Consider the following 106935-nt stretch of genomic DNA (forward strand, 5'->3'; position numbering starts at 1 on the left):
CCATTTTGTATACATCTGGCCCTTCATTGGACACTGTGTTAACAAACCTCCAAACGAGCTTCAATGCCATACAACAATCCTTCAGTAGCCTTCAACTGCTCTTAAACACTAGTAAAACTAAATGCATGCTTTTCAATCGAACGCTGCTAGCACCCGCCCACCCGACTAGAATCACCACTCTCGACGGGTCTGACCTAGAGTATGTGGACAACTACAAATATCTAGGTGTCTGGTTAGACTGTAAACTCAACTTCCAGACTCACATAAAGAATCTCCAATCCAAAGTTAAATCTAGAATCGGCTTCCTATTTCGCAACAAAGCCTCCTTCACTCATGCTGCCAAACATGCCCTCGTAAAACTGACTATCCTACCGATCCTTGACTTCGGCGATGTCATTTATAAAATAGCCTCCAACACTCTACTCAGCAAATTGGATGTAGTCTATCACAGTGCCATCCGTTTTGTCTCCAAAGCCCCATACACTACCCACCACTGTGACCTGTACGCTCTTGTTGGCTGGTCCTCACTACATGTTCGTCGTCAAACCCACTGGCTCCAGGCCATCTATAAATCACTGCTAGGCAAATCCCCGCCTTATCTTAGCTCATTGGTCACCATAGCAGCACCCACCCGTAGTCTGCGCTCCAGCAGGTATATCTCACTGCTCATTCCCAAAGCCAACACCTCCTTTGGCCGCCATTCCTTCCAGTTCTCTGCTGCCAATGACTGGAACGAATTGCAAAAATCTCTGAAGCTGAAAACTCTTATCTCCCTCAATAACTTTAAGCATCAGTTGTCAGAGCACCTTACCGATCACTGCACCTGTACACAGCCCATCTGAAATTAGCCCACCCAACTACCTCATCCCTATATTGCTATTTAATTTGCTCTTTTGCACCCCAGTATCTCTATTTGCACATAATCTCTTGCACATCTAGCATTCCAGTGTTAATACTATTGTAATTATTCTGCACTATAGCCTATTTATTGCCTTACCTCCATAACTTGCTACATTTGCACACATTGTATATATATTTTCTGTTGTATTTCTGACTTTATGTTTTTTTTTTACCCCATATGTAACTCTGTTGTTTTTGTTGCACTACTTTGCTTTGTCTTGGCCAGGTCGCAGTTGTAAATGAGAACCTGTTCTCAACTGGCTTACCTGGTTAAATAAAGGTTAAATAAAAAAATAAAAATAAAAATAAATTGAGACCGTTTGGGATCAGTCGGACCGCAGAGAGAAGGAAAAGCAGCCAACAAGTGCTCAGCGTATTTGGGAACTCCTTCAAGACTGTTGGAAAAGCATTCCAGGTGAAACTGGTTGAGAGGATGCCAAGAGTGTGCAAAGCTGTCATCAAAGCAAAGGGTGGTTATTTGAAGAATCTCAAATATAAAATATATTTTGATTTGTTTAACACTTTTTGGCTTACTACATGATTCCATATGTGTTATTTCATAGTTTTGAGGTCTTCGCTATTAGTCTACAATGTATAAAATAGTAAAACAAATTAAGAAAAACCTTTGAATGTGTAGGTGTGTCCAAACTTCTGAATTGTACTCTATGTTACAAATCCAATGAAACGCTGTAATGCCTTGGTATCAGTGGGCGTCGGCATGTCTAGTACAGCCCTTGTCTTCTCTCGGTCTATTCTCAGTCCCTCGGAGGATAGTATGTGTCTATGAAACTGAACAGGTTACAGCTTGAACTGCAGCTTTTGCACACTGAGCCTGAGTCTCACCTCCATACACCGCTCCATCAGTGCGTGCAGATTGTTATCGTGGTCCCCGCATCACCACTCCGGCAATTCATCGGAGCTCGCATTCGACAACAAGAATATCATCTGCAATCGATGCCTCTGAGGTCCCCCAGCAGTTAATGTTGCTTATGTTGATAAATCTCAGGGGTTACGGACACCGCAAAGGGAAGTTTCAGCCAAGTCATCCTCCCCGGTGGCGTCCAGAACATCGTCAACCTGCTGCTGTCGTCATCAAGTTACACTTGAGAAAGGGATCTCTGGCATCCACCAGCTTAAATTTGGGTGCCTTAGGCAGTTTGTACAACACGTTCTCTAATGTTGGCATAAGGTAGTGAGACCTTTTCAGTGCTTTATTAAGGGGTTTTGGATCTATACATAATCTGATATTTTCTGTCTTGGCAACTACGACCATGTATAGCTTACCCAGGGCATCGGCTCAGTCACTGGGGTGATATGTCCATCACCTAAATATTTCTCCAGTTGTGCTTTCACTCATGCCTTCAAGGCTACAGGCACATTCCGTGGTGCACATTGTGCAGGGGTGCAACTGTGTCCAGTACGAAGTGGACATCTCCAGGCACAGACTCCACTGGATCGTTGAAAATGTCATAATATGCGCTCAGCAGCTGTTCTTTGGTTAAAGGTCCTTTGAGGCACTGCTCCACCTTGTTTAGCTCCGCTGGTATTGTGACCAGTCATGAGTCCTAAGCGCTCACATGTAGAAACAGAGAGTAGTGGATTTTGGTCCGTCTCAACAACTTCAAAGACTAGTTTGTGCTTAACCCCCTTAATGACACAGTCTGTGTGATATCGCCCAATTGATCTCATTAACTCTCCCGAGTACAGCTTCAGTAGTGTGTTGCTCGCCTCCTCATGCATTTCTCAGTAACCTACTATAACTCCCCTAAAATAACCCCTGTGTAGCCTACAATATGTATTCAATTTTATTCACACTTAATAGACAACCAACAAATTTGAACGTGTTTGGTGACAACAATATTACAGACAAGACAAATTGTAGGCTATAACATGGGACACAACATTACAGTAACATAGATAAATACATTAGCTATATTGTCTCAAGTAGTATATTTCTTTTATTTATGTTAAATATTGGGTTCACATGTAGGCAGGCCTATGTGATTACATCGTAAGGATGAAGATGTATTTAATAAGCTCCAAATAGTCATCCACCTAAAACAGTAAACATGCAATGATAATAACCAAAGATAGGTGGCAACATCAACCATTAAAAAAAAAACAGAAGAAAGGTTTTCTCCCACAATGCTTTGGTTCCGACTTCAAGTTGCATTTGATGAGGAGCAACTGCAGACATTTCCAGTCGTCTGCAGTTGAAAGTTCATGATCTTCGAAGACATGGTTGTTGTAAAAGTCATGCAGTCAACATGTAGTCAAGCATGTCAGACAATTTTATACCCATAATGCAACACACTTTGAAAGAACGTGTCCAATGTCTTACTTGATACATTCCAGTAGTAGGCGTAGCCGTAAGCGTAGGCGTAGCCGTAGGCGTATGCGTATGGTTCTGGGTGTAACCATAGGGTGTAACCAGGTGGTCATAGGTCACCCTGATTATAAGGGCTGTGGTTGCCATGGCCACAACAATTTCCCCCCGATGTTGTGTAGATCTGCAGTTCAATACAGTTTGTTTACATGGCTCTCTCCAAACTGTGAAACAAAACTATTTTATTGTTTCAAACTGTGAGATATTTTTTCTTGGGCAGAATTAGTAGTATTGCAATAGTTGAAGTTCAAAAAATGAATTCCAAACATTCCAAACTGTCCTAAAACAGGTAGAGCCTAATGTGTCAACAAGTATAAGTTGTGAAAAAGTATTCATAAGAAATAAAAGATGGTTAGAATTTTATGTTTATGTATTCAGCCTTGCAAGAAGTCTCGACTAAGAACAATTAGGTTACTTTCTACAAGCATAATTGAATCGCACTTTATTTATTGTTGCACTGTGTAGTAATAATAAGCAATAGTGTAACAATAAGCATAGTGCAATGCAATTATAAATACACGCACATGTTATGTTCGTGAACAAAACCATTTGTTTAGTTTCTCCCTCAAATTGTCCAATGAGGTACAAGCTGGGTGGGTGGAGCTATTTCAGCAAGTCTGAGCTCCTATAACTTCTGTGCTTCAAGACTGAGCATATCGGACTTCTTAGCTTTGGCTACAGACAGAGATAAAGTTATTTGGACATTACAGGTTGTCTGCAACATTGCACCCCTGACCATTTCAGATGCAAATAGTTTGGATCGCCTTTAATGAAAACGGAATAATGCCAGACTTCAGAAATGTAAGTGCATCGAAAACCTACATAATTGACTATCGAATTGATTATAGCCTATATGCTGCTCAGAACAAACCAAACCATATTATAGCCTGCATTCTGCTGCTCATAACAAACCAAAATAAAGCCACAGTCCTGCTGTTTAATGGTCATACATAGATTCTTGCTCATTTTTGCCTTATTGGCTTAGTATACAGTTAAGTGTCTTATCCTATCATAACCCAAGATCTAGTGCTGTATTTGGTCATATTGTTTATGTTTTTGTTGTCAAGACTGTGTAACAATGTAGGCTATAGTTTAAAAAATATGTCAACCTTACATCTATAGCTCTGTCTATGAAATGAAGTTCAGTTACATTTCCCCAGCCCTATCCTTCAGTTTATTTTAATAATTGTTGTATTGAATTTGTTCCTCCCATGTTTTGTTACATTCAATTCATTGACAAATCAAAAAGCATGTAATTACAGGTCTATAAACTATAGTGTAGGAATGAGTAGAACAGTAGGCTGGATTAGTATTACCAGTTTTATACTATAAGGTTAATAGTGCACATGCAGTAGTTGCAGTAGGTTATCAGCCGATTGTGAGCCCTATGCCTAGGTCTTAGTCCCAAAGATGTTAATTGCCTAGAGATGCCCCTCTATATTTTAGAATGCTGCATGTTGCTGGTAGTGAACAGTAAAATAGCTACCTGTAGCCAGGCACACACCTCATCTGCTGCCTGTTAATAATATAATAATATAATATAATATGCCATTTAGCAGACGCTTTTATCCAAAGCGACAGTCATGCGTGCATACATTTTTTTTGTGTACGGGTGGTCCCGGGGATCGAACCCACTACCTTGGCGTTACAAGCGCCGTGCTCTACCAGCTGAAGCCACTGTGTTAACCCTGTCTTCCCCCTTCTAGATTATCTTGCTCTCTCTGCTGGCCATCGCATATGTACAGCTATGCATTGGACAGCACTGTCCATCCTGTCCTCTAGGTACATTTAATCTAACTTTTCATAGTTAAACAAATTGAGTTATTGTGCTAATTAAATGATTAAATTGCATATTTCTTTGCAAAAAATAATCAGTGCTAAGTGCTAAGCTTTATTTTCCTACAAATTATGGTTTTATGTTTCAATCATCATCTCAATCTATTTTGTTCTTCACAGTCCCTCTCCGTGTTTATGGTTATTCATGATATGTCCTCTCATTTAGGACGATTTGCCGTCAGAAACTGCAGCCAGCTGGATGTGGTGTGGAAAGGACGTAGCTGTAGTCCTTGCAGTGACTGTTTAGGTAAAAAAAAAAAAAAATCTGTGAAATATTGTAATAAGATTATTATTTTGCCAAATTTATAAATTGATGGAGAAAATTCACTGGTATTCTTACTGGCATGCCCAACAGATGTGACTTGAAAAAAAAACTAAAATGTACTTATATATCTGACACAGTAATGAAGAGCTGGGTAATACAGATTACTTGACTATTCTTTATTCCATTCACTTTTTGGTCCTCTGTAGCTCAATTGGTAGAGCATAGCGCTTGTAACGCCAGGGTAGTGGGTTCGATCCCCGGGACCACCCATACGTAAAAATGTATGCACACATGACTGTAAGTCCCTTTGGATAAAAGCGTCTGCTAAATGGCATATTATTATTATTAATATTATTATTATTATTACTTTTTGTTTGCTACAACCCAGACTTAGGAGCTGATTCATGCTTGTAGCTCACTTTCTTATGTGCTTGCAGATTGGTCAATCTGTTAAGTGTATCTATATGTCGGTTTGACCCATGGCAGGTGAAGGCAAGATTATTTTTAGTTCCTGCTCAACCTTCTCAGACACAGTGTGTAGCTGCGAGGATGGATACGACATGGCCTCAACGGGTGATTGCCAGAAACATGTGCCAGTTGAATCATTGGGTAATTATGCATTGGGTAATTATGCTGTTGTAAATGTCTTTCCTGTCTACAGCCACAAGGACATGGACATGTAATTTACAGTTTAATATTGTACCAGACTGTGCAGTTCTATTGTTTGTTTTCACTTGCCTAAAATTGCCATGGTCACTGAGTAAACAAGACCGGTTGTCAACATGTGTAATCTGAGATTGTACAGTACATATTCCATTCTTGTCCCGAGTCCTGACTCCTTCTGTATTATGCAACATTTGGTTTGGGTTCCCACAAATTGCATTCATTGCCCACATGTACTACTGAGAGACTTCACGTGATATCTGAAAGCTGCCCCATTGTATGTTTATTGGTCATGTTTTCATCCACACTATGTCTTTTTTTTCTTCAGGTTCAACTCAGCCTTCATTGGTGTCTGTTGAGTGCATGAGATCTATAGTAATGTAAGACTGCATGCCTCTTATCAATTAGTTGCTAATTGTTTACATTAAATTGTGATTTGAAATGTGGCTGTATTGCATATATGTGGGGAGGTGTGCCCCTTTCTTTCCAATGAGGTCATTTCTGGAGAAAACTAATTGCAAGTAAAAATGTGGTCACACTTTAGAATAGGGAACACATTTTAAGGTACTACGCCCTTATTAGTCCCACACTGAGACAGCTTACTAAGAGTATGTTTCTTATGTAACTTGCTCTTTATTAACTATTAATACATTTTTATTATGGCTAACAATACGGTTATTAAGGATGGTCCAGTAATACATAACTTAGTTATAATGTTTGAATAACAAATCACTGGATTAAGTCCTAATATATGGCTAATAAGACATTATAAAGGCCTTATTAGCTACTTATATACACACTTATAAACTAAAAATTTGTGATTATATACAGTACCAGTCAAAGGTTTGGACACACCTACTCATTCCAGGGTTGTTCTTTATTTTTTTTTAAACTATTTTCTACATTGTAGAATAATAGTGAAGACATCAAAACTATGAAATAACACATATGGAATCCTGTAGTAACCAAAAAAGTGTTAAACAATTAAAAATATATTTTATATTTGAGATTCTTCAAAGGAGCATTTCAATTAACAGGTGTGCCTTGTTAAAAGTGAACTTATGGAATTTATTTCCTTCTTAATGCATTTGAGCCAATCAGTTGTGTTGTGACAAGTTAGGGGAGGTATACAGAAGATAGCCCTATTTGGTAAAAGACCAAGTCCATATTATGGCAAGAACAGCTCAAATAAGCAAAGAGAAATGACAGTCCATCATTACTTTAAGACATGAAGGTCAGTCAATATGGAACATTTCAAGAACTTTGAAAGTTTCTTCAAGTGCAGTCACAAAAACCATCAAGCGCTATGATGAAACTGGCTCTCATGAGGACCGCCACACTTCAGCATATGTGGGAACTCCTTCAAGACTGTTGGAAAAGCATTCCAGGTGAAGCTGGTTGAGAGAATGCCAAGAGTGTGCAATGCTGTCATTAAGGCAAAGGGTGGCTATTTGAAGAATCTCAAATATAAAATATATTTTGATTTGTTTAACACTTTCTTGGTTACTACATGATTCCATATGTGTTATTTCATAGTTTTGATGTCTTCACTATTATTCTACAATGTATAAAATAGTTTTAAAAAATAAAGAAAACCCCTGGAATGAGTAGGTGTGTCCAAACTTAAGACTGGTGCTGTGTATTTGCCTTAAAATAAAGCGATTCCAAAAATACTTAGCTAACTCGCTGTCTTTCTGTCTGCCTGTCTTTCTGTAGTGTCATCTTGCCCCTTGTGGTCCTTGTTTTCATTATCTCAATCCTGTCCATGGCCTTGATTTGCTTGCGCCAAAAGATTTACAAAAAAGGTAAAGAGCTCATTCAACCACATTTAAAGTATAATGTATTTAGTTGGACTATTTTATCTTATCAGGCAAGTACTGCAGCATTCATAGGTGTTCAGGTGAGGCACCCCCCTGTCCGGACCTCAACAGGCAACAATCTATACATTGAAGTTGAATCAGTGCACAGAATGCCACAATTGTGTTGTTTTAGTTGGCACATTATCTCACTCAAAATAAATTCCTTAAATGCAATACTGCATGTTTCCTCTCTCAGGAGCACATCAAAAGCTGCCACAGAGTGTGTGATGTCACATGAATGAGGCTGGAAGTTGGAGCCAGGATTCCGAGCAAACACCCTTGGGATAACAAAGATAATCCGAATGAGAAATACAGAGGATACTTTTGTAACCTGAGGTCTCTCTCTTCCAGCCTGTACTTTGGTGCTTCACACCTTTAGGTCTTTTTTTATTTTACAAAAGCAAAATGATAGAACTCCTCATAAAACACCCTCATACAAGAAGCACGGTAAACACACCACCAGCATATCACCTTTTATTTTAGATTTTCTACCTGGCAGTGTAGAGATGTCCACATGATTTACTTCCTATTCTATTATCTTAAGACATCAAGGGCCAATTGCATGTGGAAATGTTATACTGTTTTACATTAGTTTTACATACATGTTTTTCTCCAATCTGTGTTTATCAAGCGTGTATGGGTGTGTGAAAGTATTTTAGTCCTGCTTCCTAAGACAAGCGGGAGTATGACCTTTTTTATGTAATTGATATAAACTGTTTTTTTTTGTTATGCCTTGCAATGGCATATGCCTTCCGAACAAGTGCTTGACCACTTTTAAGATATTTGGTATGGAAAATAGGGTATTGATGCATTCCCCTTCCATTCTTCAGTTATTCTGTCTAGTACAATTAAGGAATGGTGTGGAAAATAGTGTTGAGTGCAATTCACAAGTAGCCTCTCAGAGAATCTGTAACTCAACTTTACTGTAGTGAGCTGAAGCACTCAGAAATGTGAATTAAGTTGTAAAGTATTAGAATGAAAATACTTAACAGTATTAAATGTTTTAAATTAAAACTAGGTAGGCGAGAGGTAGGTTACATATTTTTTTGAAAAAATATATTGCTACATATTCTTGTAGCTTAAGCATCAGATGTTTTACTGAATGTGGGTATTTATCTATGTCTATGACATATTGTATTGCAGCTGTTATATTGTTCAAAGTATAGGCCTATTTTAAAAGTAGTCATTGTTATACTACATTGGCCTAATAGGGATAGCCTACTCCCACAGTAGCTTAAGCATTAGTTTTTACTAAAACCGTGTATTTGTCTATATGACACTTTGTTTTTGCAAGGGTTAGAGTTGAAATTATAGGCCTATATGAATTGTAGTCATTGTTTCACTATAGCCTACTGACATAGCCTACTGCATCATCAAAGATGGGATACAGATTTGGTTTGTCTTTCAAGTTTTTATTTTTTTTATTCTAATCTTATAATGTATTGTTCATTTTACTCTTTGGAAGCATGTTTGTTTAATTCTTTGTTTGTCTGAAAACTGCAGAAATAAATATATCTGTCAAGCTTTATAACTGCCAAGCCTTATTGTCTTTATTAAAGGGATAGTTCACCCAAATGACAAATGACATATTGGTTTCCTTACATGTAAGCAGTCTATGGGCAAGGTATGACAGCAATTCATGCTTTGGTTTAGTTCCCCTGGTACTGTTTCCAAATGCTAAAGTTTTAGCAAATGTGGCACAAATCCCATTCAAGTCATGGGAATGATATTATCATTTTTCACGCATCATGTTCAAATCATCTATAAGTGACCTTGTTGAGCTTTACAATACATTTGAGATACTTTTGGATGTTTTGGACATGACACGCAAAAAATGCTAATATCAGTCCCATGACTTGAATGGGATTTGTGCCACAAATGCTAAAACGTTAGCATGTGGAAACAGTGCCAGGGAAACTGAACCAAAGCATGAATTGCTGCCATACCTTGTCCATAGACTGCTTAAAGGGTAAGGAAATCTATGTGTCATTTTGTCATTTGGGGTGAACTATCCCTTTGAGTTCTAACCACTAGGTGGTACTAAGAACCTTTCCATTATCCTTTTCACCTGATAGCTTGTGATTGAGGGGGTTCGATTAATCTCGCCCGGGCGCCTGTGTAGGTGTGTTTTGCACTGGCTGAAAGTTGATTGCATTCGATTTGGAAGCAGGCTGCCTCCGAGGCGTGAGCCAGATTACCCTCTCAGTCCGACGGTGAAATCGCCTCAAAACAAAAGTGACGTAATTAAGCATGTGTAGTAATTAGTAGGATTCTGTGTTTTCCCATGAAAAAGTGATTGCTTTTGCTAAAAAATGCTTTATCTGCCTTCCCAACGAAAACTAGTTTGAAAATTCAAACATTTAGTTTATGGAAAAGAGATGTATGTTTCTGGACGATGCACCATTCTGGCTTGTTGACAACATAACAGAGTGGCTCAGATTTCCATCTATATATTTTTTTACATCAAGAGAGTTTTCATCTATATTTTTCATAGCTGTCTATTTACCACCACAAACCGATGCTGGCACTAAGACCACACTCAAAGAGCTGTATAGGGCTAGTGATTTTAATGCAGGGAAACTGAAATCCGTTTTACCTAATTTCTACCTGCATGTCACCTGTGTCCACACACAGAAACGCATACAATGATCTCCCTTGGCCTCCATTTGGCAAATCTGACCATAACTCTATCCTCCTGATTCCTGCTTACAAGCAAAAACTCAAACAGGAAGTGCCAGTGACGCGCCCAATATGGAAGTGGTTCGATGGAACACCTATGTGAGAATGCTGTTAATTGAGATACAGCTCAGCGTTCAACACCACAGTGCCCTCCAAGCTCATCACTAAGCTAAAGACCCTGGGACTGAACACCTCCCTCTGCAACTGGATCCTGGACTTCCTGGTGGGCTTCCCCCAGGTGGTGAAGGTAGGCAACAACACATCCACCACGCTGACCCTCAACACGGGGGCTCCTCAGGGGTGCGTGCTTAGTCCCCTCCTGTACTCCCTGTTCACCCACGACTGTGTGGCCGCTCACGACTCCAACACCATCATAAAGTTTGCTGATGACACGACAGTGGTAGGCCTGATCACCGACGACGATGAGAGCCTATAGAGAGGAGGTCATAGACCTGGCAGTGTTGTGCCAGGACAACAACTTCTCCCTCAACGTCAGCAAGACAAAGGAGCTGATCGTGGACTACAGGAAACGGAGGTCTGAGCACGCCCCCATTCACATCGACAAGGCTGTAGTGGAGCGGGTGTCCACATCACTAAGGATCTATCATGGTCCACACACACCAACACAGTTGTGAAGCTGGAAAGATTCATCATGGGCCCTCAGATCCTCAAAATATTCTACAGCTGCACCATTGAGAACATCTTGACTGGCTGCATCACCGCTTGGTATGGCAACTGCTTGGCATCCGACCGCAAGGCACTATAGAGGGTAGTGTGGACAGCCCAGTATATCGCTGGGGCCGAGCTCCCCGCCATCCAGGACCTATACCAGGAGGTGTCAGAGGAAGGCCCTATAAATTGTCAAAGACTCCAGCCACCCAAGTCATAGACTTCTCTGCTAACGCACGGAAAGCGGTATCGATGCACCAAGTCTGCAACCAACAGGACCCTGAACAGCTTCTACTCCTAAGCCATAAGACTGCTAAATAGTTAAATAGTTAACCAAATAGCTACCCGGACTATCTGCATTGACCCTTTTTCACTAACCTTTTTTGACTCATCACATATGCTGCTGCTACTGTTTATTATCTATCCTGTTGCCTAGTCACTTTATTGCTAGTTATATGTACATATCGACCTCAATTACCTCGTACCCCTGCACATCGACTTGGTACTGGTTCCCCGTGTACATAGCCAAGTTATCGTTACTCATTGTGCATTTATTATTACTTTTATATTATTTCTGAATTTTCTTTCTCTCTGCATTGTTGGGAAGGGCCTGTCGCTGTTTGTCTACACCTGTTGTTTACGAAGCATGTGACAAATGAAATCTGATTTGATTTGAGATTACTGTTCGATTTGAGAAGGGCGTTCTTGCCTCCCGGCTTTCGCTCGATGACATGACGGCCATTGCCCGGTTCAACAAGGGCCAGCGTAAAATAACACCCTCATTGCAAGGCCTGTGGGATGCAGATGGAAAAATATTTTCTACATCTGTAGTGTAGACATATACTGAGTGTACAAAACTCTAATAGGAAGGGAAGGTCACGAAGGTGTCCTTAATGTTTTGTACACTCAGTGTTTGTCTGTGATGTTGAGCGAAAACATTTTTTGGAAGAAGAATAACATTATTTAATGGTTATTCCCTGCGAACTGCAACTTTAAGAGATGGAAAAGAACTCTTGACTTGGTGACAGATTTGTCCCGCCCCGTGGGATACACATACTTTGAGGAGCGCACGAAGACCAAAAACTAATTGCTGTGAGGGTGATTAACCAAAGCCATTTACATTAGCTATATAAAACGTATCTGGTTTAGCAGCAAGAGATTAAAACAAGTCAAGTTAAATATGTTCGTTTAACAATGTAATTAAAATCTCAGACACTAGCAGACGAATCGAATCAAAACAACGTCTCTCTTTCTATTGTGCACCTGTGGGACTGTCGGGGGAACTTCGGTAGGCAACATCAGAAACGTAAGGCCAAAGCAAAGTTACAGGAGTTCTGTTATAAACTTGTGTTGATATATCCAGTTATTATAATGCTATGTTAATTTCTAGCCTTAATGTGTGCGTTTTGGTATGCTAGTTTAGGCTGAGGTGTGCGTGTGCACATGGTGAATTTGCTGTAGCCAAGGCTAAGTCAAATACTTGCTGATTAATGTTGCCAATTTGACAACCCATTTCAGAGTACAGAGGACTGGAGGGAGACACAATGCATTAACTTTGATAATACAGTAGGCTTATAGGCTACTTGTTTATTGTGATAATAATCCTTCTACTAAGGAAGACTTCTTCCTGCTCATGACACTTTTTGTAAGTAAGCCTATATGACCAGATGTTACAAAATGATTCCAAAGTTTGTAAATGTTTTCAAAACTCAAAAGGGGTGCATTGTCAAAATAAGTGTACTACCCACACCCCATCTGTTGTGTAGATCCAGCTATCACAAACCCAAATGAAGGGGAAAGATAGACACCATCTAATTTAATCATTTTAGATGGCGCTTAGGCGTTCTTTCCTATGGGGTTGAGGAATATAGTTAGATCTGCACAACAGATGGCATGCGAGACATGGACTCCTCTTGACATTAGACCACTTTTGAGTTTTGAAAACATATGAACAAATGTGGATTTTGGAGTGAACTATTACTTTAAAACTCAGCTGATACCTTCACAGCCATTTTGGTGACTCAGGCTTCTCGAAGTAGGTTACCCGTTGTTGGCCTGATAGCCAGGCTATATTCTATTCAAACCCCTGCTGAGTATTACGAGCAGGGTATTCAGTGGCTGTCCCTGGATAAATGAGTAGTCTACTTTGGTATTCACCTCAGTGCCAGCAGTCAGCACACAATGCCGACTGTCCATCTTTGTACCTTAACCGCACCGTGTGGCCATTTGAACAGGCCATTTGAATGCAGCTCTATGCTTATTTAATGGCGCTATTTATGCAGTTCTCGGTCTTCTTGGAAGTGGCACAGCTGAGACTTAGAAAACTCTGCCAACCATGTCGCCTTTTCATTCTCCTCTCTCTGCGAATAGAAAAGGGTAGCCTACAGAGGAGGCAGGTGGTGATGTCCCAGTGAAGATGACTCCGTGTAATGCATTGATGATGCTACCCATCATATCAGATAATTTGGGTCAAGTCAGCCATTTTCACAATGTTGACAGATCACCATTGACCAACTAGGGGACTATTTTTTTTAAATAGAAAATATGCTACACAGATCTCACTGGTTCAGATGCTGGGTGGAAAGAAAACGTATGACAGAAATGAGTAATGTTCTCAATTCTGACATGCTCCTAATGTTGATTTATTAATGAGACACAGACAGAAATTGACAACGTTTTGATTCAGTTGTCAATTTCTGTGCCACACCAATGAATTGCTACAGTAATTGATATAGGTAAACTGCTCTAGTGAAACGTGTACTATTTTAGGGTTTTTGAAGTCTTGGTGCAGACAAAGCTGTGTGTGCGTGACTGCCTGTGCGTGCACGCCTCCAGGTGTGAGGCAAGGATCGGTACTGGTTAGACAGGGCCCGTTAGGCTGCAATGTGTGGAGTGTATTGAGAGCCAGGGTTTTCTCACCCTGCCGCAGCACCACGCAGGCCCCTGGGGACATCTGTGTCACCAGGTCCCCTTTCAAACAGGGCAGAGAAACCTGAGCTTCTCGCTCTGTTAGTTTCTTGTCTCCTCTCCCCTCTGTCCCTCCTCTTCTCCTCTCTCTTCCAGCTATCCTTCTGTCCTTTGTCATGAAGGGGATCAAGTTGTGCCATAGAATCACACAATTTAGATACGTTTTGAGTTTTTCACCAGGTTGTTAAACAGTTAACTGTAGAGCAGGGAGTTGTAAAGGCTATTTCCTAGAAATTCTGCTGTAGACACACACACACACACACACATTTACATTTACGTCATTTAGCAGACGCTCTTATCCAGAGCGACTTACAGTTAGTGAGTGCATACATTATTATTATTATTTGAATGTATTTTTTCATACTGGCCCCCAGTGGGAATCGAACCCACAACCCTGGCGTTGCAAACGCCATGCTCTACCAACTGAGCTACATCCCTGCCGGCCATTCCCTCCCCTACCCTGGACGACGCTGGGCCAATTGTGCACCGCCCCATGGGTCTCCTGGTCGCGGCCGGCTATGACAGAGCCTGGATTCGAACCAGGATCTCTAGTGGCACAGCTAGCACTACGATGGTGTGTACCTGGCAGGTGGAATGCAATCCCTAAGGTCATTGGTGCAGGAAATCATATGTCTACTCTCATGACACCTTTCTCCTCACTCCGCCCCTTACACTCTTACACACTAGAGTCATGCACATACGCACAGTGTCAGATTTCGCAAGGTTTCACCAGTGGAGTGTGACACACCGGAATTGCCTAAAGTAAAAGCTGGACCGAAACTGGAGTGCTATAAAATAATATAGATAAGACAATAACTTTAAATCGAGAAGAAACCAGAAAAATAATATATTCAAAAAGGTACGTTTAATGTCCGCAGGTGTGTCACAGTTAACTTGAACTCTTTGGGGAGAAATTAAGTTAGCACTCCCCTTGTGCCATTGTTTTTGTAACTGTGTGTGTGTCGGTGTGTATAGCATTTCAAAAATCATTATCTCTGTTCTCACTGAGAGTATTGACCATAACTCCCAGTGTTACTGTAGTAAGGCTAGTCCAACAGTATCCATGTCATGGATGTGACTTTTCCCTACCTATTGTCTGAACACACTGGGTTAAACCAAGGACGGTGGTTTGTGACACCTGATCAGTCCCTTGAGCTGAGGGGTGCCAAGTCCGCTATGAAGGAGAGACCTGTGTTTCAGTTTCTGACTCAATCTGCTAGTCTAGCTTGAATGATTTTGTGTTTAATGATTCTTTGTTCAGAGCCAGGCAGAATGTCTATTGATTTTTATTTTATTTTTTCAAAGTCTGTTTTAGTGGCAGACATTAACTAGCTTTTACACCGCATGGTACTTGTTTAGCCTTGCTTCAGTTTAATTACATAGTGTCATTATCTGCAAATCCGTTTGCACTAGAGTAACAAGCAAAACAAGTTTATTGTCACAAGTGTTACCAGTCTCATATGGTTGGTAATGGTATGACGTAAAGAGCACAGTTTAGATTAGGCTACAGTGCCGATAGAAAGTCAACACCACCTGAACTTTTTTCCCATTTTGCTGCCTTCAAATTACATCTAAAAAGGGATTCAATTAGATTTTTGACAAGTAAACCCATAACATGATGCTGTCAACACAATACTTGAAAATAGAGAGGGTTTTACTCTGTGTTGTGTTGGATTTGACCCAACCCTGTAGTTTTTAATTTAGTCCAAAATGTGTATTTATTTGCCGTGTTGTCTTGCAGTATTACTTAACAGCCTTGTTGCAAACAGAATGTATGATTTGGAGTGGAATTATTTACACTGGGTTCTTTGTTTTCACTTTGTCATACAGGCCAGTACTATGGGAGTGAATGTAATGTTGTTGATCCCTTTTGTATTTTCAAGTATTGTGGTGGCAGCATCATGTTATGGGTATGCTTGTCACCGGCAGGGACTGAGGAGTTTAAGATCAAAATAAATATGAAAGGAGCAAAGCCCAGGTAAAAAGTTAGAGGAAAACCCACCCCAGTCTTCTGAAAACCTAACCCTGGGATAGGGTTTTATTTTTATGTGGGACAATTACACACATTGTTTTGCAAAAGACACACCAGAAGGGCTTTCCAAGAGCTGTTGAGTGTTCCTGAGTGGCCTAGTCTCAGTCCTGACTTAAATCTGTTTAAAGAAATCAGAAAAAAGGTTTAAATCTCGCTGTCCATCAATGATTCCCAACCACATGTACTGAGCCTGAGCAATTTGAACAAAAACGATGGATATATGTTGCCCTAGGAGTTGTGTAAAGTTGGTGAAAATGATTCATAGCTGTAATGGCTGCCAAAGGCTCTTCAACCTTTATTAACTCAGGGGTGGAGACTTATCGAATTATGATTATATAAATATTTTTTTAAATCTTAATTTGGTAAATGTTCTATAACTTTCTTTCACTTTGAAAATGTGGAGTAGGTTGTGTAGATCTGTAGGAAAAAAATCTAATTTAATCCCTTTTTAGATTAAAAAGGGATTATATCCTCCTACCCTAGATCTGTCATTTGGTGCAGTCAATGTGATCCTGACATTGTGTTATTTCAATATGTCTGTTATTGACGTCCCTGGCATTTACTTAGCTGCAAAGGTATTTTCAGTTTTGTATTTATTTATCTGCATGTCTTTTTTGGGGGGAGGTGGGGGATAGCAAATTATAAATCCCTTCCTACATTGAGCTGTTCAGGACTGATTGTACCTCCATGTCACTCAAGGCACTGATGATGATAACATGTCTATATTGCGCAATACAGACTGATCCTTTGTTGTTTTCCATATCTGTGTTTGTTGTGGATACGCCGTTGCAATGAGATGAAAGTGAAGGTTCAAAGGCCATTCCGCTTTGTGCTTTAGTGAACTTGACACAGAGGCCTCGTTGACTGAAACACGATAATGATTGCCTCAGGAAAGGCACGTCCACAGGATCTGTCAATGTCACTTATGGGTTCAAAAGTTCTTCCGAACATCCTGTCCCCCATACCATGTCCAGTTTACAGTCACAATCAAGTATGTTGAAGTAAAGATTTCATATCAATAAAGTTGCTCACCATACAGGTAGGGCTGGGAATTGCCAGGGAACTCACAATATGATATTATCACGATACTTATGTATTGCGATTCCATGTTCCAAACATATTGCTCACCATATGTCTGCTGCAGAGGGACAAGAGAGCCATGAGAAAACAAGATTTGATCAGTCATGGAAATAAGTGCTGAAAACAAATTGGCTCCCTATTAAAAAAGAAGATGCTATGAAGGAAAAATACTGGAGATTTGGTGCAGGCACAGCGAACTAGCACCAAAAATAAAATTGCGATATTGTCAATACAATACATCATCAAAAAGAATATCCCCCATCACAACATACAAGTGCTATTCAGATATGGTGAGAGGGTAGATTAGACTGCTGTTTGGGCCAGATCAACTAAACTTGTTCTGTTGCAGTTTGCTTCCATGAAGTCGAATGCCAAATGAAAAGGAAGCCTTGTCTCTGTTTGGTTAGGCTACCTGTTCCTCTACATATCACAACCACTTACTACTGCTGCTGCTACAGCTATGCTGCTACCTCTACTGCTGCTGCTACAGCTATGCTGCTACCTCTACTGCTGCTGCTACAGCTATGCTGCTACCTCTACTGCTGCTGCTACAGCTATGCTGCTACCTCTACTGCTGCTGCTACAGCTATGCTGCTACCTCTACTGCCGCTGCTAAAGTTAGCTTAGAAGAAGATTATTACTTTATTGTCCAATGTGCACAAATGTCCAATGGCAATTTGTCTTCTGTTTTATCCCAAAACCTCAAAAGGACATACAAACATGCACTGGTTGGGGCAGAGGGCAGCCACAGTGCAGCGCCCCTGGAGAAGTTATAGGGGTTAAGCAACTTGCTCAAAGGCGCAACTGCAGGAGATGGCTTAGCTGTAGAGCCACTCTTAGAGTACAATGGACGTTGAATAGAAAAGCACCCCATATAAAGAAAGTGGCTGATTTATTTCCTGCTCATCCAGTTTGTTCTTCAATCCCTGCATCTTGGTTTCTACTGTGAGGTAGTTTTTCCTCTGCTTAGCTTGGAGGAAAGGCTGAGGACGATTTCTGAGGAATTACACTGGAATGTCCCCTGCCTGTCTTTGTCTTCCTGAGCTGGCCTGCTGTGCTGATGCACATGAATATGATGCGTTGCCTCTGATACACACATAGACACACACACACAGACACGCATTACACTTTATCCCTTTTCGTCTGAACACATACCTCAGGGTTGCACAGGCTTTCAACCAATATACACTTCGTAAGCTAAGGTTTAAGCTTTGCCCTATTTTCTCAAGGTTTTCTCATGAAATATGACAGAGATGTGGTCCTCTGTAGCTCAGCTGGTAGAGCACGGCGCTTGTAACGCCAAGGTAGTGGGTTCGATCCCCGGGACCACCCATACACAAAAAATGTATGCACGCATGACTGTAAGTCGCTTTGGATAAAAGCGTCTGCTAAATGGCATATTATTATTAAATGCAAGGCCAAGTTTGAAACCATCCCTGTGGCCATGCTAAATACTGTCTTTATAAGAAGTTAATGTGATGTCTCCTTTTCAGTGGATTAGATTATTATTTTCCTGGATCCCATGGTTTGTGAACAGGAAATGTTGGAGATTCTTTTGGAATTGGTCATTTGTTATGGTCGTCGTCATGGTCACTCTGTCTCATAGTGCTGGTTTGCTTGTGTAGCCTATGGGCAATTCCACAGTAATGGAATTACGCTGACACTCAGATTTATCACTTTAAAATGTATGCCAAACAAAATCATTGATTTCAAATTTTAACAAACCATACAATTATATTCACAATGGCTACTTTGAACAATTTAAACAGTAAAACAAAAAATTACTGGAAAAACTGTGCAGATGCTAAGTTTGGTAATAGAATTACGGTAAAATCTCCCTCAATTTCATTCTGTTACCGAACTTTGTATCTGCACAGTTCTTCCTGTAAATGTATTTTTGTAAAATTGTCAGTGGAAATTGTTAAAAGTAGTACGTGTGCATAGAGTTCTATGGTTTATTTAAACTTTTTAATTGATGTTTTTTGTTTGTAATACATTTTAAAGTGAAAAATCTGAGTCTCAATGTAATTCCATTATCATGGAATTGCCCCTATACTATGTTTATGCGTGTGCTTGGTCATGTCTGAGTCAACACAAAACCAGCTGCTCTGATAATGATATATTCAATTCACAGTCTCTTTGTCTGGTAATGATGTAGTACCTGCAAAGCACACCTTAATGAAAATGGCCAGATGAAAGGGCATGGTCCATACACCCTTCCGGCTGCCCAAGACAGCCTATTGATATTAATTTATCTGCAAATGACTACAAATACACATCATGCAGTGTACCAAAGGTGGGCCCATGTATAACCTGATAAATACTTTTGTCGATTCTCATAAGTCCCTCCCTTCAAGACAAATGACTATTTTACTGGCTTATCAACTGTGTTATGAGAGAGTTTTTTTGTTAGTGTACGTGTCTGTCGGAAGGCACAGTAACTATAGTAACTAACTGCCTGTGTGCGTTTAGGCATGTGGGTGTACGTTATACTCTGGCCTTCTATAATTATTGCTTATGAAGTTCAGGCTGAGATGAGTGGCAATCGGAGTGCTGATCTCCTCCGAACAGAACAGGCCTCCTGACTGTCTCAGACAGATGATGATGATGATAATATGCTCTGATTCACACAATGAAAGCATTGCTGCTGATGTCAGTTGTGTACCCGTCCCATAGTCAAGTGGCACAGGCGGAGTGTCTGAACCAGCTCGGTCATGATGGCAGAATTTGTGTCTGCTTGCTCCTGTAACCATGCAACGTTTGAGTGTGTGTGAGCTCATACCAGCAGGGGGAAGGGTATGTGCTGTAGGTGATATCTCGGGGATGGACTGACTCCTAGACAGAGAGCAGAGCAGGTGATTGACACACAGATAAATGACCTCACCATTGGGGGAGCTGAGTGACAGACAGGACCTCTTTGTACAGAGACTGTGATGGCATTGATCCCTCCTGTCTGTCAACACTCTGCTATTATTCTGGGTGATCTGGGTGAAATAGACTATAAACCCATTAAAGAAAGCATACAAAACGCCTACATTGGTAATAAACTCGGCCCTGGGCTGTAGGCTACCGGGTTGGGCAATATTTTCATGAAAAACTCCTGTGCCGTTACACCCTAAACAAAAATACAAATGTGTTTGTTTCAATTTACATGAGTTGTCATTGTTATTAACATGTTTTTCATTACCCTTCAATTAAGGTTTCACCCTGTATTGTCTGTGATGGGGTTTCACTGATTCATGATGAATGAGCAGTTAGGTAGTGCACTGTGCACACCATGGACAAACAGCTAGATGATGTCACAGTAGAATATTTGCTCTGGCCAATGTTGTCATTCAACAGCGTCAGTGTTGGTTGTTGAACCCAGGCTCTCCAAGCTGTGTGTATTATACACTGTATTAGGTTGTTTCTATAAGATGGGTGTTGGAGAATTTTGGAACTTATATTTAATGTAAAACGGGTAATGTAGTTTTGTAAAAAAATACAAAAATAAAAAGTTTATATTTTGATTCTATCATTAACTTGTGTGTTGCAGCATTTGGCCCTGAGCGTGCAGCTAGGAGGCAAAGATGGAAGGCGAAAGTTCGTTCAGCAGAAAGTCATGGGCGTCACAGTCTTTACGGGTCACCGCCAGGGAGCTCTCATTGGTCAGCACGCGAGGCAAGACCAACGCCATCGCAGAGCGCTTCTCCAAGTGAGTGACGCACACAGCTCTCTACTAGACACTTCTAGTATGACTGTACTACCATAGACACTTCTCTTCCAAATTCATCTTACCAAACACGCATCTATCTGTAGGGAATCCTCCATATCTCTCAGCTCTACGTACCTACTGTATCAATCACACTTATCTCTTTTGGTGCTCAGCTCCAGAATGTACAGTCAGTCAACCCAAACACTTCAGGCTTAAAGGCTTTATACAAGTGCTCCCATCCCAAATTCACATACTTAAGGGAGGGAGAGAGGTTGAGAGGGACGTAACAAAGATGTTAGCTGTGTATTAATCTTGTTCTGCAGGTCATTGGGTTTCCCTCGTGTCTGCCAACAGAGTTTGCAGCAGAAATGGAAAGAGATCATTCTGACTGTTAATAGTTACCACTCTTTAAGAGGCTCTGTGGGCGGAAAATTCCGGTTCAAAAGTCACCTCTTCATCACATTGTCGTAACTGTAATCGTAGGCAATATCAACCACTTACACTTGACTATCAACCGTGACCTATTTCCTCATATACCTTGCATGTACAGGTCAATTTCTTCTGTTGCTATGTAAAGTAGCTGTTACCTTACCACAATCTTGATATCCAGTTCCAGTCATCATTTATCATATTGGCAAAAGACAGAAAATACAATTGTATGGGTTGAGAAGAGGAGAGAAACTTCATGAAGGGTCATAGGGAGATAAGCATAGCTAGGTCCGGAAACAACCCCTAGTGGCGCATTTCCTTACAGGATTTACCCCAGTGTTTTACCCCAGTGTTTTACCCCAGTGTTTTACCCAAAATGCTCAGACTTTTCTGTTTCCTTCTACATGGGCCATGGCTCCGGCGGACCTGCCATACCACTCATACATTTCAGCTGACATTTTAATAGCTATGGCTAACTGTGAACTTAAACACCTCTCACAAAGCAACTATTTTGATTATGCAGAGGTTGTTGATTCTGCTCTTCACAAGTCCTCAGTGTTGACCCTAGCTATGGAATCACAATTTCCCTAGCATAACATAAGGGTGTATAAACTAGTGTATGTTACAGTCTACTTTACTGCATGCACCTCTCTTCTTGATCAGCAGAGGTCAGTGTTGCTCCTCTCTGTCCCATAGGTACCAGAGAGCTGCTGAGGAGTCCAATGCCGAGAAGAAGAAAGCAGTGAGTATCTCTGTTCAGCTCCCCAACAGGAGACCCACTCATGGAATTACAGGATGTGACATCATCACCTCAGACACACAGTCACTAGCTCAATGATATGCCTTCTTGGTCAAGACCCTGACTCTTTGACTCTGTCACCAGTGAACTATATACTGAAGTGTGTATGCCTAAGTGGTTTTGTGCTCTCTTCTCTGCTCAGGCTACTTATGTTTGACAGTGAGTAAATGGGATAAAGCACTTTGTCATTCACATTATAAAATGTCAGCCTTTCTTTTAGACAGCCTTTCGAAAACTTCCACCTCCCACACACTCACTATAATCCTCATCTCGTCTGAGGAACACACCCAACGATTCCATGCCTAGTTCTGCCTGGCCACTTATTGTGATGGCAGGCGGTCAGCCCCATAATCCTGACTCAGCCGACTAATCCCAAAGTAATTCCCTCTGGGATAGTTGTCTTTGTCTGTTGGGGTAGTTGTCTTTGTCTGTTGGGGTAGTTGTCTTTGTCTGTTTGGAAGTGCTGGAGAAGTGGACAAGGGAATAGGGAATAAGTGATCGGCCTATGTCATGCAGGAGTACAAGGTAACTACCTATCATTTCCAATGGCTCATCAATGGGGAATGTATTCTGATCATTGGGTACCTAGCTGCCAGTGAATCTGGACCTAGATTGTAGCACAGGAGTTGCCCTGCGTGACGTGACATTGTGGAATTCTGGAGAGGCTCAAGTAGTTGTAGACAAACATTGTTTACACACAAGGTCCTTTCTTAAGGTCATTCAGAGCGAGGACAAGACACACACACACACTGGTCTTATTGTGTGTGGTGCATGCTGTTCCTCCAGTCTTCCTGTTTGTGCTGAATTAAACAGGCAGGCAGCACTGGGTCATAGAAGGAGGAAGAGAGGTCTCAGCTTTCTGTTGCGGTATGTGCATCGGGGTCAGGAGTTTTAACTAGAGTTTTTTTCAGATATAGCTCGGTCCCTGAGTTTTTCCTGGTTAGGTTAACCAGCAGCAGGGTCATAATGAAGGATTACATGGGAGTAACTCAGTGATTACATGGTGGTCCACAAATAAGCTGTAAGGAGTCTCCTGCAGTCTTCTTTCTGTGTGTGTTTTTTTTTAGGGGGTAGATCAGCTTTACTATTGCAGATAGATTGTAACTTCCGTCAATGTAATTGTCTGCATCACTTCCAATCCCCCATATGTTATTTTTTCTCGCAAATAAATATATATATATATATATATATATATATATATATATAACATATCCTTTAAAAAAATATATTTCCCTTTATTACTTTCCAACCCCACCACCCCTTCCCTTATTGGAGTAAACTAGTGAACAACAATACTTAGGCCTCTACTTCCAGCTTATACATACTATATACATTTTATGGACACAGTACATTTTACAATAATTCTATTTTGTTTGTTTTTACTCCTGAACTTACTCTACCCTCAACCTCTCCATGTCCATCCGGTTTGCTTCTATATGCCATATCTTTCTAACTGTGCTCTTTCACAAAAGCTCTCAACCTATAACCTATATACTTATTATGGACACAGTATGCTTTACATTAGTTATCTTGTTGTTATTAGTTGTTAGTTGTTATTAGTCCCATCCTTCAACTCCATTCAACACCACCCATCTATCTCTTAACACCATCCATATTGGATTTCTATTTGCCATATATTTTTCAACTGTACTGTGATGTTTTACAAAAGTTCTGAACCCTTCTATTCTCATTGTTTCTACAGATTGTAAATTGAAAATAAACATTTTTGCTAAAAGTATTATTATACAGTGCCTTGCAAAATTATTCATCCCCCTTGGCGTTTTTCCTATTTTGTTGCATTACAACCTGTAATTTAAATTGATTTTTATTTGGATTTCATGTAATGGACATACACAAAATAGTCCAAATTGGTGAAGTGGAATGAAAAAAATAACTTGTTTCAAAAAATTCAAAAAAATAAATAATGGAAAAGTGATGCGTGCATATGTTTTCACCCCCTTTGCTATGAAGCCCCTAAATAAGATCTGGTGCAACCAATTACCTTCAGAAGTCACATAATTAGTGAGATTGCACACAGGTGGACTTTATTTAAGTGTCACATGATCTGTCACATGATCTCAGTGTATATATACACCTGTTCTGAAAGGCCCCAGAGTCTGCAACACCACTAAGCAAGGGGCACCACCAAGCAAGCGGCACCATGAAGACCAAGGAGCTCTCCAAACAGGTCAGGGACAAAGTTATGGAGAAGCACAGATCAGATCAAACTTTGAACATCCCACAGAGCACCATTAAATCCATTATTAAAAAAATTGAAAGAATATGGCACCACAACAAACCTACCAAGAGAGGGCCGCCCACCAAAACTCACGGACCAGGCAAGGAGGGCATTAATCAGAGGCAACAAAGACACCAAAGATAACCCTGAAGGAGCTGCAAAGCTCCACAGCAGAGATTGGAGTATCTGTCCATAGGACCACTTTAAGCCATACACTCCACAGAGCTGGGCTTTACGGAAGAGTGGCCAGAAAAAAGCCATTGCTTAAAGAAAAAAAAAAGAAAACACGTTTGGTGTTCGCCAAAATGCATGTGGGAGACTCCCCAAACATATGGAAGAAGGTACTCTGGTCAGATGAGACTAAAATTGAGCTTTTTGGCCATCAAGGAAAACGCTATGTCTGGCGCAAACCCAACACCTCTCATCACCCTGAGAACACCATCCCCACAGTGAAGCATGGTGGTGGCAGCATCATGCTGTGGGGATGTTTTTCATCGGCAGGGACTGGGAAACTGGTCAGAATTGAAGGAATGATGGATGGTGCTAAATACAGGGACATTCTTGAGGGAAACCTGTTCAGTCTTCCAGTGATTTGAGACTGGGACGGAGGTTCACCTTCCAGCAGGACAATGACCCTAAGCATACTGCTAAAGCAACACTCAAGTGTTTTAAGTGGAAACATTTAAATATCTTGGAATGGCCTAGTCAATGCTCAGACCTCAATCCAATTGAGAATCTGTGGTATGACTTAAAGATTGCTGTACACCAGCGGAACCCATCCAACTTGAAGGAGCTGGAGCAGTTTTGCCTTGAAGAATGTGCAAAAATCCCAGTGGCTAGATGTGCCAAGCTTATAGAGACATACCCCAAGAGACTTGCAGCTGTAATTGCTGCAAAAGGTGGCTCTACAAAGTATTGACTTTGGGGGGGAATAGTTATGCACGCTGAAGTTTTCTGTTTTATTGTCTTATTTGTTGTTTGTTTGAAAAAAAATATATTTGCATCTTCAAAGTGGTGGGCATGTTGTGTAAATCAAATGATACAAACCCCCCAAAAAATCAATTTTAATTCCAGGTTGTAAGGCAACAAAATAGGAAAAATGCCAAGGGGGGTGAATATTTTTGCAAGCTGCTGTATTATTGATCGATTTGACTATGACTTTTCAGATCACCCAGTAGTGCTATCTGCAAGGTTAGCTCCAGGTAAATATTGCAATCCTTTAGCCATTCCTGGACCTGTGTCCAAAAACGGCTACAAATGGACAGTACCAAAACAAATGATCTAATGATTCTGTGTCTTTGCAGCTAAATCTACAGAGCTGGGAAGATTGTATCCCCCAAATAAATAACATTATATTAGTAGCAAGAATTTTGTATAATAATTTAAATTGAAAAATTATAAGTTTTGAATCCGGTGTCGTTTTGCGTATCAGTTCATAAACACTATGCCATGGAATCGGTACGTCAAAAATCTCTTTCCAACTATTTTGCAATCTATATGGGATGGCTGTCAATCCTTTGGTTCTTAAATGAAACTGGTATACTTTTTTATTTATCACAATTTTCTTTAACCAATTATGTTCTTTAATGCAGGGCCGACAGACAAGTTCCTTACTTTTTACCCCTTCTACTTTCCTCTTACATTTTTGCGGTAATGCTGCAATTATTTGGTTGTAATTTTGGGTAGAGCAGACATGTCCATATGTTTTTGTTAGCTGTATGTGCGACATAACTACACCAGTCCTACCTAGGTATAATCTTCGTAAATGATATCATTTTTAAAAAATTGTCCAACAATAATGGTTTTTTATCAATTAGTATATTTGAGTTTAACCATAATATTTGTTGCATAATTTGTTCTGTCATTTCTGGAGGATTAAATTGAAATTGCAACCAACTTTCTATGGCTTGTTTTAGAAATAGTGATATTTGGGAGATGATTTCCTTTTCAAATAACTGAAAGTGAGAGGTTGTAATCTGAATAAAGGGAAAAAGGCCATTCTTGAACAATGGGTGAGACAATCTTAGTAATTTGCTAGAGAACCAGTTCGGATTTAAGTATAACTTTTGTATGACTGAAGCTTTTAGTGATAGGTCTAATGCTTTAATATTTAATCATTTCTGTCCTCCGAATTCATATTCATTATATAAATAGGCCCATTTGATTTTGTCTGGCTTGCCGTTCCAAATAAAATATAATAATTTTTTTCTCATATAATTTAAAAACTGTTCGCTAGGCGTAGGCAAGACCATAAGCAAATAGGTAAACTGGGATAATACCTTTTCCATGGTAGCAAGATCTTATCTATTTTTGCTAACTTTCTATTATAATGTATTGGAGTGAGATCATTTATTTCATTTGGGATATGTATTCAGAGTATATCCACATCACCATCAGACCATTTTATTGGTAAACTACATGGTAATGCAGAAGTTATATTTTTTAGTGATCCAATACGTAATATAGTACATTTATAAAAATTTGGTTGTAATCCAGAGAGGTTAGAAAATGTATCTAGATCCTCTATGAGGCTGTGGAGGGATTCAAGTTGTGGATTAAAAAGAAACATGAATCATCAGCGTACAATGACACCTTTGTTTTTAAGCCCTGGATTTCTAATCCCTTGATATTATTGTTGGATTTTAATAGCTAACATTTCGATGGCCATAATAAATAGATATGCCGATAGTGGACAACCTTGTTTCACTCCTCTTGACAGTTTAACATTTTCAGAGAAATAGCCATTATTTACTATTTTACACCTAGGGTTACTATACATGATTTTAACCCATTTTATAAGAGATTCTCCAAAATTGAAATGCTCCAGGCATTTATATATAAACCCCAGTCGTACTTTATCAAATTACTTTTCAGTCTGCTATAAATAGCAGGCCTGGTTTCCCAGATTTTTCATAGTGTTCTATTGTTTCCAGTACTTGCCTTATATTATCGTCCATGTAAAAAACCTGTCTGATCAGAATGAATAATGTCCGACCTTTTTAATTCTATGCGCTGCAGTCTTCTTAATATTATATTGATTGTGTGGAATCTACTCTGAACAAAAATATAAACGCAACATGTAAAGTGTTGGTCCCATGTTTCATGAGCTGAAATAAAAGATCCCAGAAATGTTCCATATGCACAAAAAGCTTATTTTTCTCAAATGTTGTGCACAAATTTGTTTACATCCCTGTTAGTGAGCATTTCTTCTTTGCCAAGATAATCCATCCACCTGACAGGTGTGGCATATCAATAAGCTGATTAAACAGTATGATCATTACACAGGTGCACCTTGTGCTGGGGACAATAAATGGCCACTCTAAAATGTGCAGTTTTGTCACACAACACAATGCCACAGATGTCTCAAGTTTTGAGGGAGCGTGCAATTGGCATGCTGACTGCAGGAATGACCATCAGAGCTGTAGCCAGAGAATGTAATTTTCATTTATATATCATCTGCCTCCAACGTCATTTTAGAGAATTTGGCAGTACTTCCAACCGGCCTCACAACCGCAGACCACGTGTATGGCGTTGTGTAGGCAAGCGGTTTTGCTGATGTCAACGTTGTGAACAGAGTGACCCATAGTGACGGTGGGGTTATGGTATGGGTGGCATAAGCTACGGACAACTAACAGAATTGCATTTTATAGACGGCAATTTGAATGCACAGAGATACCGTGACGAGATCCTGAGGCTCATTGTCGTGCCATTCATTCACCACCATCACCTCATGTTTCAGCATGATAATACACAGCCCCATGTCGCAAGGATCTGTACACAATTCCTGGAAGCTGAAAATGTCCCTGTTCTTCCATGGCCTGCATACTCACCAGACATGTCACCCATTGAGCATGTTTGGGATGCTCTGGATCGATTTGTAAGGCAGCGTGTTCCAGTTCCTGCCAATATCCAGCAACTTTGCACAGCCATTGAAGAGGAGTAGGACAACATTCCACAGGCCACAATCAACAGCCTGATCAGCTCTATGTGAAGGAGATGTCGCGCTGTATGAGGCAAATTGTGGTCACACCAGATACTGACCGGTGTTCTGATCCACGGCCCTACTTTTTTTATTTTTTTTATGTATCTGTGACAAACAGATGCATAGCTGTATTCCCAGTCATGTGAAATCCATAGATTAGGGCCTAATTAATTCATTTCAATTGACTGATTTCCTTATATGAACTGTATCTCAGTAGAATCTTTGAAATTGGTGCATGTTGAATTCATATTTTTGTTCAGTATAATTCCCCCTTCAACTGTGACCATTATCAGTCATGGTTCTGTATGTAATTACAGGTATCATTATTCCTAATTAATCACATCTATTATGTTCTCTAACCGCAAAAGACACGCAGAAGTTAATTATCGTTTTATAGGGGAATGAATGTGCCACTCCTTAACTCTCAACATGTGGTCCTCCCTTCTACTGCTGCCGAGTCAGGCAGATTGAGTCACAGTTAGGGTTCTGACCAGGAAGTAAGTGTGTGTGTGTGTGTGTTCTCGTTCAATAGTGGTGATGGCTGAGATGTCTCAATAGGTTAAACGGGACATCATGTGTTGTAGGTTACGCAGTGTCTTGAGGACAAAGGGTAAAATGTGAGGAGCAGTGACATTGATGATTTGACTTCTTACTTCTAATGATCCAGTTTTCAAGGAAAATATATAACCTAAAAGGAGAAGAGTTTGGTTTTGTACAACAACACTGTCTGGAATTTGAATGTCATGATGTGATTGGTGATCACAGATCTCAACACTGACAGCATGAGGTTCTGTAACATGACACATGTTAAATGTTAGGGGATGACATGACTTCAGTGCATGGGTATGGGTCTGACATTGGCTCACACAACAACAGAATACCTGAAACTTCAGCCATATGTCTATGCTGGATTCACACACACAAATAAACACATATTTACAATATTTATTTGGGGATAAACTTTGAGAAGTGAAAAGTAAAGAACCCCAGACTCAGTCAGCGAAGAGTTAAACATTTCCCAAATGTATCATTTCCTGCTTTCTGGTTTCCTGGGATATTTTTTCTGCCTCCATCTCTCTCTCTCTTTTTCCTGGTCTTGATGGGGGGTGGGCTGGTTCTTACTTGCAGAGTTTTTCTAACTGCTAACATCTGGGAGAGCTTGATCACCCTTACTCAGCACAGAGACCAGAGGGAAGGACGGCAGACTGATTCCAGCTACAGGACTCTGTCCCTGCCTGCAACCTAGCCTCCCCGTTACGCCTCGACTCGTTCTCACAGGTTTCACCACTTCTTTAAAAAAAAACTGGGAACAAACTTTTCATTGTCTGTTACTCCTTTTTCCTTGTACTTCTTGTACTCCAGCTGCTCTCACACAGAGAGCGATTGTGTGTCCTACTGTCTTTGTGTGTGTTTGTCAGATTTGGGTTTCTCTCCCTTCTTTCTCTTTATTCATATCTCCCATATTTTGCTCTCCTCCTTTTCCATGTGTGTTTCCATCTCGTTTCTGTCACATGTTTTGTTGGTGAAACATGGCTTGATGTGCAGGCTAGGTTTGTCTGAGTTGCTGCTTGGTTGTGGTGTGATCAATGTGATGACAGTAGGAATTCTTGTCAGCTTTTTATAGCTCTGTCAAGTTTGCATGGATGTCCACTACTATATGGTTGACCACCTCATTATCACGTTGAAGGGAAAAGTCAGGTTTGTTCTTTGTTAGGGCATTGTGAATGTTGATGGTTACCTACTGCTTGGAGCTTGTCTTATGGATGTCATTTTTACCATTTAGATCACATATTGTTACTCTTCTTCATGGGTGTGATTAGATAGTTTGTACTGAGTTGAGCTCTGATTACCATAGCCCAGTGCGGTTCCTTGAAAGGAACATTGAGTTCCCCATGTAAACTAAGTTTATTAGTTGACTCTATTCTGCTTTCAAAGGGCCATATTGTTTCATATACCTTTCAGAACTTCCCCATATTAAACAGACCGTTTACAAGCGGGCGTTCATTTCCATATCTTCTAATGAAGATCAGTCATTGACATCATATAATGGAGTATTGTTGTCCCATGGTAGTTCAGCTTGCTGCTCGGCGTAAGTTAGGAGTTAGGAGCTTAATGGATGGTTGAGCCTAGCCTAGCAGGGCAGAGAACACTTCCTGTACTTTCAGGTAAAGGTGAGGTACGTTGCCACATAATGGAATACGGTTGAGAAAGAGGTCTCCATGTTCAGTCCTGCTCTGTCTCCATCTCTAGCCAAGACTGTCTGCCTTTGTGGAGTGGAGTGTGCAGCAGCTGATAGTTGCCTGCTCTGACTTCAGCTACCAGCCAGCTACTCTGACAACAGCTCCTCTCTCGTGGCTGGTCGAACAGCTGCTCATTTAATCTCTCTTTCCTTCCAAATACCGCTGTCCGCAGTCTTTTCCCACTGTGGCCTCGTGAAGAATGAGGTTATGAGTTTGAGTTTTTTTGCTGTTTAATTTGGTTGCAGTCTGGTTGCTTGAAGTTGGATTATATAATACTGGACATGATTGACTGGTAGATGTAGAATGTTGGAAGCAACTGGTGATTACTATTTTGTTGGTAATGGTTTCGTTCCACACAGTTCAAAAATGAGACGGTGACTATTTGTATTATTGCTAACTGTTAGAAATTGGTACTGTATTTTGGTATTTTCTCATACAAGACTACTCTTACACACAATTACCTCGGTACAGTTTACATGGTGGTTAACTTTTCGGTCGATATTACCTTTTTCAGGACATTGCTTCAGTCAGTAACTTCAAGACATTCTTCCAGTTGACCATTCTCTAATCTTCTCTTGTCTTCCTGTCAGTCGGTGGAGAGCCTGCCTCCCACTCTGCGTTCAGGGAACCTGAGTGTTCTGAAGAAGCGCTGGGAGCAGCCGGGACCTCGCCAAGACAAACCCGCCCCGCTACCCGCCGGCCCACCCCGCGCCCGCCTTATCCCCCCAGCCGTAACCAAACCAGTGCCCCCGACCGAGCACCGCCCCCCAGCCAAATCCCCGCGATCTCTGGGCACTCAGGGTGGTCAAGACACAGCCTACAGCCACTTCCAGTATCCCCCAGCAGCAGCAGCAGCTATAGCCGAGGAAGGACCGGAGAGAGGGATGGAGAGAAAAGAGCAGCGGCCAAGCGAGGGAGAGGAGGAGGAAGGGCTGATGCAGGTGGAAGACAAGGTGGTACCACCCAGCCCCTGCAGCCCCATCGAGAAACCCAGCGTGCCTCTCAACAGCCTGAAGATGATGTTTGAGAAGGGAGAGGGCACCAATAGAAGGGTAAGACTGATACAGACTCACACACACATTTTACTCTAAAACTTTCTCATTCAGGCAGACACACACAAACACACTGTGGGTATGTATCTGTCTACAAAAGTGGTTCCCAAACTGTGGGGCGTGTCCCCTAGGGGGGGTGCGGAGTAATAGTAGAATGCACAAGGTGCAACTTCGAAATTGGGTAGTGATTCGGAAGTGTTCCTCAATGATGGAATGGAGGGCCCGAGTGAAATAGTTTGGGAACCACTGCTCTACACAGTATCTCCCCCTCTCTGCTCTAAGGATACTTCTCTCTCACTCCATCTCTTGGCATCTTCCTCAACATGTAGCTGCTCATTATGGTTGTGGGGTCAGGTCAGTCATCTGAATGTGTGTGATTGGTTAGCCCCCCATATCCAGCTGGGATGCAGCTGAACTCCTGGTCTGTTGCACAGCCAGACAGTTTCATGGTGCCTTCCTTTTGGAGTGTAGTCATGCTAGCAGTCACATGCCTTGGTACCTGAGGCATTCGTGCCTTTCAAAAAGCCCTGTCTGACTTCATAAGGCACCCCAAGGACCACTGTATGTCTCAGTGCACATCACTAAGTACAGACAGAACACCCATTCACTCAGACACACACACACGTAGAGGAAACTTGCTAAAACTATCTTACCTACTCATACTAGAGGTCTAGAAACTCAAACATGCATACATACACTGACTTGACGAAGACACCCCCAGTTGAGAAGTGAAATACTTCGCGCCAGACACTCAGAGGGAGGGTCTCCTATGGCTCCTCAGATATTAGCAGAGAGAAGTCAGTCATTAGTGGCCATATTAATGACCCGGCCCTCTGTCCCATTACTGCCTAACTAACTCAACCCTTCAGTCACACTCTTTCTGTCCCCTCGAAAAGTTTATATAACTCAATTCTCCACACTGCCCATCTGTCCTATCCCTTATCCGCTCTTAAACAACCCCCTCTTTAGTGTACACACACACACACACACGCCATAATAGCCCAGGGTCAAGAATGTACCCGCATTCCTCCTAGTCTCTGGTCCATGTGTCTTTCTCTTCAAAGACCCACGATAGGAATTTTCCCTCCCTCTCTGTGTCCTGTCATTCTCCTTCAGTTAGGTATTCACCCGTCATGGCCCCCACCCCACCTCTTCTCTCAGCATCACACAAGATTGCACTCCTCTGTGCACTTTTGCTTCTCCTCTTTTTCATTTTCCTCAGGTTTCTCGTCTAATAAAAGTTGAGTAAAACTTTGTGACTCTGAGACCATAGTACTTTGTATATTCCTGGTGGTCTGGTGTAGGCTACCCTAGCTTAGCCAGCCCAGTGTTGATGCATGGTCCAGGTGGGAGAGCAAGGCTGTGGAGTCCGACTCAGACTGGAGTGAGTTTGCCACCACGCCTTGGTGTTCATCTCTTTGTTAAGTGTGTTCATGATGACCACTAGCAATACTTAGTTCTACCTGTTGGAAATTCCCCCAGTGTCTCCTCAGGGAGACTGGTCTGAGAACAGTGGTAGTGTTGTAGTCTTTGTCCTCTCAGCCAGTCAGTCAGACGAAGCTTCCACAATGACAATGCTTCTGGACTTCTGCTGAATTTACTGCCAGGGGTTTTAAGAGGGGAGTGACAGTAGGAGGTCAACCTCGATTCGTCTTGGTCTGAGTGCTGTGCTCACTACTCGGTGTGTTTCCTCTACACATACGCACAAAAGCTACGCCAGTGCATCGCTATGCCAGTGCATGGGGGGAGGAGATGCGTCTCCAGGTGTACACACACAAACTCATGCTATATCTGTCTCTCTCACACACACACACACATTAGTGCCCCCCCACCCTGCCCTGCCCCAGCTTTAGCTCAGTGCCTGCTCTGTGCTGATACTGTCTTACAGCAGTAATGATGTCATGGGAGTGGTATGCCCCCCCCCCACACACACAAACCCTGCTCCTACAGAACACAAACTCCTTTCTCTCTCTCTCTCTCCAATCAAAAACTTGCAGTATGTTCTCTCGCTCTCTCCTTCCCTCTCTCCTTAGTTCTACGCCTCTTTGTGTCTTTCTCTTTATAACCTCTCCCTCACCTCTCACACACTCCTTGTTTCTAGTTCTCTTTTACTCTCTGTGTTCCACCCTTTCTCTTTGTCTCTAATGTTTTTGATCAGCCCTCGGTTGTAACTGTATGAGCTGTAATGGGTCCTGAGCATAAAAGGTTAAAGATGGGGCAGATAAGGCTCTGTTTCACTACCTGGCTGTCACCCAGATAAACGACACCCTGTACTGCCTGCCACTGGCATTAGCCTTATCTCTACTACCCCAATATTCAAAACATAGCGTGGTGTTTTTTGCATAGTTTATGTATGATTCTAGTTACCATAGTTACCTAGTTAGACCCAGACCATTTGGATATGCAAAGAACAGTTTGAGACTACGTCACGTTGTATAGACTACATATTCAATTCACGCTTGCTTGAAAAGGGTACGAGCTTTAGCCTGTTTGATAAATTGTGTAGATTACATGCTTGTCCTCTCTTTAAAATGAGTCATGCCTCTTTGCTTGGTTGTTGTTTTGGTCTATTTTGGCCAACATTTAGCTCTTGGCACATAGTTTGATTTGCAGTGGAATCAGTTGGTCCTGTCTCAACCTGTCCTCCTCAGTGAACTATAGGACTTATCACTCTTCTCTTCTCTGCTCTAACATAACATCACACTCCACTCTGTGCTCTTGTAAAACATTTGTATGAGCAATTCTTTGAGTGAACTAGGAAATTACTTTTCAATACATAACATTATGGACACCTTGTAGCTGCAATCCACAAGTACAATGTAAAAAGTTATTGACTTGGCTATGGCTGACTCCCGAAGGCCCAGTCTGTTTTAATTGGCCAGATACCTCCTCCACTCATCTGTATCCAGGATTACTGCTTAAGCCTGACCATCTGGTTTACACATCAGTGTGCTGTAATAAACACCTACACACACACACATGCTCGTGTTTGTTAATTCTGTAGAGTCTAAGATGTTGGGGGGGGTTCTAAGCTGACATATGGAATTGCTTTAAGATGGTCATACTATGGATCTTTTAGATATTTGATTTTGAATTGTAGGACCCCTTTAGGTATAAAAAAAAAATATATATATATATATATATATATATAAATAATAGTAATACTAAAGCCCATAGAAATGCATTGAATAACACATTCATAAATGGCAAAAAGGACAGTCAAAAAATAAATCATAAGAAAAAAGGTTTTGAAGTTTCTGTCCTAAATCTAAGAGATAATTTTAAAAAACGCAATAAATATGTTTTTTTTTCTTTTTCACTTTTAACCCCTTTTTGGGGTAGGCGTGAGAATTCTCCTTTCTACAGTGGGTCCCATTAGTTTGTAACCCAAACGATTCGGACGCTGCCAAACAGACGTTGGCACATCGACGTACCGACTTCAGACGAGTCACCATAGTGTTCACGAGAGTCTCCCCTCTCCATATAGTAGTAGTTTGTATGTTACACCATTCGGACGCTACAGACATTTTCGATAGAAGACCGATTTCGGGATGTGTCATGGTCTGACAAACACTGCTCTATCTCTGCCACCTTTCACCGCAGATGCGGAAGTGCGACATAGGCGGATGCGGTGGATTGACACGCAGCCAATGCAAAAAAGATGTCTCTAGTTTAAACAGATTTTTCTGTTATCAATTGACTCTAAGGGGTTGAAGGGATACTTCGGGATTTTGGCAATGAGGCCCTTTATTTACTTGCCCAGAGTCAGATAAACTCGTGGATACCATTTTTATGTATCTTTGTCCAGTATGAATGAAGTTAGAGGTAGTTTCGCAAGCCAATGCTAACTAGTGTTAGCACAATGACTGGAAGTCTATGAGTATCTGCTAATAAAAATTGTATCCACAAGTTCATCTGATTCTGGGGAAGTAGATAAAGGGCGTCATTGCCAAAATCCCAAACTATCCCTTTAACCTTGATACCCTCACTGGGCCAGCTGTCTGTGTTTGAACAGTGTCCCTTCTCCCTAGCCCCCCTGTTGTGACTTGCCCTCTCTCCTAGCCTGTACATTGTTATGGCATTGTAACAGGGCATCTTCAGTGTTTTGTAGGTTAAGGTGAGAGGTGGGTGTATAGCCTACTTGTTATGTGCTTTCAGTTGTAGTCTACGTGTGTGTGCGTGTGCGTGCGTGCGTATTGGTGAGTAAAGTGGCTGTGTCATGGTGGAGTTAGTGGGGGGACAGATGGTCCTGTCTGACAATGGCTCTGCCTCTTGAGCTTATTAGGGGATTAACACTGTGTAGATGTGTCCGCACGCTTATGTGTACATACTGTAGTGTAGGGTTCCCCAACTGGCAGGCAGCGGTCTGAATTTGGCCCGCAGGTGATTTTATTTGGCCCTCCCAAGTTTTCTGAGTAACTGTTTATTTTATTTTTGTTGATGGATGTAAGACTATAAAAACACCAGCATACCAGCTTCAAGTGATTTTAATTTTGGAAATCTGTTCCAAAGTATTCCCACGCATAATAGAGAGATGTGATCCTATACAAATGTAAGCAAGGTTTGAAATTATTATGTTTTAGTCAAATATATCTGTTTGGGCTTCTTGCAGTCAATTTGCAGTCTACAAATTAATTGTAATTATGTTCCGGCCCCCTGACCATCCACTCAAGAGAGAATTGGCCCGCGGCTGAATCTAGTTGATGATCCCTGCTGTAGTGTATGTGTGGTTCGTGGTGGTGTAGAGGTGCCTGTCTCCCTTTCCCATCTGGTAAGTCATTATGTGGTTCATTACATGGTTAACAGATCCGTTGTGTGGTGCTAGAAGTAATTTAGCTGGAATACGTCTGATGTTGTTTGTCTTGTCATATTTGTTTCTTTTCCATGATAAGAAAGCATTAAGCATAATATGTAGTTTAAAACAGACTGGCTAGAATTTAGCTGTACAATTTCATTGCATCTGCTGTCCAAAATTAGCAGAATGCCGTAAATTCACCATCTTGTTCAAGTTAGAAACATTTCAGCAACTTGAGACAATTGAGCTTCTTCTGAAACCTGAACACCATAGGTATTTGGTGATTTGTTTTGGTGTTTAACTGTAAAGTGTTCCTTACTGCTATCAGTCTCTCCGGGCAAATTACATTAATCACTGATGAGAAGGCTTGTTATTTGATTAGGTCTAGAGCACATATGTCAGAGTCAAGGCCCGCGGGCCACATCCGGCCCGCGAGAAGGTTTTTTACGGCCCCTGGGATGATCTTGATTTATTATTAGAACCGGCCCGCAGACCGCAGCAAGCCGGCAGCCCGCAGATCTTTTACACGCACCAATACTACATTTCCCACAATGCAACGGTGACGCACCGAGCAGTAGGCTGCTTCATTTCAATATTTATTGGCACAGCAGTCGTCAGCATCACAGTAAAATTAACTTTCAGATACCCATCAAAAATGGCAAAACGGAAGGTGGACACTGAGAACCGGGGGTTTCAAACAAGGTGGGAGTCGGAGTATATGTTCACGGAGGTAGCTGGAAAACCTGTGTGTCTTCTGTGTGGAGAAAGTGTGGCGGTACTGAAAGAGTATAATCTGAGACGACATTATGAAACGAAACACGCGGACAAAAACAAGAATATGGACATGGAACAAAGGCTACAAAAGGCAGAGGAATTAAAACGAGGCCTCAAATCTCGACAGGCTCTGTTCAAAAAAGCCAAATCACAAGGCCAGGCTGCTGTCAAGGCCAGTTTTATTTTGGCAGAAGAGATCGCTAAATCAGCCCGGCCATTTACTGAGTAGGTAGTGCTGAACACCTCCACTCAATTCTGAGGATTTCCTCAGCTCAGAGCCTTACCCCGAACATTGATGAACTTGTGGAAAAGATGGGACACCACCAAGTATCACCCTCAACCTCAAACAAGTGAACATTACTGTGCAATCACATATTTAGAGTTTTTACTCAGTTCAAGTTTAAAAGTTAAAGTTTAATATTTGTTTTCACTGCATGTTACTTCTCCTTAAACAAAGTGTTGTTTTTGATTAATAGATTTTTGCACTTTATTTTATTGTATTTCAATCCAATTATATTTTAAAAATATTTCAGTTGAGTGGATGATAGAAAATTGCTATTATTGTTTTTTTCTTTGAAGTAAATTTAGCCCACTTTTTGCTAAAATAGAAAATATAGGCTACTGATGGTGCCTTGAATACCGGTTTCTTTCATTTAATGTTCATGTTATGGGGATTTTTATATAAAGGAAATTTGTCTTTTGTGTCTGTTGAAAATTAAAGATTACTGACAGAGCCATAAGAAAATATTGCTTTATTTATCTGATCATATTGGAATATATTTGTTAGGTTTTCAGTAGGTTCAATTAGGTTCACTAGACTATATGCGTCATTTAAAAAATTTTCAATGAACATTCGAACAGTCCGGCCCTCGGCTTGTAGCAAAATTTTTTATTTGGCCCTCCGTCCATTTGACTTTGACACCCCTGGTCTAGAGCAAGGTGTGGGGGGAAATGGCACATGCCCCAATGGGTGTGTGTGTTTGTGCCAGTGTGAATAGGGGTTTGTTTAAGCAACCGTCAATGGCTCATTTTAATGTAAAGGAAATGCAGGATCTGGTTTTGATGTTGATGGGCCAAACCATTGTGAGATAGGGGGAAGTTGTGATGAGTTGTGGGGCTGGTCAAAAGTGACCAATGATGGGGTTGTCTGAGAGTGTCCCAGCAGAGGCTGACTAACTACTAAGGCATAGAGAGCGATGTAGAGAAAGCAGAAGGAGACTGTGGTTGTTGGGGTGACGGTGAGGACATCGGACAGTCCTGTCGGAGGTTGTGTAATAAACTGAACCCTGAACCTTGACCCCTGTGTTATCATCCAGGTGAGGATGGGACTACACAGCAGCTCCTCTGAGGACATGGACCAGAGACTAGGAGGTAATGCATGGGCATGGACACACACATTTGCACTAGACCCATACAGTACAATCGTACAGTATCTGATATCACTACTAGGCACCAACTGACAAAAGGATCCCATGAATAGAGGTGCCCACTGCAGTTATAATAGCCATGAACGTTACAGATGGGAACACAATGTGTGCATTCACGGGTGCATGATAACGGCTGTGCTTGAACTGAGACAGAAGTGTGTAAATTCATAGTTAATACACTGCTTCATCTAAAAAGACCAGCTTTATTTACTCAAGTCATAAACAGTTTCCCCTGTTTTTTTTTTTCATAGTAGCTAATGTAGGCCAGTGTTTTTCATATTTTTTTTAGGCATGGCATAAAGTCCTCAAAAGTCACATCCAGGACTTCTGACAACATTGCAGCAGAGCTAGGTGGGGGATCAGGAGCAAGAAACCTTATAGATGCTAACCTGTGATTTTTTTTCACAGTGTTATCCCCTGACAGAGTTCTGGAGACCACCTCCCTGAAGGAAAGAATGGCCAAGTACCAATCAGCCGTTACCAAAAAGGGCCCACTAGCACGCACTGTGAGTTTGCGTGTGTTTGTGTTAATTATACCAATTTCGTACAGAAGATGTGGTATATTACCTGTAAAAAATATAAGGCAATGGCCCCCTTTCAAACAGCCTTATTTACCACTTTTCCCTTTTAAACATATCAGTGGGTAACTGGCAAATTGGAAGGGGTGGGGGCTGTTTGGATTTCAAATTAGGGAGGTGTTAAACAATGGAAGTGTTAATGAATTTACCTGCAGAAAAGCAGAGAACCATTCACACAGACCCAATACCTGTACTTGGGTTACAGGGTCTGTGAAAATCACGACTAGGTCTTTAGGTGGGTTTTAATTGACCATGTTTTTTTACCCCCTACCCCTTTCAGATATATATGAGAAAGCTGGTATAAAAAAGCAGGCATGGTAAAATAGTGGGATTTTGGTCTGTTGTTTTTAAACACTCCCCTCTCCTCACATTGTTTAGTCTCCTTTGTTTAGGAGAAGCTAGAGACACTGTGGACTCAGTCACCAGACCTAAACATCTTTTTTTTTTTTTTTTTTGAAAGAAGTGATCCTCTACTCTTGTTTAATAGTCCAGAAGCTTTGGTCTCACCACATCCAAGGCTAATGGAAGGATAGGAGAAATGGAAAAGTTGCATGTCAAAGAAAGACAGATCTTACTTCACATATTTAGTAAAAACAGCCTTAGTTTGACATTTCATGTCTCTCTTGTCGCTGTTCTTTTACTGATCAACCACTCTGTTCATATGCAGGCCAGTCAGTCAGAGGGAGAGGACGGCAGCCTCAAGGAGACTGTGCCCCCTAGTGGTGTGGCTGTGGTCAGTACCTACGGGTGTGTCCGTGTGTGTGTCCATGTGTGTGTCCGTGTGTGTGTCCATGCGTGTCCGTCTGTGTGCGTGCATGTGGTGCGTCTGAGAAATGTGGTTTTGAGGTGTGAGCGAGAGCTTGACTGAGGAAACATACAGTGTGAGTCTGTGAGATAAATTATACACTGTGTGTGAAGATTAGTGAATTGGATAGGGGAGCAGCATTTAAACGGATACAAACTGTAAACCAATGAAAGCTGATGTGCTGTAAGTAAATCAACTCCTACAAGACTGATGTCTCCTAAAAAACCTGCTTTAAAACATGAATACACATACATAGTGACAGTAAACTCTTTCATGGATTTTTATGTACAATTGTATATGAGTGAACAAGCTATATACTGTAGATTTGATTGCTAACAAGGTTTTCTCTCTCCTTTTCTCTCTCAGAGCCAGGCTTTAGAGTCCTACAGCAGAAAAGTTGCTGTAGCAGAGACCAATGGTGAGTCAGCTTTCATTTCCCTATCTCCCATGATGTCATCCCCACAGCTCTCGGCTGGGGGTGCTGGGGACAGAACCGCACCCAGCTGCTCTCGCCTCTGATTGGTCTTCTGTATTCTAGGTTAAAGGGCAGAGAGGGGTGGCGCGCCGACTGGTTCGTTACCCTGAGTTACTGCTCTGTGTTTAGGGGTCTCACTCATCTCAAGAATTTCTAGTGAAAAGCCTGGCTCCCTTTTTTATTGTTATACTGCTCTGACTTCCTCTGGAGCCAAGATGGAGTCCCTGTAGTCTCACTGGTATGTTGTGTGTTTGGTCTGTTTCAGGTGATGGCATGGACACACCTACCTCTAAGGATAGTACCTCTTCTCCATCCTCAGCCCACAGTGACCCGACCAAGGCAGCCAGGGTGAGTCCCCTCCATAACCTCCATCACAATGACATGTACATCATGTATTAAATCGATAGGACCGCTATCAAATCTCTGACGATAAGACTTGTTACTGACAACCACAATGTAGTGTATGAAAGGTCAATTCTTAAAGTGTCTGTGTGTAGAAGTTCTGCCTGCCCGTGAGGGAGACGTGCATTGCATGCCTGAAGACGGTATACCCGTTGGAGAGGCTGGTGGCCAACACCCAGATCTTCCACACCTCCTGCTTCCGCTGTCTCCACTGCAACACCAAGCTCAGGTACTAGGGACACTCACTCGCCACGGGACACTTCAAATAACATTATATAATAACATTATACAAATTTCACATTCCAAAACATTTAGAAACCATAGGAGAAAGAACAAAGAACATGCAAAAACAGTATTGTGTATCGTGCATCATAATACAGTACCTTTACAAAATGCCTTTTGAATTTATCACAAGCCGAATCAATTGGAGGAACATTAGCTTTTGAATGTACATTTGTATGATATATCACGTAAATCCAGGACCACTTTTAGTAACCGGTGTCTTGTGTCTGCATGTATCTAAAGTATGTTTTTGTGGTTCTTTGCTGCCCTCTGCTGTTCAGTCTGGGAAACTACGCCTCTCTGCACGGCAATGTCTACTGCAAGCCCCACTTCAGCCAGCTGTTCAAGGCCAAAGGCAACTACGACGAAGGCTTCGGCCACCGGCCCCACAAGGAGCTGTGGACGCCCCGCGCCGAGGGAGAGGAGGAGGAAGAGGGAGTAGACCGGGAGGTGGAGAAGAGGCCAAAGGAGCAGACAGAAAGAGTGGCGGCGGTATCCCGTCCAGCCTCCTCAGCCAAGCAGCCCAGCCCCACGGTGGAGGAGTCTCCCCTGGCCAAGGTGACGGACCTGACTGCCTCTCTGGAGACACGCAGCCACACCACCTCCACCGAGAAACTCTCCAGCGCCGAGAAAATACCAGAGGCCCGCAAGCTGAGGGTTGCCTGGCCCCCTCCTGCTGACAGCGATGCTGGGACCTCTCCAATTTTGGAGGCTGGTGGTGGTGTGGGCCGGCCCTGGAGGGCCAAGTGGCCCCCGGAGGGCGAGGTGTCATCGTCCACCCTGAGCCACGACAGGTCCGAGCTGAAGAGCCTGAGGAGGAGCTCGTCTCTGAAGGAGCGAAGTCGGCCCTTCTCAGTGGCACCCAGCCTCACCACCACCAATGCCCTCGGGCCACGGGAGCCCCGCCGGCCCCTCAAATCCCTGCTGGAGAGGAGGGGGTCACTGGAGGACAGCCGCTCCATGCCTAGGGAACCAGAACTCCAACCCCAGAGGGGGAGAGAGGAGGAAGAAAAGGAGCGCAAGCCGGCCCCGCCCAGCAGCAGTGTGGTGAATAGAGAGACCAGCTCCGAGGAGGAGGTGGAGAGTCTGCCGGCGGCGCAGGAGGAGAAGAGAGAAGAGCCGATGGAGAGAGGAAAAGAAGTAAAAGAGGAAGAGGCTTCTCTGAAATGCCAAAGCGCCTCTCTGGATATCCCAGCGTCTCCCTCTCCGCCCCCGCAGCCCAAACACAACCGCAGCTCCCAGGACGTGGGCTTCTGGGAGGGCGAGGAGGAGGGGGGCGATGGGGAGGGGGAGCAGCTCACCGTAGAGGAGATGATCAAGAGGAACCGCTACTATGAGGAAGAGGAGGAGGAGGAAGATAATGTCTGAACAGACACTCCACTCTGAATCAGGCTGGATTTAGTCTCGATACACACGCCAACACATTCTGTCCCTAGTACTCCCGTCCATTATATATAACCCAGGGAGTTTTTAAAAGTGCAGGGATAAAAGCATGGGGACCCACTTTCTAAAATAAATTCTGCTTGGGTGCAATCTGTGATCATTTTGATTGTTTGTTTCATTCACACTAGAAAAGTTAGCAATAAATCAGTCTTACTACACTACATAAAACCAAATAGCCTGATTCTTTTGTTTTCTGAGGGTGCCTGAAAGAAGGGAGTGGTAGATTGTAGCCGATTAGATTGAAAGCATTTAGTACTGTTTTCCATGTTTTTTTTTACGCTGGAAAGGCTGGTCTGTGTCTTTTTAAAACTGGAAGTGAATACAGTTACGATATTTATGATACAGCTTTTATATAATATAGTAAAGATTACATTGTATTACATCAGCTATATCATTCTCTAAACTGGAAATTATCTTTGGTCAACATTTAGTTTTTTGTTGATGAAGAAAGACTAAGTGGGCTAGTCCATACAACTGCCAGATGGATAATAGGAGAAGAGCCGTTTTAAAATTATCACAAGCAGTCGCTTCATCTCTTTGAGAATACTTGAGAATCAAAAAAGGCTTGTGATAGAATGTGGTAAATTGATCCTGGCCGACTAAACCTACAGTGTATTTTCTGTGATTAGTTTTTGGGTCCTTTACCTTACTGGATTTATGTTTTTAGTTGTCGTTTGACACAGTGCCTGTTTTGAATTGTTTTAAAAGCATCCTATTTTATAATGAATTTTGAAAAGTGGATAAATGCACAGATTATTAAACTTACCCTCATGTTTTATACTTTACTTTAAGGAGGACCAAACATTTTTCATATCTTGGAATTTTAAGTCTCAAAGTATGTTTGAAATAAATAATAAATGGTCTATATCATTGATACATCTGTTGTCTTGTTTCAGTACATGAACTATGGCCGGGATTCAATCAGATCGCCCTTGTAGACACTGCAGCTTTTAAAGGCCCAGTGCAGTCAAAAACTAGATTTTCCTGTGCTTTATATATATTTCCACACTGAGTTTGGAATAATATTGTGAAAATTATAATGCTCTTTCAGTGTAAGACCACTTGAAATTTCAGCCTGTTTTGGTGGGATGGAGTTGTGGCATGTCACCAGGCAGTAAATTAGTTAATAGACCAATAAGGGAGTTCCAAACCTCTCTACCAATAACAGCTAGTTTTCAATTTTCCCCTCCCCACTAATACAGTCCTAGCGAAATTCTTGCTTGAGAAATTGCTCTTTGCTAAGAAGCTACATATGTTTATTTTTGACAATTTTAATTGAAAACAAACACAGTCCGGATTGAATCCCAGGAGTGTCATGGAGAGAAAATAAAAACCACACAAAGCGGGCCGTTGTATAGAAATAGATTCTCATCTTTATTTAGGTATTTAAACATTGCATACAATTGCACATTTTATAGGTGACGCATTCATATCTATGATCTGTAAGATTAAATTAACCTAATTGGTGATTTATATGAAATAAAATGGTACTCTGTAAGGAACAGTTGTGAGTACAGTGCATGGTCTTCCCTTTTGAAATCATAAAATGCAATCAATTAGCACATTGCTTGCTTGAGTACAGTTCTGTTATTACAGAAGATTAATCGAAAAACAAATACAAATGTTGTTGATCAAGTATTTCATTTAACCTGTCATTAACCAATAAAATAACCCAAAAGAGAAAACAGAGAAATGCTGAACAAAAAGCCTGTAGTGCATCATAATCCAGTATATCTAGAATAAAGTGCTTGTGATAAAAGGATATGGCATCATGATAGTCTTAGAAAAAAGAAACATAACACAGCATCATAGTTGTTACAGTCATTTTGATTTTGGCATACCTGAGAGTTGCATTTCTTTGCTGCAGGTTTCATGTAACAGCATTTTGAATTAATTCCTCTAATAATCTCAAAATAGAGTTAAACTAATAAAACTTGACTGATTGCTGCTTAAGGACCTGGGATTGGTCCAGCGATCTCCCTTTAAACCGTTTCTAGCATTTTCTATTGACATGATAACAGTAAGCACTTTCTTGAGGCACCCATGCAGTATAATATTGATATATCAGCTTTGAATAATATTCATCTTCCTACCATATAGTAGCATGACTTTAATCTTATGTTAGGAGTCAACCAGAGTAAACTAAACCGAGTTGGAACTTCCCAGGCAACATGCTGGATCCAGGAGTGACGTGAAATGGAGGGATCCTGCACTGGAGTGAGAACTCCAAACAAACTCCCCTACAGCAGACTTGGGATTGGTCTAACATCATCATCATGTCGCTACCCTCTCCTCCTCTCCCTCTATCAGCCACTGAGGGGGTGCAGGTCCACCCTGATTTTCTCCCCGGTGCTCATCATGCCGATGGTAGGGTAGAACCCCCCTGCTGGCACTGCCACCTCCCTACGGCCCACCACCTTCCCATTCCGCGTGAAGAACACCTGGCACAACACAAGGGGGCGACAGTGAGTTAATATTCACACCAGGGTTGGGCTACATTTCATTTCAATCAATTGAGGATAGCAACACAAATTGCCAATTTCCACTTCAGTGCCTACTGTTTGACAACTCCCATATCAAACCAAGTATCACATTAAAACCCCATAACTAATTTGTCATACCTCCTCTCCCCTGCTTCCCACTGAGCTAATGCTCTGGCCCCGTTTGAAGGTTTGCTGATGTAGACAAAAGATAAGTCTCTCACCATGACTTTACTCCCCTCCTGTTCTTCCCCATCCTCCTCCTCGTCTTCATCATTCATGTAGAGGTCGTTCTGGACACGCTGCTGCTTGGGCCGGACCTCCAAGTCCCCGTCGTCACTGTCATCTGAGGGAGCCACACCGATATGGTCAGACAGACACAGACAGATTGATAGACAGGGAGATGAGGAGACATAACGTATTAGACAGACAACCATGAAACAAACAATGTTATTGGAGAATAAAAGAAAGCAGGAAATGTGAGTGGGGATTTTGTATGGTATAAGATGGCAGCAGCCTATTGTTCAACTCACCTCCCGTGTAGTCCCGTGGGAACATGATGCCACAGCCCATGACGTCCCCCTCAAAACAGCGAGGGCCAAAGGCGTCCCCCACCCCACTACCCTGGAATAGCTTCCCATCATCTGAGAGAGAGGAAGGAATGAGAGATCTATGAGCGAAGAGTGAGCGTGTGTATGTGAATGAGAGAGCATGTGTGTGAGTTTGAGTTGTCATTCTGCCTTTCCATGCAAATTCAGTCAGTTCAGGGCAAACAGAAAGTTCCTATTTCTATTAATCTCCTGCATTGCCAATTGACAAGGAAATGAGTCCAACCCAGAACTTCAGAATGAGTGAGACTCCGACTCCTGAGTGCTTAAGGCCGGGTACCACAGGCTGAAATTACATTTATAAATTGAGATTTTGTGATATTTTTGTCCATAAATATGAGTACTTTAAAAAAGTACAGATAAAAATGTCACCAACTTCATGTAAATGTATATTTTCTTTAATTTATCATACTACTGTAATCAATATTTCACATTAGGAACACCTTTTGCCCTCAGAACATTAGAGAATGTTACAAACTGGACTATATTTAGTAACTTACTTTGAAAAGATGGTGATTGGGTCAAAATAGGCCTTTGATGATTGGTAGGCTAAATTCAGTGTACTTGTCTTTAATGGCCATTTCCCGAAAGTCAGACTCTTCCCACATGCCAACTACATTTTCTCAGCTTCAGAAGCATCTACACATTGACCAAAGTGTGTGTGTTATCCTTCGATATATTCTCCTAATTATTCAAAGGAAATTGTTGATATGTTGTCCTAAAAAAATTATAGAACAATTGTTCGCGGAAAATTTGCCCAAAAAGCATTTTACGTATATATGTCTTTAGTATTTTACAGATAGAAAGATTTTAAAAGTATTTATCCATAATCTGGTCTGAGTAAGTCCAGTCCTGGAGTTTCTTAACAAAATGAAACCCAAATATTTAGTGTCGAGAAAAATGTATTAGCTGTATATGCAAATACAGTATGTGCATAATTAATGAAATATCATCTTATTTGCATATGTTATGCAATATTTCAGAACAATTGTTATTTAAAAAAGTATTATATTTGTGTGTACATTCAACTGGTAAAAGTTGATTGTGATATGATTAAGAGAAAAATCTTATTAGGGTGGGGTGCCTGGCCTCAAAACATGTACTTAAACTCCACTTGTTCTCATCGCAACCTCCCTGGCCAGTGGAATGGATGACTATCAACCAGAGGTCAGGGGGAATGTGTCTAATCCTTAGGGTGTATTATTGGAAGAGAGAAAGGGCGTATCCCCATGGAAACAATGACATGGAACACATGAAACATGAAGAGATCACTAGGTGGGGTTTCACCTAATCACGACTTTGACAGATAAGCAGTGATAAACACACAGGCTTATCATAAGAGAAACACACTGATCAGGGTATCCCACCATACATGCTGACTTGAACAACTCCTCTCAGCTGGCTAAGCCCCAAATGGCACCTTATTCCCTTCATATGGCTCTGGTCAAAAGTAGTGCACTATGTACTTGAGTTGGACCACTTTTCTTTCCGTCTCCCTCTATAGGTTAGCCAAGGGCTACACCACACAGGCCTTTCATACAGTCAGGGAAGGATGCATTCTGTTCTATACAGTATGAGGTTGACTGCTTCCTCCCTATGAACTGAAGGCTTTCATACTACTATGACACTGTGGGCCGAATTCTAACTTAAGATAAACCAGGATAAGATAGCTTTACAGAAACCATATATTGACATCAATGGGAGATTTGTGTAACAGTTTGGGTTATGGGATATTTGTGTGACAGTTTGACTTATGTGCACATGTCTCAAGGCAGGAGTCTGTCTGACCAATAATTAGAATCATGCTAAACTACAGTAGTCACATGTTTAGTGTATGGCAAGCAGGTACAGAGACAGACACATTCAAACAACCAACCAAACCATCATGCAGGAACAATTGCAGAAGGACAGACAGACGTTACATGACTCAGGATACTCACCTGCATGATAGGCTATGGAACCCCTGCTCCAGCCAGGGTGTCTGTTTTTGGGGTAATCCTGTGTCAATACAAAGTCAAGGAGGTCTCATTTTACTCATGAATGGTCATTTCAGCAAGCCATGACACCCATCTGTTTCTAATTACAGAAACAATTTCAGAACAATCTGAGATGGTAAGACTGCCATATCTGAAACATTATTTTGTTTAAATTTCATTTAATCTCTGGGAAATTAAGCTCATTGATTGCACCCAAATTGGGCATTTTAATTGATAGGATTCAGATAACATTAAATAAATATTGTACCCAAAATCCGATTTGGACCAAACTCTTTCCTACCAATGACTAAAACAAGATTAACCCCCCGAAAAATGGTTAAAATCCACCCATGTACCCCCCACACACCATGCCAAGCCCACTCCAACAACCAGTATACCAGTGGAGGCTCCTCAGAGAAGGAAGAGGAGGATCATCCCCCTCAGTGAATTTCATAAAAATAGTGAAACATTAAAAAAGCTATAATTTTGGGATACAACTATACTAAATATATTCACGTCACCAAATAATTGATTAAAACACACTGTTTTGCAATGAAGGTCTACAGTAGCCTCAACAGCACTCTGTATGGTAACACCATGGGGTAGCCGGAGGACAGCTTGTTTCCGTCCTCCTTTGGGTACATTGACCTCAATACAAAACCTAGGAGGCTCATGGTTCTTACCCTCTTCCATAGACTTACAAAGTAACTATGACAACTTCCGGAGGACGTCCTCCAACCTTTCAGAGCTCATGCAGCATGAACTGACATTTTGTCCACCCAATCAAAGGATCAGAGAATTAATATAGTACTGAAAGCATAAGCTACAGCTAGCTAGCACTGTAGTGCATACAATGTGGTGAGTAGTTGACTCAAAGAGATAAAGACAATAGTTGAACAGTTTTGAACAAATACATTTCTTTAAAAATGAAGGAGAATCGAGAGAGAGAGAGAGAGAGCGAGAGAGAGAGAGATAGCTATATTTTGTAGTATTTTTTCCACTTTCACTTAATTAGCTAGCTAGCTAGTTTAGCCTACTCAAACACCCGGCTCAAACAGAAAGGGCTGCTATGTTAGCTAGCTGACTATCCAACACTGGAACTCTTCAAAGTCAAGGTAAGCTTTTGCTTTTATGAATTTATTGCCACCGGGTCCTGCAGGTATAACTGCTAAAGTGCTTGCTGACTGTACTGATAATATGGTGAAAACGATGTAGGCTGTGTGTAGCGGTTAGCGGTTATGATATGAAGGTTTGGCTTGGAAAGGTTTTTTCGCCTGGTCACAGACTGTTGATGTGTTCTGCACTGAAGTCCATAAGTGAAGGGAAAAGGTGAGAGAGGAGGAGAGTGCGTAGATACGAGTAGGAATTCCAACAAGCAAAGTGATGATGCTGTTTGTATGTGCCTGCTATGAAAGTGAACTGTGTTTGCATGTGATCAGGGGTGTATTCTGTTGAAAAACATTTCTTAAACAGAAGCAAATGGAACGAAACAGGGATAAACATACCTGAATTTGTCCAATAGAAACTCTCGTTTGCAACTGTTGGACTAATGATTACACCCTAGATCAGCTAGAGACAGGCAAGAGTGTGCAAGGCGGTATTGAATGTGTCACTGTGTCACCTTGATTATAAAAAATGATCTTGGCCTGTGCACCTACGTTGTAAACTTTCCTTCATAGGCTAGGTTGTAGCAACCTCATGATGGGTATAGGGAAATTCAGATGATCATGTAGTAACCTAAATATATTGATGTTACATTGAGCTGGGTGAATGGGATATTAATGAGAGTCATCTAATATGCTGTAATAGAAATAAGGCCATGCTCATATTTTTTTTTATTGTCCTCCCTTATCTTAAACGGCACCGACCGCCACTGCACTATACAGTATCAGTTCTCTATGTTTGACAAGTAGTATGAAGCTGCGGCTTGGAGTATTGCTCCTCCATACTATGTTATGTATTCCCTGTGAATCTGGTGATGTTTTTTTCCCCTGTTCAGAGAAATTAGTAATTGAAGTCGCTTGCATTATTTACCATAAAGTAGTGTGAATGTACCAGGTTTTGATCACTAGATGCCGCTGCTCCTGCTATAACGCCACATTTATCAATTTTGCTGATCTCTTGTGTTTATTAAATAGATCACAACATTTTCTTTGCAACTTTGGGTAGAAAACCAATAGATTTGTCTCATGATGAAAATGCATTTGTGGTCATCCTCACAATTCATGCTAGTCCTCCATTCAAGCAAATCAGTTTGTCCTTCTTTTACGCTTAATCTGTGTCCAGGAAATGGCCCCTTGGGTGTGTGTAGTTTATTCCCTTCAAAAAAGGTCTGGATTACTTATTGTTAGACCATTCCTGGTGAACAAAGCAAACCATTAGGCTACAGCAGCTCTAATGGTTTCAATGTTATGGTCTCTAATGGTCTTCAATGGTAAAAGTCCCAAATTGTATAGTGTTTTGCAATTGTGATGGTATTGGGTTGCGTTGGGTTTAATGGTAAATGTCACTAAACACAATACATATAGAGCTGTTTCTTCATAATTGTATTAAAAGACATCAGACTGCCAGGCAATTAATTATTTTATTAGGGTTGTCACAACATTTTAGTCCCTAGCCCATTTCTCCATTCAAGTTTTGGGCTTGTACAGTCGTGGTCAAAAGTTTTGAGAATTACACAAATATTAATTTTCACAAAGTCTGCTGCCTCAGTTTTTATGATGGCAATTTGCATATACTCCAGAATGTTATGAAGAGTGATCAGATGAATTGCAATTAATTGCAAAGTTTGCCATGAAAATGAACTTAATCCCAAAAAAACATTTCCCCTGCATTTCAGCCCTGCCACAAAAGGACCAGCTGACATCATGTCAGTGATTCTCTCGTTAACACAGGTGAGAGTGTTGACGAGGACAAGGCTGGAGATCACTCTGTCATGCTGATTGAGTTAGAATAACAGACTGGAAGCTTTAAAAGGAGGGTGGTGCTTGAAATCATTGTTCTTCCTCTGTTAACCATGGTTACCTGCAAGGAAACATGTGCCATCATCATTGCTTTGCACAAAAAGGGCTTCACAGGCAAGGATATTGCTGCTAGTAAGATTGCACCTAAATCAACCATTTATCGGAGAGAGAGGTTCAATTGTTGTGAAGAAGGCTTCAGGACGCCCAAGAAAGTCCAGCAAGCGCCAGGACCGTCTCATAAAGTTGATTCAGCTGCAGGATCGGGGAACCACCAGTGCAGAGCTTGCTCAGGAATGGCAGCAGGCAGGTGTGAGTGCATCTGCACGCACAGTGAGGCGAATACTTTTGGAGGATGGCCTGGTGTCAAGAAGGGCAGCGAGGAAGCCACTTCTCTCCAGGAAAAACATCAGGGACAGACTGATATTCTGCAAAAGGTACAAGGATTGGACTGCTGAGGACTGGGGTAAAGTCATTTTCTCTGATGAATCCCCTTTCCAATTGTTTGGGGCATCCGGGAAAAAGCTTGTCCGGAGAAGACAAGGTGAGCGCTACCATCAGTCCTGTGTCATGCCAACAGTAAAGCATCCTGAGACCATTCATGTGTGGGGTTGCTTCTCAGCCAAGGGAGTGGGCTCACTCACAATTTTGCCAAAGAACACAGCCATGAATAAAGAACGGTACCAACACATCCTCCGAGAGCAACTTCTCCCAACCATCCAAGAACAGTTTGGTGACGAACAATGCCTTTTCCAGCATGATGGAGCACCTTGCCATAAGGCAAAAGTGATAACTAAGTGGCTCGGGGAACAAAATATCGACATTTTGGGTCCATGGCCAGGAAACTCCCCAGACCTTAATCCCATTGAGAACTTGTGGTCAATCCTCAAGAGGCGGGTGGACAAACATAATCCCACAAATTCTGACAAACTCCAAGCATTGATTATGCAAGAATGGGCTGCCATCAGTCAGGATGTGGCCCAGAAGTTAATTGACAGCATGCCAGGGCGGATTTCAGAGGTCTTGAAAAAGAAGGGTCAACACTGCAAATATTCACTCTTTGCATAAACTTAATGTAATTGTCAATAAAATACTTTGACACTTATGGAATGCTTGTAATTATACTTCAGTATACCATAGTAACATCTGACAAAAATATCTAAAAACACAGAAGAAGCAAACTTTGTGAAGACAAATACTTGTGTCATTCTCAAAACCTTTGACCACAACTGTAGGAAAAGTCTTCAAATGAGAATTGCATGGCGATAGCTGTATCAGAGAGCGGCCACTTGTTGGACTATTCAAGGAGAGTTGGGTTGAAGCATTAGGTTGCTATTAGGAGAAACTGAATTGCTTTCATTGGGGACTGGCTTGAATTGTGAGGATGACCACAATTATTTTCCATAATTAGACAAATCTATTGGTTTTCTACCCAAGTTGCAAATAAAATGTTGTGAGTGTGGCGGTATAGTAAGATCAGTGGCATCTAGTGGTCAAAACCTGGTACTTTCACACTACTTTATGGTAAATAATGCAAGTGACTTCAATTACTAATGTCTCTGAACTGGGGGGAAAAAAACATCACCAGATTCATAGGGGATACATGACATAGTATGGAGAAGCAATACTCCAAGCCACAGCTTAATTGTACTTGTCAAACATAGAGAACTGATACTATATACTGGTTGTTGGGGCGTCCCATGTAGCTCAGTTGGTAGAGCATGGCGCTTGCAATGCCAGGGTCGTGGTTTCGTTTCCCACGGGGGGCCAGTATGAAAATGTATGCACTCACTAAGTCGCTCTGGATAAGAGTGTCTGCTAAATGACTAAAATCTAAATGTAAAATGTGGGGGTTCCGTGGGTGGTTTTTGAATTTGGGGGGGGGGGATTCCTTATGTCTTACTCATTGGTAGGAAGAACATTATCTGAATCCAATAAATTAAAATGACAAATTTGGGTGCCATCGATTAGCTTAATTTCTCAGAAATAAAATAAAATGTCAACAAAAGAATGTTTCAGGAATGCTAATCATATCTGTTACTAACTACAGAAACGATTTCTGAACAATCTGAGATGGTGGGTGTCGAAATCCTCTTTCTTGTGCTTTTTGAGGTGGAACGACCCTCATACGAGGTGTGTGTTCTGTATGTCTAATGACACTTTCCTGTTACTGATTAGTGTGTGTGTGTGTGTGTGTGCGCATGCTTGCGTGTGTGTGATTCATTGATTCAGTTTCCTGCAAATGCACCATTGAGCCCCCAGGTGATTTAACAGAAACCCCAACAGAGGCCAAGTGTTGTTGCTGATTAGATCTGAGGATGAGTCACACTTAATAGGGAACAGTCTTCCCCAGTCCCAGCGTGCACCTTGTCCGTAAGCCCATACAAAGGACGTCCTCATGCAGGACCGATAAGAGCATTTAGATTAGGTTGAAACACATCACTCTTTAAAGTTCTTCCCCCATCCCACTCTACTCCACCTCTATCTCTGCAATATATTTTCACACAGATAAGTCATTAAAAGGGTCTGGATTTGCAGCCATAAAACCCTTTGATGAGTCACTGCTACTCTGAAGACACTATTTGTTATAGGCTTTAACCACAGAAACCACTATCCATTGATAAAACAGATTTCTCAAAACACTCAGATGCTAATCTTTAACACACAGTGGGTAACATCACCTGGGGATGGCAACACCGGAGCTAACAGCCCTCGCCTCTATGCTGGTATTGTTCACTGTAACACACACTAACAAAGACATGTACTGTGGAGCCACTAGGTAATGACTAATGCTAACTCTTATTGAGAAGAATGAGAAGAGAGCTGCTTTTGTGCCAAGGGCTTTATTGGTAGAGATGGAGAGATAGAGACACAGAGGGGAGAGGACAGTTGATAAAGAGAGGGTAAGATAGTGGAGAGGTATGGAGATGGACAGGTGAGGCAATGGAGGGTTGAGGGAGGGGGAGAAAGATAGATAAATGGAGAGATGGAAGGGTGAGAAGATCGAGTGAGATTATGATCAAGGGATTAAAAAGTGATTTTTTTGTATTTTTTTGTTATTTAGCTAGCAGACGGACCTTATCAACAGACCTTTCACCGAGAATCAGAGAAGAAAAAGAAGGAGAGGTAAGGGACAGAGAGATAGAGTGACATGTAAGTGGTTTCTGAACGGGGATGACGTCCGCCTCTGTTGTTTTTTCCTGCGAAAGATAATGGTTCACATCAACACAGTGATGAGAGGATGGCTCATTGGGCCTGATAGGATGTGGAGGGGTAGAAGTCTGAAACCTCAGGAATGGCAGACTGATACATTTAAGATGCCCCACCAGAACCGCAGACTGCTCCAGAAAACAATTCCTGGAAAACGAATCAGTGAAATCACAGAGCTCTATTCTTTCGTCCTCATCCAGATGAACAATGCTCTGTCACTTCTCAGGGTGTGGACTTGATCAAAGGTAGATGAGATGGCCAAACGTAACATCAGGATGGTTTCGCCGCAACACCCAATGGATGATTTACAGTCATTGTCACTGTCTGGGTACATCACATCCTTACAACACACATGGAACAAACTTCCAAAAGACAAATTCATGATAAACAGGAGTTGGAGCACTCAAAAAACAGGCTGGGATTTACTTCTTACGCTCAGGCTATGTTCCATATTCCGATAAAGCACAGATATCCTGACGTTTCTCCTCTGAGTAAGTCATTTTGTGTTTTTTCCTGGGTAAGCCCTAGGGCACATATGTCAGAGTCAAGGCCCGCGGGCCACATCCGGCCCGCGAGAAGGTTTTTTACGGCCCCTGGGATGATCTTGATTTATTATTAGAACCGGCCCGCAGACCGCAGCAAAGCCGGCAGCCCGAGAATCTTTTACACGCACCAATACTACATTTCCCACAATGCAACGGTGACGCTACCGAGCAGTAGGCTGCTTCATTTCAATATTTATTGGCACAGCAGTCGTCAGCATCACAGTAAAATTAACTTTCAGATACCCATCAAAAATGGCAAAACGGAAGGTGGACACTGAGAACCGGGGGTTTCAAACAAGGTGGGAGTCGGAGTATATGTTCACGGAGGTAGCTGGAAAACCTGTGTGTCTTCTGTGTGGAGAAAGTGTGGCGGTACTGAAAGAGTATAATCTGAGACGACATTATGAAACGAAACACGCGGACAAAAACAAGAATATGGACATGGAACAAAGGCTACAAAAGGCAGAGGAATTAAAACGAGGCCTCAAATCTCGACAGGCTCTGTTCAAAAAAGCCAAATCACAAGGCCAGGCTGCTGTCAAGGCCAGTTTTATTTTGGCAGAAGAGATCGCTAAATCAGCCCGGCCATTTACTGAGTAGGTAGTGCTGAACACCTCCACTCAATTCTGAGGATTTCCTCAGCTCAGAGCCTTACCCCGAACATTGATGAACTTGTGGAAAAGATGGGACACCACCAAGTATCACCCTCAACCTCAAACAAGTGAACATTACTGTGCAATCACATATTTAGAGTTTTTACTCAGTTCAAGTTTAAAAGTTAAAGTTTAATATTTGTTTTCACTGCATGTTACTTCTCCTTAAACAAAGTGTTGTTTTTGATTAATAGATTTTTGCACTTTATTTTATTGTATTTCAATCCAATTATATTTTAAAAATATTTCAGTTGAGTGGATGATAGAAAATTGCTATTATTGTTTTTTTCTTTGAAGTAAATTTAGCCCACTTTTGCTAAAATAGAAAATATAGGCTACTGATGGTGCCTTGAATACCGGTTTCTTTCATTTAATGTTCATGTTATGGGGATTTTTATATAAAGGAAATTTGTCTTTTGTGTCTGTTGAAAATTAAAGATTACTGACAGAGCCATAAGAAAATATTGCTTTATTTATCTGATCATATTGGAATATATTTGTTAGGTTTTCAGTAGGTTCAATTAGGTTCACTAGACTATATGCGTCATTTAAAAAATTTTCAATGAACATTCGAACAGTCCGGCCCTCGGCTTGTAGCTAAATTTTTTATTTGGCCCTCCGTCCATTTGACTTTGACACCCCTGCCCTAGGGAATTCCTGCCATTTGTTGTTGAGCAGCCAAACTCTTCTTCGTTTGCTGAAACGGGGAGGCCTACTTGAACTGTGACCTACTTGAAACTCTTCGTGATGTTGCAAGAGTGGGAGCTCCAGATGCAGTCAAAAAAGTTCCATAAGGATCCAACAGTTCCTAGGGGCTCTTATTTCCAGGTTCTCTTATCTGATCAAATAACTGACATATCTGAAGTAGGAGGTCTTTCATTTACATTAAACAGGATGTGCAGATTCCATGTTGATTAAATCTCTGATGTCATAACAAGTTCAGGTGTCTCTGTGTTGAGCAGACAGTCATTAGACAAGCCCTCTTTTGACGAATGATATTTGCACAATATGGAGATAAACGCTGTCATAAATTATAAAGAGAGACACCGTTGGAAAGGGGCCAAATTAATTAATTTAGGATATCAGCTTTATAATTTTCTATGATATTATCAACTTGATCTTTCTAACCCAGAGGACGCAAACACTTGCTGCATACTTTGCTTTTTATGGTGCTACTCAGTGGTAAGCACCTCAATAGACAAAAATGCCCAGCTACCTAGCGGCCTAATAGCCATGCTTAGAAAACCGTCACACCGTGAAAGTTGTCATTCAGTTGGAAATAGTGAAATAAACAATGCTTGCCGTGAGTAACAGAAGAAGAAAAAACAGAGATATATGGATAATTAGAGAGAAGAGAGAAAAAGAGAAAGAAAAAGAAAAAAGAAAAAGAGAGAGAAGGGTAGATAAGTGTCTGTAATCTTGTGAGGTGGAGACCTGGTCCGATACAGCACATTTCCCACACTCCACTTCAATCAGTGTTGCTATCATGTTAGCACGGTGGGTTAGCATGTAAATGGTACAGCCTGTGTTTTCTACAGAAAACCAAATGAGGGGTTCAAATGAGACCATATTTATTCTGTTGTTCACTTTTCCCCTTTCCATCATCCATCACTCGGAATGGGGTGGAAGTAGGTAGAGAAACAGTCAAAAGAGGATAGGATCGTCATGGCTGGGCTAACGAGATAAGCAACATGACAGCAACATTTGACCAAAGACACTGACTGGTTAAACAACTAGTCTACCTCAGTTTCCCCTTCCTTTGACCTCCTTTTCACCCCAAAATTAAGGTTTGATTGGCATCTAGCCTAATTCCACCTTTTCAGATGGTACCCATTCCTTTGGAATTGAGGCCTGCAAATGTCTTCAAATGCACATCCAGAATTTGTACAACAGATGGGAGGGTGCCTCACACAGTGCCTTAAGAAAGTATTCACACCCCTTGACTTTCTCCACATTTCGTTGTGTTACAGCCTGAGTTTTGTGTCATTGGCCTAAACACAATACCCCATAATGTCAAAGTGGAATAATGTTTTAGACATTTTTACAAATTAATTAATAATGAAAGCTGAAATGTATTGAGTCAATAAGTACTCAACCCCTTTGTTATGCAAGCCTAAATAAGTTCATTTACATTTTAGTCATTTAGCAGACGCTCTTATCCAGAGCGACTTACAGTTAGTGAGTGCATACATTATTTTTCTTTTTTCATATTGGCCCCCCGTGGGAAACGAACCCACAACCCTGGCATTGCAAACGCCATGCTCTACCAACTGAGCTACATCCCTGCCGGCCATTCCCTCCCCTACCCTGGATGACGCTGGGCCAATTGTGCGCCGCCCCATGGGTCTCCCGGTCACGGTCAGCTACAACAGAGCCTGGATACGAACCAGGATCTCTAGTGGCACAGCTAGCACTGCGATGCAGTGCCTTAGACCACTGCGCCACTCGGGAGGAGGAGTTCAGGAGTAAAAATGTGCTTAACAAGTCACATAATAAATTGCATGGACTGTGTGCAATTATAGTGTTTAACATGATGTTTTGAATTACTATCTCATCTCTGTACCCCACACATACAAAAAATATTCAAAAGCATCCTGTCTGCAACAAGGCACTAAAGTAATACTGCAAAAAATGTGGCAAAGCAATTCAAATTTTTTCCTGTATACAAAGTGTTATGTTTGGGGCAAATCCAATACAACACATTACTGAGTACCACTCTCCATATTTTCAAGCATAGTGGTGGCTGCATAATTTTATGGTTATGCTTGTAATCATTAAGAACTGGGGAGTTTTTCAGGAGAAACATTTTACTGAATGGAACTAAGCACAGGCAAAATCCTAGAGGAAAACCTGGTTCAGTCTACTTTCCACCAGACACAGAGATTAATTTACCTTTCAGCAGGACAATAACCTCAAACACAAGACCAAATATACACTGGAATTGCTTACTAAGAAAACATTTAATGTTCCTGAGTGGCCTAGATACAGTTTTTACTTAAATTGACTTGAAAATCTATGGCAAGACTTGAAAATGACTGATCAACAACTAACTTGACAGAGCTTGAAAATGTTAAAAAATATTGTACAATCCTGGTGTGCAAAGCTCTTAGACTTACCCAGAAAGCTGTAATCACTGCCAAAGGTGATTCTAACATGTATTGACTCAGGGGTGTGAATACTTATGTCAATTAGATATTTCTGTATTTCATGTTCAATAAATTAGCAAATTATGGGGAATTGTGTGTAGGTGGGTGAAGGCTTTAACACAACTAAATGTGGAATAAGTCAAGGGGAATTAATACTTTCTGAAGGCTCCTAATTTTTTGGGGGGGCTTAAAGTGCTCCTATGGACAGATACTCCAATCTCAGCTGTGGAGCTTTGCAGCTCCTTCAGGGTTGGACTTTATTTAACTTAATTATGTGACTTCTGAAGGTAATTGGTTGCACCAGATCTTATTTAGGGGCATCATAGCAAAGGGGGTGAATATATATGCACGCACCACTTTTCCGTTATTTATTTTTTCGAATTTTTTGAAACAAGTTTATTTTCTTCATTTCACTTCACCAATTTGGACTATTTTGTGTATGTCCATTACATGAAATCCAAATAAAAACCAATTTAAATTACAGGTTGTAATGCAAGGCACTGTACGCCAGTGCTCTGGAATGGTTTTAAATCTGGCCGATGTACGCTGTTCTAGCACACCATTTCACTTCCTTACTTCCCTTTTGCTCTTTACTGCCTCTCTCCCCCACCCCAAAAATCCTTCAACAAAATACATAAATAAAACAATGATAACGATACGTACCCTGCGTGCCAGTCCCAGGGCGATGTAGCACTTCTCTCCTGAGTCGGTGATCTCCAGCTCGTAGTAGTGGCAGCGTGTGTTGAGGGGTAGACGGGATTGAGCCAAACCCACATCCACAATGCTCTTCCCTTTACCCACGTACTCCAGCAACTGAGGGGGAGAAGGATAGCATCACACATCACAATAAAGCAAATACTGTATCTACAAATAAATAAACTCATTGAAAAAAACATTGCACAAACCCACTAGCTCAACGAAGTACATTCAGTACCATTTAACATAATTAATGATACAGGGCCCTGGATGTAGAGAAGAAGCACGTTCTTCTCAGAATGTTCAGCACACAAAACCTCAGGACAAGAACAATAGACAATTTATGATATGATTATATCATCTATTAAAGATAAAAACATACTTGGCTCAGTATCAAAACTACATACTTGTAAATATTGGCCTGCAATCTATGTGTTTATTCTCATTTAATCTGAGGAAGAAAGAAAAACACCCAGGGCATAGAACTGCATTAATTACCTTCAACTACGCTTCGTTATAATGAAGGCAATACCTCAAAACAGTTTTCAGGGTGAATGTAACATTTGTACCTTGCCAAATTTAGGATTTAGGTAACAATATATCTTCTCTCTGTGGTGCTTATGAAACCACAGAATCAGACAGGCATGTACAGACACACACTCACATATACAATGGGGAGAACAAGTATTTGATACACTGCCGATTTTGCAGGTTTTCCTACTTACAAAGCATGTAGAGGTCTGTAATTTTTATCATAGGTACACTTCAACTGTGAGAGACGGAATCTAGAACAAAAATCCAGAAAATCACATTGTATGATTTTTAAGTAATTAATTTGCATTTTATTGCATGACATAAGTATTTGATCACCTACCAACCAGTAAGAATTCCGGCTCTCACAGACCTGTTCGTTTTTCTTTAAGAAGCCCTCCTGTTCTCCACTCATAACCTGTATTAACTGCACCTGTTTGAACTCGTTACCTGTATAAAAGACACCTGTCCACACACTCAATCAAACAGACTCCAACCTCTCCACAATGGCCAAGACCAGAGAGCTGTGTAAGGACATCAGGGATAAAATTGTAGACTTGCACAAGGCTGGGATGGGCTACAGGACAATAGGCAAGCAGCTTGGTGAGAAGGCAACAACTGTTGGCGCAATTATTGGAAAATGGAAGAAGTTCAAGATGACGGTCAATCACCCTCGGTCTGGGGCTCCATGCAAGATCTCACCCCGTGGGGCATCAATGATCATGAGGAAGGTGAGGGATCAGCCCAGAACTACACGGCAGGACCTGGTCAATGACCTGAAGAGAGCTGGGACCACAGTCTCAAAGAAAACCATTAGTAACACACTACGCCGTCATGGATTAAAATCCTGCAGCGCACGCAAGGTCCCCCTGCTCAAGCCAGTGCATGTCCAGGCCCGTCTGAAGTTTGCCAATGACCATCTGGATGATCAAGAGGAGGAATGGGAGAAGGTAATGTGGTCTGATGAGACCAAAATATAGCTTTTTGGTCTAAACTCCACTCGCCGTGTTTGGAGGAAGAAGAAGGATGAGTACAACCCCAAGAACACCATCCCAACCGTGAAGCATGGAGGTGGAAACATCATTCTTTGGGGATGCTTTTCTGCAAAGGGGACAGGATGACTGCACCGTATTGAGGGGAGGATGGATGGGGCCATGTATCGCGAGATCTTGGCCAACAACCTCCTTCCCTCAGTAAGAGCATTGAAGATGGGTCGTGGCTGGGTCTTCCAGCATGACAACGACCGAAACACACAGCCAGGGCAACTAAGGAGTGGCTCCGTAAGAAGCATCTCAAGGTCCTGGAGTGGCCTAGCCAGTCTCCAGACCTGAACCCAATAGAAAATCTTTGGAGGGAGCTGAAAGTCCGTATTGCCCAGCGACAGCCCCGAAACCTGAAGGATCTAGAGAAGGTCTGTATGGAGGAGTGGGCCAAAATCCCTGCTGCAGTGTGTGCAAACCTGGTCAAGACCTACAGGAAACGTATGATCTCTGTAATTGCAAACAAAGGTTTCTGTACAAAATATTATGTTCTGCTTTTCTGATGTATCAAATACTTATGTCATGCAATAAAATGCAAATTAATTACTTAAAAATCATACAATGTGATTTTCTGGATTTTTGTTTTAGATTCCGTCTCTCACAGTTGAAGTGTACCTATGATAAAAATTACAGACCTCTACATGCTTTGTAAGTAGGAAAACCTGCAAGATCGGCAGTGTATCAAATACTTGTTCTCCCCACTGTATACCCTCACATAGGAATATTACAGCAGGAGAGGTAGATGGGGCCATGGGCTCTTGAAGGCTTATAGGGGCCAGGTCATGAGAGACATGATCATCGATTAAGACTGTCTATGAAATTTAACAGTTCCGCTTGACTCATCCTAAAGTGCTTTTTATAAGCATTTATCATAGAGCCAATCCAACTGGAACAGGCATAAGGCTACTGTGGCCCGCCAGGTAAAACCCTCTCAAACTTAAGAAAGACTCTCTGATTGCAACCAGACTGGTGGGCCAGGAGCCCTCTGGCGTGACTTGATAATAATCTGTAAGGCTGACAGGAACACATCAGCGTAGAGAGTAGAGTACTGTAATTGTCCATTGAGGAAAGTGTTCGCAGGTTAAAGCTAATGTGACGAATGAAATGGTCGACTAGCGAACATGTGGTGGCCAATTGGGATGTCCATAAAGAAAACAACCGGTTACCAGTCCAGATGACAAAACAGAGGAGCTAAGAGGTCAAAGGTGACAGAGGTACTTATCTCATTGATAGAGTACAAAACAAGCATAAACAAATGTTTATCTGAGGTCACACTGAGGTCCCGGTCATATCAACACAATTCAATGAGGTAGCCTATCTGACTCATGACCTCATATCTTGTCATAGCTTAGTTTCCTTGTCGTTTGCTAACTACATTCAGCATTAATAACTGATAATTACTCCAACGTGACCTGGATCAGTCATGGGTAGACCCGACTCTCTAGACATGCTTTATGTCTGCCAGAGAACCATGGTTCCCACCTCAAACAAATACTTCACATCAAGAGGGAGGAAAAATAACAATTTGACAAAAACAGCCGTGACATTTGTGCTTGTGAGGTGTAAAACGATTAACGTACATGGTGTGGGTGTGTGTGTGATTTGTGCCAGGATACACTGTGTGTGACCCTTTCCCTCTGCCCTGACTAGCAAAGAAGAGTAGACAAGTACTGTAAATAAAACGCAGGGGGAAAATAATTATCATTATTATTACTTTACGACAATCTGTCAACACCACCCTTTTCTCTTTCCTCTCTGTAGAGCAATTACCGGCTTACCAGATAACTCTCTTTCGGCCTTTCTCTTTTCTCTTCCTATTCCTCCCACTTTCACCTTGACCTCCTGAACTTTGAATAAAAAAGAAAAATACAATATTGATGGTTGTGAACTTGATGGTTGTGATATTTGTTATATTTTTACATTTATTCTTTCTCCATATCTCCATCTATCATGCCTGCGTCTTTGAAGACCAAATAGGGCTCCTAGGTACAGTCTAATGACACCTTCCTGATGCTGAGTAATAGAGTGTGTGTGGTCATTGATTTACCGAAGCTGGCCCTCCCTGTGGCAGTCAGCAGGATCCGGTGGGTGTGATGACAGATCCCTAAATCTCTCTCTCTCTGATCCTCATAATGTGTGTGTGTGTGTGTGTGTGTGTGTGTGTGTGTGTGTGTAAAGGGATGTCGGTAAGGCAAGGTAAAGGGCTTATTTTGTTGACCCGCTCGCACCCCCAGCAACAGGTGCAGTGAGAAGGCCATTTATTTATCTATCTGTGTCATTTTGTCTGCAGTGGCAGGGCTGACCTCGTGAACTTTAATCATGACTCACTGCAAATAGCTTGTCTAACATTTTAGTGTCATTTCAATAGTTATTCCAATGCACATTTAAATTGAACCAACCACACATGTATAAAAGGAAGAAGAAAGCACTATGAACCTGATGCACTGCGGGGTAGTGGGCACATGCCTGTGTCTGGCTTTCTTTTGGTAGACAGCTTTTAGATTACATTTTTTGAGGGAAAACAACATTCCTGTTTAAACAATGAGCAAAGATTAGAGCAGTTTACAATCCTTTAGATCCCCCTGAGGCCATAAGCATCATGTCAGGTAGAATAATCTCTAGCGTTAGAGAATGACCAAGAGATGCTGCAAGTTTACCTATGGCTCTGCAGAGTGGAATCTGATTTTGCTTGTCCTCCGTGCTATCTCTCGCTCTCTCTCTCTCTCTCGCTCTCTCTCTTTCTCCGAGTGTAGGTACATGTCGTGCAGGTAACACCTGCCCTGTCCAGGTTTCTAAGGAGTTCCCATAAATATGTCTTTTAGCACGTCAGCTTGACTGATCACTCCGGTCCGTAGTGAACACCCAGTCATTACCAGAGCAAATAAGCTCATCCTGAGGACAGGTGTGGGGTTGGAGGCACTGAAGAGATGGAGATGGCAGGAAGGACATTATGCTTGTCCGCTTGCCCGGGGCAAATAAATAAAATTGTCGGACAAGCAGATTATAGATTTAAGTTGTCCAAATGGACAAGTAAAAACAATCACGTAAAAATCACAAAATTAGGCTCAGAATTGGTTCAAAGTGTCCTCTGGATGCGATGTGTTACGCACTGTCCTCGCAATCTCTGCAGAGTGCATCGGAGTATAATTATTGTAGGCCTGCATTGACAGGCACAAACGTTCTTCAATCATGCAGTCGTGAGATGCGTTTTTTTAGATCAATGCAAGCTGCATGTGCACATTTGTTGATATTCATTGCAAATTATTGAGTTATTTGCCCAGTTACAGCCAGTGTGAGTGGGCAGTTGCCAGAGGAGAGAGAGACGTAAAATAATGTTATAGCCTACAACAGACTAGATTGCCAATTCAAAACATATTGTGTAGTTTGGCAAGTTCTCTCGCTAGTTAACTATTTACCTATTAGCATGTATTAATGCATTGTCATGTCCGATGTTCTAAAATACCTTTCCACCAGCACTCGTGTATAACTGCAAATAACCAACACGCAGTTGATATGGGTGCGCAGTTGATGAAACCAATGCTGCATACTCTGGTTGTAAAACCGTATTTCAACCACTCAAAATTGGGTATTGAGAAATAATTCTAACATCGTTGGAAAGCTAGGATTCTCCTCTATTCAATACTAATTGTTTTACATTTGACATTTGAGTCATTTAGCCTACGCTCTTATCCAGAGCGACTTACAGGAGCAATTAGGGTTAAGTGCCTTGCTCAAGGGCACAGATTATTCACCTAGTTGTCTCGGAGTTTCTAACCAGCGACCTTTCAGTTACTGGCCCAACGCCCTTAACCGCTAGGTTACCTGCCGTAAAGTGGTTCCTTGCATCATACAACACAATTTTCAGTCACCTTTTTGGCCCATGATGTTACAGACCTTTTTATCAGACAAGTAAAACATCTGTCCAACTTGTCCAAAGGACAAGTGGCTAAAAAAGTTAATGTCAAGCCACCATCTAGCCTACCTTTGCAGGCTGCCACAGCAGCAATGTTATGTGGGAGACGGTTTCATCATCTGAACCATGCAACCCTGTGTCGACACCTCCTTCATTCCTCGGGTATGTCACCACCTCTTAATACAATAATTGTTTTAAAACGCTCCAGGCAGGTTTTAGCCTTAACCCCAGTACCATGCTACGCTGGAGCCAACACGTACACACATACACAATACACATTACACATAGGCTTGATGCACAATAGGCAGCCATCCAGCCAAAGACCCACAGGCACACAGGCAAGTACTGCAGACAGTCACCCTAGCATGAATATGGCAAGAATATCCTGCTTTAAGATCAGATACCAGAATCCATTTTTAGAGCGATTCCATGCCAGGATAGCCTTCAAAAATAGTTTGGGTATCTGTCAATTATCACATAGAAACTTAATTAGAAGGAAGGATGTTTGACATGCTTTTTACATTTGTATCACAACTAAAATCATTATAAAAATTGCAATTTTAACGTATTTTTCAACCAATACAGTGGGGTCCAAAATGATTGACACCCTTGATAAAGATGAGCAAAAATGACTGTATGAAATAAATAATTCAAATAGTGAGTTACTAGGGACGTAACGGTTCAATGCTTGAGATATAAGTGCATCGGTCCACGGGACCCGATCCAAATGTAGCATGCATCGTTTAGGAAATCGATTAAAACGTTACGAATCGCCGGTTAAATGTTTTGTTGTTGCTCAAATTACTTCCTTTCTACCTTCCGTAAATACCTCTCATCTTTTGTGACAACTCCGTCCTCTCCTTCAGTGTCGAACTAAGCATGTAACTGTGTTGACAGTCATTGATCTACAAGAAATTGTGCATGCCGAACAGTGGCGTGTATTTATGGATGCCAAGGGAAGCCAGGCTTCCCTAAATTGTTATACATAAAAAAATAAAAAATGAATAAAAACGCATAAAATAATGTATCTTTCGTCTCTCTGTTTCATAATTTTCCTTCAATTCGCAAGTGGCTGAATGTACAGTGCCTTGCAAAAGTATTCATCCCCCTTGGTGTTTTTCCTATTTTGTTGCATTACAACCTGTAATTTAAATGGATTTTTATTTGGATTTCATGTAATGGACATACACAAAATAGTCCAAATTGGTGAAGTGAAATGACTATATATTACTTTTCTTTAGAAAATGATAAAAAATAAATAACGGAAAAGTGGTGCGTGCATATGTATTCACCCCCTTTGCTATGAAGACCCTAAATAAGATCTGGTGCAACCAATTACCTTCAGAAGTCACATAATTAGTTAAATAAAGTCCACCTGTTTGCAATCCAGGTGTCACATGATCTCAGTATACAGTGGGGAAAAAAAGTATTTAGTCAGCCACCAATTGTGCAAGTTCTCCCACTTAAAAAGATGAGAGAGGCCTGTAATTTTCATCATAGGTACACCTCAACTATGACAGACAAATTGAGAAAACAAATTCCAGAAAATCACATTGTAGGATTTTTTATGAATTTATTTGCAAATTATGGTGGAAAATAAGTATTTGGTCACCTACAAACAAGCAAGATTTCTGGCTCTCATAGACCTGTAACTTCTTCTTTAAGAGGCTCTTCTGTCCTCCACTCGTTACCTGTATTAATGGCACCTGTTTGAACTTGTTATCAGTATAAAAGACACCTGTCCACAACCTCAAACAGTCACACTCCAAACTCCACTATGGCCAAGACCAAAGAGCTGTCAAAGGACACCAGAAACAAAATTGTAGACCTGCACCAGGCTGGGAAGACTGAATCTGCAATAGGTAAGCAGCTTGGTTTGAAGAAATCAACTGTGGGAGCAAATATTAGGAAATGGAAGACATACAAGACCACTGATAATCTCCCTCGATCTGGGGCTCCACGCAAGATCTCACCCCGTGGGGTCAAAATGATCACAAGAACGGTGAGCAAAAATCCCAGAACCACACGGGGGGACCTAGTGAATGACCTGCAGAGAGCTGGGACCAAAGTAACAATGCCTACCATCAGTAACACACTACGCCGCCAGGGACTCAAATCATGCAGTGCCAGACGTGTCCCCCTGCTTAAGCCAGTACATTTCCAGGCCCGTCTGAAGTTTGCTAGAGTGCATTTGGATGATCCAGAAGAGGATTGGGAGAATGTCATATGAAACCAAAATAGAACTTTTTGGTAAAAACTCAACTCGTCGTGTTTGGAGGACAAAGAATGCTGAGTTGCATCCAAAGAACACCATACCTACTGTGAAGCATGGGGGTGGAAACATCATGCTTTGGGGCTGTTTTTCTGCAAATGGACCAGGACGACTGATCCGTGTACAGGAAAGAATGAATCGTGAGATTTTGAGTGAAAACCTCCTTCCATCAGCAAGGGCATTGAAGATGAAACGTGGCTGGATCTTTCAGCATGACAATGATCCCAAACACACCGCCCTGGCAACGAAGGAGTGGCTTCGTAAGAAGCATTTTAAGGTCCTGGAGTGGCCTAGCCAGTCTCCAGATCTCAACCCCATAGAAAATCTTTGGAGGGAGTTGAAAGTCTGTGTTGCCCAGCGACAGCCCCAAAACATCACTGCTCTAGAGGAGATCTGCATGGAGGAATGGGCCAAAATACCAGCAACAGTGTGTGAAAACCTTGTGAAGACTTACAGAAAACGTTTGACCTGTGTCATTGCCACAAAGGGTATATAACAAAGTATTGAGAAACTTTTCTTATTGACCAAATACTTATTTTCCACCATAATTTGCAAATAAATTCATTAAAAATCCTACAATGTGATTTTCTGGATTTTCTTTTCTCATTTTGTCTGTCATAGTTGACGTGTACCTATGATGAAAATTACAGGCCTCTCTCATCTTTTTAAGTGGGAGAACTTGCACAATTGGTGGCTGACTAAATACTTTTTCCCCCCCACTGTATTGGAACTGGGCAATGACAATTTCTATAAGGAAAAAGCAACGGCAAATATTATTACACTTCTATAGAGGTGTGGGCAGAATGCTTTAATATTTTGTAGTGACTTTTTTTAACTAAACATGCATGCCGGAGCCTATATGTGTCAAACACTGGCCGTGCATTCTTCAAGATGAATTGTCTATTTGAGCAGTTTAAAAGTAAATGCTACAGTACACACTTAAGTTCTATGCAATAGACAAACTATTGTTCAATATTATGTTTATCGATAGATGATTGTGTTTCTATATCCCTCCTTGTTATAGGCTCTGAGATTGTAGACTATGATAGGCTAGGCTATAGAACAATGGTTTGTTGTATAGCCTAGTAGCAGGCCAAACCAATCATGTCAGAAAAGGAGAGACATCTTGCAATATGATGATTTATATTATAGGCTAATGAAAAACATATTAGGCCTACATGCCCAGTTATGCTGTGCGTACGCATGGTCTAAGAGACGTACGTGGAGATACTCACACTTTCCCGTCAAGTTCAAATTTGTTAAATACCAACCTTTGTGGGAAAACTGGCACACGCAAGGTTTAGATAGTTTTTTTGAAGTTTTTAAAGAGTATATTGTTCCAAACAATATGTCTGAAAACAAGCCAAATCAAAAAGGGTACTTTTGAGATATTAATATTAATATTGTTAATGTTGAATAAATGTATGTGAAAAATTGTATTTCAGAATCTAGACATATTCCATATTTTAGAGCACACAATAAGGAGTATAATGACACCAAGATGTTGTTTATATCATGTACTGTTCACGGATCATAGGGTCTGTATTAAAAAAGGGCCTAAAATGGCCACTTTCATTATGATCTTCTCACAAATTGTTTGTGATCCAAATGTCAAAAGTATGTTAAACATCCTTCCTTCCAATGAATGTTCTATGTGAGAGTTGCCAGAACAATCTGAGTTACCAAAAATATTTCAAGCTATACTGGCATGGAATCGCCCTTTTCCTTTCCTGGCTTTGGATTTAGCCTACCAAAAAAGGTCTTGGCTGCTGTCTCCACATTTTGGAAGTGTGTAAGTGGTGTGGCTGGGATTGCCCCTTGCCCGGGTCAATATGGAGTGGATAAGGGGTTTGGGACAGCGGCTGGATGCACGGACGGGTTGTGGTTTTGGGGTGTTGCTGTGACACGTAGTGCTGAGTCAATACTAGTATTGCGATACTCATTAGTATTGCGGCAAGGAAACAAAACACAAAGCGGATTTCACTTCTTTAGCAAAACAGCCCTAATTATAATAATTATTATGTTGTCATCCAGAGTCACATTTATTTATTTTGCAAGCTATAGCACACAATATTTTACATACAGCAGGTTTTTAAAAGACCAAAGAGTTTGATCTGCTTCGTGTTTTAATTTTTGCCATGGAAAAAATATTGCAATACTGGTATTGTCACAGCCCTAGTGACGTGGTATTGGGGCGTATTTGGGGAAGTGGGTAGTAATTAAAAGTGAAAGCGGTATGCAGGTTTGTCTTGCCTGCCCCAGGGCCATTCAGCTGCACGCCCTAACCCTGCCCAACCCCCCCTACCCATGCTGAAGCAGGTATGGTGTGTTTCCCACTGAGTCAGACACCAACCCTACAGCCTGCCTCACGATGGATAACGCCAGACAGACAACCCCCCATAATAAATCTCCATCAGAACGAGAGACAAAGAGACCTAAAGAGGGTGAGAGACCAAGACAGGAAAGGGAGAGCTGGAGAGAAACAGACAGAAAGACAGAGCGGGAGACAGACAGACAGAAAAGGGGGAGACACAGGGCTGCCGAGAGAGGTAGTCTAACAAGTCCTGTTGAGTGTGTATGAGACATAAAAAATGACCCCCACCGAAGCCAATATCACGCCCCCATGGCATCCCTTCCTTCTTATACCAACAGCATCCAAACACAAAATGTGGAGCCTTGGTTTCACAAATGACTGCCTCGCCTGGTTCACCAACTACTTCTCAGATAGAGTTCAATGTGTCAAATCGGAGGGCCTGTTGTCTGGACCTATGGCAGTCTCTATGGAGGTGCCACAGGGTTCAATTCTCGGGCCGACTCTATTCTCTGTGTATATCAATGATGTCGCTCTTGCTGCTGGTATCTCTCAGATCCACCTCTACGCAGACGATACCATTTTGTATTCATCTGGCCCTTCATTGGACACTGTGTTAACAAACCTCCAAACGAGCTTCAATGCCATACAACACTCCTTCCGTAGCCTCCAACTGCTCTTAAACGCTAGTAAAACTAAATGCATGCTCTTCAATCGAACGCTGCTTACACCCGCCAGCCCGGCTAGAATCACTACTCTCGGCGGGTCTGACTTAGAATATGTGGACAACTACATATACCTAGGTGTCTGGTTAGACCGTAAACTCTCCTTGCAGACTCACATTAAGCATCTCCAATCCAAAGTTAAATCTAGAATCGGCTTCCTATTTCGCAACAAAGCCTCCTTCACTCATGCTGCCAAACATGCCCTTGTAAAACTGACTATCCTACCGATCCTTGACTTCGGCGATGTCATTTACAAAATAGCCTCCAACACTCTACTCAGCAAATTGGATGTAGTCTATCACAGCGCCATCCGTTTTGTCACCAAAGCCCCATATACTACCCACCATTGTGACCTGTACGCTCTCGTTGGCTGGCCCTTACTACATATTCGTCGCCAAACCCACTCGCTCCAGGTCATCTATAAATCACTGCTAGGCAAATCCCCACCTTATCTTAGCTCATTGGTCACCATAGCAACACCCATCCGTAGTATGCGCTCTAGCAGGTATATCTCACTGGTCATCCCCAAAGCCAATACCTCCTTTGGCCGCCATTCCTTCCAGTTCTCTGCTGCCAATGACTGGAACGAACTGCAAAAATCTCTGAAGCTGGAGACTCTTATCTCCCTCACTAACTTTAAGCATCAGTTGTCAGAGCAGCTTACCGATCACTGCACCTGTACACAGCCCATCTGTAATTAGCCCAACCAACTACCTCATCCCCGTGTTATTTATTTTGCTCATTTGCACCCCAGTATCTCTATTTGCACATCATCTTCTGCACATCTATCACTCCAGTGATAATACTAAATTGTAATTATTTTGCACCATGGCCTATTTATTGCCCTATCTCCATAACTTACTACATTTGTACACACTTTATATAGATTTTCTATTGTGTTTTTGACTGTACGTTTTGCTTATCCCATATGTAACTCTGTGTTGTTGTTGTTTTTATCGCACTGCTTTGCTTTATCTTGGCCAGGTCGCAGTTGTAAATGAGAACTTGTTCTCAACTGGCTTACCTGGTTAAATAAAGGTGAAATAAATTAAACATGAAAAAAACAGAAATTCACGCCATTAAACGTTAGTAGTTTTACAGTATTTCTGACACAGTCATACCCTCCTACTCAAGTACTGTACAGTTAATGTACAGTAGGCTGGCTACATAACCTAGAGTTCCTCTGTGGAGATGGGAGAACCTTCCAGAAGGACAACCATCTCTGCAGCACTCCACCAATCAGGCCTTTATGGTAGAGTGGCCAGACGGAAGCCACTCCTCAGTAAAAGGCACATGACAGCCTGCTTGGAGTTTGCCAAAAGGCACCTAAGGGACTCTCAGTCCATCAGAAAAGATATTCATTGATTTGATGAAACCAAGATTGAACTCTTTGGCCTGAATGCCAAGCTTCACATCTAGAGGAAACCTGGCACCATCCCTACGGTGAAGCATGGTGGTGGCAGCATCATGCTGTGGGGATGTTTTTTAGCAGCAGGGACTGGGAGACTAGTCAGGATCGAGGGAAAGATGAATGGAGCAAAGTACAGTGAGATCCTTGATGAAAACCTGCTCCAGAGCGCTCAGGACCTCAGACTGGGGTGAAGGTTCACCTTCCAACAGGACAACGACCCTAAGCACACAGCCAAGACAATGCAGGAGTGGCTTCAGGACAAGTCTCTGAATGTCCTTGAGTGGTCCTGACAGAGTCCGGACTTGAACCCGATCAAACATCTCTGGAGAGACCTGAAAATAGCTGTGCAGCGACGCTCCCCATCCAAACTGACAAAGCTTGAGAGGATCTGCAGAGATGAATGGGAGAAACTCCCCAAATACAGGTGTGCCAAGCTTGTAGCGTCATACCCAAGAAGACTTGAGGCTGTAATCGCTGCCAAAGGTGCTTCAACAAAGTACTGAGTAAAGGGTCTGACTACTTATGTAAAGGTGATATTTGTTTATTTCTTTTTTTATAAATGTGCACTTGTTTTTTTTATTTTTTACTGTTTTTGCTTTGTCATTATGGGGTATTGTGTGTAGATTGCTGAGAAAAAAATAACAATTGTATCAATTTTAGAATAAGGCTGTAACGTAACAAAATGAGGAAAAAGTCAAGGAGTCTGAACACTTTCCGAATGCACTGTATATATACACTACCAGTCAAAAGTTTGGACACACCTACTCATTCAAGGGTTTTTCTTTATTTTGACTATTTTCTACATTGTAGAATAATAGTGAAGACATCAAACCTATGAAATAACACATATGGAATCATGTAGTAACCAAAAAAGTGTTAAACAAATCAAAATATATTTTATATTTGAGATTCTTCAAATAGCCACCCTTTGCCTTGATGACAGCTTTGCACACTGTTGACATTCTCTCAACCAGCTTCACCTGGAATGCTTTTCCAACAGTCTTGAAGGAGTTCCCACATATGCTTAGCACTTGTTGGCTGCTTTTCCTTCACTCTGCTGTCCAACTCATCCGAAACCATCTCAATTGGGTTGAGGTCGGGCGATTGTGGAGGCCAGGTCATCTGATGCAGCACTCCATCACTCTCCTTCTTGGTAAAATAGCCCTTACACAGCCTGGAGGTGTGTTGGGTCATTGTCCTGTTGAAAAACAAATGATAGTCCCACTAAGCCCAAACCAGATGGGATGGCGTATCGCTGCAGAATGCTGTGGTAGCCATGCTGGTTAAGTGTGCCTTGAATTCTAAATAAATCACAGACAGTGTCACCAGCAAAGCACTCCCACACCATAAAACCTCCTCCTCCATGCTTTACGGTGGGAAATACACATGCAGAGATCATCCGTTCACCCACACCGCGTCTCACAAAGACACGGCGGTTGGAACCAAAAATCTCCAATTTGGACTCATCAGACCAAAGGACAAATGTCCACCGGTCTAACGTCCATTGCTCGTGTTTCTTGGCCCAAGCAGGTCTCTTCTTATTATTGGTATCCTTTAGTAGTGGTTTATTTGCAGCAATTCAACCATGAAGGCCTGATTCACAGTCTCCTCTGAACAGTCATGTTCCGTATTAACTGACCTTCATGTCTTAAAGTAATGATGGACTGTCGTTTCTCTTTGGTTATTTGAGCTGTTTTGCCATAATATGGACTTGGTCTTTTATTGAATAGGGCTATCTTCTGTATACCGCCCCTACCTTGTCACAACACAACTGATTGGCTCAAACGCATTAAGAAGGAAATAAATTCCACAAACAAGGCACACCTTTTAATTGAAATGCATTCCAGGTGACTACCTCATTAAGCTATGGGCAGGCACAAAAAGCAAAGTAACCATCCCAATGATATGAGGAAGTCATCCTTATGATATGAGGAAATGTTGTGATTTTCCAGTGAAATCTCTAACCGTCTGTCAACCTAACCACAAATATTCCAGCCCTGCTGTTACCAGGCAACCAAAGTGAACGGGAAACAACCACACTAAACACCATTAATCACTTATTAGTGTCAACGATAAGTAAACAATGATGAAACAATGTGTACGATTAGGTCACACCTTGACAACACATGACGTTTCTCTTGGTTCTGAATGACATGGTAAAGGGTTCAGTCAACAGAGGAAGACTCCAATGCTCTCATATCAAAGTTCCCTCTGAAGCAGCGAGCATTCCAGGCCTCCCACCTCAGGTGTCCTATTTAAACAGACTGTGGTAATCTACAGGTGTGTTAACATAATCCCAGGTGTAGCTACAGTATGAAGGCTGCTTTCACAGAACCAGAGGGGCCAGACAGACGAGACGCTGCAGCCTCCAGCAAGCATGCCATTACCAACACCACCAGGCAGGTCTCCACTCAGCAGTAACCAACACACACATAAACACTCAAACACAGAGAGACACACAGACTGAAACAGAGACAGATACAAACACATAAGGAAAATCGTTCCGATATCGACACCGGCATACTACAAGCAATGTATTGGGCATGCTTTCTAAGTAGTGTTGCAAGGTATACCGAAACTTCGGTACTTTTTAGATTCTGAGAAAGAATCTTTGTTACTTTTGGTACTTCTATCATATGTGTCTCAGATCGTCTACTGATTGAGAGAATCAAGTCTGTCTGTCAGCGCAGCTGATGTCCCCTTATAGTGTGAGCGCATCGAGCATGCTCCACTTACTCATTGCTAGCTCTAGCCTAGAGGTCTTCCGAAATGGACCTGGGGCTTTCCCAACCGGACCTGATATGCATAAATACAATTTTAAAACCCGTTCCGAACGGACCAGAGGACAACTAGACCCATTCTGTATAGACCAGGTCCGATCATCTTCTTTTCGTCCCCAAACCACTGTAGTGTAAGAATTGTAAAGGATTTGGCCATGTTTCAAGTGTGTGCAGACAAACAGAGTATACTGAAGAACGGTGTGTAGAAGGACGACGGTGTTGCAATTGTGGTGGGGATCATGATCCTGAGTTCCACAGTTGCCACAGTTATAAACTGTACAGCACAAGTCTCAAAGAAAAGTTGAAGAAACTGGATATTATTGTAGCTGCGGCAGAAAGGATTTTGGGACTCAAGGATTTTACATCTGAAGACTTGCAAGGGTTACTGGCACCGGAAGACCGCCCTCCCAGGTTCCTCTTGAGCCTGTGTAGGGATCAGATCTTTTTTATTTATTTTTAACAGAAAAGTTGTTTGTTTTATTTTATTTTATTTATTTTTTGGTTGTTTTCCTTCCCATTACCGTATATACCACATACTGAGGTATTTGGAAAAAGCCACAAAATGGTTTTTCAACACCGACAAAACTATTTCTTTGAGGTTTTTCAATACATTTGAATATTTGTAGCGAATTTTTTAGTTATTACCTGCAGTCAACTTGTGTAATACCTTAGCAGATTGCGTTCTTCATTTCACCCTTCACATTATTTTAAATTATGAAGCTTACCGTAGTTCCCCAGAACAGTTTGTTTGTAAATAGCACAAAGGCAGAAAGCGAGCTGGTGAGTCCATAGCGTTGTATATCTATCGGTGAGTCTCTGTTGTGCTGCGCACATGAGGTGATGAAGTTACACTTGTATACAATTCACTATGAAATGTTTGCCATCAGATATCTTTCTGCCAGAAGTCAAAGAGCTCTGAATGAGTTATTTTTTCCCTGTGCTTTCTACTAGCGTTTTTTTCTCCTCTGTTCGTCTCCCATCTACTCCATGTACACATGCTGCTCTTCCTTCAGAAAAGCATGCATGACAACTTTGTTCACTTGCACAATTTCTCTTGTTCACTTTCACTTGTAAATGTCCACACTCACAGAAATTGACATTCGGTAGCTACTAGCTATGCTTGTATAACTTTATGAGCTGGATTGGCCTGTTTTTGCAATTAATTTATGTTCATTTTCGCTCATTAGCATTTAGCTAACAGCGTCTATGTGATTCGCTATTAGTTTGTGCACATTTTATAAGCATTCTAGTAATAGAGGCCCAATGGACTTTTCTTGTGTTTTTAGCGCCCCCTTGTGTGATATGCCGGTAATACCGTAAATCCCAGTATGAGAGGACAGTATGACAATATGAAAATCTGGATACCGCCCAAGCCTAATACCCATAACGTGCAGCCATCACTATGCTTGAAAATATGAAGAGTGGTACTCAGTAATATGTTGTATTGGATTTGCCCGAAACATAAAACTTTGTATTCAGGACAAAAAGTAAATTGCTTTGCCAAATGTTGTGCAATATTACTTTAGTGCCTTGTTGCAAACAGGATGCATGTTTTGGAATATGTATATTCTGTACAGCCTTCCTTCTTTTCACTCTGTCAATTAGGTTGGTATTGTGGAGTAACTACAATGTTGTTGATGCTTCCTCAGTTTTCTCCTATCACAGCCATTGAACTCTGCAACTGTTTTAAAGTCACCATTGGCCTTCATGGTGAAATCCCTGAGCGGTGTCCTTCCTCTCGGCAACTGAGTTAGGAAGGACGCCTGTATCTTTGTAGTGACTGGGTGTATTTATACACCATCCAAGGTTTAATTAATAACTTTACCATGCTCAAAGGGATATTCAATGTCTGCTTTTTTACAAATCCATCTACTAATAGGTGCCTTCTTTGCGAGGCATTGGAAAACCTCCCTGGTCTTTGTGGTTGAATCTGTGTTTGAAATTCACTGCTCGACTGAGGGGCCTTACAGATAATTGTATGTGTGGGGTACAGAGATAAGGTAGTCATTAAAGAATCATGTTAAACACTATAATAACTTAAGTGACTTGTTAAGCACATTTTTACTCCTGAACTTAGGCTTGCCATAACAAAGGGGTTGAATACTTATTGACTCAATAATTTTCAGCTTTTCATTTTTAATCAATTTTCAAACATTTGGAGAAAACATAATTCCACATTGACATTATGGGGTATTGTGTGAAGAACAGTGATAAAAAATCTCAATTTAATCCATTTTAAATTCAGGCTGTAACACACCAAAATGTGACTCGTTTCAGGAAACTAGGTGTATGTCGCACGTCACTACTTCACAGGAGAGGCATTTGAATGTAAACATTCATTTTTTTATCAAAATGAGTTTTTGGGCAGAGATGCCTTCTGGAACACGTGAACTTAGTGACACACTTGTATGCCATCTGTAAATATGAATACAATTGTTAAATTATTTGGTTTTGCCATGGAAAAGACAGGAACCTTCCCGCTAGCATGATTGGCTGAGATAATGGATGGGCTGGACATGCCGAGAGATGTGTTCGGATTGGTCTGCCATGTAGCATGCTTCTGTCTATAACATGACCTGCTCAGCATGTGTAGGTAATCCTTTCTACCACAACTTTTTTGAAAGATATCATGAAGAACTGCAAAAGTGTTGCTAATGCTCTCCACTTTCTGGAGGACGATCGTGCCATGCTGAATCTCTGACTCTGAAAATGAATCAGACGATGAGGAAATCCCTGATTTAGGTCAAATCATTTTAATTGAACCAGACATTGTAGAGTCTTCGGAAACGCCGATCAACAGTGTTGTTGTCACGGAAGAAGTTGACCATGTTTTGAAATCAGTGGAATGCCCGGTGGAAGCAGAGTATGACAGTTAAGGAGGGATACAATTTTGGCGTTTGATTGCAAATATGCATAAGGAGTCGAAAAGACCTGTGTCCGGATTACATCTTCAAACTAAGGGCAACCATGGCATCCGTGACAGAGAGGGAGAAGCGACAATCCATTTATACAGGTAAGAGAGTCTAGCTAGCTACATTTTCAGATATTATAAGTTTCTAATTCTGTCAGAAAGTCGTTTTCATTGTAAGTTAAAGCGTACTGTTAGCCAGCTAGCTAACGTTAGCTGGCTGGCTCGCTAGCTAACGTTACGTGTATGATCTGTGTAGTAATATTATTCATATCTTAGAAATCATTGCTAGTTATAGCCTAATGTTAGCTAGCTAACATTGAACCTAGTTGGTTAGCTTTAGCTTAGTTTGAGTTGCTAGTAGTATGGGTTGAGATTATTGCCACATTCAAAACAACTGGGAACTGACTTCCAACTGGGAAAAATCGTTTTGAACGGTCATCCAAGTTTGAATTCCAACTCGGGAACTTGGCCTCTAGACTTTCCGAACTGAAGACCACTGACTTCATGATTTGACCTTGTATTTTTCCAAGTTCCCAGTTGTCTTGAATGCACCATTAGGTTCATTGTTTAGCTAGCTAGCTACAGGTCTAAACAAAAGACTCCACTTCGCCAGATGATTACATGACCCACTAAGTTAGCCAGGTGTGTCTGGGGGTGATTACGGTCATCTATTGTATTTCATGAACATGTGTACATAGTGACCCATCCACAATAGTGACCTATCCACTTAGCTAGATGTGGCTGAGAGGTGGTTCTAGCATTTCTTTCACATGACCCATCAATTTAATTCTGTATGAAGTAGCCTAAAAGACAACAGGCAAGGCCAGGTCCCTACCGTCCCGGTGACCCTGACGTCATGGAGACGCCCCCACTCGTCCTCGTGGCTGTCAACCATCATCAGTCCGTCCTCTTCCTCCATCCCCCACTCCGCCTGCAGATCCAGCTGCACCTCCTCCCCCAGGGAGTGCATCCCCACGGCCGGGTAGAGTGCCTCCGGAGACCCTGGGACCACGACTGTGCCCACCTGGACGCAAACACAACGTTACTATGTCCGATGGGTGACAGAGAGATTGAGTCTGGACCAGTCCAGGACCATTGAGTACTAGACCCAGACTAAGACCAAAGCCTTGATCCTGACTGCACATGTGGTCTCAAGAGTAAGACTACGAAATTGAGACTCAATCTTGGATATGTGCCCCAATCTGCATTCATGGCATATTACATATGTTAAATATCATAGAAAATATAATATTTATCAAATTACAGCAAGATCTTGATTGTATGTTGTAGGCCTACGTGTGTGAAAGAGAATAAGACTAAGAGCTTACTTCTTTTCCATTCTTGGTGAAGAGGACCGTTGTTTGTCCATCCTCCAAAGACTCTAGGTAGATCCCACAGCCGATACGATCGCCACGGTTACATTTGGGCCCAAACTGCTGTCCAACAGTGTTCCCATTGTACAGCCTGTGGAATGGCAGAGCAGTGAGACGTGAGGGTGCTGGCTGAGCCACAGCTGGCAGACTATCTGTCAGCCATATACAGGTAACTGCCAAAATAAAGGAAACAAAAACATAAAGTGTTCAATTGGGTTGAGATCTGGTGACTGAGACACACACACACACACACACACACACACACACACACACACACACACACACACACACACACTTTAAACCCTCTATGCTCCTTTGAACCTCTCTTTCAATGTCACTGAGATCTCTTTTTCTAGCCATGGTAGCCAAAATAATTGGCAACTGGGCATTTTTATACATGACCCTAAGCATGATTGGATGTTTTAATTGCTTAATTAACTCAGGAACCACACGTGTGTGGAAGCACCTGCTTTCAATATACTTTGTATCCATCATTTACTCAAGTGTTTCCTTTATTTTGGCAGTTACCCATAGGTCTCGCATACTTCAAGATTCACAACAGAAGACCAAGTAGTAGAACTAAGACAATATTGTCATTACCATAAGTAGCCTATACTAGAGAAATGAAATAAGTTAGCTAATATGGGTGATTGTTAATGGGCCAATTGATGACTATAACCATCAAACTAGTATTAGTAGTTTAAAGGATATAAACAAAAATAATGTGGTGTACATTAATGTTATAAACGTATTGTTCTATTTATCGTTATTGCGTAAATTCAGGCAATTTATCGCGATATGGATTTTTGTCTATATAGCCCAGCTCTACCAAGTAGTGTTTCTCAACTTAGGTAGAATGTAGAAAGTGGTGCTGTGGAGCGTTCAAAATAAATCTGTTGAGGAACTTAAGGCCTATTTCTCTATTCCCTTCTAGAACATACCATTAAAATTATCTCTATGCATTCTAGAGCAAACTGATACTAGAATGTTGAGGTAGGCCTACATTCAAAACTTTGAAAAATAGGATATTTTAGAGTATGTGCGGGATACACATGGTATACACCGTCCAACGAAATGCTTACTTGCAGGTTCCTTCTCGACAATGCAACAACAATAAGAAACAAGGCAACAGTAAACATTTCGTCCCCCACGAATGATGCAGAACCCCCACTTGGGCCATTTGAGATATCGCGTGTAACTAACACATTTCAGTTAATTACTATAGCTCCCGGCTTGGGCCAATGAGTAAAATGTTGTATCGCTATGACAAGACGCATCATTCACCCACGTTTCATCAAACTCAGCTCATCAAACGCAGCCCACTGCTGTCTGAAATATCGCGTGTGACTAACGTACAAATGAACGGAAGGACAAAGACATATCCACAGTCCCTTCCCCGATTTCATCATGGGGGACAATAATAAAAGCTAGGAATCTGAACACAAAGTAAATGGCTCAGTAGAATACAATAAACATTTTAATATAATACAAGAAGGTACAATTTATAGTCCAATATTTACACGTGTTTTTGGGAAAGGGGGATTGACGAGCAAGTGTTTAAATTGTGCAGTATTTAGCCTTCATAATAAGAGCCTGGTAGCAGCAGTTGTGATGTGTGTTTAGCATGAATGTGTGTGTGTGTGTGTGTGTGTGTGTGTGTGTGTGTGTGTGTGTGTGCGTACGTGAGTGCATGTTTGCTAAGGTGCAGAGAAGCAGAGCAGGTGGTCAGTCTAGTTTTAGTGTTCAGCAGTCTGATGGCTTCTAGATAGAAACTGTCTCTGCGCCTGTTGGTATCAGACCTCATGCTCTGATACCAACTGCCCGACGGTAAGGGAGAGAACAGCTTGTGGCTGGGGTGTGTGGGGTCCTTGATGATGCTGCGGGCCTTCCTCAGGCACCGTTTTGAGTAGATGTCCTGGATGGGTGGGAGCACAGTCCCAGTGATGTACTGGGCCGTCTCCACCACCCGTAAGAGGGTCTTGCAGTCGTGGATGGAGCAATTCCCATACCAGGCCATGATGCAACCGGTCAGGACGCTCTCGATGGTGCAGCGTTAGTATTTGGAGAGGACCCGGGGTGACATTCCAAATTTATTCAGCCGCCTTAGGAAGTAGAGACGCTGTTGCACCCTCTTGACAAGACTGGTGGTGTTGTTGGTCCATGACAAGTCCTCGGTGATGTGGACGCTGAGGAACTTAACTGTTGACTCTCTCTACTGCAGTCCCGTTGATGTGGATTGGAGCATGTTCCCTCCTCTGCTTCCTGAAGTCAACAATCAGCTCCTTTGTTTTGCTGCCGTTGAGGGAGAGGTTGTTGTCCTGGCACCACAATGCCAGTTCACTTACCTCCTCCCTATAGGCCGACTCGTCATTGTTGGTTATCAGGCCTACAACCATAGTGTCGTCAGCAAACTTGATGGAGTTGGTGTCGTGCAAAGCCACACAGTTGTGGGTGAACAGGTATAGCAGAGGGCTGAGGACACACCCCTGGGGGGCCCCTCTGTTAAGAGTCAGTGTGGAGAAGGTGTTGTTGCCATTCCTCAAAGCCTTTGGTTTGCCCGTGAGGAAGTCCAGGATCCAGTTGCAGAGGGTGGTGTCCAGCACACACTCTGAGGACGCGGCCAGGGATGCCATCTGGACTGGCAGCTTTGTGAGTATTCACTCTTTTGGGAGTTTTCCTCACGTCAGCCTCTGAGAGCGAAAGCACCTGGTCATCCGGAGCAGCGAGAGTCTTCCGAATTCGAGGATAGAATGTGTTAAGCTCGTCTGGTAGGGAGGCCTCGGTGGGCACCACACAGCTGGATTTGCATTTGTAGTCCGTGATAGTCTCTTTTCCTTGCCACATGCGTCGCGAGTCTGAGTTGTTGAACATCAATTAAAGTTCAATTAAATTAACTTACTTGCCATCGTCAGCGTGGTAGGCCACTGAGTGCGGGAGCCAGCCAGGCTGATGGTCCAGCTTGTAGTATTGAGGCACCAGGCCAACAGCAATCATCCCCCTCACCCCTGTGTCAACGATGGTCACCTGAAAACATCACAGACCACTTCACTTAAAAACCATAGCATGAGCAAGAGGTCCTAACATGCTCAAAAGTCCTCATTCATATTTCCCTGTGGGGGTGGCAGTCAGACAGCTGTTCACGAGCACCTGCGACTACACACTTTCCTACCGACAGCGATTAATTATGACATCATATCTGAGGGCCGCTTGAGTAGACGGAGTGCAATCAGAACACTGACAGATCCAGAGCACTAAAAAGGGGAAACCATTAACTCCTTCCCCATGACCTCACTAGCACAGTCCCTGGAGTGTGGGAGAGAATATGCAGCAGTCTGTTTCTCTGTTGTGTCATTGTATCATGTTCTGAATCCCTTTCAGAGCTCCCTAATCCTCAGTCAGACTGGTGTGGGTTGTGTCACAAATGGCACCTATCGGTCCTAGTCAAAAGTAGTGCACTCTAAAAGGAATAGGGTGCCATTTGGGACATAAACACACTTCAACTGAGATGGACACGTGTGCTGAAGATAAACTGAGGCGACAACTGACTGATAGGTGGTTGGAAAGCACCCCTTGCCCACTGCTAAATGATCTAAGTCTCAAAAACCAAACATTTTCATATAAGAACCACGGATTATGTTAAACTTGCAGTTACATGATTGATTAATAAAATCTGTGTTTTGGCAATGATCGTCCTTAAAACATGGGAATATTTCAGTTAATGTGTCAAAAAGTAGATAAGACTATGAGAAAAATAATGACATGGCTTCAGTCTTCTGTTTTTATAAACAAGGCTGTGTTTTCCTTCCATGAAAGTTAAAGCACGCGCAGGCGTTCAGTCAGACACTCATTATGTCTGCCCAATCAATCCTCCAACGCCATAGTGTGCATCCCAAATGGCCTGCTATTCCCCTATATAGCGCACTACTATGGGCCCTGGTCAAAAGTAGTGCATTATAAAGGGAATAGAGTGCCATTTGGGACTCATCTATAGACACCAGCAGGACTCCTTCAAGAATCACTCTACTTACCCACTAACTGTCCTGGCATAGCATACAGTAGGCTCAGGAAGCCAACACTACACACCAGAACCAGACCTCTCCCTATCCCAGAATGTACAGCCAAGTCCTCCTTTCCTGAGCTTTCCCAAAACCCAGGATGCTTTTTTACAAGTCTGCTGTCTTTATGATTTAGTCTGGAGGGACTCCTATTAAAAAAGGTACTGGTGAATAACTGGGGAGTTATGTTACACACTGCATTCTTTTACACTGGAAAAACGACCATTTTCGATCCATTTGTCAGATCATTTGTTTAAAAAAAAAAGAAGGGTCCAAAAATAACACATTTTGGGTTGGTCTGCAAACTATTTTTACTCAAGTGTCAGCTAAATTTAGCAGCTGTGCAGTTCTCTGAGTGCAGACAGCAGTTAATCTACAGGGTGTGACTGGCGATGGGCTCAGAATTACGATGCTCTTGACTTGAACGAGACTCTTGAACTGTCAAAAGACTAGCCTATACTACAGTAGGCAACAGTGTGGGAACAACAGGGTACAACAGTGTGGGAACAACAGGGTACAACAGTGTGGGAACAACAGGGTACAACAGTGTGGGAACAACAGGGTACAACAGTGTGGAAACAACAGGGTACAACAGTGTGGGAACAACAGGGTACAACAGTGTGGAAACAACAGGGTACAACAGTGTGGAAACACAATAGAGGCAAGAGACATCTTGACTTGACAACTTGTGTAATATGTCTGTCAAATTTGATTAATAGCATGGTAAAGTAAAATGCATTTGTTTAAATAAAATAAAATAAAATTGTATTTGTCACATACACGTGTTTAGCAGATGTTATTGCGGGTGTAGCGAAATGCTTGTGTTTCTAGCTCCGACAGTGCAGTATATCTAACAAGTAATATCTAACAATTTCACAACATATACCCAATACACACAAATCTAAGTAAAGCAACAGAATTAAGAATATATAAATAAATATATGGAGAATATATAAATAAATATATGGAAATGCTTCAAAATGATTAATGTTACATAAATTGACCAAAATGAACTACAAGACCACCAATGCCTGAGTCAGGGATACCTAATTAAATCTGTATTGGAGCCTACCTCAAAGTAGCAGTTTCCTTTGGATAACGGCCTTGGAGCCACGTAGCAGCCAACCTCATCCGAGTTCCCTTGGTAACTGTCACAGAATTTCAGAAATTACTTTATATTCATCGTATTGTATTTGCAAACGTATTTGAAAGTATGCAACGAACATACAAGCATATGCTACACAGCATACAGTTGTTCTTTAACTTGTGGATGGTACTGGTCATCCAAGACAGTGACAGGAGAGGAGGACAGTGTGAAAGAAAGTATTAGTCTAAAAGCAATCAATCTAGGGGCCGTATCCACAAAGCAAGTAGAAAATTAGTCGTAAGTGCTGAGAATATACATTTTAGTCCTACTCTTATGGGTAAAAATTAAAAGCTATGCATGAAGCCTCTTTAGTCCCACCTAGTCGAAATATATTTAGGAGACCTCATGAGCTGTCCTAACCCTTTAAGAGTTAACAGCAGGTGTCTTGATAATAGAAAAATGCAGCGAGTCAGTGGTTCCTGCACCACATGCAATTGCATTGGAGTTGTTAAAGTTGCACTATGCAGAAATCGCTCCACCATTTCCTGGTTACTAATACTCTAATAGTTCGCCTAATTTCAGTTTATGTGACAAAGTAAGCTAGTATAGTGTAGAGAATATATATATATATATATATATATATATATATATATATATATATTTTACCTTTATTTAACTAGGCAAGTCAGTTAAGAACAAATTCTTATTTACAATGACGGCCTACACCGGCCAAACCCGGACGACGCTGAGCCAATTGTGCGCCGCCCTATGGGACTCCCAATCACGGCCGGTTGTGATACAGCCTGGAATCGAACCAGGTGGTCTGTAGTGACGCCTCAAGCACTGAGATGCAGTGCCTTAGACTGCTGCGCCACTTGGGAGCCCATTATACCAGCTAAACTGCTGTGAAATATATTTTCTATAACAAAAAATATTGTTGTTTCAGCTGTTTGAAGCCGGTGTACAAAACTGAAAGTAAAAGACGCAAAAACTAAAATTAAGAACAGGAAGCATAGAAATAGCGCACATTGAACAGATCTATTGTGCATGCATTCAAATGTGGCATATAAGGCATCTAGGGCTTTAGACAGCCAATCCGACACCTTATGCTGCCTTACAGCTACACAGGCTCCGACAGGACGACACCTTATGCTGGCTTACAGCTACACAGGCTCCGACAGGACGGCACCTTATGCTGGCTTACAGCTACACAGGCTCCGACAGGACGACACCTTATGCTGGCTTACAGCTACACAGGCTCCGACAGGACGGCACCTTATGCTGGCTTACAGCTACACAGGCTCCGACAGGACGACACCTTATGCTGGCTTACAGCTACACAGGCTCCGACAGGACGACACCTTATGCTGGCTTACAGCTACACAGGCTCCGACAGGACGGCACCTTATGCTGGCTTACAGCTACACAGGCTCCGACAGGACGACACCTTATGCTGGCTTACAGCTACACAGGCTCCGACAGGGACGACACCTTATGCTGGCTTACAGCTACACAGGCTCCGACAGGACGACACCTTATGCTGGCTTACAGCTACACAGGCTCCGACAGGACGACACCTTATGCTGGCTTACAGCTACACAGGCTCCGACAGGACGGCACCTTATGCTGGCTTACAGCTACACAGGCTCCGACAGGACGACACCTTATGCTGGCTTACAGCTACACAGGCTCCGACAGGACGGCACCTTATGCTGGCTTACAGCTACACAGGCTCCGACAGGACGACACCTTATGCTGGCTTACAGCTACACAGGCTCCGACAGGACGACACCTTATGCTGGCTTACAGCTACACAGGCTCCGACAGGACGACACCTTATGCTGGTTTACAGCTACACAGGCTCCGACAGGACGACACCTTATGCTGGCTTACAGCTACACAGGCTCCGACAGGACGACACCTTATGCTGGCTTACAGTTACACAGGCTCCGACAGGACGACACCTTATGCTGGTTTACAGCTACACAGGCTCCGACAGGACGACACCTTATGCTGGCTTACAGTTACACAGGCTCCGACAGGACGACACCTTATGCTGGCTTACAGCTACACAGGCTCCGACAGGACGGCACCTTATGCTGGCTTACAGCTACACAGGCTCCGACAGGACGACACCTTATGCTGGCTTACAGTTACACAGGCTCCGACAGGACGACACCTTATGCTGGCTTACAGCTACACAGGCTCCGACAGGACGGCACCTTATGCTGGCTTACAGCTACACAGGCTCCGACAGGACGACACCTTATGCTGGCTTACAGCTACACAGGCTCCGACAGGACGACACCTTATGCTGGCTTACAGTTACACAGGCTCCGACAGGACGACACCTTATGCTGGCTTACAGCTACACAGGCTCCGACAGGACGACACCTTATGCTGGCTTACAGCTACACAGGCTCCGACAGGACGGCACCTTATGCTGGCTTACAGCTACACAGGCTCCGACAGGACGACACCTTATGCTGGCTTACAGCTACACAGGCTCCGTCAGGACGGCACCTTATGCTGGCTTACAGTTACACAGGCTCCGACAGGACGCCACCTTATGCTGGCTTACAGTTACACAGGCTCCGACAGGACGACACCTTATGCTGGCTTACAGCTACACAGGCTCCGACAGGACGTTTGCTTACATTAAGAAACTGCTGAGCCGGCGCGAGATATGGCTCGGAAAACGTACATCAATCCAGGGATGAGAAATGTGTAGGGATGAGAAATGTGTAGGGATGAGAAATGTGTAGGGATGAGAAATGTGTAGGGATGAGAAATGTGTAGGGATGAGAAATGTGTAGGGATGAGAAATGTGTTGTGCAGCTGTAAGCAAGTGTAAGGTGTCAAATCTGCTGGCGACTAGGGCTTATGTTAACTTTGATTGTGTTCGATGAAAATGATAGACCTTTAAAACGTATACAACGTTGTATGCAACATTATTGGCAAGTGACTCGATTCCTGCTTTGTCAAAGCAATTTACAGTTGTTAAACGGGATTGCAAATGTGTTGATATAACAATAATATTGCTAAAATTCCACTTTTAACAACCATCAGAATTGGTTAAAAAATATATATACACTACCGTTCAAAAGTTTAGGGTCACATAGAAATGTCCTTGTTTTCGAAAGAAAAGCAAAATTTTTGTCCATTAAAATAACATCAAATTGATCAGAAATACAGTGTAGACATCGTTAATGTTGTAAATGGCTATTGTAGCTGGAAACGGCAGATTTTTAATGGAATATCTACATAGGCGTACAGAGGCCCATTATCAGCAACCATCAGTCCTGTGTTCCAATGGCATGTTGTGTTTGCTAATCCAAGTTTATAATTTTAAAAGGCTAATTGATCATTAGAAAACCATTTTGCAATTATGTTAGCACAGCTGAAAACTGTTGTGCTGATTAAAGAAGCAACACTGTCACGCCCTGGCTCTGGGGACACTGTTATGTTGAGCCAGGGTGTGTAGATTTCTGTGTTGTAGGTCTAGTTGTTTCTTTTCTATGTTGCCAGTGTGGTTCTCAATCAGAGGCAACGAGTGTCAGCTGTGGCTGGTTGTCTCTGATTGGGAACCACATTTAAACAAGCTGTTTGCCCACAGTGGTTGTGGGATCTTGTTCTAGTTGGTTTGTGTTAGACCGTTGACTGTCACGTTATCGTTTTGATCGTGTATCACCTATAATAAATATGTTCGCATTCAACGCTGCGCCTTGGTCCTCCTCTCTTACCGACGATCGTGACAGAAGATCCCACCAAGACTGGACCAAGCAGCAAGTCCAGGAGCCATCGCCTGGGAGATCTCTAGCGGATCTCCTTCGCCTCCTCGACTGGGTCAAGCCATGTGAGGAAGAGAGGGGCTTGACGTGGAAGCAGAAGGGCGAAAGGCTGGCAAAAAGTATGGAGACCTGGTCCACGGGTAGGAGTGAAGCCCATAAAAATTTTAGGGGGGGGCTAACGCCGTGGACGACGGGCCAGCAGGAGACCGCGACAGAGCGGCCCAGCGGGTTGGCAGAGGAGGCCGCCAGGTTACGGGGGCCACTGGTCGAAGAGGGGATGGAAGGTGTAGAGGCACGGCGAAGGGTACTGGGGTGTGTTACCAGTCCGGTCCGGCCCGTTCCAGATTCCTGCGTAGGGCCAGTGGTGTGTGTCCCCAGTACGGTCCGGCCTGTTCCTGCTCCCCGCACCAGGCCAATGGTGCGAGTCTCCAGCCCGGTCCGGCCCGGCTCCTGTTCCCCACACCAAGCCAGTGGTGCGCATCGCCAGCCCGGTCCGGCCCGCTCCTGCTCCCCACACCAAGCCAGTGGTGTGCGTCGTCAGCCCGGCACGGCCCGTGCCTGTTCCCCACACCAAGCCAGTGGTGTGCGTCGGCCAGCCCGGCACGGCCCGTGCCTGTTCCCCACACCAAGCCAGTGGTGCGCTCGCCAGCCCGGTCCGGCCCGCTCCTGCTCCCCACACCAAGCCAGTGGTGTGCGTCGGCCAGCCCGGCACGGCCCGTGCCTGTTCCCCACACCAAGCCAGTGGTGTGCGTCGTCAGCCCGGCACGGCCCGTGCCTGTTCCCCACACCAAGCCAGTGGTGTGCGTTGTCAGTCCGGCACGCCCCGTGCCTGTTCCACCGTGCCTGGTCCGCACCGGTCAGATGCTTCACGCCGGAGCTAGAGCAATCCGCTCCACCAATGTGCAGTCCAGCTCCGGCCAGCGGGGCCAGACCGGACCAGGGGTACTTTGGGGGGTTGGAGAGGGAGCGGGGATCAGGCCCGGAGCCGGATCCACCGCCTAAGCGGAGTGCCCACCCGGTCCCTCCCCTGTGGTATTTGGTTGGCGCAGTCGGAGTCCGCGCCTTTAGGGGGGGGTACTGTCACGCCCTGGCTCTGGGGACACTTATGTTGAGCCAGGGTGTGTAGATTTCTGTGTTGTAGGTCTAGTTGTTTCTTTTCTATGTTGCCAGTGTGGTTCTCAATCAGAGGCAACGAGTGTCAGCTGTGGCTGGTTGTCTCTGATTGGGAACCACATTTTAAACAAGCTGTTTGCCCACAGTGGTTGTGGGATCTTGTTCTAGTTGGTTTGTGTTAGACCGTTGACTGTCACGTTATCGTTTTGATCGTGTATCACCTATAATAAATATGTTCGCATTCAACGCTGCGCCTTGGTCCTCCTCTCTTACCGACGATCGTGACAAACACAACTGGCCTTATAATAATAATAATAATAATATGCCATTTAGCAGACGCTTTTATCCAAAGCGACTTACAGTCATGCGTGCATCAATTTTTGTGTATGGCCTTCTTGAGACTAGTTGAGTATCTGGAGCATCAGCAATTGTGGGTTCGATTACAGGCTCAAAATGGCCAGAAACAAATAACTTTCTTCTGAAACTCGTCAGTCTATTCTTGTTCTGATAAATGAAGGTTATTCCATGCGAGAAATTGCCAAGAAACTGAAGATCTCGTACAACGCTGTGTACTACTCCCTTCACAGAACAGCGCAAACTGGCTCTAACCAGAATAGAAAGAGGAGTGGGAGGCCCCGGTGCACAACTGAGCAAGAGGACAAATACATTTAGTGTCTAGTTTGAGAAACAGATGCATCACAGGTCCTCAACTGGCAGCTTCATTAAATAGTACCCGCAAAATGCCAGTCTCAACGTCAACAGTGAAGAGGCGACTCCGGGATGCTGACCTTCTAGGCAGAGTTGCAAAGAAAAAGCCATATCTCAGACTGGCCAATAAAAAGAAAAGATTAAGATGGACAAAAGAACACAGACACTGGACAGAGGAAGATGTTAACAAGTGTTATGGACAGACGAATCTAAGTTTGAAGTGTTCAGATCACAAAGAAGAACATTTATGAGACGCAGACCAAATGAAAAGATGCTGGAGGAGTGCTTGATGCCATCTGTCAAGCATGGTGGAGGCAATGTGATGGTCTGGGGGTGCTTTGGTGGTGATAAAGTGGGAGATTTGTACAGGGTAAAAGGGATCTTGAAGAAGGAAGGCTATCACTCCATTTTGCAACGCCATGCCATACCCTGTGGACGGCACTTGATTAGAGCCAATTTCCTCCTACAACAGGACAATGACCCAAAGCACAGCTCCAAACTATGCAATAACTATTTAGGGAAGAAGCAGTCAGCTGGTATTCTGTCTATAATGGAGTGGCCAGCACAGTCACCGGATCTCAACCCTATTGAGCTGTTGTGGGAGCAGCTTGACCGTATGGTACGTAAGAAGTGCCCATCAAGCCAATCCAACTTGTGGGAGGTGCTTCAGGAAGCATGGGGTGAAATGTCTTCAGATTACCGCAACAAATTGACAACTAGAATGCCAAAGGTCTGCAAGGCTGTAATTGCTGCAAATGGAGGATTCTTTGACGAAAGCAAAGTTTGAAGGACACAATTATTATTTCAATTAAAAAGCATTATTTCTAACCTTGTCAATGACTACATTTCCTATTCATTTTGCTATATTTCCTATTCAAACTAATTTCATGTATGTTTTCATGGAAAACAAGGAAATTTCTAAGTGACCCCAAACTTTTGAACGGTAATGTATATATATGAATGCCAACATATTAGGCAATAATTAAGAGTAGGCCTAGGCAAAGTGATGATAGCAAACATTTTTACCATTACAACATTTGATGTACAGTCACATTCACTGTGGTTTTCTGAAGTGTGCTATAGAGTTCACAGCTGGCGATGCCTCATCGCAAATGGTTATTCCCCATAATTTGCAACAATGTCAATAAGTGTCATCACTATCTTTCCTTTGCGGTACCTCAAACTGTCGTGATTGTGATTACCAGCTGAGATCAACTTTTATGAGTGATTTTGCTCCTGGCTAAGAGTTTGTCTGGGCAGTGTCTTAACATCATCCTACAACCTACTCTGAGCTGGGAGTTTTTTAAGTCTTAAAACAGGTTTTAACAGGATTCCTAGGACGTTTTCTGAGATGCTTTGTGGATACGGGCCTAGGTCCCAGTACAAACTAACACACCTGAGTCAGCTCATCAAGGGCTTGAATCAGGTGTTACTACTTGGCTGCAACAAAAGACTTCACTCACAGCGGGCTTGTTTGGCTTTGACTGCAATGCAGTCGCCGACTACCTGATCTATAAATCACCTTGAATAATAACTACTTATTATTATTTGTAGATCAGCCGTCAGTCACAATTTACCCACATTGCATCACGGATTTGATGTTCTCGAACAAGGCCATCATTCCTGTGGGTCTCCAGAACCAAGGATAGAGTTATTATGATGCATCTGAATGTTCCTTCTCTTTACATTCCTTGGTTCTGTGGACAGGGCCACAGGGTGGCCGTGTTCGAAAACATTAGGTCCGTGATGCATTTTGGGTAAACTGTGTCTGACTGACTGATCTGGGCCCGGTTTCCAAAAAGCATCTTAAGGCTAAGTTCATCATTAGAACCTTCGTAGGAGCATCGTTAAATCTCCGAGCTGTTTCCCAAAACCATCGTTATTAACGTTGCACTTGAAAATGCTCTTAATCTATCGCCTGCCTCAGACCACTCGTAGAACAGCTAAGTGCGTTGTAGATGCTTTTTTGCCTTCCCGCGGCACTTTATACAGAAGATCTCCTCCGCTAAACATAAAATCACATGGTTTATCAATCTCTCTTTGACCTCTGATAACTTCAGAACAAAGTTGACAATAAATTAAAAGTTGACAATGTCTTTGCAATTGATACAAAAAAGCGACGTATAAAAAGATGCTTCAAATGAACCTAGATGACTGCATTAAAATAAACAGTAGGCTATAGGCCTATTTCAATCATATTGAAATACGTTTCATGTTCAATCAATTTAGTTCTATTTTGCTACTTGTAGGCTACTGTCTGTAATTTTCTCAATATATTTAATGATGTGTAGCCTAACACAAAGGTTCCCAACCTTTTTCGGTTGCTGTACTACCAACTGAATTTTGCTCTGCCCAGAGTACCCCCTCATGTGCATTTTACCAGTAAGCCTATGGTCTCATGAGTCTTCTCATGTACCCCCTGTGGATAGGCCAAGTACCCCCAGGGGTCCTAGTACCTCTGGTTGGGAACCACTGGCCTAACATGTGTGCAATGATGTGCCAAATTGGTGACTTAGTGCATTTTTATTGGGTAAGCATTAGAATAAGCCACCTCAATATTTGCAGCCGTAGGTAGTAATACGAGCTGATCCGTTTTCAGTATTGTGAATGTTAAGGTAAGATTTGAATGGAAAAAGCTGATCCGAGAGCAGCGCTCCCTTTATTTTGATACTATCAGTATCAATACATGCTCCAACAACGCACTTAGCGACCGTTCTCTCTGCGTGGTGTTTTTGTAAACGCTCTCTGCCTGGTGTTTTTGGAAACGCATTTTACATCTTCGGCCATTGTTGGGAAACCAAGCCCTGACTGTTCCTTCTCTTTACATTCCTTGCCCTGAACCAGGATAGAGGAACACTGTTTTGGCTAGTGTCATTATATATTATTATGTATGAATGTTTCTGTTTATGTTAAGGCCTACTATACAGTTTGTATCTTGATCTTATCCGACTTACCACAACTGATATTCCTTCTGGGGGGGGGGAAATAATTCAATTCCTCATTCATCATCCTACACTTGACAGTTTTCATCCCCACCTTAGCAGGTCTCCGTCTCTCAGCATCCTCTTGAACCGCTCACGGTACCGCACAGCCCGCACCTCACGAATCTCCCGGATCCTCCGTCTCCAGTTAAGAAAGCGGTAATGGAGGTTGATGTCGTCCATCGCTTACCTGAGGACACAAACAGAAACATTGAGGTGTTGATCCTCTACCCTACCCTCATATAATTTTTTTAAGTGGCAGCTGCATATGTATAGCAGGCTCGACTGAATATTTATGGACTAGGATGTCGGTGTTGCATTTGTTTGGTTTAGTTGGATCGAAATCAAACTGAAAAACAAATGGCCAAAGTAGCTTGTACGAGGGTGTCTAATAATAGCAAATGTAATTTACGGGTTATTACCTAGTTAATACACAATATACCTAGTTAGCTAGCAATTTATGACACATAGCAAATGTTACTAGTCTAGAGTGAACTAGCCAGCTATCTAGCTCCAGCTGCCAACACATGCAAGGAAATAAATAGCTACTGTCGGTTAGCTAGCTATCCACATCAAGCACTTCTCAACCTCACACACAGTGAGGAAGAGTTCTGTCCGTAAGCAGCACATTCTCGCACACGTCCGGTAACATTTTTTAAAATGTATTAACCACACACGGACTAAAAGTTGCACACCTTATCGTTAAACGACTGTCTTTCATCTGTGGCCAAATTCCTTGTTGTTTACAAATTTCCAGTACGTGTTGTCCAGCTCCATCAAAACAAATTCCGCTGAGTGCAAATGGCGCGTTCTAATGACATCATGATACAAATAACATTTGTTTCCGGCAATCTATAAAATACTCTACTGTAGCTGTTTATTTTAGGCTATAGGATACTTTTCAAAGAGCATTATTAACTCAATTGACTTGGCTACACTTGACAGTGAAATGTTGTATTATATATATATATATAAATGAAACGTGTGTGTGTGTGAGTGAGCAAGAGAGAATTTGAGATGACTGTAAAATAATAAAGGACCCTAATTATGGGGCGGAGCCGTGTCTTTTTTTAGAAGGAGGAATCCTGGGTTTTGGGGTGGGTTACTAATTGTTAGGTGTGGAAACAAATCTTAATTGTGAAACATGTGAACCGAACAGCGTTCGGATCGTTAACTGGGAACACAGGACTGACAGCAAATGTTTCTTGCCTTTACATATTCGTTGCCATATTGGCTTCAGCATTAAACAGACGTGTTTTTTTCCTTAATTTTTCTGAAATAAGTCAGTGGGTTACTAATTGTTAGGTGTGGAAACAAATCTTAATTGTGAAACATGTGAACCGAACAGCGTTCGGATCGTTAACTGGGAACACAGGACTGACAGCAAATGTTTCTTGCCTTTACATATTCGTTGCCATATTGGCTTCAGCATTAAACAGACGTGTTTTTTTCCTTCATTTTTCTGAAATAAGTCATTTTTAAAGAGGTGGTCCTCCCACCAAATTCTTCACTAGTCCATTATCATGACACACACACACACAGAGGAATGCATTTCCTGTGATGGAAGAATGAATCATGTTTGGCTTAGTCAGCCAAAGTCCCCTACATTAAGTGGCACTCCTGCACCCTCTCCGTCAATGTCTCTCTGATCAAAGTCTGTACGTGCACTTTTACGTCATCAAGTACTCTTTTGTGTTCATTATTTGTTATTTTAAGCTAAGCCATGGCAACTGCAAATGCAAACACTCCATTTAATGGGGTCATTAAACTTTGGATGTGAGTGACTAATGCCTTGATTAGAATTCCTTTGGTGTTTGACTGTACATTCCAAAATTCCAAAGACGGTAGGCCATATTTCAAACAGCTCAGGTGTTCAGTCATAAAGTACAGTAGAGGAATATGATTTAGACCAGTGCCTGATGCAACTATTTAACAAGATTGCTGTTGGAACCTGTCCAAATTCATTATCAGGCTTCTTCATCAATAACCATCAAAGTACAGGTTAACCTCTTAAGGATCAGACCCTTTTTGTTCAATTTTCGCCTAAAATGACATTACAAATCTGACTGCCTGTAGCTCAGGACCTGAAGCAAGGATATGCATTTTCTTGATACCATTTGAAAGGAAACACTTTGAAGTTTGTGGAAATGTGAAATTAATGTAGGAGAATATAACACATTAGATCTGGTAAAATATAATACAAACAAAAAAACATGCGTTTTCAAAATTATTTTTCCTTCCATCATCTTTGAAATGCAAGAGAAAGGCCACAATATAATATTGCAGTTTAGGCGCCATTTAGATTTTGGCCACTAAATGGCAGCAGTGTGTGTGCAAAGTTTCAGATTGATCCAGTGAAGCATTACAATACTGGACTATTTTGTATCAAGTCTGCCCAAATGTGCCGAATTGGTCAACTGATACATTTGCAAGTACATAACTATAGAGAACATACAAAAATGATATGGTAATACAAAACGTAAGTTTACACACTCCCAGAAATGTCATACATGATGGATCATTAGCTTATACACTAACTTTCACACATCAAGATGGCCTCTACTCTAGTACCACATATCTATACAGTGAGGGAAAAAAGTATTTGATCCCCTGCTGATTTTGTACGTTTGCCCACTGACAAAGACATGATCAGTCTATAATTTTAATGGTAGGTTTATTTGAACAGTGAGAGACAGAATCACAACAAAAAAATCCAGAAAAGCGCATGTCAAAAATTTTATAAATTGATTTGCATTTTAATGAGGGAAATAAGTATTTGACCCCTCTGCAAAACATGACTTAGTACTTGGTGGCAAAACCCTTGTTGGCAATCACAGAGGTCAGACATTTCTTGTAGTTGGCCACCAGGTTTGCACACATCTCAGGAGGGATTTCGTCCCACTCCTCTTTGCAGATCTTCTCCAAGTCATTAAGGTTTCGAGGCTGACGTTTGGCAACTCGAACCTTCAGCTCCCTACACAGATTTTCTATGGGATTAAGGTCTGGAAACTGGCTAGGCCACTCCAGGACCTTAATGTGCTTCTTCTTGAGCCACTCCTTTGTTGCCTTGGCCGTGTGTTTTGGGTCATTGTCATGCTGGAATACCCATCCACGACCCATTTTCAATGCACTGGCTGAGGGAAGGAGGTTCTCAACCAAGATTTGACGGTACATGGCCCGTCCATCGTCCCTTTGATGCGGTGAAGTTGTCCTGTCCCCTTAGCAGAAAAACACCCCCAAAGCATAATGTTTCCACCTCCATGTTTGACGGTGGGGATGGTGTTCTTGGGGTCATAAGCTGCATTCCTCCTCCTCCAAACGCGGCGAGTTGAGTTGATGCCAAAGAGCTCGATTTTGGTCTTATCTGACCACAACACTTTCACCCAGTTCTCCTCTGAATCATTCAGATGTTCATTGGCAAACTTCAGACGGGCCTGTACATGTGCTTTCTTGAGCAGGGGGACCTTGCGGGCGCTGCAGGATTTCAGTCCTTCACGGCGTAGTGTGTTACCAATTGTTTTCTTGGTGACTATGGTCCCAGCTGCCTTGATCCTCCCGTGTAGTTCTGGGCTGATTCCTCACCGTTCTCATGATCATTGCAACTCCACGAGGTGAGATCTTGCATGGAGCCCCAGGCCAAGGGAGATTGAGAGTTATTTTGTGTTTCTTCCATTTGCGAATAATCGCACCAACTGTTGTCACCTTCTCACCAAGCTGCTTGGCGATGGTCTTGTAGTCCATTCCAGCCTTGTGTAGGTCTACAATCTTGTCCCTGACATCCTTAGAGAGCTCTGTGGTCTTGGCCATGGTGGAGAGTTTGGAATCTGATTGTTTGATTGCTTCTGTGGACAGGTGTCTTTTATACAGGTAACAAACTGAGATTTGGAGCACTCCCTTTAAGAGTGTGCTCCTAATCTCAGCTCGTTACCTGTATAAAAAGACACCTGGGAGCCAGAAATCTTTCTGATTGAGAGGGGGTCCCTCATTAAAATGCAAATCAATTTATAACATTTTTGACATGCGTTTTTCTGAATGTTTTTGTTGTTATTCTGTCTCTTACTGTTCAAATAAACCTAACATTAAAATTATAGACTGATCATTTCTTTGTCAGTGGGCAAACATACAAAATCAGCAGGGGATCAAATACTTTTTTCCCTCACTGTAACACAAAATCCATTTGTACATGTGTGTATAGTGTGTATGTTATCGTGTGTTTCTATGCATGTGTCTATGTTTGTGTTGCTTCACAGTCCCTGTGTCACGATCGTCGACTGAAGACACGGACCAAGGCGCAGCGTGATAAGCGTACATTTTATTTGTAGTACACCACACGAACAAAACAACAAACCAAACGATACGTGAAGTCCTAGCTTAATACAAAACAAACCTTACGGAACAAGATCCAAAAAATAATAGTGCAACACAGGCTGCCTAAGTATGGTCCGCAATCAGAGACAACGAGCTACAGCTGCCTCTGATTGGGAACCACCCTGGCCAACATAGATCTAAACGATCTAGAACGAAAACATAGAAAAACTAAACAAAGCAAATCCACACCCTGGCTCAACATTTAAGAGTCCCCAGAACCAGGGCGTGACAGTACCCCCCCCCCCCCAAAGGCGTGGACTGCGACCGCGCCACACAAACACAAGAGGGTAGGGGCCGGGTGGGCATTCCGCCTCGGAGGCGGATCCGGCTCCGGGCGTGACCACCACTCTCTCTCCACCCCCCCGTTGCGCCCCTGATCTGGTCTGGCCCCGCTGGCCGGAGCTGGACTGGACACCGGTGGAGCGGATTGCTCTGGCTCCGGAGTGGAGCAGCTGACCGGTGCCGGACCAGGCACCGGTGGAACAGGCACGGGCCATGCCGGACTGGACACACGCACCACTGGCTTGGTGCGGGGAGCAGGAACGGGCCGGACCGGGCTGACGACGCGCACCACTGGCTTGGTGCGGGGAGCAGGAATGGGCCGGACCGGGCTGACGACGCGCACCACTGGCTTGGTGCGGGTAGCAGGAACAGGCCGGACCAGGCTGGCGACGCGCACCACTGGTTTGGTGCGAGGGGCAGGAACAGGCCGGACCGGGCTGGCGACGCGCACCACAGGCTTGGTGCGAGGGACAGGAACAGGCCGGACCGGGTTGGCGACGCGCACCACTGGTTTGGTGCGAGGGGCAGGAACAGGCCGTACCGGGCTGGCGACGCGCACCACTGGTTTGGTGCGAGGGGCAGGAACAGGCCGGACCGGGCTGGCGACGCGCACCACAGGCTTGGTGCGAGGGACAGGAACAGGCCGGACCGGGCTGGCGACGCGCACCACTGGTTTGGTGCGAGGGGCAGGAACAGGCCGGACCGGGCTGGCGACGCGCACCACAGGCTTGGTGCGAGGGACAGGAACAGGCCGGACCGGGCTGGCGACGCGCACCACTGGTTTGGTGCGAGGGGCAGGAACAAGCCGGACCGGGCTGGCGACGCGCACCACTGTCTTGGTGCGGGGAGCAGGAACGGGCCGGGCTGGACTGGGAACACGCACCATTGGCTTGGTGCGGGGAGCTGGAACGGGCCGGGCCGGACTGTGGAGGCGGACTGGAGGTCTGGAGCGGAGAGCTGACACAACCCGTCCTAGCTGAATGCCTATCTCCGCACAATATGTGTGAGGCATCAGCACAGGACGTACAGGGCTGTGCACTCGTACTGGCGCTACAGCACGTGGCACTGGCGCAGGATATCCGGGACCGAGGAGGGGTACTGGAGGCCACGAGCGTTGAGCCGGCACACCCCGTCCTGGCTGCATGCCCACCTTAGCACGACACGTGCGTGGTGCTAGCACAGGACGTACAGGACTGTGCCGGAACACTCGCGGCACAGTACGTGGCTCCGCATAACACGGAGCCTGCCCAGTCTCACGCTTCCTAGCCTGAGTACGGGGAGTTGGCTCTGCTCTACCTCTAGGCTCCGCCAACCACCCTTTTAGCCCCCAAATTTTTTTTTCTTGGGGCTGTCTCTCGGGCTTCCTCCTCGGCCGGTACCATCTGCGTTGCCGCTGCTCCTCTCTGTAGCGCGCCTCCACAGTCTCCTCTCCTGCCTGGGCATTCACCTTTGCCCATGGCCCTTTGCCCACGAATATCTCCTCCCAAGACCACCATTTGCCCACCTGGGACATCGCCATCTTCTCCTCCTGGGCACGCTGCTTGGTCCTCTTAAGGTGGGATCTTCTGTCACAATCGTCGACTGAAGACACGGACCAAGGTGCAGCGTGATAAGCGTACATTTTATTTGTAGTACACCACACGAACAAAACAACAAACCAAACGATACGTGAAGTCCTAGGTTAATACAAAACAAACCTTACGGAACAAGATCCCACAAATACTAGTGCAACACAGGCTGCCTAAGTATGGTCCCCAATCAGAGACAACGAGCTACAGCTGCCCCTGATTGGGAACCACCCTGGCCAACATAGATCTAAACGATCTAGAACGAAAACATAGAAAAAACTAAACAAAGCAAATCCACACCCTGGCTCAACATTTAAGAGTCCCCAGAACCAGGGCGTGACACCCTGCTGTTCCATAAGCTGTATTTTTATCAGTTTTTTAAATCTAATTTTACTGCTGGCATGAGTTACTTGATGTGGTTTAGAGTTCAATGTAGTCATGGCTCTATGTAGTACAGTGCACCTCCCATAGTCTGTTCTTGACTTGGGGACTGTGAAGAGACCTCTGGTGGCATGTCTTTTGGGGTATGCATGGGTGTCCGAGCTGTGTGCCAGTAGTTCAAACAGACAGCTCGGTGCATTCAATATGTCAATACCTGTCACAAATACAAGTAGTGATGAAGTCAATCTCTCCTCCACTTTGAGCCAGGAGAGATTGACATGCATATTTTTAATGTTAGCTCTCTGTGTACATCCAAGGGCCAGCCGTGCTGCCCTGTTCTGAGCCAATTGCAATTTTCCTCTTTGTGGCACATGACCACACGACTGAACAGTAGTCCAGGTGCGACAAAACTAGGGCCTGTAGGACCTGCCTTGTTGATAGTGCTGTTAAGAATGCAGAGCAGCGCTTTATTAATGACAGACTTCTCCCCATCCTAGCTACTGTTGTATCAATATGTTTTGACCATGATAGTTTACAATCCAGGGTTACTCCAAGCAATTTAGTCTCCTCAACTTGCTCAATTTCCACATTATTCATTACAAGATTTAGTTGAGGTTTAGGGTTTAGTAAATGATTTGTCCCAAATACAATGCTTTTAGTTTTTGAAATATTTAGGACTAACTTATTCCTTGCCACCCATTCTGAAACTAACTGCAGCTCTTTGTTAAGTGTTGCTGTCATTTCAGTCGCTGTGGTAGCTGACGTGTATAGTGTGGCTTTACTCAAAGCCAGTGGCATGTCGTTAGTAAAGATTGAAAAAAGTAAGGGGCCTAGACAGCTGCGCTGGGGAATTCCTGATTCTACCTGGATTTTGTTGGATAGGCTTCCATTAAAGAACACCCTCTGTGTTCTGTTAGACAGGTAACACTTTATCCACAATATAGCAGGGGGTGTAAAGCCATAACACAGCAGTTTTTCCAGCAACAGACTATGATCACTTAATCCCACAAATATGTTTTCTAAAAACAAATGTTCTCATCGCCAGCCTTGTCATTTTAAATGTGTCAGTAATGCTTACTTGTAAAACACATCAATCAAATGTATTCCTGGTGGGAAAACAATAATGCTGAATATGAAACAGCAATAATAACACATCATGATTGGGTTACGGCTAACCCTATTTCACCAGCAGGCACTGGTAAAAGAAAGGTGTGTGTGTCAGAGACAAGGGGAAGTGGGGGTGTGCTCAGCAATCTGGAAATGAGAGGGGAGACTAATATTTCTCTCTTCCTCTTTCCTTCCCCCTCCCTCTCCCTCCACCTTTTGGCTCTTTAAAAGCCGCTGTCTGTGGTGTCTGTCTGCTTCATTATCGCTCTGTTGTAGCTGGAGGGGATTCCTATCCACTCTGCCTCGCGTCTCCCAACCGACTACTGGAACTGAGCTGAATAAGAACAAACCTCAGACAACAGCCTACCTGGCATTGAAACACACTATCTGGCATTGAAACAAATAGGAACCTCCTGGACTATTACTTAACTTTTGTTGGTGGACAACGTGTATCTTGAGGGAAACATGCTTCTGTACCCTGACCTTCTGGCTCTGCTCTTCCTCCAGCTTGCCCTCTCCAGCCCGTGGACGCTAGCCTCCCGGCTGCCCCCTCGCAGAGGAGGGAGTCCCTCCAGTAAGGACTTACAGGGGGCTAGGGCCCCCAACCAGAGGCAGCAGTCTGGGGAGCTCAGCACCACCGTCCTGTTCCTGGGGGAGCCCTGTGGGGTCTACACCCTGAGCTGTGCCCGTGGACTCCGCTGTGCCCCACCACTGGGAGACCCCAGCCCCATCCAGGCCCTTCTGCAGGGCAGGGGAGTCTGCAGCAACGCCAGTGGGCCCAGCCCTTCTGAGAGTCCCCAGCCCACAGGTAAGACACCTACTACAGCACAGAGGGAGACGCCACTCAGTTACATCTGGTGGGGTGGAGGAGGGGGTACTGTAAATTGTAACTAAAATCAATGCTAGATTTAGCTTTTGCGGATAGTTCACATGACCATGTTATGGGCTGTATAACAAGGGCCCAGAGTTTATCCTTGTTAGGATATGGACATGACACCAGCGCTGTATATCTTAGACAAATACATAAATGTTGCTCTAATGACTGTTGTGACAAGAAAGGTCCCGATTGTGAGATTGTATTGGCCTGTGGAAGTGGAAAATGTGTAGCTTCATCAGAAGTAAGCTTCAGAAAAAATACAGCTAGGTCGTAATGGAGCACACAATTGGCACTTACAGTAGTTTACATTGGAGACAGAGCCAAGATCAATATGCAGTGCTCCAAACTCAGCCACAAGACTTAGGATTTCTTTCAAATAAATCTATGCTCAGACTCCACCAGGAATTAATTTGTTTTGTGTGTGGGAAATGTTCTCCTCTTAAATAATCCCAATTACGTCATGATAACCTCAAATCACCAGCAGCTGGTAATTTTACTATACAACCTGTTTGTGCCAATCTGTGAACATGATATGTGACTCTACCTACTGGTTTGTCTCTGCCACTGCATTTATCAGATATCTCAGTAATCAGTTACTGTGGTAATGTAATCCATTACTATGCTAAAGCTGTTGTCATGTATTTTTCCAGCCACACACTCGACACCCACCGAAGACCTGGAGAAGGTAAAATTCCTTACTTAAGACATTTCATAATGAGGACAAGTTGTACATACAAATGTGAGGAGGATTGTGTTGAGCGATAAAATTGAAAGACAATAAAACATGCACCTGAGGTAGTGGCGGGGTTTTAATAATGAGAACCAGCTCTCTCTCCGTCTCTCTCTCCTTCTCTCTCTAGGCTCCGTGTCGTAGGCTGCTGAACACTGTACTTAAAGGTCTTGAGCCCCTGGTCTTCCAGTCAGACCGTGGTGATATCTATATGCCTAACTGTGACAAGCGTGGTTTCTTTAGAAAGAAACAGGTAGGTCTAGAAGCAGACTGATTTATGCATGTATAGCAGAGGTGGTTCGCCAAACTATGCTTGCATGATGAGTAACCTTGCCTAAGCAGGAGCTCAGTGGGCCAACTCAATCTTGAGTTGCAGGCTGGACTCGATAGTTGATGCCTGGTCAGTAATGTTTGTGTGTAAGTGTTTGAGTGTCGTTGTTGTGTCCTCTACAAAACTGCACATCTCTAATAGGCTTTATCTCTGTGTGGCAGTGTCGGTCGTCTCGGGGCATGCGCCGCGGTCACTGCTGGTGTGTGAATGAGAGTGGCATGCCAACATCATCACACACAAGCCCAGAGGGCACCCTGATCTGTGACAATGCATGAGAGGGCACTGCCCAGTCCAACACACCCTGAAGTCTGGAATATTGACCAATGGGTGAGGATCGAGAGGAAGAGCAAGATGAGGAGAAAAGAGAGGGATAGAGGAAGAACAGGAGAGCTGCCCAATGTGCTGGACACTAAATGGCCAATACAAGCAAAATTCACACTTACTGCATCCCAAATAGCACCCTTTGTAGGGAATAGGGTGCCATTTGAGATGCATTCCCTACTACACTACTACCTACAAGCACATTTTTCCAATTGCATTTCTCGTGGAGGTCATTCTCTTTATCCATCCCTGTTTGTTTGGTCTCATAGCGCCCTCTAGTGATGAGTTGTGATACAGTACGAACCAGAGAGATTATTTACCTAGTAGGCCCAACCTGAGTTTAGACTGGATGGGTATGGAATTGTTGCACTTTTTAGTTTCAATATCTGTACTCTGTGTTATAAATACGCAGAGTTGTGAGTTAATTTTATAATCTAACTCAAAGTGGGTAGACCTGTAGTAGACTACATCCCCAATCATATTTACCCACTGTGTCCCATGACAGTCTATGGCCTCGTGATGAGGATTGTCTCTGATGATGTTACCACTGTCGACACACTCTTATGTTCAAACTCCAGGACCAAGAACTACTGGAGCACCTCCAACCTTTTTACTGACATTATAGCTGAGCAGACATGTTTTTATACTATAAGATATAGTCTTTTTATATACATATATAAATTAAAACCTGATGTATTATTTAATTCGCAGTATGTATTTTTTATAATGAATTTTACATTTTATTTAAGTGTTTTGTTTTCTATTGGGCATGAAAAAACATTGTATTTTGTACTGTACCTGCTGAACATTGTTTTATTGATTTAATTATTTATGTTGACAATTTTTTATACTTAAGTAAATGTGACATTTTATCAATAAAAGCCTCTGAGTGGAAACACCCTGGAAGCAAATGTATGTTGATGGCTATCTTTCCCAGATGTCTGATGAAGATACTTACCTGCTGTATAATATACATTTTAGAGGTTTCATGTGAGCCTCATAACAGCATGTGGTCTACAGTTAAACAAAAACTGAAAATAACCTTGCTATGGCTGTAATGGCTGGCCAGTGTGCCCTTAATCCAGAAATTGTTCTCATATGACCAGGAAGATTTAGAACAGGACTGGCTCTCAGAGTTACCATGACAATATCTAAAGCCAAAGAGGTTTGGAGTTGGTATGCTCTTAGCTTCCAGTGGGTGTGTTTTCTATGTTCTTTACCTTCCAAAAGCACAATCTGAGACTTATAAAAAGGTACACAATACACAACAGCAGGAGACAGGAATGATACGTGAATTAGTTGGCATTTGCGACTTTACATACAGATGGAACACACACACATACACACACACACTCACACACTCACATACTCACACACACACACACACACAAAGACTGTTTTGTTTCATTCGTTCAAATGTTATTAGGAAATTGCAAAAAGTACGACCTGAACTCATGCAACTCTACTCCATTCCGGAATAAGGGGGAAATTACAATTAAATGTCACAAAACAAATGTTTATATTTTTAGGGGTGTGGGAATCTATATAAGTCTCATTGGAGTAATTACATTTTAACTATATTCTAGCCTTTTATGATAATCTAAATATACAGTGCCTTCGGAAATATCAGACCCCTTGACTTTTTCCACATTTTGTTACGTTACAGCCTTATTCTAAAATGGACTAAATAAATACAAATCCTCAGCAATCTACACATAATATCCCATAATGACGAAGCGAAAACAGGTTTTTAAATTTTTTTGCTAATTTATTAAAAATATAAAACAGAAATACCCTATTTACATAAGTATTCAGACCCTTTGCTATGAGACTCAAAATTGCGCTCAGGTGCATCCTGTTTCCATTGATCATCCTTGAGATGTTTCTACAACTTGATTGGAGTCCACCTGTGTTAAATTCAATTGACTGGACATGATTTGAAAAATTATATAAGGTCCCACAGATGACAGTGCATGTCAGAGCAAAAACCAAGCCATGAGGTCGAAGGAATTGTCCGTAGAGCTCAGAGGAGAGACAGGATTGTGTCGAGGCACAGATCTGGGGAAGGGTACCAAAAAATTTCTGCACCATTGAAGGTCCCCAAGAACACAGTGGCCTCCATCATTCTTAAATGGAAAAAGTTTGGACCACCAAGATTCTTCCTAGAACTGAGCAATCGGGGGAGAAGGGCCTTGGTCAGGGAGGTGACCAACAACCTGATGGTCACTCTGACAGAGCTCTAGAGTTCCTCTGTGGATATGGGAGAACCTTCCAGAAGGACAACCATCTCTCCAGCACTAAGCCCTAAGCACACAGCCAAGACAACACAGGAGTGGCTTCGGGACAAGTTTCTGACTGTCCTTGAGTGGACCAACCAGAGCCCGGACTTGAATCCGATTGATCTCTGAAGAGACCTGAAAATAGCTGTGCAGCAACACTCCCCATCCAACCTGACAGAGCTTGAGTGGATCTGCAGAGAAGAATGGGAGAAACTCCCCAAATACAGGTGTGCCAAGCTTGTAGCGTCATACCCAAGAAGACTCGAGGCTGTAATCGCTGCCAAAGGTGCTTCAACAAAGTACTGAGAAAAGGGTCTGAATACTTATGTAAATGTGATATTTCCATTTTTTATTTGTAATAAATTATCAAACATTTCTATAAACATGTTTTTGCTTTATTATTATAGGGTAAGCTCAAGGGGGTGGTGTGTGTCTCTTTGTTAACAACAGCTGGTTCGCAATCTCTAATATTAGGGAAGTCTTGATTGTTCTGCTCGCTTGAGTTAGAATACCTCATGATAATCTGTAGACCATATTATTTACCAAGAGAGTTTTCATCTATATTTTTCGTAGCCGTGTATTTACCACCACAAACCAATGCTGGCACTAAGACCGCACTCAACAAGCTGTATAGGGCCATAAGCAAACAAGAAAACGATCACCCAGAGGCGGTGCTCCTAGTGGCCGGTGATTTTAATGCAGGAAAACAAAAATCTGTTTTTATCTCATTTCTGCCAGCATGTCACCTCTGCAACTAGAGGCAAAAAAACTAGATCACCTTTACTCGACACACAGAGACGCATACAAAGCTCTCCCTCGCCATCCATTTGGCAAATCTGGCCATAACTCTATCCTCCTGATTCCTGCTTACAAGCAAAAACTCAAACAGGAAGTACCAGTGGCACGCTCAATACGGAAGTGGTCCGATGAAGCGGATGCTAAGCTACAGGACTGTTTCGCTAGCACAGACTGTAATATATTACAGGACACATCTGATGGCATTGAGGAATGTACCACATCAGTCATCGGCTTCATTAATAAGTGCATCGTCGACGACGTCCCAACAGTGACCATACGTATATATCCCAACCAGAAGCCATGGATTACAGGCAACATCCACACTGAGCTAAAGGCTAGAGCCTCCACTTTCAAGGAGCGGGACACCAGTGGAGGCTGCTGAGGGGAGGACAGCTCATAATAATGGCTGGAATGGAGTGAATGGAATGGCATGTAACACACGGAAACCATGTGTTTGCTGTATTTGGTACCATTCCACTATTCTGCTCCAGCTATTACCACGAGCCCGTCCTAACCAAATAAGGTGCCACCAACCTCCTGTGCAGGACACCCTTCGCCCTCTGACGAACATTCAAACAGGCAAAGCTTCAATACAGGACTGAGATCGAATCTTACTACACCGGCTCATTCTCAAGGCCACAGGGCCAGACGGATTACCAGGACGCGTACTCAGAGCACGCGCTGACCAGCTGGAAAGTGTCTTTACTGACATTTTCATCCTCTCCCTTACCCAGTCTGTTTCAAGCAGACCACCAGTCCCTGTGCCCAAGAACGCAAAGGTAACCTGTGAATGACTATCGCCCCGTAGCACTCACATCTGTAGCCATGAAATGCTTTTAATGGCTGTTCATGGCTCACATCATCACCATCATCCCAGACACCCTGGACCCACTCCAATTTGCATACCGCCCCAACAGATCCACAGATGACGCAATATCTATTGCACTCCACACTGCCCTTTCCCACTTGGACAAAAGGAACACCTATGTGAGAATGCTGTTCATTGACTACAGCGCAGCGTTAAACACCATCTTGCCCTCCAAGCTCATCACTAAGCTAAGGACCTTGGGACTGAACACCTCCCTCTGCAACTGGATCCTGGACTCCCTGACAGGATGCCACCAGGTGGTGAGGGTAGGCAACAACACATCTGCCACACTGACCTTCAACAAGGGGGCCCCTCAGGGGTGCCTGCTTGGTTCCCTCCTGTACTCCCTGTTCACGGTTGACGGTTGACGATGAGAAAGCATATAGGGAGGAGGGCAGTGTGGTGCCAGGACAACAACCTCTCCCTCAACGTCAGCAAGACAAAGGAGCTGATTGTGGACTACAGGAAACGGAGGGCCGAGCACGCCTCAATTCACATCGACGGGATTGTAGTGGAGCGGGTCTAGAGCTTCAAGTTCCTCGGTGTCCACATCACTAAGGATCTATAATGGTCCAAACACACCAGCACAGTCGTGAAGAGGGCACAACAATGCCTCTTCCCCCTCAGGAGGCTCAAAATATTTGGCATGGGCCATCAGATCCTCAAAATGTTCTACAGCTGCACCATGACTGGCTGCATCACCGCTTGGTATGGCAACTGCTTGGCATCACTGGGACCGAGCTCCCTGCCATCCAGGACCTCTATACCAGGTGGTGTCAGAGGAAGGCCCTAAATAAAAATTGTCAAAAACTCCAGCCACCCAAGTCATAGACTGTTCTCTCTGCTACCGCACGGCAAGCGGTACCGCTGCACCAAGTCTGGAACCAACATGACCCTGAACAGCTTCAACCCCCAAGCCATAAGACTGCTAAATAGTTAAATAGTTAACCAAATAGCTACCAGGACTATCTGCAGTGAGCCTTTTTGCAATAACTTT

The 106935-nt window shown here is 42.7% G+C and overlaps 3 protein-coding genes across 8 annotated transcripts; 2 read left to right on the forward strand and 1 right to left on the reverse strand.

The window, feature by feature from the left end:
• Positions 1-12295: 12295 nt before the first annotated feature.
• Positions 12296-43628, forward strand: LOC121575168 (LIM domain and actin-binding protein 1-like). Of its 4 annotated transcripts, none has more exons than XM_045223020.1 (11): positions 12296-12563; positions 20872-21030; positions 22156-22201; positions 31310-31771; positions 38657-38711; positions 39176-39273; positions 40013-40078; positions 40517-40568; positions 40891-40973; positions 41123-41256; positions 41591-43628. In XM_045223020.1, the coding sequence occupies exons 2-11, from the start codon at positions 20906-20908 to the stop codon at positions 42675-42677; spliced, it is 2208 nt and encodes a 735-aa protein (XP_045078955.1). In that variant the 5' UTR covers positions 12296-12563; positions 20872-20905; the 3' UTR covers positions 42678-43628. The 4 variants fall into 4 exon arrangements, with proteins under 4 accessions (XP_045078955.1, XP_041744015.2, XP_045078956.1 ...); XM_045223021.1 differs by lacking the exon at positions 12296-12563 and adding an exon at positions 14932-15083; XM_041888080.2 differs by lacking the exons at positions 12296-12563; positions 20872-21030; positions 22156-22201 and adding an exon at positions 22234-22783.
• Positions 43629-44098: 470 nt separating this feature from the next.
• On the reverse strand, positions 44099-92980 carry LOC121575167 (SPRY domain-containing protein 3). Of its 3 annotated transcripts, XM_041888077.2 has the most exons (11): positions 92724-92980; positions 92084-92218; positions 83421-83496; positions 81193-81317; positions 78249-78384; positions 77756-77944; positions 58994-59143; positions 47781-47838; positions 45766-45876; positions 45457-45578; positions 44099-45193 (listed from the first exon to the last, which is right to left on the reverse strand). In XM_041888077.2, the coding sequence occupies exons 2-11, from the start codon at positions 92209-92211 to the stop codon at positions 45059-45061; spliced, it is 1230 nt and encodes a 409-aa protein (XP_041744011.1). In that variant the 5' UTR covers positions 92212-92218; positions 92724-92980; the 3' UTR covers positions 44099-45058. The 3 variants fall into 3 exon arrangements, with proteins under 3 accessions (XP_041744011.1, XP_041744012.1, XP_041744013.1); XM_041888078.2 differs by lacking the exons at positions 92084-92218; positions 92724-92980 and adding an exon at positions 92002-92060; XM_041888079.2 differs by lacking the exons at positions 83421-83496; positions 92724-92980 and having other exon boundaries at positions 92084-92169.
• Positions 92981-100005: 7025 nt separating this feature from the next.
• Positions 100006-102908, forward strand: LOC121575909 (insulin-like growth factor-binding protein 6). Its single transcript, XM_041889203.1, has 4 exons — positions 100006-100542; positions 101262-101296; positions 101472-101594; positions 101834-102908. The coding sequence occupies exons 1-4, from the start codon at positions 100200-100202 to the stop codon at positions 101945-101947; spliced, it is 615 nt and encodes a 204-aa protein (XP_041745137.1). The 5' UTR covers positions 100006-100199; the 3' UTR covers positions 101948-102908.
• The last annotated feature ends 4027 nt before the right edge of the window (positions 102909-106935 follow it).

The sequence above is a fragment of the Coregonus clupeaformis genome, chromosome 10, assembly GCF_020615455.1.
Source record: "Coregonus clupeaformis isolate EN_2021a chromosome 10, ASM2061545v1, whole genome shotgun sequence".
NCBI lineage: Eukaryota > Metazoa > Chordata > Actinopteri > Salmoniformes > Salmonidae > Coregonus > Coregonus clupeaformis.

What these genes read in the sequence shown, in the direction of transcription:
- LOC121575168 (XM_045223020.1), top strand. Translation starts at nt 20,906, where the DNA reads ATGGAAGGCGAAAGTTCGTTCAGCAGAAAGTCATGGGCGTCACAGTCT. An exon ending in CATGGACCAGAGACTAGGAG is followed by an intron (nt 38,712 to 39,175) that starts GTAATGCATGGG and finishes TTTTTTTCACAG; the next exon opens with TGTTATCCCCTGACAGAGTT. An exon ending in ACCCGACCAAGGCAGCCAGG is followed by an intron (nt 40,974 to 41,122) that starts GTGAGTCCCCTC and finishes GTCTGTGTGTAG; the next exon opens with AAGTTCTGCCTGCCCGTGAG.
- LOC121575167 (XM_041888077.2), bottom strand. Translation starts at nt 92,211, where the DNA reads ATGGACGACATCAACCTCCATTACCGCTTTCTTAACTGGAGACGGAGG. An exon ending in TCACCAAGAATGGAAAAGAA is followed by an intron (nt 77,945 to 78,248) that starts GTAAGCTCTTAG and finishes GTTTGCGTCCAG; the next exon opens with GTGGGCACAGTCGTGGTCCC. An exon ending in CCCTGGGACTGGCACGCAGG is followed by an intron (nt 47,839 to 58,993) that starts GTACGTATCGTT and finishes GTATTGACACAG; the next exon opens with GATTACCCCAAAAACAGACA.
- LOC121575909 (XM_041889203.1), top strand. Translation starts at nt 100,200, where the DNA reads ATGCTTCTGTACCCTGACCTTCTGGCTCTGCTCTTCCTCCAGCTTGCC. An exon ending in TGAGAGTCCCCAGCCCACAG is followed by an intron (nt 100,543 to 101,261) that starts GTAAGACACCTA and finishes GTATTTTTCCAG; the next exon opens with CCACACACTCGACACCCACC. An exon ending in GTTTCTTTAGAAAGAAACAG is followed by an intron (nt 101,595 to 101,833) that starts GTAGGTCTAGAA and finishes TCTGTGTGGCAG; the next exon opens with TGTCGGTCGTCTCGGGGCAT.